The sequence below is a fragment of the Trichosurus vulpecula genome, chromosome 7, assembly GCF_011100635.1.
Source record: "Trichosurus vulpecula isolate mTriVul1 chromosome 7, mTriVul1.pri, whole genome shotgun sequence".
Classification (NCBI taxonomy): domain Eukaryota; kingdom Metazoa; phylum Chordata; class Mammalia; order Diprotodontia; family Phalangeridae; genus Trichosurus; species Trichosurus vulpecula.
The window spans coordinates 106,996,816-107,117,546 of NC_050579.1; the positions used below are offsets into that span (position 1 = coordinate 106,996,816).

Here is a 120,731-nt window from a genome sequence, read left to right on the forward strand (position 1 = left end):
TGGGCTATTTGAGTGCTTTATATTTCAGTATGTGTTCCTGGATTCCTGAGTCCTTTACATCTTCTGTATTTTCTGTGGGGTAAAATAAAAACTGCCCCATGACTCATGCCTATATTGTAAACTGTGCAATATGGATATGGGGTATTTGGAAATTATGATGCTTAAACTCAAGAAGAAAAGACTCAAAGAGAACACAATAGCTATCTTCAAGTAGTTGAAAGGTTCCATAACTATATATGGAGGAGGGATTAGATCTGTTCAACAAGTATATGAAGTTGGGATTATATTTGATCTGTTTGGCCTCAAAGAACTAGATTCATGGGTGGAAAAGTTGCAAAGAAACCAATTTAGGGTTTATAATTTAACAATTTCTAAAGATTAGAGCTGTCCAAAAGCAGAATAAACTGCCCTTTCCTCTTTCCTTCCTCTTCTCCATATTTGTATATTCCTACCCAATTATGAAGAAAAAAATAGTTCCTCTGCTTCTTCCTCATTTCTTTATCAGTGTATTCCTTTCCCTCCCTTTTCTTTCTACTCCAAAATCTTATAAAAGAGGAAAACCCCTAGGCTCTGAATTTGTCTAACTTTACTTCTTCAGTGGCCCTAGAAGACAGTGAGATTCTGAAGATAATTGTCTCTTTTTCCCTTATTAGATTATAAGTACCTCATCATCATTCAGGCACTTCTAATGGCTCCAACGGTCCAGAGAGGTGGTGGGTCTCTCCTCCTTGAAGGTCTTCATGCAAAGACCAAATGACTTCTTGTTAGGTTATGTTATAGCAGAAATTTCTCTCACAGATGGAATGGACTAGTTGCCTTCAGAGGTCTCTTCCAACTCTCAAATTCTGTGATTGTTTCTCAGTTATAGACAATGCTAGATTAATTGACCATATGTCTGATATAAGGGGTTTGATAAGATGACATTGTAGGGAAAAATAGGAATCACAATCATTTTACAACATCTTGATGGACCAACAATGTCGAAATTCCCCAACCACATGGTGGCCTAATAGCAGACAGTCCTCAATTGCTACCGAAGGAAAGACAGACTACAACATACTTTGCAAGGACATGGTAAATCAGACAGTCCCATTCACTGTTGTAATAACTACTTGTTCTTGGATAAGAGATGCCTGCATCTTGTCTAAATAGCTACTTTAACCAGGCAGATTTATCTAAACAGACGTCTTTAACAATTGAAAAGTATTTGGTCACTTTCCCCTTGTCTCTTGCCCTTGAACAGGGAATGTTTTCTTATAATAAATCCTTCCAAATGTATTCCAAATACTCCCCCTTTCTCCATTGGTTAATACCTGCCCTCCCCTTCTCTTTCCTTCCCTCCCCTGTGAAATACTTTTTATTTATCTATCTTAAATTGCTATAGAATGCTGGTGATTGGCTGTGTGCTCAAAATGAGCCTGAAAAGTTACACAACTCCAGTCCATTCCCTAAGAAGATGAAGCTGCTATTCATCAAGCCTTCCTTAACACACTAATAAGTCTCTTTGCTTTCAATTTGACTTCCTATGTGACCTCCTCTGGGTGAAAACCCACAGTCCTCAGACCCTGTTTACAGGTGTGCTTCTCCCAAGATGTCCCAGTCTTCTCAACCCAGAGAATTTCCTGACAATATATTTTCTATTTTGCAATTACTATAAAATCAGGGTTAATTGCTTTTGGCTGCTCCCTCTCCGATTCTAATCTCCCTATTAAAAAATCCTCTCCTTGTCCCTACCTGTTTTCCTGAGTTTAACGTATTTCAACAACCCCTCTGTCCATTCACCCTCCTTTGTCCAGTTCAGACAAGAGTTAGGTTCACAAAATGCCCTTTTCTCTTTCTGTCCTCTTGTCCATGTTTGTATATTCCTGCCCAATTATGAGGAAATAAATAGTTCTTCCACTTCTTCCTCATTTCTTTGTTAGTGTATTCCTTTTTCCCTCCCTTTTCTTTCTACTCTTAAATCTTATGAAAAAGAGGAAAGTCCCTAGGCTCTGCATTTATCTAACTTTACTCCTTCAGTGGCCCTAGAAGACAGTGAGATTCTGAAGATAATTGTCTCTTTCTCTCTTATTAGACTATAAATATTTCATCGTCATTCAGGCCCTTCTAATGATTCAATTGTGTTTGACTTTCTGGGTTTCTCTTGCCTCCTACATTTGCATTTAAAAGATTTTGACTCAGCAGGATATAAAATAAACCCCTATAAATATGTGTGCATTCTATATATTACCAACAAATTTCAGCAGCAAGAAATAGAAAGAGAAATTCTATTTAAAATAACTGTAGATAACATAAAATACTTGGGAATCTACCTGCCAAAACAAACTTCAGAACTATCTGAACACAATTACAAAATACTTTTCACATAAATAAAGTCAGATCTCAACATCTGGAAAATGGTAGGCCAAGCCAATATAATAAAAATGACAATTCTACCTAAATTAATTTATTTACATAGTGTCATACCAAAAAATTATTTTATAGAACTTGCAAAAATAATAACAAAATTCATCTGGAAGAACAAAAGGTCAAGAGTATCAAAGGAATAAATGATCTCAAACTATATTACAAAGTGGTAATCATCAAAACAATCTGGCCTCTAGAGATAGAGAGGTAGACCAGTGAAATAGATTGGGCACACAATACACAGTAGGTATTGAGCATACTAATTGAATGTTTGATAAATGCAAAGATCCCTGCTTTTGGAACAAGAACTCACTATCTGACAAAAATTGCCGGAAAAACTGGAAAGCAGTTTGGCAGAAAATAGGTATAGACCAACATCTAACACCATATACCAAGATAAAAATCAAAACACAATTTAGACATAAAGGTTGGTACCATAAGCAAATTAGAGGAGGATGGGATAGTTTACCTGTCAGATTTATGGATAAGGGAAGAATTTATGACCAAATAAGAGACAGAGAACATTATATGACATAAAATGGATAATTTTGATCACAATACATTAAATTAAAAAGGTGTTGCACAAACCTAATGCAGCCAACATTAGAGGGAAAACAGGAAACTGGGGAGAAATTTACAGCAATCTTCTTTGACAAAGGCCTTATTTCTCATATATAAAGAGAATTGAGTCAAATTTATAAGAATATGAGTTATTCCCCCAATTGAGAAATTAGCAGAGGATATGAACAGGCAGTTTTCAGAAGAAGAAATCAGTTTTCAGAAGAAGTCATATGAAAAAAACAATCTAAATCACTATTGATTAGAGAAGCGCAAATTAAAATAGCTCTGAGATACCCCCTCATACCTATCAAATTGGCTAATATGACAGAAAATGAAAATGACAACTGTTGGAGGGATATGGGAAAACTGTGACACTAACGCGCTGCTGGGGGAGTGGTAAACTGATTCAACCATTCTGGAGAGCAATTAGGAACTATATATACCCAAAGGGCTATAAAACTATGTATACCCTTTGACCCAGAAATACCATTACTATGTCTATAGCCCAAAGATTTTTTTAAAAAAAGCTAAAGGACTTATATGTACAAAAATATTTGTAGCAGCTCCTTTTTGTGGTGGCAAAGAATTGAATATTGAGGAGATACCCACCAACTGGAGAATGGCTGAACAAGTTGTGGTTTATGATTGTGATGGAATGCTATCGTGCTATAAGAAATGAAGAACAAGATGCTTTCAGAAAAACTTGGAAAGCTTTATATGAACTGATGCAGTAAGCAGAAACAAGAGAACATTGTATACAAGTAACAGAAATATCGTATGATGATTAACTATGAATGACTTAGCTTCGTAAAACTTTTAAAAATGAAGCAAGCCTGGCAAGACCCACTCTTGATAAAGCTGTGCTTTTTTCCTTATGATCACCTCTTCCTTTTCAAGATGTTCACTAACCATCTGTTTAATAATACATTTTTTTTAATTTTGCAAGGAATTTAAATCAAGCTTATAGATTTTTCCCCTCCCTGATTTTTTTTTAAATCAAGACAATTTTTGCCCTTCTTCATTCCTTTGTTAACTCTCCTGGTTTCTATCATTTTTCAAATATCACTAACCATAGCTCGATCTTCACATCTACCAGTTCTTTCAGTACTCAAGGATATAGCTTATCTGGGCCAGGTGACTTGACTTCACAAAGGGCAGCTAAGTGCTATTTCCTTACTTATCTTTAGTTTCAATTCCCTGTTAGCCATTTTTGTCCTGCAATCTCATGCACAGAAGCCATTCTACTTAGCAGCAAAAACTAACCAACTGTACTTCTCCTCTTTGTTGTCAATTATCATATCCCCAACCGCTCCAAGCAAGAGCCTAATACCATCCAGTTCTGATCTTTGTCTTTCCCCAAGACAGTTGAAAAAAAAATTATCATCATTAGTTTTTCTCAAATAGTACAACTCATTCTGAGCGTTAGCCTTCCTGTTACTGGTTACAGTATTATGTTACTTTCTGCATTCATCCTCTATGATCTGATCTTGCCTCCATTTTCTGTAAACTTCTTTTTCAATCCATACTTGTGATTTAATTGGTTATTTCCTAGTGAGGAAACTTCCTCCTTTTTAAAATCTACTTTGTTTATGGTCACTTCTCCCCAACAGTCCCATCATTTCTACCCCCAGGAACTAGTTGCCCCCATCAGCAAAAATCACATCCTGAATAGAATTCACCACCATTGGTTCCTCCAACTTTTGAAGGATAAATTATGATTGTCAAGTCAAGAACTTAGTAGTTGTTCTGCTTTGGGCAGAGGGAGACTTCCAATATCTGGATAACTGTAGTCTGTTATCACTTCTTCATCATGTCTGTGTGCCTGAATTGTGGAGTTTCCCAAATTCCTCATCTGTTCCTCTTTCTATCCAAGTGGTCTATAATATGATTTTTTTAAATTGTTTCTCCCTCCATTAATCTTTATTTATCCAAATGCTCTCCACAAAGCTTCTCTGATTCCTAGATTTCTTCACATAATTATACCTTTTATGGTATACAGTATAACTATCACCTTACCCTCTTACCTGTTCAGTTTCTTTTTAATAAGGTATATCCATCCAGATCCAGATCCCAGGCAAAGGTTTATCCTACAATATCTCAATGATATCTTTGAGGTCAAATTTATCTCTTTGCATTAGGACCTTCTAGTTCAATTTGTTTATTGCCCACACTTTCATATTCGTGTATGAACATTTGAGGCCATGTGTGTTCATGAATTCTGCCAAGCCACAGTCCTCACTAGATCCTATCCCGGCCTCTGCTCAAGGGCAGAGCTGAATAGACCAGTATAAGATCAGCACAGGCATTGATGAATCATACGCAGTCTCCCCATGAATCAGCATTCTGTTTTGGTCGCAACACCCTACTCATGTTCTCTTCCCATTTCAGCTGTGTCACTGCTATTTTGTGCCCCAATAAAAGATTTCAATATCTTCCAAAATTGCCCTAAGAAATCAATATAAAAGTAGCTTACATATGGCAAGTGTGTATGCAAACGCTTATACATGGTGATTCGAGGAGAGGGAGGGAACTAACAACTAAGGGGCTAGGGGACCTTTTGTGCCTCAGTTTTTTCATCTGTAAAATGGGGAAGGCAGAATGTGACTTCCTGCTTTAAACTGAGTTTCCTCCAGGATTTAGGGAGGAAAATCCATGTTCACCATATTCTGCCTTTCATGAATTTGCTTACTTAATTATTATCTCTTTTTCCCTTCATCTTTTTAGATTAAAGAATTCTGATATTTTTAGTCACTTCTTGTCTAGAAGTTCTTTTATCCAGTAATAGGAATTCCGATGCTTAGACCTTGAGAACAAATATATTTCATTCTTGACCATGTTAAACAGAGAAGGAAGAAATAGAATTCTTTTTTTTTTTAATTTAAATTTATTTATTTAACATATTTGGTTTTCAGCATTGATTTTCACAACAGTTTGAATTACAAATTTTCTCCCCATTTCTACCCTCCCCCCCCACTCCAAGATGGCATATATTCTGGTTGCCCTGTTCCCCAGTCAGCCCTCCCCTCTATCACCCCCTTCCCCTCTCATCCCCTTTTCCCTTCCTTTCTTGTAGGGCAAGATAAATTTCTACGCCCCATTGCCTGTGTATCTTATTTTTTAGTTGCATGCAAAAACTTTTTTTTTGTTTGTTTTTGAACATCTGTTTTTAAAACTTTGAGTTCCAAATTCTCTCCCTTCTTCCCTTCCCACCCACCCTCCCTAAGAAGTCGAGCACTTCAACCTAGGCCACGCATGTATCATTATGTATAACCCTTCCACAATACTCATGTTGTGAAAGGCTAACTACATTTTGCTCCTTCCCAACCCATCCCACTTTATTGAATTTTCTCCCTTGACCCTGTCCCCTTTCCAAAGTGTTTGTTTTGATTACCTCCACCCCTATCTGCCCTCCCCTCCACCTTCCCCCCTCCTTTTATTTTTTTTTTTAATCTTCCTCCCTCTTCTTTCCTGTGGGGTAAGATACCCAACTGAGTATGTATGGTATTCCCTCCTCAGGCCAAATCTGATGAGAGCAAGGTTCACTCATTCCCCCCTCACCTGCCCTCTCCCCTCCTCACACAGAACTGCTTCCTCTTGCCACCTTTATGTGAGATAATCCACCCCATTCTATCTCTCCCTATCTCCCTCTCTCAGTATGTTGCTCTCTCATCCCTTAATTTCATTTTATTGAAGAAATAGAATTCTAAGATAAAATAATTATAAATAATCCTTGATCATAAAAATAATTCAGTCCAAATCTCTCACAAGTCATCCTAGCGATGTAATAATAAGTTATTATCTCAACTTAGCCTCAAACGGCCTTTTGCAATGCAATGGAAAGATACATTTGCTGCCTTACAAGGTGGTGAGGAAGGACTGGGCAGTTAGTGAAGAATGTTTTCTTCATACAGTGCTTAAGAGCTTTTCCCCCTTCCACAGGACCTACCTCACAGGCTCGAAATCTTGTGCTAAGGATTAAAGACAATCAAAATGAAAAAGATTATGCAACACTAAAGCACTACATAAATTTAAAATAGAATGAGAATGATAAGGGAAAGACAATAAAGTCAAGAGGGTGCATTTTCAGTTCAATTTATTGTTTAGTAGATTGACTAGTAGAGTTAGTACACTGATTCATGATAAATGTCAACCTGTGGGATCCCTTAGGAGCCTGTAAACCACAGGTTAAAAGCCTCTGATCTGCAGGATGCTCTCAGAAAAACCTGGAAAGACTTACATGAACTAATGCAAAGTGAAATGAGCAGAACCAGGAGAACATTGTATGCAGTAACAGCAATATTGTATGATGACCAACTGTGAACAACTTGGCTATTCTCAGCAATACAATGATCCAAAACAGTTCTGAAGGACTCATAATAGAAGATGCTACCCATCTCCAGAGAAAGAACTGATGGACTCTGAATGCAGATAGAAGCATATTTTTTCTTTACTTTATTTTTCTTGGGGGGGTTTGTTTGTCTTTTCTTTTACAACACGACTAACATGGAAAAGCTTTGCATGACTGCACATGTAGAACCTATATCAAGCTGACTGCCTTCTCAATGGGGGAAGGGGAGGGAGGGAAAGAATTTGGAACTTAAAATGTTTTTTAATTAAAGTTAAAAACTGTTTTTACATTGGAACATTAATGGATTGTTGGTGGAGCTATGAACTGATCTAACCATTCTGGAGAGCAATTTGGAACTATGCCCAAAGGGCTATAAAAATGTGCACACCCTTTGACGCAGCAATACCATTTCTAGGGCTATATCCCAAAGAGATCATACAAGTGGGAAAAGGACCCACATGTACAAAAATATTTATGGCAGCTCTTTTTGTGATGGCAAAGAACTGGAAACTGAAGGGATGCCCATCAATTGGGGAATGGCTGAACAAGTTGCGATATGTGAATGTAATAGAATACTATGGTGCTACAAGCAATGATGAGCAGACAGACTTCAGAAAAACCTGGAAAGACTTATATGAACTGATACTGAGTGAGGAGAGCAGAATCAGAAGAACATTGTGTACAATTCCAGACACACTGTGCGATGACTAACTTTGATAGACTTGACTATTCTCAGCAATACAAGGTCCTAAGACAACTCCAAAAGACTCATGATAGAAAATGCTATCCACATCCAGAGAAAGAATTATGGAATCTGAATGCAGATTGAAGCAAACTATTTGCTCTCTCTTTTTTGTTTTGTTTCTTCTTTCTTGTGGCTCATTCCATTGGTTATGATTCTTCTTTGCAACATGGCTAATATGAAAATGTGTTTCATGTGAATGTATATGTAGAGCCTCTATCAGATTGCATGCCATCTTGGGGAGGGGCAAGGAGAGGGAGGGAAAGAAAATTAGGAACTCAAAAGCTTGTGGAACTGAATGTTGTAAACTAAAAACAAATTAATTATTCTTTTAAAAATTGTTTTTCCATGTAATTGGGGGGAAAATAAAATATTAAATTTGTAGTCATGAGCACTGTAGTGACTATACTATATGCTAGAGTTTCTCTTCTTCACAGGGGAACAGGACAATGGAGTTACACAACAACCAGCCAATTAGAAGAATTTCTGAGTCTCAGAGCTCCGTGACATATCAGTGATCCTTTGCGAAGTGAACTCTGGGTGAACTTGGAGATGGCAGCAGAGGCCAAAGCTGCCTTAAGAAGCAGCTGCAGACTCAAGACTTTCTAAGCACCTTACTCCCCAACTTATCATATCTACAAATTTCTCCCTCAACCCCCACTCCTCTTTCCCTCTGAAAGCCTCTAGAAATTATATTATCTCCCTCTTTTTCCTCTCTTTTGAACAGCTAAAGAACTGTCTCTACCTCTTGGCTCCCTTGAAGGATCTTCTCTCCCCTACAAACCTTTTCTCAGACAATAAATGCATTTAATTGGTGTATTGGACACTTTCATTTCAGGTCCTTTCATGGTTCTGGGTGTCATATGTTAACAAACTTTTTTAAATCCCTAAAATAAAAATAAATAGATGAAAGCTTCTGTTCTGGCTTTCTAACTGCATAGCCTTCCTGCTCTTAAGGGGACTGTTCTAATCAGCTGGTGGTTAAGTCCTATATCTCAACTTTTAGTACATGATGTTCCAGCTTCTTTGTTACTTATGAATTTTTGTAGAAAAATACTGTGCAATTCAAATTGGCATTTGTTTTGATATGTGATATGAGAGGCAGTTGATCTTCCTATACAAAAGTGTAACACTTTTACCTGTTTTCACCTTTCAGCTCAAACCACTGACCAGGAATAATCACACAACCATCTCAGGAACCACCTAATTGCCCATGTTTTTTCCATCCTGCCCACAATTAAATCAAGAAACTCTGTCAAATCTCTTATTGAAATTTTCTTGTCTATGGCATTCCACTGATTTAACAGTCTCTTAATCTCACTCCTACCCCAGGAGTGGGGAACCTGCAACCATGAGGCCACATGTGGCTTCTAGGTCCTTGGATGCAGCCTTTTCACTGAGTCCTAGTTTCACAGAACAAATTCTTTTATTACAGGGATTTTTTTTTGTGAAGTTTAGATACAGTCAAAGGGCTTCACTTGAGGACCTAGAGGGCCACATATGGCCTCAAGGCCACAGGCTCCCCCCAACCCTGTACCAAAAGGAGACAAGGTTCAAGACAGGAAAGATAGGCCTGTGGCTAGACAAGACAGGGTAGGAAAGCAGTGGTTAAAAGTGTGGCAAAGACCTCAATTTCCCAGGGTACAGTTGTACTTGACTTACCTTGGGCCATGTTTCTAATATTGGGGCTGGGGCACCTATACCAACTGTGTAGGCAATACTTCCCTAACTACATTGAGAGATCCTAGCAATACTATTCCACAAGACCAAACTCAAAAAGGTGGAATCACTGTTCTTTCCATGATTCCACCATAACTTTGACATTGCATGGGATTGTAGAGGGGAAGAAGAAACCCAGGGATGCAGGGATCCCAAACCAAAGTGCCCAGGGTGAGGCCGCCTGGAATGAACTCATGGACGCAAGCATTCTTTAAGTCAAGGAAGCAAAGATTCATTACGCTTTTTCAGTGGGCAAGAGTTCTTAGGGAACCTGCAACCATAAAGAGGAGCAGGCAGAATCTTTATAGAAGCTAATAGAGGATTAAGGGGGAGGATGTGTCAGTTAGGTGTTTGGGGGTGGGATTAGGGAGTGGTTTAGGGAGTGTTCAAGGAGTGGTTAGTTCTTAAAGGAACATGCACATTTAGTATCTATTGTGCAGGCATACTACCCAGAGTTCTCTAGGAAATAGCCCACAGTGGAGTTACTAGGGGTGTGCTCTTCACTGTGAAACGTCACTAAGTTCACTGTCGGTCAGGGCTAAAGGGAATAGTTTCTCATCTAGTGTCTTGTTAGACAAAATACTATCTCTAAGATACATGTCAGAAAGGTCAGTGAATAGTAAATATAGCTATGACTCAGTGTACAGTCAGTTATCAGCATCCGGAAATCAATCTGTAGTTGTGCATAGCTCCTTGCGAAGGAAGAAGCAGAGATAACTTGGGGCAGGCTGCCCTTTAGCTAGAGGGAGACAGCCTGAGAGAGAATATGTTTTGAGAACCAGATGCGTAAGAGAGAATATATTTTGAGAACTAGATGTGTTTATGAGAACTGGATGTGTTTTGGAATTGGGGTTCAGGCACAGGCACCCAAGCAGAGGCTGATAGAATTAGGGTTCAAGCACAAGCACCCCATCAGGATTGGATACAAGTGATCAAGATGAGGTCAATAAATGCGAAAGAGCTGACCAACATTCTTCTAGCTCTAAGCACAGGACAACAGAGAAGCTGTATGTTTGGCAACAACGGAGGAAAAGAACTGCCATGGACAAGACTTTAAATTCAAGTCCACATCTTGGAGGATAGACTTCAGCAGGACTAGCAGACAGAGGAAACTGGGACTAGAGGATGGACGGTAGAAGGGGAGGGGAAGGGATGGGTTTCCACACTACCTAACCCTCTGAAAAGGAAAAAGCCCAATAGAAAGTTCACAAAATACCAAAAAGTAAAAGGTGACGTCAAAGTCTTTCCCTGTTCATACCCATCAACCCAATGAGAGACAAAGGACTGGTGAATGCTTTGTACCCTTAACTACTAGGGCAGTTGCCAAGAGTAGGCAATTTTCCCCCCTTAGGCATTCAGAAAACCAAGTTGGCTTTCCTTTTCTCCTAGGAAGAAGGTGAAGGCAGGTCATAATCTAACTATACAACCGAGATTAGAAGAGAAAACAGGCACAGCTCCTATCCACTTGTGTGAAAGTATTTTCTCCCTCGCCTCACTCCCTTCAACAAGTAGGGTGACTATAGAAGGAAGCAAGTGACAGCTAATCTATTTGGAGGTATTTAGGAGAATCAGGAAGTAGGCACCAAGCTAGCATATTTGTCTTCGAGAGGCCTGAGAGCCAACCACAGTATGGCAAATATAGAACATGAATGGAGAAGCAGTAGTTCAGGGTAGAGTTTGGGAGCCTTGGCAGCATGTTGAGGTGCAGCTTAACTAGTGAAAATGAGAAAACATGGATAAAGACTTGATTAGGCACTTACTATATACTAGGCAGGGCGGCTAGGTGATACAGTGGATAGTGCACTAGGATTGGAATCAGGAAGACATCTTCATGACTTCAAACTTGGCCTCAGATACTTACTAGCTGTGTGACCCTGGGCAAGTCACTTAACCCTATTTGCCTCAATTCCTCATCTGTAAAATGAGTTAGAGAAGGAAACGTATAACCAGGTATCTTCACCAAGAAACCCCCAAAATGGGGTCATGAAGGGTCAGACACAACTGAAATGGCACAAGTATACTAGACATGTGCTAAGCAGTGGGTATAGTTTCAAACAGGCTACTGGCAAAGACATCACTGTATGCACAAAGGCACTCCTAGCTGCTAGTCCTCCATCTCCATCCCTATCCTCCGGACACGGAATATACAGTACAGGCTGAGCAAAGATGATACATGGAAAGATCAGATTCAGTCTAGCACGATTTGTCTGATTCATGGACAGTTTACAGATTTTGTTCCAGAGATTGCCCAGGAAGAGTACTGGGCAGTCTAACAGTTATCAAAGAGCATTGATTAAGCAGTGCCAAGCTAAATAGAGGTTGCTAGTGACATAGCACAGAGCTCTAACTCCTGTCTTGTTCAATATTTTTATCAATGATTTGAATGAAGACAGGGAAAGAATGGTTATCAAGCGTGTGAATGATAAAAAGCTTGGAAAGATAACTAATATACTGGATAACAAAATTAGGACCCCAAAAAGTGCCCTCCAAAACCAATCAGAACATACTTTTCCCTATTAAATTTCAAATTCAGCAATTAAGTTGAAACAAATCAACTATTACAGGATAGGGAGACCTAGAATAACAGCAGTTCACATGAAAAAGATTTAGTTTATTAAAGGAATCATCAACGATGTGACATTTTTTTAAACATAATCTTCACTTACTAGGTGACACAATGTGAGAGAGCATTGGGCCTGAAGTCAGGACAGACCTGAATTCAAATCCAGCCTCAGACACTTACTACATATGGATCTCTAGGCAAGTCACTTAACCTGTCTGCCTCAGTTTCCTCATCTGCAAAATAGGGATATCACCTACCTCCGAGAGAGCTGCTGTGAGGATCAGATATTTGTAAAGCTTGCATAAATGCTATTAGGCCACATTAATATTTAGTTGTTGCATTTATTATTGTTCATTCAGATGTGTTCAACTCTTCATGACCCCATTTGGGGGTGTTTTTTTTTTGGCAAAGATACTAAAGTGGTTTGCCATTTCCTTCTCCAGCTCATTTTACCTATGAAGAAACTGAGGCAAACAGGATTAAGTTACTTACCTAGTGTTCCACATCTAATAAGGGTCCGAGGCTGGCTTTGAGTGCAGGTCTATCCTGACTCCAATTCCAATGCTCTGTCTCACTGTGTAGTCTAGGAAACTAAGATTACATTTTTTTTTAAATTTATGTCACACTGTTGACTGATGCTTCACACAGTTAGTAAGTCTATGAGGCTGGATTTGAACACAAGTACTCCTGACTCCAGTCACGTATTAACATATATGAAATTAATATATATATACTTACATATATGAAATGTATATTCATATATGAAATACACATATTCATACATATGAAACAAATATACTCCTACATATGAAATATACTCATACATATGAAATATATACGTATATATTTCAAAGGATCAATTTACACGTAATTTTGTCAGAGGCTGAGTTCTATCTACTCCCGCCGTCCCTCTCCCTTTTCACAGATGAAAAAACTAAGGTCCAATAACTTGCCCAAGGTCACATAGGTAGAAAGCCCCTGAGTCGGGATATGAACCCAGGATTTCTGCCGTTAAGTTCAGTGCTCTTTCCATTATGCCTAGCTGCCACCACAGAGAGCTTATATTCTGGGAGACGTAGATTATTAATAAAGCCTCAGTGAATCTTAATCACAGATTTCGCTCCACCCCTTGCCCTTGACCTGAAAACGCTTCTGGTTCCGAAAGGCCGTGCACACTCCGTTAGCAGGGTTGGGGATCTTCACCCCAGGGTCCACTCTCCCTTTAACTGAACAGATGTAGACCGGGGCGGCGGACAGAGAGAGAAAAGGAGAGGGGAGTGAGGGAGGAGCCTCCAGGGGCGGTGAGCCAGCTGTTCAGTGTCTGCTGGCACAGGACTGAGTCTGTTGGCGGCAAACAGCGCTAAGACCCATCTCCCGGGCCGGCAGGTGCAGAGAGGGAGGGGAGAACGCCAGTGGAGCCGCGTCAAGCGCGTGGGTGTGCGCCCAGGAAGAGGAGAGGTTTGGGAATCACAACATCAACAACAGCCCCCCCAAAAAGGAGTCGCGCCGTCGCCGGCCAGGCCATGCTGCCTCGGGCGGCTGCTCCACGGGCCGGGGAGGTGGCTTGGGCCGCGGTGCAGCAAAGCCCATCAGGCGGGGTACACTGAACCTGGGACGAACTGGCTGGAGCGAAAGGGACTCTGGAGAGCGACGGGGACGGCACTTCGCTTGCATCCTTCCTGCCTCGCTTTCCCTTCTCCGTCTCCATACTCCTTTGCTTCTCCTAGGTTCTGTCCCGAGCGACCCGGGCGGCTTCGCACGCAGCCTCGGTGCTCCGTGCATCCCCGGGCCTGCAGCCATGGCCTGGGCTCCCCCAGGCAGCAGGACGCGGGGCCAGCAGGTGCAGTGGCTGGGACTGCCTTTGCTGCTTGGCGTGTGGCTGCTGGGCCAGACAGCCGGCGGACAGCGCTCGGCGCCTCTGGCCGAGCTGCGCTCGTCCATCTCGGGCGTGGAGGAGCTGTTGGAAGAGTTCCGCAAGCAGCTGCAGCAGGAGCAGCCGGCGCGGGAGCCGGACGATAGCGACGACCACCGCGAGCGGCCGCAGCAGCGTGCCGGGGCGGAAGCCGGCTGCCCAGGCGGCGGCTACACGGTCAAACCCGACTCCATCATCCGCACCAAGGACTCGCTCGGCGCCGGGGCCACCTTCCTGACGGCGCCCGCCGCAGTACGGGACTGGCAGCAATGCGTGGCCGCCTGCTGCGCCGAGCCTCTCTGCACCGTGGCAGTGGTGGAGCTGCCCCAGCCCCAGGCCTCCGGCGATCTGAACTGTTACCTTTTCAACTGCACCTACCGCGGCCGCAACGTCTGTAAATTCTCGCTGCACCGCGGCTATAACAGCTACAGCCTGAGCCCGACCACCGAGAGCCACCGCAACATCACCTCTCGCCCCGGAGGGCCTCCGGGAGGCGGCAGAGGCAGGATGGCTGCTCCCTTGGGGCCCCGGAAAAAGCCGCTGCAAAGCCCTACTTTGGCTGCCGAAGCTGCCTCCGCAGCCTCCTCTCCACCCCAGGGTAAGAGCGTCTCTGCAAAGAGCCGCGGGCGTGTCTTTCCCTTCCCCTTCCCCCGGCTATCAGTTCTCTGTTATCGGTGGTCCGAGGATAGCTTATTACTTTTCCATTACCCTCCTTATCTGTCGAGTCCTTTCCCTTCTTTTGCCCTGAGTCTCTCTCGCCTCACTGGCTCTCAAACCAAGTAGAGGCTGAATGGCCGTGAAAGTGAGCAAAGGTGTGTCTATGTGTTTCGTTTTGTTCTCTAGTTTTCCGTTTTGTTGGGTTGTTTTGTTTTTTTTTTTTTCCCAACTAGTCTCCTTTTAAGTGATTAGTTCTTGGCCATTCAAGGAGAAGTTCGGGGACTTTCCATCATTCATTACTGTGGTTTCAGTGAGACCCTGAGTGTAGACTAGCAAATAACAAACTAGCACTAAAAACCCAGTAGAGTTTAAAGAATGAAATTAGATTTTAAAATGAAGCAGAGAAAAGTCAGGTTTAAAAACACACCCACAATCCTGTTTTTATAGTGAATGGTGCCTGTGTATTAGATAAGACGGGGGTGGAATTGTTGCAAGTGCAGATGTAGCTGAGCTGCCTTACGTGATTACGGCTGATTTTGCCTGTTTAAAATATGGCTCTCGAGATTCCACCTGTAATTGCTTCCAGCAGGGAAGGAAAACGTGTACCTCATTTCGGTAATGGCTTACCAGCTGTTATTCTTTTGTTGAAGTAAGAGGACAGTACTTCAGTAAATAACAATAACAAAAATCGCGTCAGTTTTTTTAATGCCTTTAAAATGACAACTAATTCTGTGCGTTTATTTCATGCACACTTTAGCATTCTCAGTTTAGCTATGAATAAGCGTTAAGACACATACACGAGGCTGTCCTGGAAGAAAAAAATTGTTAGTAAAGGAACAAACCCATGACTGTACTTTAAAAAGAAAAAAAATATGTCGAGGGGGTTGAATCGTATTCTCTTCCTGTTGGACCTCGAATCTCAAAACAGAAGGCAACCTAGGAGATCTACTGAGAAGGGAAATGAAGGTAGAAAAAAAAATCACTTTCTTAGCTTAAAAGGAAATGGATCTGTGTTTCACACTGGCCTTGGTAACTAAGGAGAATAAGGAACTGTATCTTAACAGTTTCAGGGAACCATAGATCTGGAGGTACAAGGGACCCGAAAGGCCGTCTAGTCCATCCAACTCTTTTAAAGTTGAATAAGCTGAAGCCCAAAGGCAGGTTCTTAGATGCCAGCGTCAATGTTCATTTCACTCTTGTTGTGAAGTTTTTTTTTTTCAGTCTTGTCCAATTCTCTGTGACCCCATTTGGGCTTTTCTTAGCAGAGATCCCAGCTCATTTTACAGATGAGGAAATTGAGGCAAACAGGGTTAAGCGACATGCCCAGGGTGACACAACTAGTAAGTGTCTGAGGCCAGATTTGAACTCATGAAGATGAATCTTCTGACTCTTATCCCCTGCACCACCTAGCTGTCCCCCTTTTCATATTGCTATCTCATTGTTAGAAAATACATTGAGAGGTCATCTAGCCCATCCCTGTGACTTAAGGACATGCTGCACTTACAACTTTTCTTTGCAGATAAGAATCTTCTTCATTTCTGAAAAATGTAATTCTATAACTTCCCTCTTTTATATCATGTTCACATTGTCTATTTCATTATATTCTTTTGTCCTGGAACAGTTAGTGAATAATCTTATCTTCTTAAAGACATATTCTCATACTTCTTATCTGCAGTCTAGTCCCATTTTAATCATCAAATGCATAGTGAGCTCTCATAGGCCTTTAGCTTTGTTTCATAATCCATTAATATTCTTTTTTTAAAAAATGAACAATTTTTAAATATGAACAATCTCAAAGGGTTTTCTGTTGTTGTTGGTTTTTTTAGTTTTGTGCAAAGAAATGATAGAAGTGCCTGGTGTTAGCCATGGTCCCAATGTTATATGCCCATTTTTGCACCTTACTGTCATGCTTGCTTTTTTTTAATTGCAAAATTGATGGGTAACTTGTCAAACATCCTTCTCAGCAGCCAACTTGATATTACTAAAGCACCAGTCTGACCATGTCACTCCCCCACTCAAGTAACTTCAGTGACTCACTCTTACCAAGAGGGTATAAAATGCAAACTCCTCCATTTGGCATTTAAAGCTCTTCACCATATGGCTCTAGCCTACCTTTCCACACTTCTTGCACATTACTCTCCTTTCTGAACTGTGAGTTCCAGCCAAGTGACCTGCTTGCTGTTCCCTGTACATGGCATTCCATCTCTTTTCTCTGCACTTTTATACAAGCTTTTCCTTCATGCCTGGAATGCTCAGCCTTCTCATCTCTGCTTCCTTCTACCTTGCTTCAAGCTCAACCTCACGTGCCACCTCCTAAAAGAAGCCTATCTGAAATCCCACCCACCCAGTTGCTAGTACCCTTCTCTCATGAATTACTCTGTAAATATATTTTGCATTAAAATTTCTATGTGTGTATTGTTGCATATCCCCAACATAATGTGAGCTCCTCAAGTGCAAAGACCATTTTGGGATTTCTTTGTTTACTTGTGTCTTCAGTGGCTAGCCATGGTGACTGCCACTTAATAGGTGCTTAATAAAAGTTTATTCAATTGAATGAATTGAATAACAGCCCCCACCTCCCTACCCCACTTTTTTTGTGCTATACTTTCCATACTTCATCTTCCTATATCTTGTATTTATACTTGCAAATTTTATTCCCCCAGTATCTATGCTGTGCATATCCCTTTGCACTTTATTCTATATGTTTATGAAGACTTCTGATTTTCTCTTTGATTGATAGTTGGCCTTTCTTTTCTTGAAATTCTGAACTCCTGCCATTTTTATAATTTCTTTCCCCAAGGTTGCCTTCTTGCTTCAGGTACTTAACTAATCCCTTCCTTTTGGAGATTTATCTCTTACATTCTGCACAATAACCACATGTAAGTCCCTTAACCCTCTCTGAATCTGATCCCTGCAGATGACATTCTATCTCTTTTCTCTGCACTTTTATATAAGCTTTCCCTCATGCCTGGAATGCATGGCCTCATTTCTGCTTCACAGAATCCCTACCTTTCTTCAAGCTCAGCTCATGTGCCACCCCCTAAAGGAAGCTTGTCTTGAGTCCCACCTACCCACCCAGTTGCTAACACTCTTCCCTTAGGAATATGTAAAATGATACTGTTGGACTTGATTCCTAAATCTATGACTCTTCTTCCATTTAATCTTAAAAATATGTCTGATGCTCCATTAATGACCTGCTACTTTAATTTTCTGGCATCATGGTAATTACCACTAGGCTCTTTGCCTTGGCAGCTTTGCTTAAATGCCCCCAAGGTTTAGTATACCCAGACTACAATAATCTCCTACCAAAAGGTCAGTTTTCTTTTTCTAATAGAGATTCAGTCTGACTAATCTTTCGTTCGTTCTTTCTTTCTCTTCCTTCCTTCTTTCTAAACCATAGAGTAAGTATATTTATCCTTAATGTGCAAAATCGTTGAAAGTTAGAGCAGGAAGGAATCTTAAGATCACCTAATCCTACTTTCTCATTTTACATATTAATAACTTGAAGCTAAGAAAGGTTAAGGCTACTTGCCCCAGGACACACAGTTAGTGGCAGAATGGGAGCTAGAATCCAAATCTCTGGGCTCCTAGTCCATTGTCTTTCCTGGGCCTTCCATCCCTCCTAAATAGTCTATGCCCCTCCAGTCCGAGAATATCATCACATCTCAAGTAGATCAACTCTAGTTGAGATGTCATCTTCCATAGTGCATGCACCGGTTTACAAACACTTGACTTTATCTGTGATGCCTGATATAGCCCCCACCCAGAACATCTGAAGAAGGAGTAACCTGAAATGTGTCAATTCTCATGCAGATATACAGATACAGAGAGGTACCTTCCTGGGAAGGTTATAAGGAAGTAACCAAACATGACTTTCTGAGATGAAGCCTAAAGATATAAAACTAGAAACTGACAAGACTAGAATTTCTAAGATGTGAATAATCCCCCTCCAATTCTTTGTGCATAACTTACTACCAACTACTCTTTATTATGTCTGTGATCCCAGTTCTGAGGAGCAGATTATGAAAGGGTGGGATTTTTTTTCTTATGAGGAGGTTGTGTAGATACCTCTGGTAAAACTTTTTTTTCTGAAAAGGAATAATATTGACCCCATGGGAACCCAGCCTTGAGCATATAAAGAGCATGAGAAATTTTAGGGGATGGGATTGACTACAAAACTAAAGAGTCAATGAGAAGGATCTATGAAAGGGAAGAGTATATATAAAATATATACATTTTCACTGAAGTTGGGAGTAAGCTATTCCTACATGCTGTTAAAACTTTGCTCAACTCTGTATCAGTCTCCTTTTAGTTTGTTGTTTTAACCCCTGTATACAGTCAAAAGAACACTGGATCTGAAAGTCAGAGAATCTGGGTTCAAATTCCACTTGTCCTTTATTACCTATGTGATCATAAGGCAAGACACCATATCTATTTGGACCTCTCTTCATCTATAAAATGAGTATGTTGGAAGAGAGAGAGCCTCGAAGATCCCTTTGGCTCCAAATCTGTGATCCCATGATCCTGCCTTATAATCAGGGAGATTGCAATGTAGGTGTCTGAATTTACATGTTTCCTCCAACACGTATTGGCTTCTTCATAATCCTGAGCAAGTCGCTTGATGAGTCAACGTCCACTACTATAAGTTGCAGAATAGACTCTAATTTGCATTGGCAGAAGAGGCTTCCTCATGAGGACCTCCCTACTCCCATGAAATCCCAAGTTGTATTTTTTTAACGTTTCCTGGTAATAACTAGTTTAAATACCTAAGGAAATGGTCTTCTATGTTTACTTCCAAGACACCTGGGTAGCCAAGAAGTTGGAAACTCTTCATTCCTACTTTGTCCCTTTCATCTGGTTGATCTAGGTGAAAGGAACACAAGATCAGAAAAGGAAGAGTGATACTGTTAGCAAAGCCTGCAATTCACAGGAAGTGAGACTACAGAGAGCAGACTGTGATTGAGAAGCATTTTAGGGATAGAACATAAATGACAGTAGGGAGAGCTGTTATTCCTATTCAGCACAGAAACTAGCCTGTTTGATTCTAACCCTCTTCGCAAGCAAAATGGGGTGGGGGCGGGGAGAATGTGTTCTGAATGTGCCTACTTACAACCTAGAATGTGTCTTTCCACAGGAACAATATGCTGAAAGGTGGTCAAGTATCTTTGAGCAAGTACTGCTAGTAAATTACAGTTTTAGTGGACCTTGGTGGATCAGCTTGGAAACTAAACCAGCATTTAACAATATTTGAACCGGAACTCAATTTTCCTATAAAAATAATCTATTGATGTTCAATGAGTGTCATCAGTATGTTGAATCTCTGTTCCTCCTTGGGTTTTATTTCATAATTGTATTAATAACTAATTATTGAATCAGAACCAAGATTTTTCCCCTTTTCTACTTCCTCATCCAGAAATCAACTAGTGTGGGAACTCTCAAAGACTTACCCAGATGAAAGATCTAATCAGAAACAGTAAAAGAAATTCCAAGTTTATACTAATGGATTTCTGCTCATTGTGTTTACTCAGATCTGAGAAAATGTGCATCCTCTCTTTTGTCAGACAGGTGATATGGAAATTGATAACACCTGGGTGATCCAGGTCACATACCTCAAGACCCTCATTAAATATAGCCCAGCCCCTCATCATAATGTTCATTCTCTTTATTTGTTGACCAATAAGAATTGGTTGCTACCCTCAAGAAAATCCACTCTTCCAAGAGCATATAAATGGAGAACCCACCACCATCAGGGGTCTTTGGCATTCAAGAGTGCTACTGACCTTGTTTTATTAATAAACATACTAGCCATAGGATTAAATTACCCAGAAATTATGCTTCTTGAACTTTTTAAACATCATACCTTTATCAAAATTTCTTTTTACTTCTTCCTGGAAGCTTCCCCTTTTTCAGTCATTCTTTTCTAATTTGTCCCACCCCCACCCACCCTATTTTAAAACTAGTTGCCTTTCAGAACGAAAACAAAATAAGAGCTAGTTACTCCTGTTAAAGACATTCTTTTCTGATCAGATAAACTTGATCCCTGCTGAGCAGTCCCTCATTCCAGAGACCAAAGGACACATATTTTTCATCCCTGTCCTTTCCTCTAGTGCTAGGGGTTCTTTACCTTTTTTATATCATAGATCCCCTTGGCTACCTGGTGAAGCTTATGGACCCCTTTTCAGGCTTATTTTAAGTGTGTAAAATGAAATTCAGAGGATTGCAAAGGAAACCAATTATCTTCACACATAGTTATCAAATTACTTTTTTTTTTCAAATTACTTTTTTAAAGTTCATAGAAACATGGGGCAGCTAGCTGGCACAGTGGATAGAGTACCAGCCCTGGAGTTAGGAGGCCCTGAGTTCAAATCCAGCCTCAGACACTTAGCAGCTGTGTGATCCTGGCACAAGTCATTTAATCCCCATTCCCTCAAAAAAAAAAGTTCATGGACATCCAGAAATTTATCCATGAACTTTTTAGGGGTTAGTGGATGCCGGGTTAAGAATAACTGCTCTATGGTCCCTTTCATTTTCTCAGCATCTAATATGGCTCTGTCATCTGTACCAACCTGAATAAGTAACATAGGACAAGAATCTTTTTTTCTCCTCATTAAACCATATTCATAATAGAGATGTTATAGATATATCAAGTAATAGCCATTTAATATATTCAGCATACATGCAGGTTTTGTTTTTATTTATTTATTTACTTATTTGTTATTGACACAGTGGATTCCTTATCCTCTGGAAATGTATTGTATTATTGTATGTGCCTATCATTTATAACCACAAATGTTCTAAACTTTTTATCTTTCTCATTACATAGCAGAATGCCCTGAACATAGGAGATGTTAATAAATGTTTTTTAAATTGAATCACTGAGATAGAGATACATCATGTTCTTGGGCATAAAGATCTAGAAAGAAGCATACAGTTTATCCCTTCCTCATCACAGGCACTCCCTTCTTCTCCCCCTTTATGGAAAATCTGTGTAAAATTTTTTAGCCTTCCCTTCATGTCAGAGAAGTCTGAATTATTATGTTATTAAAAGATAAAACATGTTTATATTATACTATACTATACATACATTTTATGTATTTCTGAGTTTCTAAACTTTTTCTGTTTCGTCTGCTGGCCTTCATGTATCCATAAAACACCCCAAAAAAATTCCCATTTAATTTCTTATGCCAATCAGCAACATACTGAAAACTCGATGGGAAAGTCACAATGTGAAATGGATAACTGAAATTTTTTTTAAGTTTAGATTTGATTAATATGTGCCTTCCTAAAGCATAGTTCTGACCATGTCACTCCTAGCTCAGAAACCTTCAATGGCTTTCTATTTCCCCTCGGATAAAATAGAAACTCTTCACCTTGGCATTTAAACCCTTTCACAATCTGGCTCCAGCCTACCTTCCCAGGCTTATTTTGCATAAATCCTTTTTATATATGCTACTTTTCAGCCAAACTGGCCTACTTGCTATTCCTAGAACTCAGCATTCCATCTCCCTACTCCACACCTTGTCATTTGGCCTTAGCTCATTCCTGAAATGCATTTTCTCCTCATCTTCCATTCTTAGAATCTTTTATTTCCTTCCAGTCTCAGCTAATGGAACATTTCCTCAGGGGAGCATGTGGGAACTCCCTTCCTAATCCTCAAACTGTTAGTGTTCTCTACCTATTCGAATGACCTAGTGTTTATTTGTCCCTTTACTTGTTGCATCCCCCAGAACAATGTAAGCCCCTTGAGAACAGGAACTGGTTTGTGGTTGCGCTGGTTGTTTCTTTGTATCCACAGAATCCAGCACAAGACCTCCACATTGGGTACCTAAAATGTATATGTTGGAATGTATTGGGGTAGCCATGTTAACATGATAGGAAAAGATTAACAAATAAATATAAATGAAAAGATACCAGGGGGAAAAGACCAAAACTGATGTACTTTGAGCATGTTAAAAGTCCTGGGAATGAGAGAAGCATATCGAAGAAATTAAAATAATGTCCTTGGACAAAAAGAAATTCTAGGGTGGCATGTTTTCCAAATCATTTTGGCCACATGATGTTTCTGACCTTAAAATATATTAATGGAACTATAAATACTATCCCTTGGAGTCTGGGGACATCGAATTTTATCTCGGGATAAGAGAGAGTTGGGGTCATTTTGGAGTAAAACTGAAGAAATCAAGCCTATTTTATAATTGTTGGTTGCCTGATTTAATATTTAACATTTTAGAAAGTAGGGGAAATCTCATTAGCATTGACATTTGATTCTTATGCAATGCCTCCACCTCTGCCATCAACAGAGGTCCCAGTGCAGCATGGGAAATAGCATAGGTAACAAAAAAAATCTAAAGAGGGGCAGCTAGGTGGTACAGTGAATAGAGCACCGGCCCTGAAGTCAGGAGGACCTGAGTTCAAATCCAGCCTCAGACACGTGACACACTTACTAGCTGTGTGACCTTGGGCAAGTCACTTAACCCCAATTGCCCCCTGCCTTTCCCCCTCCAAAAAAGAAAAAAAATAGTAATAAAAATTATTTAAAAAAAAAAATCTAAAGAATTCTTGAATGTGATTAGTTAGAAATTTGAAGAATAGCGAAATTCTTCTTATGTCTATAAAATTTTAGTATTCCATTAGTAAGAAAAGTACTGGTAGGATTAAATGAATAATCAATTAGTTTATTTTTCTCAAGTGTACCCAATTAAGGGGTCATTAAGGGGCATCAATTAAAATTGTCTTGAAGCTGTAAGTGATGCCCTTTCCACAATAAGAGTTTCTAATTTTTCTTGAAAAGCTCAGGAAGTGAATGAAAACATAATTTTTGTTTAGGGAGCAAAAGCATTTCTTCTTCTTTTCACCTTTTTCCCCCCCACAGCTGACTCCTGCTTTGGTACATATTGTTCATTGTGGTTTTGCAATTTTGTAACCCCCCCCAAAAACACATTTTTACAAGTAATTTCAATAAAGCAGATTTAAGGTGACAATGGTTTATAGCATAGCTCAAGAAACATTTTCTTTATTTAGCCAGAATAGTTATAATTTATCATTCATAACTTACCTCAGTTTCATCAACTATTTATTTTTAATGAGAATATATTAGAAAAACAAACATTCAGCTCCATTAAACTGCAGGGATATAAAATCTAAATTGAATGATATTTTTCCTGTCCAACAGCCAGGTTGAATGCCTATGCCATAAATGATTGATCTTCCCCTAGATCTCCCTGGTAATGTTCATTCATTTTAACTGAACGTTGAAATGTCATTTCTTGTTCTGAGTAAGAAGGTTTTGATTCTTTTTAAGAGGATACTCTGTCATGTAGTCTACCTAAATTTGAACTAGGGAGCATACCTGCCTCCCTTAGCTCAATAATCAGAGGATGTAAATGAATGAATGAACACGCACTTATTACATGTCTATGTCGCTGTGGATACAAATACAAAGAATCATAAGGCTAATAGCATTTATGTAGCACGTTAAGGTTTGCAAAGTGATTTATAAATATTATTTCATTTTATCCTCACAACAGCCCTGGGAGATAGATGCTATGAATAGTCCCATTTGATAGATGAAAAAATGGAGACTGAGAGCAAATGAAAGAATACCTATATCCAAGAAGCTTACATTCTATTGCATGTCATTTAAAGAACCACAGAACCATAGAATTTCAGAGTTGGAGAAACCTCAGAAGCTATCTATTCCAACCTTCTCCTGAACAAGACTCCTATCTACAACATAAATGAAAAGTGGCCATGTACCCTTAAAGACATAACTAAGAACAGGAACCCGCTGCTTCCCAAGCTAACCGGTTACGTTTTTGGACAGCTCTGTTTTTCCTCCCAGCTCTGTCCAGACATTGCCACGTGCTCGAGCTCCTGCACGCGTGCACACACACACACACACACACACACACACACACACACCAGCACACGCGCACACCAATCTTCCTTTCCTTTCCCATGCTAACATCCCCAATTCCTGCACCCCTTAGAACAGATTGTGAAGTATTCAGGCCTTAAGGGTAGAGAAAGCCAGGTAGTGTGGATTTTCCACCAGGGCAAGAATTTGTTTTTGGCTTATCTCAATTCAGAATTGCTGACTCTAAAGGTACCAAACATTCCTAAATCATAGAATGTCAGACCTAGGATTGTCCTTGGGGCTAATCTAATCCCCTTCAGAGTTAATAATCCCCTTATTTCACTTTATTGAATTTTAGCTTTTAGGAAGCCTGTATCTGGCTATTTGCAGATAGCATATGTACCTACAAATAGGGATATTTCTACATATGGGATATAATACAATAAAAGGAAAAGAATCATTCTTGGATAGTTGTATCACTTACTCAGAAAAGAACAAGTTATATCTAAATGCCTCTTGTGTGAATTATATTGAGTCATGCTTTCAGACTGTAGTTATTTATTTATTTAATAAATTAATAATAATAATTTGAGACCTTTTTCAAAAAATCAGTCTCCCAGAAGCAGAACCATACCTGGGAATTCCAGCACCTGGTACAAATTCAGGGAAGGGAGGCAGAGGGAGCAGAGACTTTGGGACACTCCACCACTGTTACTGACTTCGCACATGACATGAGTCTCCAGGCAAGCATATGGGCAATCCTTAACAGTCTGACTACCATATAGTCGAGCTGGTGGGAGAACACAGGACCAGAAGTGATGATGACAGAAGCCTTGAGGAATGGTAGCAATGGTTCACAGGGGAGGAGGAGGCATGGCAGTCCTAGGATTAGGCAGTAATGAGGGAAATCTGTCATCTCCCTCTGTGCCTCACAGTTGTCCCTGGCTCAACACTGCCTGAAATGATTGCTTAAATAGGAAGCCCACATCCCCACACCATCGTAGGCAACCCAAGGGCAAAATCTCACTTATCCTGGCTGCTCTGCCTAGGATAAAGCTTTCTTCTGATGCTACTAGTGTTAAAATAATGTAAATTTTCTTGCAAGATAGAGTAATTTGGGCAATTTTGATGAGGCATTATAGTTTATTAATTTTGAAAGTCTGACTAGTGTTTTTTTCCCTTCAGATCAATGTAGTTATTGCCTCCACCCATCTAGTCCAGCCTGGGCTACTCTTGTCTATGTCTTCCTGTGAGTTTTCCACCTAACTTGGAAGAGGTCAGCTTTCTTCCAACATTGGGAGGATACTAGTTGTGGTAAGATGAAAATTGTGTTAGTTAGGCTATAGTGCAGATATAGCATAGCTAGAATCAATAAGGAACTCCACCCCCTGCCAGGGTAGATAATCTTGGATATAGATACAGGTTACTGAGTGAACAACCATCCAAGAAGAAGTGGTCCCCCAAAGAGCAGATCATCAGCCCTGTTTCAGGCATGACAGAACTTCCAGCTCCTCGTAGGCTGCCTTTATTGGGAAGCTGTACTCACTCTTTATCCCTGTGAACCATTCCCTATCTCAGTAAATAAACTGTTTATCTACATACTCAGACTCCAGGTACTCCATTGCATCAAATCAGACTCATGCCTAGAACACCAGGAGCTCTCAAGCTTTCCATCTGTGATCTCTCACTCTCACCATGTTTGTTACCAATGAGTCCATTTTACTTATACACTTCTTGGATGACAATTTTTCTTCCTTTCTCCTTCATAATTCTTTGTTTATAATGTGTCACAATGTGCTCATACCCACTAGTCTTTGAAGACTAAAGTATTTGTTCCATGACTTATAGCCATGTAATGCCAATGGAATTTTGTTGTTAGAAAGATTGGACTCTGTTTCATGGAGAATTTTGAGTTCAGTAAAGGACCTTCATAATTTTCTGAAAGCATTTCATCCCACTTGCTCTTGTTCAATTCTGGGCCCATTTGCAGCGTCTGTCCAAGATATTTCTACTAATTAGCACTATAGATTGTCTATCTAATTTTATATCATGGAATTAAAATGAAGAATGTTTATTTTCACTTGTTTTTTTTTACTATATGATTAGTTCAGGCCACACTCTTTTGAATAGTTATGGATCTCATCCTAAAAACTGGCAACGTTTCAGGTCTTGATACAATCAGCCCCAAAACAGGGGCAAAGTGGAAGACTTCATCATCCATGGGGAATCCCCTTTGGCTTGGCCTCCAAACTGGATCTTATCCATGTTAGTGGCAAACACTTTGGCAAGCATACATTTCCCAGTTTTATATACTTCACTTGGTATTAGTGATTACAGGGTCATTGAATAAGGTTTCTTGTTATATCTTGCCAGGCATATTGTACAATTTTGATATATGAGTAGGAGAAAGCATTTTGGAGGATAGATTGTAGAGTAGTGTTTGCAAATGAAATAATATTCATAAAGCACTTATCATGCCTGGCACATAGTAGGCACTTAACAAATACTTGTTCTCTCTCCTCTAAAGAATAAATTTAGTTACAGTCAATAAATAATAAGCACAGTATTCTTTATGTCTTTATGTCAATTTTGTATTGGTAAAGAATGGTCTCCTGTGGAATATTGCCTACAGAGTCCTGCCTGTTCCCGTCTAATGCCCTTAATAAGAATAGCTTTGTTGCATGCATTATTATTCTCAAAGAAATTTTATATAGATAAGAAAGAAGGCATATAAGTTATAAATTAATGTTCTTTTGGTCGTGTTTTTTGGTTATAATAATGCCTTAGATTTTTTTCCATGCCTTTAATATCTTCTCCTTCAGAGAGTTTGAAACTTGGTCCCCCAGACCCTCACAATCACTTGTAGCACAGACCTCCTCTAAATAGGTTTGATCTAGTCAAGCTGTTTTTTCCATCTTTGTTCTCTTCATGACATTTCTAATCAAACCCAGCTATAATGTTACAGTACAGTTGTGGTTATTCCACAATCTTTGCTAATGGAAAGTGGTTATTACAAAAATCTCCATAGATACTTTTCTGTCTTTCGTCTGCTGGTTGTCCTCTTTCCTGTTTCTTCCTCAGATACCCTCAGGGTTATTTTCCTAAGTTGGGTCTCCTGCCAAATTTTCTTTAAACATATTTTTCCTCCATAGATTCTATTTTATTTGACAATTCTGTTCATTATCTTCCACCTTCACTTTCTAGAATAATTAACAAATGCATTCACATTCTTATTGAGTGTTACGCATATAAGGATTTGTGGCAACTAAGGCAAGTGGTGACTAAGGAACTTTTTAGGCTATTTTGGTTCTCTCATCATGCTATTTGATTTATTGTGACTAAACTGCTATATGAAGTTATTGTAATTAATGTCAATGTCCTTCCACCCACCCATATCCTATATCTTGGCACCAAAAACTTTTTATAAAGGTTTGACTAGATTGTTTTGATTACATGCCATATCTTTTTAAAATGTTATTCTTTCTTCTGGCTTAATATGAGTTTTGATCTTTGCTCTAACAAGTTGGTGTTTTGACTATACATAGACAGTTAAGTAAAGAACTTCAGGAATACATGGGATGATCACACCTTTGATCAAAAAATTGCCCACAAGTGTTCTATTTCTGTGATCAAGAATTATGAAATCTTTATCTGACCACACCTCGAATTTCATTTCTCTTTATAACCCATTCAGTCTAGACATATTCTTCAACCTCACCTCAACCTCCAGTGTTTCCACCCCCAGTACTAGCAGAGGCCATCACCCTGACTTTAGCATTATATTCTTTCCTCGTTAATTATGACCGCAGAATTAAGCAGTTCAGTGTTACTGTCCTCTACTCATGATTCTCTTGTCGTCCTATTTCTCACAGCTTGCTAAACCCCCACCCTGAATTAGTCCTGCCATCTGCTTCCTCTACTCCTAGTCACATACTAAAGGGTGCTGATGAAAGTCATGCAACTGTGCTGAATGGGCCCACTACAAATTCATGTTCTCTAATTACCACTGGGTCCTCATTACAGTAAAGTTATTCTTTTACTCCTCCCTAATTGGTTCTTCATCGTATTCTACACAGCAGCTGTTCTAAATCTTCTCTTCTTTTCTCAAGCTTCCCACACTCAGCAGAAGACCTTGCTTCATACATTACTAAGAAAATAAAGATGACTTGCCTTAAGTGTCCTCTTCTGTCCTACCCCATGTCACAAAATTCCATGACATCCTCCAGAATTCTTTACTTAAGTGCCTCATTAAGAGATATCCCTTCTCCTCACCAAGCCCAAGCCCATTATTTGTATGCTTGGTCCTTTCCCTCTTGTCTCTTCCAACACATTACCCTCACTATCATACCCTGTCTCTGATCTTCAGTGTCTCACTGTCTACTGACTTGTTCCCCAATAATTACACACATACCTAGGTCTTCCCTATCTTTAAAAAAAATACCTTGGGGCAGCTAGGTGGTACAGTGAGTAGAGCACCAGCCCTGGAGTCAGGAGGACCTGAGTTCAAATCTGGCCTCAGACACTTGACACATGTACTAGCTGTGTGACCTTGGGCAAGTCACTTAACCCCAATTGCCCTGCCAAAAAAAGACAAAAAAAAATACCTTGACCCTACCCATCATTTAAAGGTCTCATCCTGTGTCCTGATTCCTTTGCATAGCCAGAAAATTATTCACTTTGCTCCTCTTTATTCACATATCACTCGTTTTTAACTCCTTGCGATCTATATTTTAACCTTATTACTCATCAGAAACTTCTCTCCTCAAAGTTACCAGTGATCTACTAACTGCCAAATCTAATGGCTTTCTTCTCAATCCTCATCTTGCTTGACCTCTCTGCAACATTAAACACTGTTACTGTCCTCTCTACAATATTCTCTTTTTTCTGAGTTTTCCAGATGCTCTTTCTCTTGGTTCTCCTACCACTTCTCGGTCTCCTTTGATGATTAATCATCCCTATCCCAGCCCCTGATTGCCTGGGTTCAGAACTAAACTTTGAAGAAGGCTAGCGATTCTACAAGACAAAGGGGAGGCAATAGTGAATTCTAGCTACGTATGTTACGGGTATGTGCAAAGACACAAAGAGGGGAGTTGGGATGTCAAGTGGACCAGTTTGCCTGGATATAGTGTATGTGTAGAGAATGAAGGGAAAATTAATATAAAAAATTATGAGAAGGTAGACTAGTGACATGATCAGATTAGGGGGTGTGTGGGGAATGGATTAGAGAGGGGAATGGTTATGGATGTAGGGAGGTCAATTAGGAGGCTTTTGCAGGTGTTTCAGCAAAATGTGATGAAGGCTTAAACTAGAGTGATGGCTGGGTGTGTAGAGTGAAGGGGTCAAAAGCAAGATAGGTTTTGTAGGTCCTAGGTTCAATCCCCAGCATCTCTGAGAACCTGAATTCAAATCTCAGTCACAAATTGCCAATATGACCCTGGGTAAGTCACTTAATCTCTTTGTGCCTCAGTTCTTCATCTGTAAAATGAAGGCACTGGACTAACTGGCCTCTACAGTTCTAAATCTAAATTCCTCTGAACCTATTATAAACAAGACTTGGCAACTGACTGGATATATGAGGGGTAAGGGATAGAGAGGGCAGCTAGCTGGTGCAGGGGGTAGAGTGATGGGCCTGGAGTTGGGAAGATTCATCTTCATGAGTTCAAATCTGGCCTCAGACATTTACTAGTTGCATGACAACTAAGCAAATCACTTATCCCTGTTTGCCTCAGTTTCCTCATTTGTAAAAGGAACTAGAGAAGGATCTTTGCCAAGAAAACGCCAAGTAAGGTCACAAAGAGTTGGACACAACTGAACAACAAACACAAGGGATAGAGAAGAGATGAGGTTTACTTTGAGACCAAGTGATTGGAAAGATGGTTGTACCCTAGGCAAAAACGAAGACACTAAGACCAAAATAATACTTTCTATTTGTACTCTGTTTTTACATACAATATGCAACAAACAGGTTACAAATTGTTTTATTTAAACAAAAGCTTATGTGTTCTATTTTCTAGAAATTTGCAAAATAAAAATTTGAAGTTGGAGGGACAGAGTTCAAATCCCAGTTTTTCATGTATTACCTTAGGCAAGTTATTTTTAACTTCTCTGTGCCTCAGTTTTTGAATCTGTAAAATGATGAAAATATACTAAATTACCTTTAAAGGCTCTTCCAGCTCTAAATATATGATCTTTTGATCCTTAACAGTAAACACAATTATTTTAATGAAACAGGTGTATTATAGTACATGCTAAATTATCTCAGTTATAATTTTAAAATCTGAAGTTTTTAAACAAAAGCCAAATAAACTACTTCAAGCCAAAAAGAGAAGATTTAAAATATTGAGACTTGTCACTAACTCAGAATTCTTCGTCTTCCTCCTCATTATTTATATCCTAGAAAAGGATGTGATTTCCTAGCTTACAGATTATTTTTAGAATGATTTCTTTCTGAAGGAACAAAACATTCTTTCTATATCTGTGAAGGGAAGCTCTTATTCTTAAATTTGAATATCATCTCAGTAAAGTGACATCTTGGTCACTCAAAACACTAAGGAAAATATGGGGGTGAAGTATTCTAGGTAACTAAGGTAGCCAGACTGTTACAGGTGAACTTTTTAATAGTCCATACTTTGAACCATTAGAAATCTTCCTTTAAAAATAATAATCTTCCCAAAATATACATTATAAATTCCCTGCCTTGTAAATAGGCTGTATTGAACATGCTGTGAGCCCCTTGAGAGCAGAAACTGACTCACTTTTTCAGTTCACATCTCTACTCCATAGCACACTTCTGGGCACATAGTGCATGCTTAAGACATGCTTTTTCATTCATTCATGATTTTAGGGGCGGGGGGGGTGTTGGGTAGGAATGTTTTGAGGAATAACACTCTGTAAACTTGAAGCACTATATAAATGTGAGGTTGTTATTGTTTAATAGGGTAGACAGGTAGAACTAGATGTTGCTGCAGATATATCTTAATATCTGGGAGCTTTCAGCAGGGTAGCTTGTAAGTAAAATGACCTGATTCCTAGTCCTAGCCTTGCAATAAATTCACTTATTACCTTGAGAAAGTTACTTAACCTCTTTAGCCTCATCTTCCTCATTTGTAAAATGTAGTGATTGAGTTTGATATTTTAAGGTACTGTCTCAGTTAAAAATTCTGTCATTTTCTTTGTCCTCTATGGTGCCTGGCACAGAATTCAATTAAAGCTTTTTGAATAAAGATAGAGATGTGTTATTTTAGGCAATGAGCACATATCTTTATCTAGTCAGGAAAGGCTTTGTCTAAGTCACAAGTTCCTAAGCCAGAGTGTACTGCAGACCCCCTGTAGGTGTGAGAAGCTTGTCAAAGAGTATGGGGGAAACTTGGAAAATAACTACATTATCCTATTAGCATGAATCTCTATTTCTTATGGGCGTACTCTTAGTAAATGCTAGCATTTATTTCCTTTCATGTTGAATATAAAATAAAGGAATGTATATGAGACATTTTTCTAGGGACGGAAAGTGTTGGAAGACTCTTAAGTATCAATCTTTGAAGGAGGGAGAAAGACCATGGTCTAAGCACAGGAAATAGCTTGAGTAATGGTTTATGGCTAGATTAAATATTAATTTAAGGGGAGGATATTTGCACAGAGTAACAGGAGGTAAGGGATATTTTGGTACTGTGGAAAAGAGTGGGAAGTCAATCAATCAACAAGGATTTATCTGGCACCTTCTATTCGACAAGTGCTCTGCTAGTCCCTGGAATACAAAGACAAAAATGTCAGTATTCTAAAGGAGTTTACATTCTATTGGGCCACACAGGTGGGTAGCACAGTGCATAGACAATGGGCCTGGAGTCAGGAAGATCTGGAGTCAAGAGCTCAAATCCGACCTCACATACTTACTGGCTATGTCACTTAGCTTCTTTCTGCCTCAGTTTTCTAAACTGTAAAATGGGGATAATAATAGCATCTACCTCCCAGAGTTGTTACGAGGATCAAATGAGTAAATATTTGTGAAGTACTTAGCACAGTGCCTGGCTTCTAACAGGAGTTTAATAAATGCCTGTTTCCTTCCTTCCTTTCTCCAGACAATATATAAATACATATAGAATAAATACAATATAAGATTGTTCAGTTGTGTCTAGCTCTTCCTGACCCCCTTTGGGGTTTTCTGGGCAAAGATCCTGGAATAGTTTTGCCATTTCCTTCTTCAGCTCATTTTACAGATGAGGAAACTGAGGCAAGCAGGATTTGTGACTTGCCCAGTCACACAGCTAGTGTCTGGGGCTGTATTTGAACTCAGGAAAATGAGTCTATCTACAGGACCACCTAGCTGTTCCTTCTGTTTCCACCCAGGGAACAAGGTAGTTTGAAAGGTAGTTGAGAGGATAAGGAAGGGCTTCACGTAGAAGAAAGTTAGGAGCTCATGAGAGAGGGGTGAGGAGGGCATGCATTTAGGCAGGAGAGCCTGCCAGTGCAAAGACAGAGGCAAGAGAAATGCAGTGAGTGAGGAAGAGAAAAAGGCCCAGTGTTAGAATAAAGATTGCAAGAAAGACAGTATAGTATGAGAAGGCAAGAAAGATAGGTTGGGGGCGAGCTGTGAAGTGCTCTATGAAGCGAACAGAGGAGTTTCTGTTTATCCTAGTCAGTAAAGGAAGAGCCCTGGTTCAGATGTGGAAGTAGTTAGGAAGCCGTGAAAGGCAGTGACTGACATAGCTAGTGGTTTTAAACATCCAAACTAGAAATTCATTTTGATTCTTTGTGATAGAATAGACATCTGCAGTTTCCCTGCTGTGCAGCATAGGGGACTGTCTGGCAGTATTTACACCTACAGAAAGAGAGTGGGGAGGCAACTGATGGGAACAAATGTTCTCTCCTCTTCTGAATCTACCTTGTTCTCCACTTCATTTTATACTTCTCTCTATGCCGACCATATAAGTGGAAAGTGGAAAAAATCCTTGAGTCCTGCCTGCGAGTAACTGTGTGACTATGGTCGAGTCACATAACTTCTCGGACCCTTACTTTCCTCATTTGTAAAAAGGGGATGATGCTTCTATTACCTACCTCACAGGGCTGCTTTGAGGAAAGAACGTTGCAAACCTTAAAGTGCTACACAGGTAGGAGTCATATTCAATATTAATAACTAAGTACCTGCAAATGAGTAACTTAAAATTGCAGAAGTTTAACTAAAGTAGTTGTGAGACACACACACACACGCACGCACGCACGCACGCACACAGTGTTTTATAGAGCTTTCTCTCCAAAAGCTCCTTTAAGTATATTGCTGCCTGAATTAGCAGAGTCGGGAAGTCAGTGCCATACAGCCCTAGTACTCTGACTTCAAAATGGGTCATGGACCTTGCAGAGGATATGTAGGTAGCACCACAGCATGATTAAAGAGTTTGGGGGAATAGGGTGGGATCATCACAGTGGTGAGAGAAATAATTTGAGAGCATCAAGTCAAATTAATTGAGAGTGACAAGAGGGGAGGTGAGTCTCTAGACCAAAATCTGGGTGATGGTTTTCTTAGTGGGAAGTGGTAGGGAAATAGTAAATCTATAAAATGCTGTCTAAGAAAAAGCCGGAGAACATTTTCTCATTAGCACCTGTCTCCTGGTGTTGCCGTGATGATCAAATGAGTTAATATTTGTAAAACGCTCAGCCCAGTGCTTGGCACAGAGTAGGCGCTGTCCAAATGCTAGCTATCATCACCATAGTTATTTTCCTATTATGTTACTTCTATTAAAATATACACTAAAGTTACCTATTGTGATGTTTAAAAAGTTCTGGAGAGTAAGGAAGACCTGAGTTCGAATCTGGCCTCAGACACTTGACACTTACTAGCTGTGTGACCTTGGGCAAGTCACTTAACCCCAATCACCTTGCCTTAATCCCAAGCCACTTAACCCAATCGCCTTGCCTTACCTTCTCCAAAAAACAAAACAAAACAAAAAAAGTTCTAGAGACATAATATTTGGGTAATTTAATAATTTTATTAATAATGCCAGCATGCTTATTAATAAAAGGATGGTCATTTGGCCAGCTCTTAGACCAAAGACGATCATGGCAGTGAGCATGGCTTACATGCCCATTGCAAGAGGTGTGTTCCCAAGGGTGGCAATAAACTCTGATTGGTTAACAATTAATGAGAGAATAAATGTTACAATGAGGGTCTGAGAGTGACATTATGTCAAATAGAGACTATCCCTATACCCAGACCACCCCCACGCTAGGGCAGTCTATTCAGATAGTTTCCCCCACACAAATCTGAGTAGAGCACAATGGCTTCCCTTCCCTGGGTGGGTTCTGAACAAGATTTTTAAGAAAGTTAGTCCAATCGCATTATCAGTAATGTCCTTCAAGAGATTGAACTTTTGAAATCAGGACTTTAGAAAAAGGGGTGAACTCCAGATCTCCCCAAATCATTGGTTATTAATAATCATTTCTCTCGCTATTGAGTGTTTAAATACTAGTGTGCCTTTTTGCACTTCAAGCAACCCTAAAACAGATGACAGTATTAATATTTAAAGGAACCCAATTAGCCTTAATTTTTAAAATACCACATAAAGTCACAAGAATGAACATATGCTTTGTTTGCTTTTATGTTAGTTTTGCCATAAAGCAAAAACTCATATCTAATTATATTACACGTTAGTTGCCTGTTAGAAAAATGCAGACTTCTCTTTTTTTTTCTAGGTGAAGATTAGGTTGTTATTTTCTATGGACTTATTTTTATAAAGGGAATAGGGCTTGCCTTAATTTTTTTGAAATTTGTTAAAATTTAGTAATTATCAACAAAGACAAATAAAAGAACATATAAAATATGGAGCAAAATCTTACATAGAAGCCATGAGAAGTAGTAAACAAAAGAGACCTAAACAAAGTAACAGATGAACAAAAAAAAGTATTTACTTTCTGTCCCTGCCCCAAGTCCATCTAAGGTTCTATTACCTTTGGCTTTGCTTTATTTCATTTTTTAAATATATTTATAGTCTGTATATAGTTCTGGTTCTGGTGATTTGGCTTCATATAAGTCTTTCTTTTCTTTATATGCTTCTTTCTTTCTATTTTATGGCAAGAAAATAGTCCATCAATCAATCAACAAGGATTTATTAAACACTTCTTTTATGCCAGACACTGCATTAGATACTGGGAGTACAAAGACAAAACTAAGAAAGAAAGGGGAAGAGCAGAGGTATGCCAGAGCCACCTCTAATTCCTCAGTTGTTAAATTTTCAGTGTGAGCATTTATACCTCCTACAAATTAGGGCTTGATTTATTGTTTTGTTGATTGTCTAAACTTAGCAAAGTGTTAGTAATGCAGGTTAAATTTAAAAGTGTGTGTGCATTATTTTTTTCTGGAGAAGCCAATTGTTGAATGTTTACTAGCACACCCTGGTGTTGCTCTTTAAATATTGCTTGAGCTCAACAGGAATACAGAAGGATCAGGGAATAAAGTCATCATCAGAGTTGAAGGCCTGGTGACTGGAGGCATTTATATAAGGCTTTAAGGTTTGCAAAGTACTTTCCATAGATCTTCTCATTTGAGCCTTGAAATACCCATGGATGCAAACGACTAAAAACCAGAGGAATCAGGAAAGGCTTCTCAAAGGAAGTGGATCTTGAGGTGAGCTTTAAAGGGAGCTAGGAATTCTGTTATATTACTATTTCATCATTTATTAAACCAACAAGTCTTCATTAATTGGATAGAACAATTGTTTCCAGCTTTTTTTTCTTTCATAAGTAAAGCAGTTATGAATTATTTTGTACAGATAATGCTTTTTTTCTTTTTATTATATATTTTAAAACAAATCATACTGGAAGTGTCAAAAGGTATGATCGACTTTATGACCCTTCCTGTATATTGCCATATTGTTCTCCAAATCAAGTCCGAAAGTTATTTAGCATCTATAGCATTTCAGACACCATGCTAATCAGTGGGGATACAAAGAAAGATAAAAGACAATCCTAGCCCACAACAAGTTCAGAATCTGACTGGGAAGACAATATGAAACAAATATGTTCAAGGATATATACAAGATTTTTACATGTAATTAGAAAAAATATCTTTGAAAAAATATATATATATGAAAAATTTGAGATAATCTCAAAAGGAAAGCACTAGGAAAAGCTTCTTGCAAAAGGTAAGATTTTAGCTGGAAGCCAGGGGATCCAGAAGATGAAGGCAGTGAGTATTCCATATGTAGAGGAGATGAGAAATAACTGAAAATTCCAGGAGATTAGAGATTGAGTGTCTTCTGTGAGGCACAGGGTCACTGAATTGGAATACATGGGAGGAGGGAGGAAATAAGGTATAAGAAGACTAGAAAGTTAGGAGAGGGCCAGGTTATGAATAGCTTTGAATGCCAAACAAAGAATTTTATATTTGACCCTAGAAGTGATAAAAAGCCATTGGAGTTTGTTGACTAGGTAGGTGACATGATCACACTTCCACTTTAGGAAGATCAGTATGACAGCTAAATGGAGGATACACTGGGGTAGGGAGAGACTTGACGCAAGAAAACTATGTAGCACACTATTGCAATAGTCCAGGTATGAGATCGTGATGGCCTGCACCAGGCTGTCCAAAATATTTCCCCTAGTCTGTGGCACCATAGTGTATTAATGTTTGCTTCTCCACACTCCATCAATATTGAATTTCATTATTTTATGCGACATTTGTCATTTTTGATAAGTGTAAAATAACATCTTTGTCTTTATCTATACTTCTCTGATTATTAGGGAGTTTGAACACCTTTTCATGTAGTCATTAATTGTATTTCCTCTCTCAAAATTGTCAGTTCATATCTCTCTAACTTTTGTTCTTTTTAGGACCACATATTCAGATGTTTATTTACTGTAAATTTGCTTTTCCATTCCATTTATTCTCTTTTTGTTTTAGAAGTATCTTTTTGTTGTGAAGCTTGCCTTAACTTTTTAAAAAAATGTGTTGATATCCTTTGTTTTTATATCATCTTTATTTTCTAACATATCCCTACCCCTTCTCCTATGCAAAGAGCTATCTCTCATAATAAAATACAAGTTCAGCAAAATCAATCAATATGTCTGTCAAATCCAACAACTTATGCAGTGTCTTATATCCATAGCCACCTGTCTCTACAAAGAAGGGAGAAAACATGTTCTCCTTTCTCTTTTTCAGGGTCAGGCTTTATCATTTTGTTTCCATTGATATTGTTGGGGCTATCGTATACGTATATTGTTTCCCTTCTCTGCTTACTTAATTCTGCCATAGTTTGTGTCTCCCCATTCCACTGTGTGTTCTTCATATTCATTCATTTTGTATTGTATCAATATTTCATCATATTCAGTTATCATAATTTGAGCATTTCCAAAGTAATGGGCATTAACTTTGTTTATATTCTTTTGCTAAAATCATATCCAACAGATATGATCTGTAGTTGAATTCACCAAATCATTTCCGCTCAAAAATTTGAAAGGAAAGAATACTAACAACTATGTAAAGAGATAGAGTTATATGCATTTATATACATACATATATCAGCTTTAAAAATTACTAGGGAAATGATGTATCCCTTGTAGTCACATAACAAAATTTTGAACTTAAGGTATTTGTGAATTAAGTTACAAATTCACTTTAAAGGCCAATATTTTATCAAACTTGAAAAATCAGAGAGTGTAACACTATAAGCTTATACTTATGTTATTGGCTTGCTTCTATAGACATCCAAGCTCCCCATGCCTTCTTCAGTAGGAGCCACAGCAATGTTATTTACTAGATCCAAGGTTATGTAAATATTTCTGAACAATACCTATATTTTTAAAGAAAAGCCAATAAGACAGCAGATTTTAATAAGCAGAAAATATTTTACCAGTTTACCAGTTATAATTTTATAAGAGCACTTCCATTCTGTTAAGGAATTTGTTTGATGTCCAATGACAAATAATATTTGTAGGGAGAGTAATATCTCATTCAGCAAATATTTATTGAGCACATACTATATTAAAAGGATTATATTAGATTTCAGGAGGGTACAATGACAAACAACATGGTCCTTGATTTCAAGGAACTTATATTTTAGTGAGAAAAGATGAGCTGACAGAACTAGAACATGAATCAGAATATAATAAATGCACATAGGACATGCTATAGACCTGCAGAAATAAAAATATCTTCCAGGAGTACATAATCTAGCTTATGAGATGACAGGAAAACAAGTTACTTAAACAAGGTTGAATATGAAAAAAATGGTATAAACCAAGTGCTATGGGAATTTATTTATTTATTTATATTTATATTTACATCACTTTATATTTTTATATTTATATTTACCTATTTGAATTTATATTTACATCACTTTCAGCTGGAGGTTGTCAACTAGACCGAACAGGCCTCTAACCAGTGGATGGCTGGAACTGAACAGAGTAGGCTAGAGGCTGGAGAGTCAAGGAAAAGTCAAGAAACAAAGAGAAGTTTAATTTCAAAGTGAGGGAAATGGCTTGCAAGTAAGTAAGGGATCTAGACATATGCCAGGGACGTGCCCCTAGTGTAGCTTTAGTGTAGCTAAACCTTGATGCTTATAAACCTGTGGCTATGCAGTGAATGAGGTAATATCAATGAGACAAGTTTGATTCATATCAGGATTTAATGACCATCTGGAAACTGGGGTTCTAAAAAATTAAGTGACTTGCTCATCTTCACACAGCTAGTGTCAGAGGCAGCATTTGAACTCAAATCTTATTAACTCTCAGTTCAGCACACATTCCACCATGCCACATTAATCCTCATTTTGAAAGGAGCCCTAACAAGCTGGAGTGTACATAAAAGGTGACCAGGAATTCAAAATCATGTTATATGGAGAATTGTTGGAAAATCTAAGGCTGTTTAGCCTGAAAAGAAAACACTGAATGGCATCTGTCTTCAGATATTTGAAGGGCTATGATGTGAAAGAGGTATTTGCTTTATTTTATGAAGTCTCAAAGGACAAAATTAAGGCCAGTGATAGAAAGAAAAATAGGGAGGTAGATTTGGGCTTAAATATGGAAGATCTTCCTAGTAATCAGAGCTCTCCAAAAATAGAGTGTTATTCTGTGAGGTATTACTGTTCTACACAAATGGAGTTGTTCAAGCAAAGGCTAGATTGCCTCTTTTCAAAGATATTCATGCATCAAGTAAAATATAGGACTCTATTATTTCTGAGTTACCTTTGAAATCTAAGATTCCACAACCCTTGGATTAATCAGACAGCAGAAAGATAGTATAAATTTTCATACTAAGATATAAACAGAAATAAGCAGGGCAGTTAGAAGACTGTTGAAATAAATATTCTTGGTTGAGATTTAATGAGGGCCTTATCTAGTGGCAGTAGTAATAGAGACAAGACATAGAGAATCTACAGGACTGATTGGATGTGGACAGTGAGAGAGGGAAAAGTCAAAGATGATTCTAAGTGTTCAATCCTAGGTGACTGGAGGGGTGGTAGTAGGGAGGAGGAGGAGAGTCATTGGAAGCAAGGGATGAAGAGTTCCATTTGAGGCATGTCAATCTCGAGGTGCAGTTGGAATAGCAAGGTGGGTCTATCAAGCATGCAATTAGAATTGGAAGTCCTTGGGTTTCCAAAAAAGGTAAAAAGCTTGAGATGTGAATTTGGGAGTAATCAGCATAAAGGTAGTAGGAAATTTTAGGCACAAATGGGATTAAAAAGGAGGGGCAGAATATGTAAAAGGTCTTTACCTTTTTTGGTGTCATGGCCCATTTTGCCAGTCTCATGAAGCCTGTGGGCCCCTTCTCAGAAAATGTTTTTAAATTAATAAAATAAAATATATAAGGTTAAACAAATAGGATTTTAGTGATACTGAAGTACAATTAACAAAATATTTTTTAAAACAAGTACACAGACCCCAGGTTAAGAATCGTGATATAGAGAAAGGAGTACCAGAAACAATTTTGAGAAGAGAATGAAATTAGGGGTAAGGAGTACCCATGGAAAGGAGATAACCTTCCTTTGTTCTATTTCACTAATTTTTTTTCTTTCTTAGAATATGATGAGCCTCCACATAGCAAGGCAGGACAAGATGTAGTTTTGCAGCTGCCTACAGACTGGGTGACTTTGGATGGCCGAGAAAGCACAGATGACCATGCAATCATTAAATATGAATGGACTTTGCAGCAGGGTGACTCATCATTGGATATGAAGGTAATATAGATTGTATATGTGCAGTTTCCGAACAAAATTGAATCCTGGTATTGTTTGGTCTGGTTAAGCTGCCTCTCTTTGTCATCCTGCTCCTGTCCTTGTGCTGATTAAAGTCAACAAAAGTGGGTTTAAAATTCACCCAGCAAAATCAGCAGTGTTGTATACAAAATTAACTTTTGTACTGATTAATCAATAATATAGAAGATTTGCTTTTCTAAAAATGAGAGTACTCTGTATCAGCTATTATAGTATTCAGGCATAAGGAAACTCTGAAAGTTTTTCACTCTGACCTAACTGTCCCCATTGGAAGACCTGTTTTCTCGTTTGACCTCTTATTTAAGAAAAATGTAGCTGCTGGCCAATCCTACTTCTGGCATCTCTTGCATTGAGTCATAGAATCACTAAGCAAACTTAAAAGCAACATCTCGTAGTCCAACTCCCTCATTTTGTAGATGGGGAAACTGAGACCCAGAACATAAAAGTTGCAGAACAGGGTCAATTGACCAACTCAATTACCTCATGCCAATTTGTATAATTACAATTCCAGCTATTGCATGGTTATAATCCCAAGAAATGCAAGAGATATGAGTACAATAAAATGCAAGAGATATGAATACAAGAAGCCTTTTCCCAGGGCTAAACCCAGTAAGGATCACAGATTTAAAGCTGGAGTGGAAAGCATTTAGTCCAATCCCCTTAATTTTCAGATTAGGTAACTGAGGTCCAGAGAGAGTAAATGACTTGCTTATTTGTCATGCTACAGAGCCACAATTTGAAGTTGGGTTCTATTTCTCCAAATCTAGTCCTCTTTAACTAACAGACAATCTGAAGAAAAGATTTAATTATTTGGAGTATTATTTTTATGGAAATGCTTATTTTATTCCATAAATTAAAAATAAAATAAAATTTTTAAAAATATTTTTTAGTTTTTAGCATTGATTTCCACAAGATTTTGAGTTACAAATTTTCTCCCCATTTCTACCCTCCCCCCTACTCCAAGATGGCATATATTCTGATTGCCCCATTCCCCAGTCAGCTCTCCCTTCTGTCACCCCACTTCCCCTCCCCCCCATCCCTTTTCCCCTTACTTTCTTGTAGGGAAGATAGATTTCTATGCCCCATTACCTGTATATCTTATTTCCCAGTTGCATGCAAAAACAACTTTTTTCTGAGCACCGCTTTTAAAACTTTGAGTTCCAAATTCTCTCCCCTCTTCCCTCCCCACCCACTCTCCCTAAGAAGGCAAGCAATTCAACATAGGCCACACATGTATCATTATGCAAAACACTCTCATAGTCATGTTGTGAAATACTATATTTTGCTCCTTCCTATCCTGTCCCCCTTTATTCAGTTTTCTCCCTTGACCCTGTCCCTTTTCAAAAGTGTTTGCTTTTGATTACTTCTTCCCCCTATCTGCCCTCCCTTCTATCATCCCCTCTTTCTTATCCCCTTCCCCCTACTTTTATGTGGGGTAAGATACCCAATTGAGTGTGTATGTTATTCCCTCCTCAGGTCAAATCCAATGAGAGCAAGATTCACTCATTCCCCCTCACCTGCCCCCTCTTCCCTTCCAATGAACTACTTTTTCTTGACACTTTTATGTGAGATAATTTACCCCATTCTATTTCTCCCTTTCTCCCTCTCTCAATATATTCTTCTCTCATCCCTTAACTTGACTTTATTTTTTTAGATATCATCCCTTCATATTCAACTCACCCTGTGCCCTCTGTCCATCTGTATATATTCCCTTCAACTACCCTAATAGTGAGAAAGGTCTCATGAATTATACACATAATCTTTCCATGTAGGAATGTAAACAAAACAGTTCAACTTTAGTAAGTCCCTTATGATTTATCTTTCTTGTTTATCTTTTTATGCTTCTCTTGATTCTTGTGTTTGAAAGTCAAATTTTCTATTCAGCTCTGGTCTTTTCACTGAGAAAGCTTGAAAGTCCTCTATTTTATTGAAAATCCATATTTTGCCTTGAAGTGTTATATTCAGTTTTGCTGGGTAGGTGATTCTTGGTTTTAATCTTAGCTCCATTGACCTCTGAAATATCATATTCCAAGCCCTTCGATCCCTTAATGTAGAAGCTGCTAGATCTTGTGTTATCCTGTTTGTGTTTCTACAATACTCAAATTGTTTCTTTCTGACTGCTTGTAGTACTTTCTTCTTGACCTGGGAGCTCTGGAATTTGGTGACAGTATTCCTAGAAGTTTTCTTTTTGGGATCTTTTTCAGGAGGCTATCGGTGGATTCTTTCAATTTCTATTTTACCCTCTGGCTCTAGAGTATCAGGGCAATTTTCCTTGATAATTTCTTGAAAGATGGTGTCTAGGCTCTTTTTTTTTCACGTAGTCCAATAATTTTTAAATTATCTCTCCTGGATCTATTTTCCAGGTCAGTGGTTTTTCCAATGAGATATTTCACATTGTCTTCCATTTTTTCATTTCTTTGGTTCTATTTTATAATATCTTGATTTCTTATAAAGTCACTAACTTCCACTTGCTCCAATCTAATTTTTAAGGTAGCATTTTCTTCAGTGGTCTTTTGGACCTCCTTTTTCATTTGGCTCATTCTGCCTTTCAAGGCATTCTTCTCCTCATTGGCTTTTTAGAGCTCTTTTGCCATTTGAGTGAGTCTATTTTTTAAGGTGTTATTTTCTTCAGTGTTTTTTGAGTCTCCTTTAGCAAGTCATTGACTTGTTTTTCATGATTTTCTTGCATCCCTCCCATTTCTCTTCCCAATTTTTCCTCTACTTCTTTTACTTGCTTTTCCAAATCCTTTTTGAGCTCTTCCAGGGCCTGAGACCAATTCATATTTTTCTTGGAGGCTTTTGATGTAGGCTCTTTGACTTTGTTGACTTCTTCTGCTGTATGTTTTAATCTTCTTCGTCATCGAAAAAAGATTCCAAAGTCTGAGTCTGAATCTGAGTCCGTTTTCACTGCCTGTTCATATTGCCAGCCAACTACTTGACCCTTGAGCTTTTTGTAAAGGTGTGACTGCTTGTAGAGTAGAGAGTACTTTGTCCCCAGCTTGAGGGGCTGTGCTGCTGTTTTCAGAGCTACTTCTACACAGCAAGCTGTGCCACACCAGCGCTCCTCCTCCCCCAAGAACCGCCAACCAGGACTGCAACCCAGATCCAAGCAGGCTCTGTGCTCCTGCTCTGATCCGCCACTTAATTCCTCCCACTAGGTGGGCCTGGGGCTGGAAGCAACCACAGCTGGAGCTCTGGAAGCAGCCCCAGATCTGCACCACCTCTGCCACCCCAGGGCTAGGACCAACCACGTACTTCTTTCACTCTGATCCAGCAGTTTTTCCACTAACCTGCTCTGTAGTCTTTGACATTTGTGGGTTGAGAAGCCTGGTAACTGCCACAGCTCACTGATTCAGGGCCCTACAGCCTGTTCTGCCCAGCTCCTGTTCTGGTTGGTCCTGGTATGGCCCATGCTGGGCTCTGCTCTGATCTGCTGCCAGATCCATGCGATAGACCCTTCCCAGCAACCATCCAGGCTTTCCTGGGCTGGAGTCCTGCTTCCCTCTGCTATTTTGTGGGTTCTGCAGCTCTAGAATTTGTTCAGAGCCATTTTTTACAGGTGTTTAGAGGGACCTGGGGGTGAGCTTATGCAAGTCCCTGCTTTCCAGCTGCCATCTTGGCTCCACCCCCTATTCAAACTATTATTAAATATCAAGTTTTAAAAATAGGGCTTTATCAATCCCCTCTGATTCTGGGTGAAGAGTTTCTTTGATAATCGAAAGGCTCTTGGCACTCCCTTTGTGACTCTGGTAAAGTCTGATGGGATACTATAGTGACATCAAGCATTGTTTCCCATAATGTAGAGGATTTAAGAAGGCTTTTACTAAAGCAGGTTAGGGACATGTGAATATCACTGGGGATAAAAGGGCACCTCTTTCCCAGATTTGTCACCCTCTTTCCCCTCTCTTCCATCAGAGATTCTTCAGGAAAGGCATTCTTCAAGGAGCACTAGATTCAAAATTATAGGAATGAAAACCTCATTTTTTACCTGCTTTTCAATGTTGGAGTTAGTGGGCACCTTGTCTCTTGAATCATTATAAATCTTGTATGAATCCTGGCCACTTCTGTTAGAGTCCAGCCCCCCCCATGCCAAAAGATGGCACCTATCCATGCAGTCCTAGACAGCCTTCTATGCCAACTTTACTGATCCCCAGCAAATGCCAATTGGCTAGTTATGTAGGGAATAAATTAGACCTGGTCCAGTCAACTGTACTTATCCCAGCCAAACCTATATTGGGGGACTTTCTAACTAATGATTCTGGTAGCAATTAAATGGCCACCCCCTGTGTGCCACACCTCAGGATCTAGTCTCTAAGCAATTAGACTCCAGAGGCTCCAAATGTCATTCGTATAGTTTCAGTGTACTCCCATCCCTCAGTTGTCTCATGTACAAGATTGAATATCACAGAGTTATATGGGCTTCAGTGGGTAAATAATCCAATTCCTCAAAAGATTCTCCTAGAAAAAACCAAGAAGATTTAGATATTTCCTTTTATGCTATAAGGCATGAACATGGCTAGAGATATGACACCAGATACCATTCTTGTCTTCAACTACTCATAGTCCCTTAGGAAACAACCACCAAAATGGAACCTCTCCCCACTAATGTGAAATCTGTGAAATCTATGTTTTGGAAGAGAATTGAACCTGCCATTCCATACTACACCATTTTTTATATTCTTATGTTCTTGCTAAATGGGACTATTTCTATTCTCTGATCCTTGCCTTTCACACCATATCCTATAAATGTCATTCCTTTCCTCCCTTTCTCATTCTCTACATTCTTCCCCACCTCCCATCTTTACCTAATCAAAACCAACTCATTCTTCAAGACCCAAATCAAATGAAACCTCTTCTGTGAAGCTTCCCTTTACTTTTCCAGTCAAAAGGAATTTCTACCTTCCCAGATTTTTTCATAAGACTTTGTACTTCTCCTTGGGCTTTTATTCTATTCTAAATATTATTTTATTATCATGTGCATCCTATCTTCCCTAGAAAGCTGTATGCTTTTTGAAGATAAGCTCTATTTCTCACATATCTTTGCATCCCCAATATAGTGCCTTGAATATAGTAGTTCTCCAATAAATGAATACTTGTTTGCTGAACTTGTGCTATAGGAAAGGAAAGGCAGGATCACATAGGGTACGACAGATATTAATCGGGTGTGACATGTGAAGCTCTGAGCTAGGCACTTGTTGGGTGCAAAACTTAGTTAAGAAGTGATAGTTTAGAAGAGGGCATAAGACACTGACACCAGTGGTAGTGCCCATTATTACATGATACGCACATTCAAATTACAAAGCAAAGTGTTAAGTAAAGCCTGAAGGGGAAGGTCGTTACCCACCTGGAAGCAACACAAAAGACTTCCTGGAGGAGATAACATTTGAAATTGACTGTAAAGGATCAACAGAAGTTCAACAGATGAAGGTGGGAAGAGAGGGCGTTTTAGAAATAAGGAACACCCTGAACAAAGGCATAGAGACAAGAGGGCACCATGAATGTTCAAGGAACCAAAGGTTTTCCAATCTAACTGGAGCATATAAAGTATGAGGAAAGGAGAACATGAGATAAGACGGATGTAGAAGACCACAAGGTGCCAGGCAAAGGAATCAGCTTTATTTGGCTGGTAATAGGACCCACTATCATTCCTCCCTTCTCCTTTTCAGACTTTACTTCATATTTAACCAAGAAAATTTAGGTCATATATCATGATTTCTCTCTTCTCCCCAATTTTATACCTCAAATTCCGTCAGCATAATTCCCTGTTCTCTTCTCCTTCACTTCAGCTTTTGAGAAAGAAGCAGCCCTCCTTGCCAAAGCCAACCCTTCAAGTTACACCTTACTTCCATCCCTTACTGTTTCTTCTGGGAGTTTGCCCTTCCTGGCTACAATCATTCTCTCTGTGTCTCTCTCATCCTCAATCTCTCCCTATCCACTGGCCTCCTCCCCTCAGACTACAAACATGCCCAGATCACCTCGTTCTTTAGAAAACCTTCATTTGACCTTGCTAGCCCCTCAAATTGTGCTCTTTCTCTCTCCTCCCTTTCACAACCAAATTTGAGACACAGAGACAGAGACAGAGAGATACAAAGAGAGACAGAGACACCCTTCACGCTCATGGCTTCTCTTTCCTTACCTTTCACCCACATTGAGGCCTCAGAGTAGGAGTTTTGTGAAGGCAAGAGTTGAGTTTGTTTACATAGGTTAAATGGGGAACTACATGCAGAAAATGTCTTGTCCTTAGTTTTATCCTTTCTTCTAGTCTGGTGTTGATTTTACCCCTGTTCTGATTCAGTGAGATCTGAGGGCATACAGCAGCTGATTCAGAAATGACTCCTCTATCAATAACAAGTCATTTCTTCTTTGTAAAGATTAAGACAATCTCATTTTCTGTGATGTTCTTTGGGCTTTACCATGTTTGTTGCTTTCCATTTCTCATCTTAAAGAACATTATTCATTATTCATATCAGAGGAATGGTCTACAAAGGGTCAGCTTCTTGTTTGATTTATTTGTTTTGTTATCTTCTAAGCCTTCCTTCACAACGAAATTACATCACATCAAAGTATTACTTAGTTTTGAGAATTTCCCAAGTCTTTCAGACTTTCCCTACTTCTTCATCCAATGCTACAGATGTTGGCATCTGAACTGCAGTTATGCACAGTGGTCTTTTTTCTTATTCTCATTTGGACCAGTGGAAGGAGAGATAACTAAGTGTCCCATGAAATGATGGGATTTGATACTCTTGGGCAAAAGGTAAAAACATCTCCATCAACTCCTTTATTCACCTCTCCTTGAGAAAGTGGTCCTTCTACTTAACTATAACTTCTTTTCGTCTTCTAGTTTCATTTATAGTGGGAATGCCACACACTGGGGTTCTTAGCCTTTTTTGTGTCATGGACCCCTTTGGCAGACTAGTGAAGCCTATGCAACTATTCTCGGAATATTTTAAAATGTATAATATAAAATATATAAGATTACAAAGGAAACTCATTTAAATAGCATTATCAAAAAATATTTAAGTTCACAGACCCTAGGTAAAGAATTCCTGATAGCATGCCATCGGTAATTGGACAGAGATTTCACATTTAGTGTACCAGCAGTTAGATGAATAAATAGGAACAATCTAAAAATATCCTCCCCAGCACCCTCTGTCTGCCTACTTTTCTACCACTCTGCTACTATCACTGCAGAAGTGCAGAACAGAAGTACATTTTGTATTTTTATTTGTTTTATAGGAGGTCATCGTCTCATGGCCAACTTTCTGGCAACCAGCCTAGCTGTTCCTAGCCAGAGCAGGTACAGTTTGTAACTGAAGCTGTGCTTAAAGTTCTTCCGGGTTGGTATAACCTGCCAGGGCTTGTACTAACTGGCATAGACTTTGAGAACCCAGGGCCACCTCTATACCATGCTGAGGCTTCCAATCATGCCTCTTAATGGAGGCAGTAAGACACAATAAGGATATGAGTTGGGGCCAAAAGACTCCAGATGAAGGGAAGATATACCTGCTATAACACTTAACAGTTATACTTATCAAGCTCCAATGAAATATACTCTGGAAAATTAAGAGGAGCTTGTGAAAGGGTGAGGAGGGAAGAAAGACACCTTCCCTACAGGGTTTCTTCCTTCTCTTTTCTCCCATTGCCACCAACCCACCCCAGATACCCACCCACACCTAAGGCAATCTAAATCTCCCCTTATCTGTCCAGGGCATTGGCAAATCTTTGAGTACCTACCTACTTCAAGAAGAAGTTGTGAAGTTCAAGCCAGAGAATGCATATAAAGTGCTTTATATATAGGGAAGTAAATAAATGTCACTTTTTATTACTAAACAAAGTAGTGAATATGTAAGTACGTTTACAAAGCATAGCCATATTTTTCACCTTAACCTTCTTGATCTTTTATTTGGAGCCCTATTCCTACCTCTGACTCAGCTTTAGACAATCTCTGTGTTTAGGTGAAGAATGCTAACCTAACCTAAGTCCAGAGCTATGCCAGGCTAAGCTCTGAACTTGGAGTCAAAAGACATGGATTCAAAACCTGGTTTTGAATGGTTGGTTCTATGACCTTGGACAAGTCATTTAACCTTTATTAACCTCCATTCCCTTTTGTAACATAAAAAAAGTTAGTCTAGGGCAGCTAGGTAGTTCAGTGGAAAGAATTCTGGGCCTGGAGTCAAGAAGACCTGAGCTCAAATTCAGCCTCAGACACTTAATAACTATGACCTAGGCAAGTCACTTAACCAGTCTGCCTCAGTTTCCTTGCCTGTAAAATCAAGATAATAATAGTCCCTACCTCCAGAGTTGTTGAGATCATAATTAGCTTCGCATAGTGCCTAGCACATAATAAACACTCTGTAAATGTTAGCTCTCCTTATGATTATTATTATTAATTATTAGAACTTTAGGTGTTCTTAACCTACGGTCTATGAGATTTGAGGTTTTTTCATGTTTTGATAACTACATTTCAATATAATTGGTTTCCTTTGTAATCCTATATATTTTATTTATGCATTTAAAAATATTATTCTGAGTCAGGTTCCATTGGTCTCAGCAGACTGCCACAGGGGTCCATGACACAAAAAAGGATTGAGAACCTCACAACTAGGGAATTTGTCTAAGTTTCCTTCAAGCTTCAAGTTCTATGACTCTAAACTCCAAATGGCTGTGACATCTTAAAGTCCTATAAAAGCCCAAAGCTTGGAGCCAGCCCTGTGCTCAGAACTGACTCCCTTTCTCTTCCACTTTCAAATTTGTGCGAAATTTGAAAAATTTGGTGCCCTTCTGGCGCCTTCCTCCAAGTTCTGACTCTGGTTACCGTGGCCATTCCTTCTATTAGCAGTCCCACCTTTCCCAGGGTTCAAGCTCTCTTCACTTCCCTATGTTCCCAAGTACTTCTCTTCCCACCCCCACGCCCACCCCCATCTCAGATCTGTAAGCTCTTTCTTAAAGATCACTTTACAGTTATACAATGCAGAAAATACTTTAGACATAGTTTGACAATTCACAGACTCCATTAACAGGAAAGGAAGTTATTTCATCGCACAGGAATAATACACCCCTTGAGAGAAACAGTCTTACTGCTGAGGAACTGAAGTTTGGAGTAATCATTGCACTTGCCATTCTTTGGTTGATTTATTTGCTGTACATAAGCATGGAAAGAAAGAAACCATTCTTCATATGTACCTTAAATCTAGTGTCACCTGACACCTTGTTTTTCCACAAGATAAAAACCTTTAGTGACTTAAATATAATTGAGCCTCTGTATTGAGGGGCAAGTTTACATAAAGAGCTCCCATATGGTTGTAGCAAGCAGCCTCAAGGTAAGAAAATGTCCTCTCTTTAATGTGTATTTAATCTAGGCTGGAATTGGTTCAGATAAAAATGACTGGCTTTTCAGGTTGCTGCTTACACACCCGGCCCATTGAACTGTATGACAGGTAGCTTTTTCAAACCATGGTATAGAAGCTTTCCATCCACTTAAATTTTAGTGTAAGGATAACTATATTCAAGAAAACTCTTGATTTGAGAAGGGCATGGAGGAGGAGTAGGAGTCACTGATTTATCACCTCATATATACTTAGCAAGTATTTCATGTTCAAGAATTTGGCAACATGTTTTTAAAAACCCTACTTTTAAATGTATACAAAAAACATCGATTTTAGTATAAAATAACGATGAGGAGGGACTGGATGATTACAACTGTGATTTCATTGGCATAGGCAATTCAGTGAGGAAACTCTCTGCTAATGTATATTGGCATCTGTTCTGCAACACCTGGGACACTGAAAGGTTAATGACATCCTGAGTCACACAGCCAGTACATGTCAAAGGCTGCCCTTGTGTTCCTCATTTATAAAATAGGGAGAATAATATGTATAGCAACTTGTGCAAATCAGATGAAATAGTGCAACAGTCAAGTAGCATTTATTAAGCGCCAATTAGTGCCAGGCACCATACTAAGTGCTGGGAATACAAATACAAGTGGAAATAAAGACTACCCCTGCTCTCAAGAAGCTTATATTCTAATGGGGGAAGACTACACATAAAATGAAGCTGGGCTGGGAATGGAGGGGGGGAGGAATTTGAGGGATGACTGTACATATTCTGAGGGTTCTATCCCAAAAATGTGGACTGCATTGCAACCTAGAGAGGAATGAGACATGGCTGACCTCAGGTTCTCCTTAAATGGAGGCTCTGGGAGAAGTTATCTAATCAGAGGGAAAGGTCAAAGAGTGGAAAGCACTTCCACTGTGTGAATTCCAGGGCTGGACTGAGCTTCCAGGATGAAAAGAATTCTAAAGAAAGTCCACAGTGCAGTACAGCATGGAGAGGACTGGATCAAAACCCATTTTTCACTATGCAGTTATTCAGTTTTCCTAGTAGTCTTTATGAAACAAAATAGTGATTCCACCCGGTGACTCTAATAGAGTAAAAAATCTTTTTTCTAAGATCAAACCATCTTTGCATTCGCGTGTGTGTGTGTGTGTGTGTGTGTGTGTGTGTGTGTAATGACTATCTTTTCCATTAATTCTGTTTCATTAATTTATTTTCCTTTTCTCCCCCTCTGGACTTTAAAAAAAATTTTTTATAATTATAGATTTTGAAACCTGATAGATTAGGTCCCCTTACCTTTTTTTTCATAGTTCTTACTGTTTTCCATATGAACTTTGTTGTGGATTTTGTTCTATAAAGCGCACTAGAGATATTTTAATTGATATTTCATTATCTATACATTAAATAGGAAAGTATTGACATTTTACTCTATTTTTCTTTACTTAAACAAGCACTATCTGTCCATTTGTTGAATTCTTCCTTGATTTCTGTCAAAAACCATTTTGAATTTTTCCTCATATGCCTCCAATTTTTCTTAATAGTTTAATGACCCATTCTTGGAGGCATTTTTGTCGTTACTATAAATTGTCTTTCTCTTTCAATTTCTCTTGGTTCTGGCTGATAGTTGACAGGAACACAGATTTTTTTCCATGTGGATTTAGCTTATATCTTTCTATTTGTTAAAGTAATTTGTTACTTTGGGTTTTTGTTTATGTATCTTGGTAGTCTAGACATAAAATCATACCAGTTGAAAATGAAAATATTTTAATTGTTAAATTGCCACATGCAATCCTTTTCTTTTGTCATGCCCTACCATGATTGCCAACATTTCTATGACTATGTCAAATAAAAATAGTAACAGTATGCGATTCTTGATTACTATATTCCAAACACTGTCTTAAGTACTAAGAAAGGCTTGGGGCTTACATCCTAATGGGAGAGAAAATATTTCAACAATTATGAACATAAAAGATATATACAGTATAGATGGAAGGTAATCTCAAAGGCTAGGTAGTAAAAGAAGAACTAATGGAAGAGGGGTTAAAATACTTCTGGTGTTTCTCCACTGTATATAGTATTAACTTGTAACTTCGAATGATATATATGTGTATATATATATGTGTAAGTATATATACACACATGTATGTGTGTGTGTATATTTGAGAAGACCTTACTGGATCAAATATGCTTCCTATAAACAATATATACTTGGATCTTAATTTTTAACCAATAATATGACTTTCTTTTTAGTGAAGAATTGAGTCCATTTATATTTAGTTTCATGATTGTTTAATTTTTTTTTCTTTTGCTATTCTTTTTGTTAAATTATTATTCAATTTACCAGAAAGATATATAGTCTTACTTTTATTGTTTTACTAACAAATCTAGCTAGATCATGCTAACAAAGCTCCTGTCTTTAACACTCCTAACTTTGCAGATATCTTTAATTCTGGATTCCCTGTTCATCAAAGGCAGGGGATTTGCTTTGGTACTATTTTGCCCTAGGGGCAGTTAGGTGGTGCAGTGAATAGAGGGCTGGGCCTGGAGTCAGGAAGACTCACCTTCCTGAGTTTAAATCTGGCTTCAGACACTTACTAGCTGTATGGCCCTGAGCAAGTCACTTAACCCTATTTGCTTCAGTTTTCTGATCTATAAAATGAACTGGAGAAGGAACTGGCTAACTGTTCCAGTATTCTTGCCAAGAAAACCCTAAATGGGGTCACAAAGAGTTGGACGTGACTGAACATGACTGAACAATAAAATTCTACCCCATCCCCCTTCCATTGAGTTTTATTTTTTTAATTGAGACAAGCTTCTGAAATATTTAATGATTTAACAATATTCTAAAGATTCTCAAGCTTAATTAATTAGTAACTGATTTATCTCTACTTGAGAGGTGTTAATTGTTTTAAATATTTATCTTTGGGGCTTACAGGCTTCAAGGTTGCTTAAAATCTTTCTTGATGTCTGTCTGTCTCTACATACTTTTCCAAGTCCATATGCTTCACAGATGTCTTACCTTCATGCATCACATCAAGCTTTGCTAGATAAAAAGTTTTGGACTCATTCTCATTAATTTTGGACCCATCATATTCTAATTCCTCTGAGGGGTAGTATTTATTAATTTTATCTTTGCTGACACGTATATCATTGCTCTCTTTCATCTTATAGCTAATAAAATTATTTTATAGGACAAAGATGTAGAATTGGAAGAGAACATAGTGGGACTATATTTGGATCCATCATTTTTCACATGAAGCAACTGGAGGTCAATGAGGTTAAGTGTCTTATTCAAGGTCACCAAGATGGTAAATTATAGAGCCAGGATTAGAACCCAACTCCTCTCAACCTAAATCCAACACTCTTTCTACTATGTCATGGCTTGCTACTATAGTGTCAGACTGTTTAACTTTGGGTTTTTCCAGACTGTAGCTATACAGATTCTTTCTACTATATATTGCTACTCTTTTTACAATTTTGGAAAACTTTCTTGAATAAATTTCCTGAAATTGGAATATAGTACTTGATTTTCTTGTTTTTCTTAATTTCCTGAGATGACAGTAAGCCCAAATTAATTGATAATGGTATTAATAATGGCTGAAAATGATCACGTTAAAAGTAAAGTAAAAATCTGATTTGATCCTTATAACAAGTCTGTGAGGTAGGTAGATATTTTACAGGTAATTAACATAAAGCTGAGAAAGGTTTCCTTGGCCATGGTTATACCATTAGTACATGTCTAAGATGAGATTTTAACACAGTTCTTTCTGACTTGAGGTTCAGCATTCTATATACTGTGTTCTGAAGGTCTGCCATTGGAATTTGCATATTTTATTGTTGTTTCAATAGCTGAGTAACTTTATGAGCTTATTTCTCCACTTAATCTATGCTGTCTGAAATTCTGTTTTCTGCTGTAGTAAGTCTCTTCTATTGGTTTTTTATATTTTGGTTGTAATTTCTACATTTGTAATTTTTTTCATCCTTTCATTTCAATCTTTTTTAATTCTACTTCTTCCTGTGTTTTAAAAAAAAATCACGTTCTTTTATTTTAGTGCTGGTATTGATTCTTGTTTATATTTTTTTACTGTGTTATTTATCCAATTGAGGATGAATTTCAGAATATCCTGAATTGTTTCTTTTTTCCATTTGTGTTGTTTCAGGTAGTCTAGTTGTTTTATTTGCATCATGGTAAAGATATTAATTGCTCATGGTTGGACCATTCCAATATGATAAAAAATTGTAATACTACCTAACAATTTATTCAGCCAAACTGCTAAGAGGTTACTTTATAGTGCTAGAAAAAAAATAACAAAATTTATCTGGAATGACAAAAGGTCAAGAATATTGAGGAAAAAATAAAGAGAGAATATCAATTGGAAAAAAAAGAGATGGAAGAAAAGGAATCTAGGGATACCAAATCTCAAACTATTCTACAAAGCAGAGATCATCTAAATGTTCAGACTTGGTTAAGAAAAATAGAAAAGTTGATCAGTAAAACAGATTAGGTACAAACATACAGAAGCAAAGGATCATTTCCAATTTATCCTTCATATATTTTGTTTATACATGTTAATTCGCATTTTGTCTCCCCCTCATTAGACTATGAGGACATTGAGAGCAAGGACTTGTCTTTTGCCTTTCTTCATATCTCCAGAGCCTGGCTTATAATAGGTGATTAATAAATGTTTATTTACTGACCGACTTACTAGTTATAATGTTCATCAAACTCAAATACTCCAACCACTAGGACAGAGCTTCACTATTCAACAAAAATTCCTTCAGTGCTATAGAAATTAAGTTTAAACAGATATTTCACATTATATCACAATAAGCTCCAAATAGATCCATGGTATAGATATAAAAGATCTGATCCTAAGCAAATTAGAGGAAAATGGACAGAGATACTTTTAATAATTATGGATAGGGAAAGAGTTTTTGACCAAACAAGGAATAAAGAGGATCCCAACAGACAAAATGGACAGATTTGATTATATAAAATTGAAAAGCTTTTGCCCAAGAATAATCGATTACAGTTAAAATTAGAAGAGAAATAGTGAAATGGGGGGATCGGGGGATGCAGGAAGTTTCTTTGATAAAGGTGTAATCTCTAAGGTCTACCATGAATTGATTCAAATATAAAAGAACAAAAGCCATGTAAAAGGATATGAACTGGCATTTCTGAAGGGAAAGAAATCTAAGCTATAATCCAAGTCATATGGAAAAGTGGTCCAAATCACAAATAATAAGAGATATGCAAATTAAAACAATTCTGAATTTCTACTTCATATTCATCATATTGGCAAAGATGGCAAGAAAATAAATGACTGATGCAGAGTGATTTTTGAAAAACATACACTCTCAGTGGAGCCTTTGAACTGGTACAGCCATTCTGGAAAGTACTTTGGAACTATGCCCAAAAAGTCCGTAAAATGTGCATATCCTTTGACCCAGCAGTACCATGACTCAGCTTTAACCTGAATGAGATCAAAGATGAAGAAAAAAGATTCCTATGTACTATTATATTTAGTAGTGCAGTACTTTTCATGCTAGCAAAGAACTGGAAAATAAGAAGATGCATATCAACTGGGAAATGACCAAGCAAATTATGTAGTACTAATGTGGTGGAATATTATTGCACCATAAAAATGCCTAAGGAAACTTTAGAGAAACTTGGGAAGACTTGTATGAACTGATGCAGAGTGAAGTGAGCAGAACAGGCATAACAATTTATACAAGATATACAACATTGTAAAATTTAAAAAATTAAACCGTGGCTTTGAAAGACTTAAAAGCTAATCAATATGATGACCAACCATAGCTCCAGAAGATGGTGATGTAACCTGCTACCCACCTCCAGACAACAAATGAATGGACTAGTCGTGGAATGAGACATAACGTTTCAGATGTGACAACGTGTGATTTATTTTGCTTAATCATGATTATTTATAACAAGAAAAAGTTCGTCTTATATTTTTTTCACAAGGAGGCTTGGGAACAGGAGAGAGGGAGGTAAGAATTAACTAATTATTAATTAAAATGGAATTTTAAGAAGGAGAAAATAAAGAATCATTGAAGATGAGAAGAGAAGGAAGTTCAGAGTGAGACAAGCAAGACAACTTTGAAACATGTTAAACTTTTTATCCATATTTTAAACATAAGCTGTACATAAGAGAAATTTGTGGTTTCATATACAATCCTTTTTCTATTGTATATGGAAATGTTCATGTTTGTTGGTGCTTGTCAAGTTCAGAATAATAAAAAATTTTCTTTAAGAAAAAGGCTTTTACAGACAATTTTCTGTAGCAGATGCCATCTATGTGGTCACATAGCTGATTGAGGTGTAGAAATTTTAAATCTTTCTGTCTATTCATTACCAAAAAAAAGCTAGAAACAATCTCAGCCTTAAAGGGTCTCCTTGAATAAAATTTACTCTATCACTATGTTAAACTTATATGATGAACCCAAAAGTAGAGACAACTCTCTTCAACAAACTGCTGAATATAGACATCAAGCAAAGCATAGAAGAGAGAAAAATATTCATCAAGGTGTTCTTTGGGCTCCTGAGCATAGCCTGTTCAAAGTTTAAAGAGAAAAGGGATTCTTTATCAATGGGAAAATTCTCTAGATATTCTTGTTCGGGGTTCATATTGTGGTAATTGATTACCCCTCATGGTCACTCAAGAGATTAGCCTACCTACCCAAAATGGAAAGACAAAGCGTATAAAGAATTTCTATTGCCCAGATTTTAGCATGGTTAGGGAAGCAGTGTGGTGTGTCAATCGGGAACTGGCCTTGGCATCAGGAAGAATTGGGTTCACGTCCTGCCTCTCACATGGCAGCTAGGTGACACAGTGAATAGAGTGCCAAGCCTGATGTCAGGAAGACTCATCTTCCTGAGCTCAAATATGGCCTCAGACACTTATTAGCTGTGTGACCCGGGGCAAGTCACTTAACCCTCTTTGCCTTAGTTCCTCATCTGTAAAATGAGCTGGAGAAAGAGATGGCAAACCACTCCAATATCTTTACCAAGAAAAACCTAAATAGGGTCAAGAAGAATTGGACACGACTGAAATGATGAAACAACAACAGTCTGTCTCTGACACGTGGGACTGTGTGACTCCAGGCAAGAAACTTGGAAACAGATATATTACAAGCATCATCACATGATAATTTTTGAAATGAAATAAACCTAGGAAAGTAGATGGTCATTTTCATTATTAATACTATCTGAAATCTTAAAATGGCATTTAATAACATCACTGTTCTTTATCTTTGCAAATAATCTACATCTCTAGAAAGGAAAACATCTTTCTATTTATTTTGTTTGAGGTCTTTTTTTTTAACTACTTAGGTTTTGTGTTTTTGAAAACATGTTTTTGTTCTTGGCTTTCTGCTAATCATTCCTTTGTACGTTAGAGTTGTGTATGCTATTGCGCCTTTCAGTTCAATAGATATTTGCTGTGGGCAAAGCCCAGAAAGGAATGAGATGTACAAAACAGTTACTGCCCTCAGTCATTTTATAGGTTAGTGGGAATGAAGGAACTAAAAGAAATGCACAAGTAAGTAGAATACAAGAGAGAATATGATAAGTAAGCCTGAGAAGCATAGAAAAAAGTTCTAGGAGGATTCAAAAGAGGGATAGATTAAATCCATTTGAAAGAATTCAAGAAAGGCTTTCTCAGACTTTGAATAAATAATATGTTACACTTCTATGGGCAAAGATGGGAGGGGGGGGAAACATTCCAGGAAGAAGAAAGATCATGAGGATTGGTTTGGAGGTAAGAACATGCCAGATGTAGTGTGGGACAACACCTAGCCCAGTTTGACTGGAAAATAGGGTTCATACAGGGAAATAGTAGGAAATAAAACAGGAAAGATAGACTGGAGCCTTCCCGTTTCTATTTGTAGTTCATTCAACACAGAAACAGTAATCTGATTAAGAGCCTCGACCTGGTTTCACATCACTACAATCTGTGTGGGTCATCTTGCCAAATCCAAAGCAGATCTTAATTATTGTGTGTGTGTGTGTGTGTGTGTGTGTGTGTGTTTTCTTGTGGCTGCCCTGGTACTCTGATCATCACTTATTACCCTTAGCTCTACTTCTGCACTCATCCCGATTTGTTTCCATTTCATGTTTTCAGTTACACAGCCTAAATAAACTCCCTGTCACCACCTACAAAGAAATCCTCAGCAAGCTAGGCCCAAAATTACCACCTAGAGAATATCCCCCTCTATCTCACATCCACATACCAGTCTACCCAACCAGACCCAGAACCACTCATTCTCCCACACACAACACCAATAGATAGAGCACAGGTGACAATACTCCCGATATAATTCAAATACGGAGTGTTCCAAAAGTCTCTGTGCAGTTTTAAGCTATTAAAATTTATTTTAAGCTATTAAAGTTTAAAACTACATTAAGACCTTTGGAATACCCTGTATTTAATGCAATTCCAATCAAAACACCAATGGCTATTTTGAGTCATAAATTCATAGAACTAGATAAGATCATAGATTTTATATATACATATACAAATAGATTATAGAATACATAGTATAGATTTTATATATATAGATATATGTGCAAATATATAAATGGTGAAGAATAATGAGGAATTCTAGTGTATCAGTGGATATAAAATTGATCAGCGAAACTAAAAGCTGAACTTGTTTTAAAAGACTAACAGAAATATATAAATCATTAACTAAACTAATCAAGAAATGGAGGGGGAAATCAAATTACCAATGTTAAAAATGAATAGAGTATATTCAAAATTAAAGGAAATAAAGTGAATCATCAAAAACTACAATACCCACTTATATGCCATCAAAACAAAGAACCCAGGAGAAGTATATAAGTATCTACAAATTGAAATACCCAAATTAATAAATATTTAAGAGCAGAAATCTTGCGGAAGAAGAAGAAATTAAGTAAACCATAAATGAACTATCAAAGAAAAAAATCTTGGGTTAAATGGATTTAGTGAATTCTTTCAAAGGTTTAAAGGATAATTAATATGCATTCGACAAAAATTATTCTCAAAAACAGAGACAGAAGGCATATTACCAAACTCCTTTTATAAGAAGGAGATAGTCTTGATACCCAGACTCTAGAGAGAACAAGGGGGAGAGGACTATAAAACAATACTGCTAATGAATCATGATAGAGATGTTTTAAATAAAATCCTTAAGGAAGAATCTACTGTATATACAGAAAACAATTCATTGTGACCAAGTTGGAATCAAAGTAGGGAATTAAGAATGGTTGAATAGTAGAAAAACAATTAGCATAATAAATCACATAACAAAAATCCCCTTAATTATTTCAGTAGACGTAGAAAAAAGCCTTTGACAAAACAGCATTCATTTCTGTCAAAAACCCTAAAAAACTCTAGCTCACAATTTACACTGTTAAGTATATTTCTAAGGAAGTGAATTATAAAAAAGAAAGTTTCCAGATACACCAAATATTTATGGCAGCACCTTTTGTGGTAGTAAAAAACTAGAAACAAAGTGGACTTTCATTGTTTGGGGAATGGCCAAAGAAATTCTGGCATATGAATGCAATGGAATATTACTGTGCTATAAGAAATAACAAAAATGGCAAATCCAGAGTGGCTTGGAAAGACTTAGATGAACTGATACAAGATGAAGTAAATAGAGCCAGGAGAATGATAAATGACCACAACAATGCAAATGGAAGAACCAGCGACCGTAAAAGAGTTGAAACTGAATGTAGTGAAATTATAAAGAACAAGTTTAGCCCCCATGAAAAGATGTGAGAAGATACGTTCACTCTACTCCTTTGCAGAAGTAGGGGTTCACTGGTATGGAACATTGCATATAATATCAGATATTTTTATGCATTGGCTGGTTTTGCTATGTTTGTTTTCTTTTCTTCCTCCTCTTCTTTTTTCTTTCTTTAAAAAATTGTTATAAGATGTTGCCTCATAGGAGCCGGAAAGAGACAGTATAGGGAAGGAAAATCCAGGCAATATTAAAAAATATCATTTTCAAAAATATTTAAACCCTTAAAAGCATAAGCGTGAAAGATCTCTTCTTTAACATTATCAAAAACACATTTAAAATCAGAAGTTAATATTATTTGCAAAAGATGAACTCTAGAAGTTTTCTCACTACATTAGCAAGTATATATCTCTCCCTATTATTATTTAACATAGTTCTAAAAATGTTACCTACGGCAATAAAACAAAAGAGAAAAATGCAGATTGACTAAAAAATATATGTTATGTGAAAAAAATATTGGCTAATAAATAACACCTAAAATATGTAAGGAACTGTTAAAAGACAACACCCAAGTCATGGGGATAATTTATAATATAGAAAAAGTAAATCGATAATTATCACTTAAAAAAACTTCACTAAAGATGAAAGAAATGTAAATTAAAACAACCTTGATTTATCATGCCCATTGAATTAATTACTTAATTTGCAAAACTGGCAAAGATAAAACCAACAAAACTCAATGGTGGCAAAGGTGTGTACCATCTTAGCAAAGTGATCTAGCAAATATTACATAAATAATAACACATTTTGACCCAATGTTTCTGTTGCTAGGACTGTATGAGAAGAGTGTATGGAGGGAGCAAATAGATTTTGGTCCAAAGATTTTTTTTCATAATATTTGTATTATTTTGGAAACTGTTCCATGTCACACTGCCATGGAACACAGCAATCTGTAAAGAAATGAAAATTCATGTAAACATTGGACAATGATGAGGGGTGCCTTTGATGTGAATGGGCCTCAACGTGTAACAAATAAGAAATTCCAAAGGACTAGAATAAAGGATGTCACCAGGGAAATGTGTAATCGAAAAATAAGGTGAGCTAATAAGGTGGAGGACAGGTGGACAGCCCAAGAGTTCCAGTGGTACAGCCTCAATGTCAGTAGAAGTTGAGGGCCTCCAGATGGTTAAATTGATCCCCTGTGGTGAACTCTTGGGAGGACACGGATGAGTCATATAAGACCAGCAGACATGGATGGGTTACAAAATGTATCAGGGACCATCTCCAGTCATCCTGATCTATATCTTGCCACTGGACCCAGATGGCTCTGGAGGAGAAAGTGACTTTGCACAGCCCTCCCTCATGTAAATCCAGTTGGCATCACCTTCCTGACATCAGTGTCCTCTTCGAGAATGAAGGACAAACCACAACAAGCCGTATCACTAGGAGGGAAACAACCAGACTGATGAGATCACAAATCCATTTCAGTATTTGTATTCTTTAGTATTTATTTTAGGCAATGCAGTCTTATTCATTAGTGTAAAAAAATAAACACTGAAAACGTGCAAAATGTCTAATAATAAGGGAATGATTAAATCAATTGTGGTACATTAATAGAAACAGCATCATACAGAATAAGGCCTGCTGGATTTGGAATAAGAGGACGTGCCAATGTCAAACGCCAGCTTTAGTACCTGTATGACCGTGGACAAGTAATTTGACCTCACTAGGTCTCATATCTCATTAGGGCAATGAGGGAATAAGAGCAGATGACTCTACAATCCTCTCCAGCTCTAAATCTGTAATCTTATGAAATGAACTCCCATAATGCAATTAAAATAGATAAGCATGAGAAATATTATACAATTTGGAAAAACTTTCGTGAAAGTATGCAAAGCAAAAATAAAAATCAGAACCAGGAGAACAGCGTGAATACCAATAAGACCACATAAAAGGAAAAGTGAACACCATGGGAAGGTCAAACAAAATATAAATTTAGTTGGTTTTATCGATGTGTGATACTATTAAGTTTTTTAACAAATCATTTAAAAAGAAAAAAATGACTGAAAGTAGTTTGGAAGCCAAAGCAGAACATTTTAACATGTCAGAGTGGTATGGGTTCTGATCCTGCTCTTCAACTGTTGCCTTTATTGATATTTTCATATTAGTTGTGTCTGACTCTTCTTGACCCCGTTTGAGTCAATTGTGGTATATTTTCTTGGCAGAGATACTGGAGTGGTTTGCCATTTCCTTCGCCAGCTCATTTTACAGATGAGGAATCTGAGACAAAGTTAAGTGACTTGCCCAGGGTCACACAGCTGGGAGGTGTCTGAGAACAGATTTGAGCTAGGAGAGATGAGTCCTGCTGACTCCAGGGCTGACACTCCATCCATGGCACCACCTAGTTGCCTATGTTGTCTTTCTTAGGTAGTGTGAAAGTCAATCACTTCACAATGATTTAGTGTCCACTTCAGTAAACAGTAACTGTAAAATTTCACAGATCAGTTTTAAAAATCAATAATAAAGCTAAAGTGATCCACAACACACTTTGCATTATAATATGTAGTGATGATGGCACGTGCCGTCCTGAAACTGTGTAAAATATCAACTTCCAGGGTTTCACAAACAAAACCAGCATATAATGAGAGGTAATAATAATAGGTATATACTCCAGGGACTTCAACAGATATACTGTCTAACTAACATGCAATAAGTATTGTAAGACTCATGCATTTCTACACCCTTTTCATGGTGGCAAAAAGTTGAGGGGATGTCCATCAATTGGGGAATGGCTAAACAGACTATGGTATATGAATGTAATGGAATACTATTGTGCTATAAGAAACGATGAATAGGCAGATTTCAGAAAAACCTAAAAAGACTTGCACGAACTGATGCAAAGTGAGACGAGCAGAACAAGGAAGCCATTGTACATGGTATCAGCAGCATTGGGTGATGATCTGCTATGAATGACTCAGCTCTTCTCAGCAGCACAATGATCCAAGAGTCATATATTTTATCCAGAAATGTTCAAGGAAAACTCTGTGCAATATATTTCCTCCATATTAATTGTGGCTACAATGGTTCATGATATCCTTTAATAGAATGAGTATTTAAATGGCCAGTGCAATAGCTGTTGTTCCTTGGTACTTGCAGATCTATCCTACAGAATGAAAACAACTTCTGGGATCATGGGCTAAGTATATTATACCCATTTGAATGAAGGAGTTAAAAACTGGGCAGCTAGGAAGCGCAGTGTTTAGAGTGCTGGGCCTGGATTCAAATCCAGCCTCAGATACTTACTAGCTGGGTGACCCTGGACAAGTCACTCAGCTCTGTTTGCCTCAGTTTCCTCATCTGTAAAATGACCTAGAAAAGGAAATGACAAACCAGTCCAGTAGGTCTGCCAAGAAAATCCCAAATAGGTTGATGAAGAGTTGGACATGAATGAAGAATGACTGAACAACAAAGCAAAAATTGTGGCTTAAAAGTATTTTGTCCTGTAAGTAAAATAATGCTAAGCACATATGTCTGATAATGACAGCTCACATAAACACATATATTATTTCATCTGATCTCCATAACAACATTTGGGTTAGGTGCTATTATTATGCCCATTCTCCTGGTGAAGAAACTAAAGCTGGTATGGATTATGGATCTAGAACTGGAAGAGCCTCAAAGGTCACCTGATCCAACACCCCTCATTTTATAGATGAGGAAAGTGGGGCCTGAGAAAGTTAAGTGATTTGCCAGAGGTCATAGACGTAATAAGTACCAGAAGCAGCCAGGGTCATCAGGGTGACCTTGCAAGCCTCTGGAACTGATGTGGCACCACTCAAATCAGGAGACCTCAAGCTCAAGGGCTCTGAGATCCCTAGCGTTCTGTCCTGGGACGCCATAGCAGACCCTAAAGATCCAGCATTCTGAACTCCAAATATTGGGGCGGGGGGAATGGAGCTAACTCTGGGAAGAGGTTAGAGCCGAGGTGAAACAGGGCAGGATTTAGGATGGACAATCACACAACCCCAGAGACACAGCAGGGGCTAGCCTCATCCTGACACAAAGTCCCAGACCAGTAATTAAGACTAGAGAAATGAGTAAAATAAATAAAACAGTGACCAGTATGAAAAATAATTGGAGATCTATAGATTCTCCCCAAAAGAGGAAGGGAGTAACTAACTCTGCCTGCAACCAGAGACTCAAAGGAAAAGATTAATTTTTCCCAAGGTCAGTCAGTACTTAAAAAAAATAAAGAGGTAAAAAGTTAAATAAAAGCTCTTTAGAAGATAATTGGAAGGAGAATAAAGAACTTAAAAGAGAAAGTAGTAAAACATGCCCAAATAACAGACTCCCTGAAAACTAAAATGGACCAACATAAATCAACAACTCCATGAGATAGTAATAAATACTAGAATAAATTTAAAAGATTGCAAAAGTAGAAAAAAGTGTAAAATATCTGATATAAATAACTATTGGCCTGGAAAACAAATCTAGAAGAGATCATTTAAGAGTCATGGAACTCACTGAAAACTGATCTTTTAGAAAGCCTGGACACTGTATTTCAAGAAAACATAAATAATAACTGCCCAGATTTGTTAGAATAAGAGGTCAGAATGAAGATAGAAAAAATCCACCAATACCATTCTGAAAGAAAGTCCCAAAAGTCCTAAAAGAGCCCAAATCCAGAGCTCACACATCAAAGAAAAAATAGCATACAGAAAGAAGCAGTTCAAGTACCAAGGAACCACTGTCAAAATCACATAAGACCTGGCAGTTCCTTCTGTAAACAAGAGGAGATCTTAGAATACAATATTCCAAGACAAAATATGTAGATTTATAACCAAGAATAATTTGCCCTGCAAAGCTAAGTATAAGTTTTCAGGTAGAAAAAAAATGGATCTTTAAGAGACTTTCAAGCATTTCTGTTGAAAGGATCAGAGCTGAGTAGAAACTTTGAAACCATGAGAGTCAAGGAAAGCCTAGAAAGATAAATTTATATGAATAATTGGAAGGGGTTATATGATGATATAATGCTACTTCTAATATAGGAAGAAGAAACAAATGTCCCTTCAGAACCATCATGTCTTCAAAGGTTACTGAGGGAGTTAAATGAGAAAAGAAGAGGTCCTGGGGGTAGATTGGTTCTGTTCTGAGGTTTTAAAGAGGGAAAAGAAAAGGGAGGTCAAAATGTGTTGTAGCATAGAAATGGAGAAAGATGGAGCAGGAACTTGAGGAAGGGGTAGAGACACAGGGCATCTCCTAAAGCTCATATGGACAAGCACATGCACATACACACACACACCCATCCATTCAATTTTGAGAGACTTTAGAACTCTGATCAATTCAGTGATAGACCAACTATGTCTCCAGGAAAACCTACAATGAAGTATTTACAAAGCTTCTGACAGAGAAAAAAAAATAGACTCATCATACACAAAGAGACATGAATACTTTGGACACGCAAGGCCACTGTGAGAATTCATTTTGCTTGACTATTCTTATGTGTTACGTAAGTTTTCTTTTTCCTTCCAGTTTTTAAATTTGAGGGTGGTTGGGGCTGGAGGAAGAAGAAAAGTAACAATAATGATTCCAGAGAAGAGACAAAACCATTGAACCTTTTTTTTATTGCGCAGAAGAGAATAGGAAGTTTAAAAGAAAGCACAAGCAAGAATCTAGACCGTGTTGAAAATAATGTGGAATTTATCATGTACTTTAAAAAAAAAAAAAAAGCAAATTGTAGGAAATGGCAATTAAGTTTCATATGCAGTTCTCTTTCCCCGTTCTGCTGTGTATATGAAAATGTTCCTTTTGGGGAATTTAAGTTAGGAATTTAAAAAAAAAAATAAAGTATCAGGGTTGGGATTTGAATCAAGACTTCTGTCTCTAGAGGGAGTGCTGGTTTTCATACAGCTACTAAGTGTCTCAAACCCATCTTATACACACACAGACTTGGACACAGAAAAAAAAAGACCCAAGAGGGAAAAAAAATGGGGAAAAACTAATGAACCAGAAACTTGCCAGGTTCAAGATAGGTAGAAATAGTTTTTCCGCCTTTTCCAATTGTTTGGGGCTCTATTGCTCTATCCAAAATAGGGAGCATCTGGAGTTTATGGAGTGTGAGGGAGGTGACACGGTCAGGCCTCCCTTAAGGAAAATCACTTTAGCAGCTGTGAGGAGAATAGGTGGAGCAGGGAGAGGCTTGAGGCCAGGTGGGGAGCAATTAAGAGGCTATTATAATAGTTCAGGCAAGAAGTGATGAGGGGCAGAACTAGGAAGGGGGCTGTGTGAATAGAGAGAAGGGCCCCCAACTAGACATGTAATCTCTTAATGACAACAAATCTAATTATTTCAGATTGGCAACTGAAAACAGAATAATGAGCGCCAGGAAAAAAAGATTGTCAGCGCTGCATGCAAAAACAGAAGGTCCGTGCTGGCCTAATGCCTAATGAAATTATAATATAGTTTAAATTTTATTACCTAGTACGATTTCAGCACCTGGAGAGGGGGGAGGCCCACAAAGAACAAAAACTACAAATAAAAGATTTAAGAAATATTATGAATAAGTTGGTTCATCCTGTCACATAAGCCAAAACATTTCAGTGCATGTAAATAATAGTGTCCAATAGTTATTTCATCAGTTGTTCACAAGCGCTTTATATAGTAGTAAGCATACAGAAGCAATTAGGGTAAGATCATATATTTTAAAAAGGATCTTAGAGGCCATCTGGTTCAAATCTTCCATTTTAGATAGGGGAAAAACAGACCAAGAAAGGTTAAGTCATTTGCCCAAGGTTACACAGGTAGATTTGATCCTGACCCTCTGCTCCAAAGTCCGGGAGACTTCTGGAGGGCCAAGCTATTTCTCACATCCTTGCCTGTAGTTTTTACGCTCTTACCTGGGAGTATTGACAACCCCTTACCCCATACCCCACTGAGAAAAAGAGCAGAAAAAAACACATGGAAAACTGTAAAATTGACAGAAAAGCAGGCAGGTCTGAGAGGAGAATTAATAGAGTGTATTCGCTCATATAGGGGCAACCAATACAGACCTTCTGTTTTTACACGTAGCACTAACAATTTTTTTCTGGTGCTCACTATTCTGTTTTCAGTTGCTAGTTTGAAATAATTAGGTTTGTTACCATTAAGAGATTACATGTCTAGTTTGGGGATGCAGTGGAGAGAGTGTCAGACCCAGAGTCGGAAAGACCTGAGTTCAAATCCAGTCTCAGACACTTACTAGCTATGTGACCCTGGGCAAGTCACTTAACCCTGTTTGCCTCAGTTCCCCTTTCTGTAAAATGAGCTGGAGAAGGAAATGGCAAACCACTCCAGTATCTTTACCAAGAAAACCCCAAATGGGGTCATGAAGAGTCAGACACAACTGAACAACAATCACCAATTTCTGTTAATGCTACTATCATCTTCCCAGTCACGTTACTCAAATTTTGATGCCATCTGTGACTATCTCTCTTGCCCCCACCCCGTCTAATTAGTCACCAAGTCCTATTACTATTGTATCTCAACAATATCTCTAGAATACATCCTTTTTTCCAGTCTCACTGCTACCACTTTCCTTCAGGCTCTCATAATCTCTCATGTGTACTACCACAGTAACTTCCTAACCTATCTCTCTTCAGTCCATGCTATGACATTGGTCAGATCGGTCTTCCTAAACCACAGGTCTCAATGACAGTTGATCATAGTCATGACTGTGGGCAAATCACATAACCTCTCTTGATCTCGCTTTCTTCAAATAAAGAAGTTGGACTAGATGACCCGCAGGGACCCTTTTCAGCCCTAAATCCTATGTTCCTATGATCCCTTACTTAACAAGTTATCTCTCTACAGGGTTTACAGTTTTCCATTGACTCCCATCATAAAAGGAGAGACATATTCAATTTGCAAAAATGAGGATAGAAACTAAGTTTTCAGGTTTTTTTTTCTCTGAATAGACATCTCAGCTAACACTGTATGAGCATGAGGACTGCTGTCTTTTTAGGCAACTTAGTGACACAGTAGATTCAGTAAGGGACCTGGAATCAACAAGACTTGACTCAAATCCTGCCTGAGAGACTTACTAGCTATGTGACCCTGAGCAAATCACTTAACCTATCTCCCAGGGTTGTTGTGAAGCTAAAACAAGATAATATTTGCAAAGCTTTGCAAATGGAAGATATAGATATGTGCACAAATGCATATACACACATATAAATATGTTTGTATATATAATATACATACTCTATTGTTATTTTCTGACAGTCTTGGAGGTTGGTACCACTATTTCCAAAGTTGTTTTTAAATATGCCTGACTCTTCCCTAACCCATCCTCCACACAACCATCAAAGTGATTTGCCTAAAGCACAGATCTGACCATGTTGCTTCCTTATTCAATCAACTGCAGCAACTCCCTATTGAAACTAGAATAAAATATTACTTCATCTTTATCTCATCCTCTTTTAATTTCTATTTTATGCAAGCCTTATAGTGTAAGTTATTGGTATGGCAGTACATTCATATAAATAAGTGTACACAGATTGGGGATAAATGCTAAAAAATGTTTTACTGTCATTGATCAAATGACACATGGGGAATACATGTACATGATCAAAAAAAAAAAGGTGTGAAGACCACTGACCTGAAACACTGCTTATGCTCAGTAAATGTTAAATTGTACCACAACAACTGAAATAAGTTAGCTCATGATAGTTAACAGTGGCGACCAGTTCATTTTGATATTAACTCTATACTTTAATTTTCCAAAGTGAAATGTGATGTTTCCTGTTTTTGGATCAGGTACCTCAATCAGGAATCCTGAAGCTATCCCACTTGCGAGAAGGAGTATACATCTTCCAGCTGACTGTGACAGACACTGCTGGTCAGAGGAGCTCTGATAATGTCTCCGTGACTGTACTCCCCAAGGCACAAACTGCAGTAGGTGAGGGGGAGAAAAATGAAAATATCATTGGAAGATAATTCAACCAAAAAAAGTTATTTATGGATCTGTAGTCTTCCTATGCTTACAAGTATAAGGGCTTTTGTAAGTTCTTCCATTTTATTTTCTGAAACCCTAAATCTGATATCATTTCAGGATGATTAAGACTTCAGTATGGGCAAGATAAGAGGTTCTTATTTCTGGAATGAGATGCTTAATAGAGTGTGAGAGTTTCAGGGCATAGTAGAAGACCCACAAACATATTTATATGTGTGTATACGTGTTTGTGTATATATCTATATCTTCAGCTTGCAAAGCTCTTTGCAAATATTAGCTTGTTTTAGCTTCACAACAGCCCTGGAATATAGGTTAAGTGGCTTGCTCAGGATCACACAGCTAGTACTTTTTAATTTTTCCCACTTCTAAATTTTCAACCTCTTGGAGAGAATGTTACCTAAAGATTGTTGATAGATTTAGTATGTGTATGTATACATATGGATGTACATATACACATCTATATGTTTATATAAATGTGTTATATATCATAGCCCATATATATGTGTGTGTGTGTGTATGTGTATGTACATATACATATATATTTGTATGTGTGCAAAAGTGTGTGTTATTTCCTGGAGAGCTTCTACCAAGATTTAATTCTAAATGGATAAAAAGGTACATTGCCAGGATTTTGTTTTGTTTTAATTTTTTAAGAATATTGTATAACTACCACGTTCATATGTATGTAATAACATACATGTATTATTAGATATAAATAATAATTTTTAAAATATGCAGTATACAAATCCAGTACAAATTCACTGCCTTAATATTCACTTCTTTTGAATAATCGTCAACCTTTAATATCTTCTAAAAACTCCCCATCTCTAAGGTGAAAGCATCAAGAGCCTGTAATAAACCAATCAATATGAGTTGCATGGATTGTTCACAAATGGCACTGGGCAGCACTGAAGCTGGAGAAGTAAGACATCTGAAGTTGTTTAGTCATCATTGGGAAAGTTACTTTTGGAGAGATTCTACATTTGTAAGCCTGAGATGTTGCATACTGTTCCTAAGCTTGTAGCAAGTCTCTGGCAACCTTGGACTCTCCATTATTTGCAAAGGAATTAACACAATGGGCTAAGTAATAAGGATAAAAGGATTAGAATATAAATATAATTTCTCCATAACTATTCTAAGCTCATATCAAAGATATGGCTCAGCATGCATATTAGAAAGAAAATTTTCTAAGAATTCAAAACCGATGAAGCTTGGCAATCTACCAGCGCATTATGCTTTTCAGCTATATCAGGTGCCAATTCTTCATTGTATTTGTGGTCTCACTGATGTGGGTATGATCTCCAGTGATGCTGATGATAACCCATCCATGCCCAAATTATGCAGATCTTGTTCATGTCTTCCCCAAAATTCATCACATAGGGTCCACTCAACATGCTAGAGACGAACTATAGGTCACAGCATAAAAAAAAAATGTTGACCATCTCCTTTGACACCTTTAAGCTTTTTTTTGAAGGTGGGGTGTATGTAAACAGGGCAGACAACTCTTCTCCATTCTGGCAATGGGAGCATGTGAGAGAATTCACAGCCTTACCCATGATCCAGCACAAGGCTGACGCTCAGTTGACAGCCCCATGAATGGAGAGTAGACTTCCTGTGCCAGGTGTGGGCAATTGATTAACAGCTAGCTGTTCCATGTACAGACTGATTGACTTAACAGTCTCTTGAACACTCCTTTGAATGTAGTAGATGTAAATCAGGAGATTAATAATAGCTCACATTTATATAGCATTTTACAGTTTAAAGAGCACTCACATCTCTCACAGACAATTCTTTCTCTCCTTTCACACAGCCACTTTCTTCGTTCTGCCCTTCATCACCTCTTGCCTGAACTATTATAGTAGCTTCTTACTTGGTCTCCCTACCTCAAGCTTCTCCCTGCTTCATTCATTCTCCTCACAGCTGCCAAAGTGATTTTCCTAAAGAATAGGTCTGACTATGTCCCCTCCCTCACACTCCATAAACTCCAGATGTTCCTGTTACTTCTAAGATCAGCTCCTCCATTTGGCATTTAAAGCTCTTCACAACCTTGCCCCATCCTACCTATTCAGCTTTATTCTCCATTACTCCTCTCCACACTCTATGATTGAGTCATATTGGCTTTCTAGATGGCACCTCCCATCTCTGCGCCTTTTCAAGGTCTCATACAGTGGGAAGGGTCTTCACTTTTCACTTCCTTCAGGACTCAGGTCAAGTACCACCTTCTACATGAGGTCTTTCCTGTTCCTCGCACTCCATCTGCTAGTGCTTAGCCTACTAAGGTTGCCTTGCATCTGCTTTGTAAGTTATTGGACATGAAGGTAGGGACTATCATTTTTTTTGCTTTGTATCCCAAATGCTTAGCCCAGTGCCTGGCACATAATAAGCTTTTAATAAATCTTGTTTGCTTAATAAATTGTTTCCTCACAAACCTGTGAGATAGGAAATTGTGCCCATTTTTAGTGTGCCCATTTTTTGATAAAAAGTTAAAGGGCAGAAAGTTTAAGTGGCATGTCCACAGGTCATGTGGTTAGTTTATTAAGCTTTGGGATTTGAATCCAGGCTTCTTGTTTCCTAGGCTAGCTTCACTAGGCTTCCTCTCAAGAAGTATATGATACCTTATTCTGAAGAATAAATGGTACATGTGTTGACCTAAATGATTTGTGGTTTGCTCTGGCTAGTAGTTATCAGGGTCAGAGGGTTCTCCCAGGCATATGCCTAGCCAAGCTCTAAATCCGATGTTGATCCTAGGGAACCTAGATCTGGAACTAGCATTTGTCTCTGTCCATGTGTAGAAAAACAGGTAAATATATTCTTGGCCCCTAAAAAAATAGAAAAAGGCTTATTTCTCTAACAACCTGGGAGCACCATTTTCTCTCACTGGCTGGCTCTGTGTATGTATTGGGGGCAGGGAGAAAGTAGCCTAAGACAGACAGATGGCCGGCAACCAGCCAGGCATTTGTTTGCCTCCGTCCATTCACTTAGCCAGATTCTACAGTCTCCAGTGGCAACTTGGCAATTATAAATGAGAAAATGTCTTTGAAGTTGCCTGGGACGGAGTGAAATGAATGTCCTTTGAAAAACAGCTTCAGACTCCAGACCCTCGCCTTCCTTCCAATGGCCTTGTGTCCCTCTACAGAGCAAGCTAACAACGTAGTTACTGCAAATGTTCTCTTGAGTCACTCTTACAGCTAAGGCTTTGTCATTGCCTTATGAATAAGATGCTAGGAATCAGATCCTGGGAGTAAAACGCTTTGAGATACTGAAAACAGGAGGTGGAAACATTTTGAACGCTGCTCATCATTCTGCGGCATATAATGACCTTGTAGTTCAGGCAGAGCTGCAGTGATTCAGGGCTAATTCATTACCATATCGTCCTCGTCACACGCCAGCAGGCAGCAGACAGTGCTGATTGTGCAATGAAATCTGGCTCAGTGGGATTAGATTTTGTATGAAGAGGCTGTGTATTTTCAAAAGAGAAAGCTTGAAGAAGTGTTCAAAAGTAACTCTTCTACACATGAGCTGACATTTTTGTGTGTGTGCTTAAAGCAGGACAAATGGCTCATTTAAATTTGCCAAATGTTTTCATTAACTCATTGTTGCCTGGGGTTTTCTTGTGGTGGTTTTAAAAAAATGTAACCTAATAAGGACTTTGCTATCCCAGAAATCTGCTGCATCCGTGCCTTCCTTGTCTGTTTCCAGCTGTTGTTTCTCTCCATCTTCCCTGAATTCTCTAGAATGCTGGCCCTATTCCCTGGTGACAGTTGCTACCACTGCTCTCCTTACCCTATCACCAGTTATTCCCCAACTTCCTCAACATCAAACATTTGCTTTTTCTTGACTTTTCCAACCACGTAACTTAATCATTTGTTTCTCTAGAGTAGAAATCTCTAAAGCTTTGCTTGGGCATGTCCACTCTACTCTCCATTCCCTATCTAATATGATATTTGTGTTATAAAAAGAGCTATTTAATCCATCCTGTTCATAGGAACTTCTGAAACTTTTCATGATCCTGTTCTGGCCAGATCTTTAGTCTATGTTACAGATGCTAGATGGGTGCTCAATTCTTCCTGTTGCTGCTAAGCTTTAATGAGACCGATTTAACTAAGGGTAGATAAATTGTCCTTCAAAAAAAAGGCCATCTCCTAGAAGCCCCAATTAGATAAAAGGTCTTATTGAGAGCCCAGGAAGGAATATGATTTCATCATCTGGAGGAAATAAAATTGTCATTAGCAAGACACCAGAGATTCTAGCCGGGCACCGCCCTGTGCCAAGGGCACTTTGACATTCACTCAAAGGATGCAATAGCCACAGGTTGAAGATTAACCATAAGAAACTATTAGTGAGGAGACAAGAGTACACACATGATGTGGTGAGAGATCGTGTCTGCTTTAAAAATAATGAAGTAGTATTTTAAGATGTCATATCACTAAGCATGGGAGGCAGCTAGGGAGCTCAGTGGCTAGAGCACTGGTCTTAGAGTCAGGAAGACCTGAGTTCAAATCCAGCCTCAGGCACTTACTAGCGTGTGACTGTGGGCAAGTCACTTAACCCTATTTGCCTCAGTTTCCTCATCTGTAAAATGAGCTGGAGAAGGAAACGGCAAACCGCTCCAGTATCTCTGCCAAGAAAACCCCCAGATGGACTCACAAAGACTTAGGCACAACTGAACGACAAAAACAGATAAGAAGTGTTATCTTGGAGATAGGTTGAGATGAGCAGCTAGGAGGCACAGCAGATAGACTGCTAGACTTGGAGTCAGGAAGCCCTGGGTTCAAATCCAGCCTCAGACACCTACTAGCTGGGTGACCCTGGGCAAGCTACTTAGCCTCCATCTGCCTCAGTTTCCTCATCTGTATATTGGAGATAATACTAGCACCCACCTCCCAGAGTTGTTGTGAGAATGGAATAACATAATATCTATAAAGTGCTTTGCAGACTTCAAAGGGACACGTGTATAGCTATTGTTGTTATGGAGAAAGAGGCCTTGAAGTATAACTGTACAATAAAAAAAAAATGGCAGGAATGAGTAGTGGAAGCTATTTGCCAGTAAAATTTTGCTCAATAACATTCTGAAATATTGAATGAATGAATAAGTGAGTATAGGGCTCCATCACAAAGAGATGTGTAAGACATTAGTCACTAAAAAAGAAGATATGGCACCCTGGCAAGTCACCTAACCTCTCTGGGCCTCAGTTTCCTCACCTGTAAAATGAAAGGCTGGAGTAAGGGATCTCTAAGATGCCTTCTATTTCTAAGTCTGTGATCTTTGCTGACCCAGTATTCACCCTCCTAGGCTGCCCCTCACTCAAAAATGAAGATGTATAGGAGGGGAAAGTCCAGAGTGACTCATGGGTCATACATTATTAATGGCATGAACAAGAATGCCAAGGGAAGGTATATGAACCTTCTTTTATTTATTCATTTGTCTGATTTTTTAATGCCTTTTGTGTTGACATAAATATTTATCATTTTTTTTAAAGTGGATATCACAGAAGCTTGCCTTGTTTGGTTCTGTCCTGTTCTGAACTTTTTCATTTTCTTCCATGTATTTTTATATCTTGGTGTTTTGGGGGATATTTCCATGGCTTTCCATTAATCATGCCATCCCAAATGGAAGCCCTTCTTTAAAAAGAATGAGCATACAAAATTCAATCCAGTCCAATAAATAATAAAAGAAACCGACACATTAACTATATCTGAAAATGTGTCTCATTTGGCAGCTGGAGTCCCTATACATACCAGTTTCCCCAGAGCCTGTTATTCTGACCGATTATTAATACTTTCTTCAGTAACTGCTTCCCTTTGACTCGGTATATTTCTTTTACCTGCTCTTTGCTGCCCCAGACACCTCTAAAAGTCACAGCTTTTATGTACCCCACCCCAGATGTGGCTTATCAGTGATTTGAGGTTTGCTTTATAAACAGAATGTTTGAAAGTTTGCTCACGCTATCATTTCTTCTGTGATGATGGCTGCTGTATCGACATCACGCTGGCTTGTGATGGAGTGGATCAGTGCCCTGACAGATCTGATGAAGCTTTCTGCCAGAATGGTGAGTGGCCAGGAGGGAACACCCTTGGTGTTGGGGCTTGGCAGCCTAGGGAAGTGGATTTGCAGCGCAGATGCCTGCATGATTATTTTTAAGAAAGTAAAGTTCTTTGAGGCAACTAGGTGGCTGAGTGGATAGAGTGCCCAGCCTGAAGTCAGGAAGACTCATCTTCTTGAGTTCAATTCTGGCCTCAGACACTTACTAGTTTTATGACCCTGGACCGGTCACTTAACCTCTGCCTTAATGCACTGGAGAAGAAAATGGCAAACCATTCAAGTATCTTTGCCAAGAAAACCCCATGGACAGTATTGGTGTGCCTTTGTCCACGGGGTCACAAAGAGTTTGGCACGACTGTATGACTGAAGGACAACACATTTTTTTCATCCAGAGATTGGGTGGGGTTTTTCATCTTGGTATTGTTAGTCCCTACCGTGACAATGACAATAACTGTACAATATAAAATAAGAAATAGTGATGATTGTCAGATTAATTATTGATCAAATTTCAAATAGTAGCCTGTAATTTGGGGATCGCCCACATTTTTAATGCTGCAATATCCTATCATTGCTTAATACTTCAGAATGGTCTTTCCTGATCTAAAAGTGCTCATAGCATGTGCTTTTTGAAAATTTACAAGCATGTATTTTCTCTCCTCAGCTTCTCCCCATTTAAAAATACTAATAGCAAAATCGTTATGCATAGTCAAGCAAAACAAATGTCTACATTGGTCATGTCCAAAAATGTATGTCTCCTTATGCTTCCAGTCCATTGGTCAGGAGGTAGGCAGCCTGCATCATCATTGGTCCCCTTAAATCATGGTTGGTCATGGCAGTGATCGACGTTCTGAAGTCATTAAAGTCATTTGTTTTTGCAATTGTGTTATTATACAAATTGTTCTCCTGTCTGTTTATTTCACTCTTGTTCATGTGCTCATCAGTTAATACAAGTCTCCAGATTTTTCTAGTACAGTAGTATTTCATTACATTCATACACTACAATTTGTTCAGCCATTCCCCAAGTAAAGCACACCCTTAAAATTTAAATTAACATTAATTTTATTTTTGAAGTAATTTTTCAGATCTTTATGACTGATGTTTGATATAGTTTATGAAAACCAAATCATGTACTAAACCATTCTTCTAGTTATAGGTACTACAGAAGCACAACTGGAGGAAAATAGCAGTGTAAAAAATGCTAATATTGTTCACTGATTAAGAATCTGCAAATGTTGGGTTTGGGTCTTGACTCTGTCATTAATTATATCTGTCATTAAACCTTAAAGAAATAAGATTAGGCAAAAATTGTTCATTAAAAACCAGAGATGATGGCATTTTTTAAATTTAAATGTTTGAATTTAGAATTCTGCATAATTCCAAAATTTCATCATTAGAGATAGATTGAGGAATTAGTGTTTTTCAGTCTATTTTTACACCAAAAAAAACCTGACAACTAATAGTTAATTTATCTCCATTCATTCAGTGAGTCCTGGCCGCAAGACAATAACTCATGCTGCTCTAAGTCCAGCCCAGCAAAGAACTGTGGGATTGACTGAAGACACAAACAGAAGTCTCCCTTCGCAGAACATCCAGAAAGCCACAAGGAAACAGCTGCTCCCATCAGCTAATGCAGACAAGAGTAACCATTCAGTCTCTCAGGGACCAAAGAATCAAATGAGTGCTTTAATGCCAGGTAAGGGCTTAAAAGTGTGACTCTCTAAAAAATTCTTTTAAATTTTAAAAATATTTTAAATATTAATTAAATAACCATCAGTAATATTTATTAAATATTAAATAAATATTAATAATCATCAGCAAACACAAACTTTTCAATATACAAAGAATAAGAAAAGGAATTGTATAGGGAGCTGAATTTCTGTTACATATAGTTTTTAAAGTATATATTAAATTTAACAAGGTAATAATAGGATTATTCTATTTCTATGTCCCTTTCTGAGCTTTCTTTTGTTTCCTTCCCTGCTTTTGCCAAAAAATTTTTTATTAATGTGCTTTTTTTGCATTTCTATCACTACCCGCCCAGTCCCAAACAGAAGTGCTCCCTTGTAACAAATAAGTATAGTCAAGCCCAACAAACCAACACATTTTTCATGCCAGAAATTGTGCCTCTTGTTCAGGACCACCTCAGTTCATGAGAGTCTTCTCATTTTTCTCTGCATTCATTGTATTTATTTCTTATGACACAATAGTATTCCATTGCATTCATATGCCAGAGTTGTGCAGCCATTCCCCAATTGGTGGGCACTCCTTATCCTTCCAGTTCTTAGCTACAACAAAAAGTATTGCTATAAACAGTTTTATATGCATAAGTCCTTTCCCTATATCCCTTGGCCTCTTGAAGTCATATATAAGGTATATATTAACTCAGTGTCTCTGGATCAAAGAATATATGCAATTTAATTACTTTGGGGGTCCAAAATTGTTGAGTTGTTCTTCAATAAAAGCAAAAAAAAATTTCTTTATTGTGAATTAATCCTGAGTCACAATTTTTGTATTTATTTAATAGAAATCAAAGTATAGTTAAGGTTGAAAGTTCAACCTAATATTTTGGGGTTTTGCTGTTCAGTTGTTTCCATTGTGTCTACCTCTTTGTGACTCCATTTGGGGTTTTCTTGGCAAAGATCCTGGAGTGGTTTGCCATTTCCTTCTCCAGCTCATTTTACAGATGAGGAAACTAAGGCAAACAGGGTTAAGTGATTTGCCCAGGGTCACATAGCTAGTAAGCTTCTGAGGTCAGATTTGAACTCAGGAAGATGAAGCTTTCTGACTTGAACTTGATCTCTTTACACTGCACCACCTAACTGCCCTGCAACTTAACATTACCTAGCATTTGAACAGAGCTGAGTAATAGTCTTAAGAATTGAAAGAAATTTTGGAGGTACACTGTTCTAAGTTCCTGCCCTCTAAAACATCCAGCCTCTGTTTAAACATGTCTAGTGACAAGAAGTTCAATATCTTATAAGACCATTCATTCCACTTTTTTAATAAATCCAACTTAAAAGATTGCTTAGTTATACAGGGTGTCCATAAAGTCTGGACACATAGGCAAAAATGCATATTTTGAAATATTTGGAACATTAACAGACCTTAGCCCCCTTGACTTCCTTTTCTGAGGTATGCTAAAGGAGAAGTTATACTCAATGAAAATCACAGCTGCAACACACTTGAACGCATAAAGAGTGAATGTGCTAAAATTGATGGCAATATGGAGTTATTGCATCGAGTTCACGTGAATCTTGCAAAGGGCGTCAACCTTTGCATCACGAATGATGGAAATCATATTGAAGATGTTATTTGTTAATATTCCAATTAAATAAATTGTTGTTGAAAATTTCATTCATTTCATTTCTTGAAAATATGCATTTTTGCCTATGTGTCTAGACTTTAGGAACATTCAAGTCTAGGTGTTCCCAAAGCAGGAAATAAAAGAAGTCTTCACTATATAATATGAATCAAGTGTGAGATAAGTAGTTTATTCCTTTCTTTTTTTAATTTAATTTATTTTATTCTGAACTTAAGAAATATAACAAGCATATCTGTAACATAGTAGACTAGAAAAAAAGATTACTGTACATGAAACTACAAGTCTATTATGTACAACTTGCTATTACTTTTAGATATATAATATGATTCAGGTAAGGGACAAATACTTTCTTCCTGCACACAGAAGGAATGCTAAAAGCAGCAACCTTATAAGCATGCATTAACAGAAGAAATTAAATAGGATTCAGATTTAGTAAATTTACAGATTAGGAAACAGGATTAAACAAATTAAAAGGATTCAGTAACTTAACTTTTAACTACTATTACAATCTTCTGGGAGGCTGATACTTAATTGTGTCAGAACATAAAGTAGTATTAAGTACTGATGATTAGGCATTTTACTTTTTGCCTCAGCTCAGCACTTTCCTTATGACTCTTGGTGGCCCCTGCAGGGTGTTTAAGTCGTTGCTGGGGACCACCCCAATGCTTCCATTCAGTTCCAACTTTTCATGTGAACGCTAGACTCCTTGAACTCACAAGGACACCTCCAGTCTCAGACACATCTGCTTCAATATATTCATTCACATGAGATCAGAAAACAACAAACACAAAAGAGGCAAAGGAAGCTGTAGACCTGATGCAAACTTACCTCATTGTGACCCCCTGCATTAGTTGCCATATAGACAAAGTCACCATGATACCCAAGTAGAAGACCCATCTTTCCCTACTCCTTGCTAGAGTCACATGTAGAGTCATTGCCAAGGGACCCCTCAAAGTCCCTTGCAAAGTCCCTTCAGCTCTGGGCTACCACACATCTAGAAGAAGCCAGGAAGTTCATCATCTCCAAAAGCCCCCAAGCAATAAGTGCCCATGTCCTTAGAATCCCCAGAAATTTCCAGGAAAGCTCTGGGTATACATAAGAAAGGATCCTGTAGGCCAACTCAGCCTCTACTACATTAGGATCCTATGAACTAATACATACTTGCATTTTTTTGCTATTTCATCCTATCTGCTTGCCAAATGAATATATAAATTTCTTCCTCAAGCTTATTTCATCATCATAAAATGATTATCTACATTGGTGATTCATTTTCAAATCCATGCTTAAGCCTCAGAACTGTTTGATTTTCCTAATAGTTTCCTCAGCTATAAAATTAGGGACTTGGCAAGATCTCAATGGTCTCATTCAGCTCAAAAGGTTTGTGATTCTCTAAAAAACATGAATGTTTATTTATATTGTTCAAATATCATGATTCTGCCAAAAAAATTTCTATTTTTTGTTACAAATACTTGTAATGGCAATCAGGGTGGGACTTTTTTGTTGTCTTTTGTTTTGGAGTGCTTCTCCACACTAAGGCAATCAAGTGCCTTTGAGTCTTGCCTTTGAATCAAGAGTCATTGATTGGAAACAATATATATGATGTGGCTCTAGTGATTAGAGATCTTTCCCACACCCTTTTGCTAAGTACGCACTTAGCCCCAAGGCCCTAAACAAGGTATATATGCTCTGAGGTTAGCATTTTGTTTTGGGGCTCACTCACTGGAAGAGAGTTGTGTGATTTGACTAGATGAGACTCTAGGTAGCTGTTGGAGCCCCCCAGCTTTGAAAATCTCAGATGTTTGTGCTTCTCTCTCTGATAACTATGTATATAATGTCTTGGACAGACAGCTAAAAGCCCTGTCTACTGATTGGTGTTTATTGGCTCTGTTTGTATAATTTCTGCTTGCAATTTCTGTTTGTATTTTCTCTAAAGTTCAGGGTGGTGACTTTTTCCCCTGAACTAAGTGAGTGATATGTGTATGTTTAATTAAAGTGTGATTGTAAACCCCTTAAAGTCGCTTTCCTTAGAAAAGCAGATCAAAGAACTTGTGCTAGCAGCCCTCCTGTATGCTGTTGTTATTGGCCTCACACAGCCACAGTAGTGGCAAGTAGCATTGTTATTTGTTATTATAATGTTTCAGTTAATGTAATGATTTTATCATTACAGAATACAAAATGTCCCATTTCTGTCTATATTTAGAACCATATCATCATCATTCATGCTAAGTTTAAAATTTATTTAAACTCTCTATAGATATTTAAGTAGCCTAGCAAATATATACATTGAATGGGTGGCTTACACGTACAGCATCCGTTTTTTGTTGTTGTCTGGTATGGTTTTTTGTTTGTTTTGGGTTTGGGGGTTTTGTAAGCTGAGATCATAGACTCCCTGAATCTCAGAGCCAGAAGTCAATTTAGAGGCCATTAAGGCCAATCTCCTCATTTCACAGATGAGGAAAGTTAGACCTGCACAAATTAAGCTGTTTATGCATCCTGGCAACTGCTTGTCATGGGCAACTGCATCTGAGCAAGGACATTCCCATAAACACAAGGGTTTATTTCCATCAGTTTTATAAATATAGAAGGGTACACATCAAAGAAGTGAACATGGAAAGAAGTAGGAAGCAGAATCTTTTTTGACTGAATCAATAAAGGAAATACTAAAAAAAAAAAAGTATCCATCCTATCTCCCAAATCTCTATTTGGGGGCAGGGGCATGGGGAAAGTGCTGCAAGTTCTGTATATGTCAATCATTTGTCAAGAAATACTACCAAAAAAAACTGCTAACATGATATTAGACTATGTTAACCTAGTGTCCAGAATATGGAAGATAACAATCTCAATATAATCTGCTCTGATCAGACAATTTATGTAATATTAGTGTTTAGTATTGCACCACTTTAAGGAAAGAATGTTAACTAAAATTTGCCCAGAGGAAGGTGCCCAGGATGGTGAAAGAACTAAAAACACGCATAGGATCATAGGATTCGTTGAAGGAACTGAAGATTTTTGTCTTGGAAGACTTAGCACAGAAATCATTTTGTTGTTGTTAAATCGTTTTTCAGTCATATGTGACTCTCTGTGAGCCCATTTGGGGTTTTCTTGGCAAAGATACTAGAGTGGTTTGCCATTTGCTTCTCAACCTCATTTTACAGATGAGGAAACTGAGGCAAACAGGGCTAAGTGACTTGCCCAGGGTCTCTGAGGCCAGATTTAAACTCAGGAAGATGTGTCTTTCTGACCCCAAACCAGGAACTCTCTCCACTGCACCACGTAACTGTCCCTGATGATGTCATAACTGCCTATAAATACATGAAAAGCTGATCTGTGGAACAGAGATTATACTTGCTCTGCCTGGGCTTAGAGAACAGAACTAGGAACACTGGGTGAATGTTGCAGAGGGGCAAATTTCAACTGGACATATATAAGATCATTCTAACAGGGCTGTTATTGAAAAGGCAGGTCATTCTCCCTCCATGGGTGACCATTTGTCAGAGATGTTGGGCAAGGCATCCAGCAACTCTGATTAAGAGATTCCTTCCAACTCTGAGACTCTGCAATTCTCTGATATGACCTCGGTTGTTCACTCTCCAGCCCAATTCATTCTTCTCCTCAGTAATGGCTGTCAAAACTTTTATAGACAGAGCTTAGGGATACTTTTGGGTACAAGTCACAAGGCTTGAATTTCAAAATTCCTCTACAAAGTTAGGGAAGGGAAAAACTTGTACCGAATCAAATTTATATAACACTTTCAGGTTTGCAAAGAACTTTCTACACAATAAGTCTGTGAGGTAGGTATCGCAAGTATTATTGTCCTCGTTTTGTAGATTAAGATTCTGAGGCCAAGAAGGGTAAGTGACTTAACCAGGGTCACAGATCCAGTAACAGTAAGAGCTGAGATTTGAAGCCACATCTCTCCTGATCCCAAGACTAGCACTGCAGCACTATTTCTATATCATGCTACCTCTCACTAAATATATTACGGCTTAAAACCCTTAGGTTGATATTATTTAATTTAATTTAATTAATGGTAAATCTTCATTTGAAGACCATCAACTTGTTCCCAAGCCACCTGGGGTAAGCAGGATTCTGAGATGTAGGTAGAAGGCCATCAATCCCAATCACTCTAATATAATAAATGAAGACACTGTGCCTACATTTTGAAATCAGAAGTAAAGTATCTTGGTAGTAGTCACTTGTTTTCTCTTTTGATCCATTTTTCTGTTTGAGTGTCTAAGTATAGGGTGAGGGTTCATAGATTCAAAGATCATTTTATTATAGAATCTGAAAGTTGTTACAGTCATTAAAGGCTCGATGTCAGTTTGGCAGACAGTCTAGTGCCCTTAGGGACCTGTTCTTGGTCCTGTACTGTTTCATATTTTTATCAGTAACTTTGACAAAAGCAGAAAGGACATCCTTATCAATGACATAAAGCTGCAAGCAACAGCTAAACCCTGGATCACAGAGTCAGGATCCAAAATGATCCTGTGAGGCTAGAACATTGGACCAAATCTAATAAAAGGAAATTTAATAGGGACAAATATAAATAAAAGCTTCCACTTGGGTTCAAAAAATCAACTTCACAAATGTGATATCAGGGAGGCATAAGTAGACATCAGCTCACCTGAAAAAGATCTGGGGGCTTTAGTGGATTGCAAGCACAACTTGCAATGTTATATGTTATATGTTTATATACACATACACACACAGTGTTATATGGCACCCAAGAAAATAGAGAGGATTAATGATCCAGAACTAAGTCAATGATCTTCTCTCTGTACTCCACCCTGGTCATACCACATCTGAAGTATTGTGCTATGACCAACCACAGTTCTAGAAGACTCAGGATGAAACATGCTTTTCACCTCCTGAGAGACAGCACTTTTGTTTTTGACACTGTGAATGAAGGAATTTGTTTCACTTGACTATACATCTTTTTAAAGGAATTTTTGCCATTCTGGCTTTCTCAATGGAGAGATGGGAGGGGGAAAATGTGGATCCAAAAATAAAATAAAATCGAATGAGAAAAAAATGAACTGTTGTATTCAGTCCAGGGCACCACTTTTAGGAAAGACGTTGATACTCTATGGAGCAACTACAAAGAAGGATTTTGAGTCTGCTCCATGTGAGGATCATTTGAAGAAACTGGGGGTGTTTAGTATAGAGGAGAGAAGATCCAATGGATTCATTATAGCTGGGCTGTCTCATGTGAAAGACAGGTTAGACTTGTCCAGCTTAGCCTCAGGCAACAGAATTGGGTTCAAGGAGAAAAATTATCAGTGACAGATTTGGCTTTGGCATAAGAAAAACTTCTTAACAATTAGAGTTGTGCAGAAGTAGAAGGTCTTCCAGCAAAGAACTTGGCTCAGTATTTTACAGGAAGAATTCTTGATCAGATTCAGGCTGGACTAAATAGTTCCCTTCCAATTCTGAAATTCTGGAGTTCTGATTCTGGGAGCTCAGATGTTATCTATTCTAACCAGTACCTCCATGAGGAATCATGTATACAACATGCCCAACAAATGATCATCCAGCCTCCACTTGAAGTCCTAAAAAGCGTGATCTGTCTCAAGGGATTAGATATTTTTCATTCTCTTATTGTACTTGTATGTACACCATAAATGCCCGAAAATCTGAGCGCATAAATTAAAGGGAGAATAGAGTCCTATTGTTACTTGATAAAGCCCTTTGATTGTCTGGGCTGCCTTGTGTTTACCCTCTGTGAAAATGCAGTATCTCCAAGATGTTGTTGGACTTCACTGTATAGCAGTAGACATTGCATAGTCTGTGGTCTGTTCACTCATTAACACTTTTTATCTGACCTGGCCAAGGGAAAAGAAAACTGGTCTCTGAGACAACTAGGATCTGTTTTGTATACACACAAATTGGCTCTTTTTCATTTGTAACTTGATTAACTTTGTCCTTTTCAAACCCAGCATTATAACCTTTTTGGAGGGATTGAGGCAAAATTTACATGTCAAGTTGCAAAGTTCTGTCTAAGTTTTCATTAGCTCAGCTGTTTAACAGCATAGAAGCAAAGTTTCTTAGTTTGGGATCTGTGTTTTGCTTTGCAAACCTTAAAGCTATAAACTCCAGACTAAGAATGTGCTTTTTTGTTGTTTTTTAATATTATGATGATAGAATTTCAATGTAACTGATTTCCCTTGCAATCCTATGTGTTTTATTTTATGTGTTTAAAACATTACTTTAAGAAGGGGTCAAGGTTTTACCAGACTGCCAAAGGGATCCATGACACACAAAAAAGTAAAGAACCCCTGTACAAGGGCCTGGAGGTGACTAGATTAATTACGTACTAAGCATATGACTTACGAGAGTACATACTGACCAAGATTACATGCCCATGGTGTATTTCTTGCAAGCTAAGTGGCTATAAGATTTTGTACAGTCATTCTCATCCTCATAGCTTCCTGTTTCCTTGCCAAGAAATTATAGTTTAAAGAAATTAAAAGAGAGTATTTCTGAGAAAGGTAGATTTAATTTATGGGAGTTTGACAAACACCCACAGCCACATAGGACTCTGTGGTACCCATAGCTCCTGATTTAAAGTGTTGGAATTATCGCCTCTCCATCTCAGCAAAAAAGCATTTTAGTTCTCAAGCGGATAAATGACCAAATAAAAACCAATTCATTTATCACTGTGAAGGAAAATGGATTTTTTTGCTGATAGAAAAACAGCTCTTTTTACGGGTTTGTTTTAAGGAAAGTGGACAATAAGATCTAAGTGTCATAGTGTATCTCATTGATAATGTCTTGTTAACAAATATAATTTAATAAATCGTAATCAACAGATGCCAATATTGGGCATTACTCCTGTGCATAATCCAGCCCTGGGCTCTGAGGAATAGAAAGCAAAATTAGTTCTTGCTTTTTCCGAGTTTATGGGCATGTAACTCTTTGGATTTTTTGAAGTCTACAGATGTAATAATTTGTTACTTTTCAAGGTGATAGGTGCAAAGCCATTTTGTTTCTAGTGAAAAGATGTACCAAATCATCCCTTGGTTTTGAACAAAATGATGCTTTTACTTTGTCAAAGAACAGAGTGTCACCAACATTCCAATGCCACGAAAAGATTACTCTATAAACAGCCTTGTAGATAAGCACAAAAAAAAAATTATCAAAACTGAAATACTTTTATTAGTTGCTCTCTTCCCCTGAATGCATGTTGGTAATATAATTAATACAATAAATAGTTTTATTAGGATCTATTGAGAGTCTTACAAGTAGTTTCACTAGAAGGCAGCTAAGTGGTGCTGTGGATAGAGTGCTACACTTATTGTTAAGAAGACCTGAGTTCAAATATGGCCTTAGATACTAACTGTGAGAATCCCAAGCAAGTCATTTGACCTCTGTCTGCCTCAGTTTCCTTGTCAATAAATTGGAACGATAATAGCACTTATCTTCCAGGGTGATTGGGAGGATAAAATGAAATATTTGTAAGTTATTTTGCAGACCTTAAACACCTACATAAATACTATTATTCATTGATTCTACTCTGGCAAACTGGTAAACTGTTTTTTTAAAGATGGCTAATACCGTAATAGGATAACTGACCAAATGGGACTTTATTGTGAGAGTTATTTGTTTATAATAAAAACTCAAGTAATATTTCTGGCACAATAAAACAACATGGGAGTTCAGATTACTAGTACTAACTTGGCAACAGAGTGGTATCTAAAGAGAGCCCCTTCCTGCTGATTTTATAGGTTTGAAATGTGACCGGTCAACGAATGATGGCAAAACACACAGTTCTAAAAGTCAATACCAATATTTCTTGTTTATTGTTGTTGTTAAGTCATTTCAGTCATGTCCAACTCTTTGTGACCCCATTCGAGGATTTCCTGGCAAAGACCCTTCTCCAGCTAATTTTGTAGGTAGAAACTGAGGCAAACAGGGTTAAGTGACTTGCCCAGAGTCACACAGGTAGTGAGTGTCTGAGGCTGGATTTGAACTCAGGGAGATGAGTTTTCCTGACTTCAAGCCCTGCACTCTATCATTGTGCCTAGCCTCTAATAATAATCACATTGCCCGTCATTCAGATGATGAAGGGAAACTCTCCCTCCCCACACCAATGCATATCATTAACTCCTCTGTAGCTTAGAGTCTTAGAGAGTTATCTGAGTCACTGATAAGTTAAGTGATTTACCCAGGGTCACACAGCCAGCATGTGTCAGAGGTGAGACTTGAATGAAGGTCTTCCAGATACTAAGGCCAGCTCTAGCTACTTTAGCACACTACCTATCAAAATCCTAATAGCTGCCCTTTATAGCCTTTAAGATTTTCAACGTGCTTTACATGCATTATCTCATTCAACCTCTTAGGTCAACAGAGAGTCTAGAGTTGCACTCAGCAATTCAGCCCCGAGATCCTCTTTCAGTCAAGTACAGGTTAACACCAATTATTTTAGTGGGATCTTGTGATAGTCAAGGGTATTCCAGTGTTCCTCCTCTCCTTTGCTTGAATTACTTCTGTTGTGGCTGTAAAGCAAATGGAAACACCTTCCTTCAAGAATCCAGCTCTTCTTCATCAGTGTAGATACAGATGGAACAAGGTGATTGTACATTCCTTGAGGGCAGAAAGATTGTGTTTTACCCCTCTTTGTATCACCCTTGGGGCTAATCCACATAGCCAGTACTCAAAAAATATTGGTTGAATTCATTAGGGGCAGCTTATGAGTAGGAAGAACAGGGAAAGCATTTCTTTGTCTTTACAGTTATCCCTTCCAGATTGGGGTGGGGTGGGGGCATAGGTGTTAGGAGCACAGTGGAAGGGAGCGGGGAGGGAAGAGGGGAATAAGTATGTACAATATGTAAAATCCACATAAAATATTTTGGCTCTCCCTTCCTACCAGAGAAGTAGTCTGAATTATTATGATATTAAAAGATAAAATATACTATGTATATATATATATACATATATATATATAGTATGCGTTTCTGAATTTCTATACTTTTTATGTGTCATTTGCTGGCCTTCTCAAGTCATTCAGGGCTTCTGCAAAACTCCCCAAAAATTCTCATTTAATTTCTTACCCCAATCCGTGGTGTATCGAAACCTCAATGGAGAAAGTCTCAATATGAAAGGGATGACTGTATTTCTTTCTAACAGAGGCATTAGCCAAGCAAATTATCAATCACAAACAAATGACCTTGGGCCCTTTTATTTGTTTTTGCTAATTCACCTAAAATCATAATTGGGATCTGAAGAAGCAAAATAATTGCCTTATATTATCCTATTTATTTGAGGTCACAAAAAGTGAGTCTCTGACCCTGGTAAAGCCATAGTAAGTTACATCTAGTAATATTTGCTAGAGAAAAGTTGAAGGCCATTTTAGATCTGGGATATTTAGGTGAGCCAGTTTTTCTGTAAGAATGCCCTGTTTTCAACTTTGAAAAACTTGAAGAACTCTGATAAAAAATGACCAAAAATTATTCAGTGCTTAGCACAGTAGTAGGTGCTCAATAAATGCTTCTTGTCTCGAAATGCTCATTGATTCCAGAGGATCCATATTGAAGCATACTACCCACTTCCTGACAAAGAAGTGTTGGGTTCAGGGTACAGATTGAGACGTAGCTTATTTTTGGGGACACAGCCAATAATGGAATTTGTTTTGCTTGACTATGCATATTTGTCACAAAAATTTTGCTTTTCTTTTTTCTTTTCCAATGTGGGTGAGGGAGTAGGAGGGAGAGCAAATAGATTTTTGTTTATTAAAAATGAGTTTAATTTCAAAAACTTAAAAATAAAAAGAATAGTCTTTTTCATATGGCCTAACTACGCCTGGATTATCCTGTACTTTTGCAGCTGATATTTTTTTGAATCACCCATTTTCTGGAATCATCCTCTCCAAAATTTCCAAATGACCTCTGAATCACCACATCTGATGGTCTTTTCTGTCTTCATCCTTCTTGACCTCTTTAGTGCATTTAACATTTTTTACCACCCCGTCCTCCTGTCTAGGGTTTCCTCTCTGGGGCTTTTTTAACAGTGTTCAATTCTGGTTTTCGTCCTACCCGTCTGATCACTCCTTCTCAGTCTCCTATGCTGTTTCATCAACCATATCACACACACACCTCAGTGTTAGAGGGGAGAGGGGGCAGCCCAGGAAGATAACTCTCGTATTTGTTTTATTTTTAATCTTTCTATTCCCCAGCACCCAACACAGTGTCCAACACATTGTAGAGGCTTAATAAATGCTTGATGATTTGTTGTTTATTTTTCTCCTGAGTGGGAAGATTAGCCAATTAAGCCACTTAAAATAAAAAGATAAAAGAGCTATGAGCAGTGCTTTGCTAGATTTGGGCTTTTGATTTTTATTCCTGTCTCATTATTTTAGAAAATGGAGCTTGTGTCCACAGCTGTGTGACCTCATTCACAATTCACTTTGGAAAGATAAGCAAAGAGTTCTATTGCAGGGTAACTCTCAGAAGTCAGTCCAGGAGTGAGTTCCAAGGATCTACAGACAGTTCGACAACTTCAGATCAGCCATCTGGCCTTCTGCTTTATGAGCCTTCTATAAGCCTCTGCAGAATGTATTGCACATCAGTGATTTCCGTCTCCATAAAACCAGCTCTACTCACAGGCTTCTTTTATAAAGCCATGAATAAGATAAATGCTTAGAAGGATGCCCAAGATATATGAGTGTGGAAGTAAAAAGGCCCACACAGAGCCTCCCAACTGTTGGTGAATGAACCGTTTGGATTGGCAAGGATGACCTTTCCAACATACTGTATTCAAAATGGAAAGGAAGTAGAGCTATATTAACTAACACTTTCCAAGTCATTAGTGAGTTGAAGCCTTGGGAAAATTCACAGAAGCTGCATGAGTGAGAAAGTGAAGCGTTGTTGTTGTTGTCGTTCTGGGGGCAGGAGGCGGGGAATAGGGGGCAGATAGGTAGTGAAGTAGATAGAGTGCCTGGCTTGGAGTCAGGAAGACCTGAGTTCAAATCTAGCCTCAGACACTTACTAACTGTGTGACCCTGGGCAAGTCACTTAACTCTGTTTGCCTCAGTTTCCTTATCTACAAAATGAGCTGGAGAAGGAAATGGCAAACCAGTCCAGCATCTTTACCAGGAAAACCCTAAATGTGGTCACAGAGAACCACTGAAATGGCTGAACTACAACAGCAAAGTCCCTTCCAGTTCTAAATCTGTGAATGTTCTTTGCTATTTTCCTTGTATGGATTGTTATTTTCCCTTGATAGGTGCCTGAAAGGTAGCTTGGTGTAGTGGATAGAGAGCTGGCCTCAGGACCGGGGTCTGAATCCAACTTCTAACACCAACCAGGCCTTCAGAGTTTGAATCTGACCTCTTAACACATACTGTCTCTGTGACCCTGGGCAAGTCACTTAACCTTGAAGTGCTCTAAGCAACTCTCTAAGACTATAAGTTGCAGAGAAAGTAGAGGGAATTTACTCATCTAGGTGGCTCCTATGCCAAAGAAATCACAGCTACAGTCCTATCCCTAGATAGATGGCTTCTTATAAGGCTAGAGTTAAAACGTATACAGTATAATCTCATTTATCGAGATGAATCAGGACCAGAAGTGATCCAAATATAAGAAAGTCTCTATAATTTAAAGAAATATTTTACTACCTTTCCTCTTGCTGAGTTCTGAAAATTAGAGGATTTAGATCAAATATGTTTAGCATTCAAAGGTATTTCTTATAACCCTGCAGATACTCTTCACTGAATCAGCCTCACTCTTGACTTTCTGGTTGATCTTTTAAGATTTCCAAGGTGGGGGCAGCCAGGTGGCACAGTGCATACAGCACTGGCCTTGAGTTCAAATCTGGCCTCAGACACTTATTAGCCATGTGACCCTGAGCAAGTCACTTAACCTTATTTGCCTCAAAAAAAAAATCCCAAGCCACGTGTGGTTTCCTTGATCCTATAAGTTTAAAAGACTAATCTTCTAGAAGATACCATAAAAGCATATGAATTTTTTATCAGAGATCAACTTGTTTACCAGACTCATTCTACAAATGAGGGAATGGAGGATCAGAGATTGAGAGGTGACTTTCCCAAGGTCATACAGGTATCAAATAGCCAGCCGGGATGTGAACACAGGTCCTTTGACTCCAAATCCAGGGTTCTAAATTTCTGCTACAGCTTATGCCTGAATATGAATTCCCCTCAATAGTATTTCCAGTAAATAGCAATCCAGCCTTCTTCCATCACCTTCAGTGATGGAAGACTTAACTCTAAGAAGCCCATCTAACTTTTGGGCACCTACATGTGTTAGGAAGTTTTCCCCTAAAGGAATCCAAAATCTGCCACTCCAAATGCCCACTTGGTGTTTCTATTTCTGCCCTCTGGGCTACATAACCCAAATCTAATCCATTCTCTGTAAGACAGTCCTTCAGATACTTGCAGATAATTGTCATACCCCTTTCCTCTCCTCCAGACAAAGCATCATGGATCTCTGCAACTTGATATGCCTTCTAGGTACTATCACCATCCTAGTTGACTTCTTTGGGGTGAACACCAACTTGGGAATGAATCACTCCTAAGTGGCACAGTAGATAGAGTACTGGGGCTGGATTCAGGAAGACTCGTCTTCCTGAGTTCAAATATAGCCTCAGACACTTACTAATTGTGTGACGCTGGGCAAGTCACTTAACCCTGTTTGCCTTGGTTTCCTTATCTATAAAATGAGCTGGAGAAGGAAATGGCAAACCATTCCAGTATCTTTGCCAAGAAAATCCCCAAAGGGTCACAAAAAGTTGGACACAACTGAAATGACCAACCAGCAACAATTCTAGATGTGTTTTAACTAAGGCAGAACACATCAGGATGTTCATCTCCTTATTCTAGATTCTGTGCGTCTCATAATGTAACCAAAAACCACATTAGTTTTTTTGACTACCACGTCACACAGTTAACTCAGAGTTTACTATCCACTAAAATCCTGAGGTATTTTTCGTACAGTATTGCCTAGCTATGTCTACTTTATCCTGTACTTTTGCAGTTGACTTTTTTGAATCACGCAACTAAAATTGCAATCTCCAAGATTACCATTGATACCTTAATCACCATAAACGATGTTCTCTTCCCAATTGTCCCCATTCTTTTTTCTTTTTAAAAAAATGTATTTATTTTATTTTTAATTTATGAAATAAGGCAAGCATTTCCATACCATAGTAGAATAAAAAAAGATTCTTGCACATGAAACTGCAAATCCACTATGTACAGCCTGCTATTCCTTTTAAATATATAATAAAGTTATCACGTAAACTTTTTCCCCTTTTTTTTCCTTCCCTCCCCTGCCCGTTTTTGACCTTGAATTCTAATGCTTGTAGCACTGTTGACCACTCTCTTCTGCAGGACACTGTCTCTTCTCTGAATTTTTATGACACTATCCTTTCCTGGTTCTCCTCCTACTCATCTCATTCCTCAGTTTCCTTTGCTGACTAATCCATAATATGCCCCCTAACAATCAAACAAAATATTGGCCCTCTAGAAGTCACTGACCTCCTTCCAAGCCATGCATATTCAAGACCATGAAAAGCTGTGCATAGGCATCCTGTTTGTGACTAGTGACAAATGTCTACCTAGATTCCTCAGACAGTTAGAGCCCTCTGCTCCCAAAAAGGGACTTCACAAACAGAGAATCGTTGTTCTAGTGTCCTTTTCTGAAACAATTGTTCTCTTTTGTTAAACAGGAACAGTTTCCCAGCAGACTGCCACAGAGCCATCAACCCACTCTCACTCTGAGCCAGGTTTGATCTTCTTTCAATTCCTTGCTATTAATGTGGCCACAAATTGATTTTGTGGGGCAGTGGGAGAAAGGGAGGGAAATGAAGGTCAAAGATGTGTGGTAGTAGAGGGAGAGGAGGTTTGGACTAGGGAGGGCAAGACCGTGCAAAGGAAAATACTTTCTTCTGCTGTTTAGTGAGATAATGAGGCAGCAGCTTCCCTGGGTTTCTATTTCTATCAGAAGCAAATGAGTAGGAAACATAATCTGTAACATTGTAATGCTGGAGCCCCGGCTCTGTCTGAGATTTCAGAGTGTCAGGTTCAAGATCCACAGTGACTGGATGCCACTATGTAGCGTTTATCCAGATGACAGACTTGTCTTGCCAAGTAGGCCATGACCAGACCCTATCAGCACACTCACACAGAGAATGCCAGATTTATGCTGTGGGTGAATCATTAGAAAATGATTCCATTGTAAATGTTAACCCTAAGGGAAGAAGGAAGGAAAATTCAAAGAGGAGTCTGGTTTAATTTTTATTAAGAATAGGCAGTAGCTACTGATTAAGGAAATGCAAATTAAAACAACTTTGAGGTACCACCTCACACCTATCAGGTTGGCTAATATGATAGAAAAGGAAAATGATAAATGTTGGAGAAGATGTGGCACAATTGGGACAGTAAGGCACTGTTGATGGAGTTGTGAAATGATCCAACCATTCTGGAGAGTGATTTGGAACTATGCCTAAAGGGCTATAAAACTGTGTATACCCTTTGATTCAGCAATACTACTACTAAATCTGAATCCCAAAGAGATCATAAAAAAGGAGAAAGGACCTACATGTACAAAAATAATTATAGCAGCTCTTTTTGTGGTGTCAAAGAATTGGAAATTGAGTGAATGCCCATCAATTGGGGCACGGTTGAACAAGTTGTGGTATATAATATATAATACTGTTGTGCTATAAGAAATGATGAGCATGTGGATTTTAGAAAAACCTGGAAAGACTTACAAGAATTGATGCTGAGTGAAGTGAGCAGAACCAGGAGAACATTGTACTCAGTAACAGTAATACTGTGCAATGATCAACTATGATTGAAATGATCCAAGACAATTCCAAAAGACACGTGATGGAAAATGCTATCCACATCCAGAGAAAGAACTATGGAGTATGTCTTCCTTTCTACTCCTCACCTCTTGAGTTCCTAACTATCCTTTCAAGCCAAATTCAGAGGTTACCTCTGTCTTTCCTAATCCTTCCAGGTGGTGATAAACTTCCCCCTGGGCCCTTACATAATAATTTTTGTACCTCTCCAATTCACTTATCATGAAATATTGATTCATATACTCACTTCTGTGTATGTGTCTCATCCCTTGTTAGACTCCAAGATCCACGATGAAAGGGGCCACATATTATGTAACTCTTGTATATCACCTAGTGCCTAACATAATGTTTTGCATATGGTGTTTTGAATGAGAAAATGATTGAATGAATGATGAATGGGACAGTATATAGTATGAGGAAAGGCATAGAGGCAGGAATGAGTATAGGTGTATGCTGGGGATAGTGAGGAGACCTGCCTGACAGCAGGATGCATGTTAAAGAATAATGTGAAATATGACATAGCAGGGTCAGGTTACAAAGGGACATGGAAGCAAGGCTGAGAAATGTAGACGTCCTATGTGGTAGGCTATTCTCTCTGTCTTTCACTCAGTTGCAGTGCTCTGAAGGCACAGTGTGATGTTCAAAGAAAGCAAAAAACCTGTCAGTTACCTTCCTGTGTTTTCATCCGTGATACACTCCATCTATGTCAGGACCATTCTCATGAAAATTTTACAAAGATGATAAATTAGCTATATCAGCTAATAGATACTGACACCTTCTCAGTCGACTTTTTTTTGTGAAAGAACTTTTACATTCTTGAAAGTTGACTTCTGAGTGCTTTTAAAATTCAGTAATTTCCAGGAGGGTTTCTTTTGTTTGTTGTTGTTATTGTTCACTCATTTCAGTTGTGTCTGACTCTTTATGACCCTATTTGGGGTTTTCTTGGCAAAGATACTGGAGTGGTTTGCCATTTCCTTCTCCAGCTTATTTTATAGATGAGGAAACTGAGGCAAACAGAATTAAGTGGCTTACCCAGGGTCACACAAGTAGTAAGTGTCTGAGATTGGATTTGAACTTGTCTTCCTGACCCAGCACTCTATCCCCTGTACCTCCTAGCTGTCCTACTCTTTTCTGTATATTTGTTCAGATCCAACTACCCTTCCTGACTCCGTCTTTTGAAGGGCCGTTGCCACTTCAAATATATACATATCTGTGTATGTGCATAATTTTTTCTCATATATGTGTGTGCACACTTATACATATATACACACATGCACATACATGCACACTCACACACACGATCAGGAGCAAGTAACATGAACCATGCCTCTAACTGAAGAGGAGAGAATAATACCCAATGAGGGAGGAGATGGAGACACCAAGACAATGGAGTTGCTTTAGCACTGAGGAAAGAGCAGAGTGGAAGAAGATCTCTCTCCAGCCCACCATCTTGAAACTTCCTATTACTAATTATTCTTGCCCACTGGCTCTCTAGGCTTCCTGGGACTACAGGGGTTGTCAGGACCCTCTAAATTTAGTGCCCTGGGGGAAAGCCCTGGTTGCTCCATTCTTGTTCTGACTCTGGCTCTGGCTTCTTTTCTACTAGGTTCTGAGAGCAATTCTTGTTCCCAAAGACCCATTGGTTGGAAACTCAGTTCCATAGCCTAAAACAATTATCATATTCTAGCTGTGTGACCTTGAAGAAATCATATAACCTTTCAGCCTCAGCTTCCTCATGTGGAAATGGAAATAATAGTAATATTACCACCACCTATCTCACAAGGTTCTTGAGAATCAAATGAAATAATTGCATGAAAAATACTTTGAAAACCTTAAAGCAATATATAAATTTGAGCTGTTATTGTTATCATGCCTTACTTATCCATTCTGTTCCCTTTTGTATTTATGTTCATGGGCATGCAGTGTGGTACAATGGAGAAAGCACTGGATTTAGTCAGAAAAGTCTTGGATTCAGGTGGTTTAGTAGTTCTGGTACCTATTAGTTGGGTGATCTTGGGTAATTCACTTCACTTCAATTGATCCTCAGTTTCCTGATCATTGAATTATGGATCTATAGCCAGAAGGAACCTTAGAGATCATATAGTCCAACTTCCCACCCCAGTTTACAGACAGGGAAACTAACACCCATGGAAATTAAATGACTTGACCTAGGTCACATGTTTTGGGGGATGTGAACCCAGGTCCTCTGGCTCCAAACTAAGTACTCTTTTTATTATGCCAGAGTGATCTGTAAAATGGGGAAATACTTACAATAACTACAGATTAGTGGTATTGTGAGAAAAGTGCTTGGCTAAATGTACAGCATTTCATAAGTGTGAGTTACTGTATCATTATATGAGCTGTGAGAGCATTCTAAGTCTATTTGCTATATACTAGTTTTGTTATGTTCTCTTAGCCTAAACATTTGTTGTTGTTTTGCCAATTTAGTCATGCCTAATTCTTCATGACCCCGTTTGGGGTTTTCTTGGCAAAGGTACAGGAGTGGTTTGCCATTTCCTTCTCCAGTTTATTTCACAGATGAGGAAATTGAGGCAGAGTTAAGTCACACAGCTAGTAAATGTCTGAGGCCACATTTGAACTCAAGTCCTCCTGACTCTAGGCCTGGCATTCTATCTGCTGTGCCACCTAGAATCCTAACCATATGGAATGCCAAAGAATGTGTTGAAAATTTAATAAGGTCAGGAGTGGTGACACATGCCTTTAATCTCTGCTGTAGAGGAAACTCAGGCTAATGGATCACTTGAACCCAGGAATTCTGAGCTACAGTGGATTCAAGTTGATCAGGTGTCCACAAGAAGTCCAGCACCAACATGATGAGCCTCAGGGAGCAGGGAACCTCAAGATTACCTAAGGAGGGGTGAACCAGTCCAGGTTACTAGAAGGGGTATGTCAAAGAAACAGGCCTGCGATTGGCCACCACACTTCCAGCTTGGGCAAGAAAGGGAGATACAGCCTCCAAAAAAAGGTGGGATGGAGGAATTGCATGGCATTTGTGGCTGTAGGCAAATGAAAATTTGGAGAACCAATAGCATTTAAAAATTGAATAATTGCTGACAACAAGTTGTAAAACTGCTTCCATGGAAGTACCCTGTGGATAAGTAAATTTCTTGCCCAGACATCCTGCAAGTGAAGATTGTATTTCTATCACAGACCTATTTCTTATTTCCCAATGTTAAGCCCTCATCATTTGAAGACTTAACAAACTCCCTCTCTTATCCCCGAAGAACAAAAAGACTCAGAGCCATACTTCTCATCCCTGATTTCTCTAAGTGAGAGTCTTTCTAGAGGGGTTGATCCTATTTTCATTACCTTTTTCTTTTGTCAGGATTGACCATAGGTCAGGTTATTGCAAAGTTTTGAAAACATAGTTGGGAAAGAGAAGCAAGCAATTAATAGAGTGTCTAGTCAGTGTCCTTTTCTCCCTTCTTCCTCCCTTCCCATGCTATAATTAGAGTTGAGACCTATGAAAATCCTCTTTTTTCTTCTTAGTCCTCAAGGAGTATCATTAATTTGCCTCTTCCAACAGTTACTTCAGACATAGTAATTCATGACAATTTAATGTAATCACACTCTTTTCAGCTATTTCCACAGATGAGATACTTTAACCTTTCAAAATAGCTACCATACTTCATAAAAATGTATTTGTAGTCCTTTACATTCAAGGCCAATAAAACATTACCCCTGGTGAGCCATTAAGACTAACATTTTCCCAGGGCCATTACAGCCTTTTTAACCTTTATCATTTTCCATTCCTTTATTGACTTTATAATGATGTTTCAAGGCAACCTCTTCTCAACAAAGTCATTTACACTACTCAAAGAAAGTTATCCTTTCAAATGTGGTCATGCACATTGTATGGGGTGAAAGACCCTCACCAAAAAATGAAAATTATTTTCTAATAAGGAGACATCTCAGGGTGGGAACAGAAATAAATATTATTCAGTTCTCGCAAGAAAAGGGCATCCTCTGCCAGGACAGGGCTAGCAGAAGGAGGCAGGGTACAGAAAGCAAGCAGGGAATTATATACCCTTGTAAAACAATTCTAAGAAATTCCACCTCCAGAGGCTGCACCCCAATTCCCATTGGCAGGGTCAAGTGGCCTCACAGTCTAACCAGGAATAAGGAAATGAGTTTTTACCCAATACAAGCAAGAAATTATAGAATTACCTTATGGGGAAAATAGGTGAGGGGAGGGGGAGAGGGGAATACCATCTGGTTTCCCCAAAATCATATGATTTACAGGAAAACAAAACTTAGGCTGAGGTGATATCTATAAATCTAAAGAAGGAGAATAGGGAAAAAGGGAAGGGGGAAACCCTCTTTTCTCTCTCACGGTAAAGAAAAACAGGTCACAGTGACCTTATTCTTATTTGGTAAATCTTTAAACCAGAACTAGAAGAAAGAACAAAAACTTCAGGGGAGAAAGACGTTCCTAAAGGTTAAATAATCAGATTCCCACAGACTCAAATTTGTCTCATTTCCCTTTTCTCTAAATATTGAAAACATATATATCTATATCTCTATATATTCCCTGTGAAGTCTTCACACTTTATTCTCTCACTACCTCACACAACATCTGTAATCCCTGCTACTGGAAAAACTGAGACTAGTGGATCTTTTGAACTGGGGATTTCTGAGCTATAGTGGACTATGAAGATTGGGTATCCAAACTAAGTTTTGTACTAATATGGTGAGCCTGCAGAAGCAGTGGGCACCCAAAGAAGAGTCAAGAAAACAGAAACGAGTCAGAAACAGAATAAGTTTAAGCTCTGTCACTGATCAGTAGTGAGACTGGGCCTGTAAATTCTCCCTATATTTCCAACTGAGGAGACTCAGGCATTAAAAAAAATTATCCTAATTGAATTGCAATCTCTCCTTGACACTGAGTACCACTTCTGTTGTAGGATATCATACATGTCTGTTGATTACTGGACGCACACATGCCCTTAAGTATTAAAAATGAGCACAAAAATAATTTTTCCCAAATAAATTCTTTGTGTTGTCTCTACAACTATGAAAATATTTACATAACACTCAAATTCTATTAAAGTTATAACATTGCAAACAAATTTGTTTGCCTGCCTATGCTGTAAGTCATTGTAATGCTCATTAATATTAATAATGTTCTCTTTTTCTGCACTCTTGGTGACCTCACACATTTAAAAATCCCTCTGCAGATAATTCATGGATCTGTATACTGTGGCAATTAAACAAAATCCCAAGAGACATAGTTTCTGTGTAATTTAATCATTTTGTAAGTAAGGCCAGCACATCTGTTAATAAAAGGACAGTCTTTGTCCATCTCTCTTAGACCAAAGACTCCTCATGGGGAGTAGGCTCATAGTTTATATGCCCTTCAAAGATCAGGTGTTCCTAAGGAGTACCAATCAACTCTGATGGGTTAACAGAATGGCAGGAGCTATATTAAAATGAGAGTCTGGGGGTACTGACTTGGGTCACCCAAATCTTGGTCAAAGAGACATCAATTTCCATATCACCTGTCTTGACAAAAGGGAGAATCAACATTTTCCCAGGCCTGTCTGAGCAAACACAGTGAGCAGAAAGAAATGCACCCATTAGCCCAAAGTTAGAATTTCTTTTTTAACATCTGATTAGATCTTGATCTGAGTAAGTCTTTAAGAGAGATTTCCCACACTGGTGGGTTTCTGGATGAGGAAGTAGGAAAGGCAAAAAAAAAAAAAAAACCTTGGTTCTAATACAATAATTATTACGTACGAGAGAGAAATATTCATTTCTCACAATATCCAATGCAAATTTTTCCCCTGAGCTATGGTGCCACATCACCAACTATCTACTGGATACGTAAACCCAAAATATCCAAAACTGAACTCATTATTTTCCTCTACAAACCCATCCTTCTACCAAAGCACTCTCCTCAGTTGAAGGTAACAATATTCTTATGATTTTCATGGTTCATAACCTTTGTGTTATATTTGATTCTTCAATCTCCTTCACTCACTTTTCCAGTCATTTGCCAAATCTTGTTATTTCTACCTCCACAATATCTCTCATATCCAGCTCCTCTCTACTCAAATGCCCCCTTCATTGAAGACCTCATCACTTCTTATCCAGACTATTGCAAAAGCCTCCTAATTTGTCTCCTTGCCTCAAGTCTCTCCTCATTACAGTTCATTCTCCTCGAAGATGCCCAGGTGATTTTCCTTAAGCACAGATCTGACCTTGTTACTCTCCTACTTAATAAACTCCTGTGACTACCCATTACTTCTAGGAGAAAACATTTATTGTTCTGTTTGGCTTTTAAAGCCTTTCACAACTTGGGCATGACCAAGCTTTCTAGTGTGATTTTACATTACCTCCCTTTCTCTACTTGACAATCTAGCTTTCTCTCTATTCCTCACTTGTATCTTTCCTGATAGAATGTAACCTTTGTGAGAGAAGTCATTTTTCTTATTTTTTATCTTTGTATTCCCAGAGCTTAGCACATAATGATGTTGTTGTTGTTCAGTCATTTCAGTCATGTGTGACTCTTTGTGACCCCATTTGGGGTTTTCTTGTCAAGGAACTCAGGAAGATGAGTCTTCCTGACTCTAGGCCCAGCACTCCATCCAACTAGCTGCCCCCTAGTACATAATAGGTAGTTAAATGCTTGTTGATCAATTAATTGAAGATAAGCTGTATATGAAAAGAAAGATGAGCATCATATAGACGAGGTGATAAATCAGTATAATGGTGGCCTTTGCAGATCTGGGGGGGAACCCCATGATTTTATTTCTATTGCATTTTGCACCTCCTTCTCTCCGTAATTGAAAATCATTGCTGAATAATGGATAAACAAATTGTAAGTCAAAGTGTTGATTTTTACCAATTGGAGACTTTGTTCTTCACTTTCAAAATTACCAAGTCACATTAGAATTAAAGGAGATTTCAAGTGAATCAGAGAAAAAGATTCTGATAAATAAACCAAAGCTCAACCAAAAAGAAAAATCCAACAAAGAAAATACCAATTTTGGGGTATATATGAAATCTCTTTGAAATGTCAAAAGTCCCATGGAAATTCAGGCTTTTGAATTCATGATTATAAAATAGCTGACATTTCTCTAGGGTTTCAGGTCTACAAAGCAATTTACATTTGTCAACTCATTTGATCCTCTCGGGGCCATCTCCAGTAGTCTTAATCTATATCTTGCCACTGGACCCAGATGGCTCCGGAGAAGAAAGGAGGCTGGTGGCTTATACACTGCCCTCCCTCACTTAAATCCAGTTCACTTGCCAGTCATGGCATCACCTCCCTGCTGTCATGGTCCTCTTCCAGAACAAAGAACAAGTAACAACAACGTGCTCCTCTCAACTTCCTTGGGAGGCAGTGCTTCTATTATCTACAATTTATAGATGAGAAGAATGAGGTTAAAAGAGCTTAAATGGCTTGCTCAAGGCCACACAGCTAATAACTGTCTGAGGCAGGTTTGGAACTCAGGTCTTCCTCACCCAAGTCCACCTGTCTAGCAATAATAAGCAGAGGGTATCAATAGAATTCAAAGGCCAAGAATAAATTCAAAGACATAACGAACCTGGCTTATTTAGGTAGGTTTGGTACTGACCTCATTTTCCGTTGAAAGTTTTTTTCTCCTTTTCCAAGATGGTGGAGGTTGGGGGATTGAGGATAGAGAAGTGTGGTAATCATTTCTATTTCTTGCACCACTTCAATTGAATGCATTTATGTCTTTTTTTTTATTTCCCCCAGATAGCAGCTCCTCAGGGAAAGATACAGACAAGAAAAAAGGAGATTATATTTCTGAGTCAAAGAGCGATCGAATAGGAGAACACCCACTCCCAGAAACAGGTAAAAAATATTATAATATCTGCATTTTAGTAAAAACAGGACCTGACCTCATTTCCCATTGAAGTTTTTTTTCTCCTTTTCCAAGATGGTAGAGGTTGGGAGATTGAGGGCAAGGAAAGGTGGTAATCATTTCTATTTCTTGCGCCACTTCAATTGAATGCATTTATGTCTTTTTTTTTATTTCCCCCAGATAGCAGTTCCTCAGGGAAAGATACAGATGAGAAAAATGTAAATTACATTCCTGAGTCAAAGAGTGATCGAATAGGAGAACATCCACTCCCAGAAACAGGTAAGAAATACCCTTATATCTGCCTTTTAGTAAAAACAGTAGTTCACATTCACATCTTGGAAACACTTTATAGACCCTAAAGTCAGGAAGACACCCTGCTTTTCAGGTACTTATTGATTGTATGACCTTGAGCAAATCCCTTAAGCTCTTAGGGCCTCAGTTTCTTTATCTGTAAAACTGGGATAGTACTTGTGCTACCTTCCCCACAGGATTATTCTGAGTATCAAATGAGATAATAGATGTAAATCACCACATCAACCTTAAAGCTTTATGTAAATGTTAGCTATGTTAGCTAACACAGGCATGAAAACATTATAGAAAATTGAGTTATTATTGTGTAGTAAAAAGACTACTAACCCTCCAGGAGGCTAGAATTCTAGGCCTGATTCTGCCTTTTAGTGGCTTTGCATCTTTGGGCAATTTGGGGGGCATTTCTACCCCCTAAGTCTCAGTTTTCTCATTTGTAAGATAGTGATCATAATGTTTGCAGTACCTACAAAGTAGCATACATGGTTTCTAAATTATAAAACTGTAGAAGACAGTATAATTGTTAGCTTTTGTTATTGACATAGAGTTAGGATGTGAGAGCTGGAAGGCTGGAATATTGGAAAGAGAGGTTAATTTAAAGAAGGAGGGCTTGGGCTCAGCAGCGTTCCTGCTGCTCCCTCTTTGGGCGACCTTGGGCAGCTCACTTCATGCCTCTGAGCCTCATTTTCCTTATCTGTAAAATGAAGGGGGTTGGGGCATCTCCAGTCATTCTCATCTATATGTTGCCACTGGACACAGAGGGCTTTGGGGGAGAAAGTGAGGCTGGTGACTTTGTGCAGCCCTGCCTCACTTAAATCCGATGCACTTGCAAGTCATGGCATCACCTTCCTGATGCCATGGCCCTCTTCAAGAGCAAAGGACAAACGAAAAAATGAAGAGGTTAGCTTAGATGTCCTCTGTGGTCCTTTTAAGCTCAAACTGTAGGACCCTTCCCCCATATTTTTACAGAAGTTCAGAAAAGTTACGTGATTCCCCTAGGATGATAAACCCTAATATTCTATGATTCTCTAAGTGAGGAGAGATCATTAAGTTGGGGTAGGGGAAAGAGAATGAGGAAGATGACATGGTGTCAAGCTTGTAGACTGACTAATTAAGAAAATGTTTCACTTTAATCTTGGATTGTCAGTGCTGGATTATCAATGATATGTGCATATCGTCTAAATCTAGATAGGTTGGGGCTCTAGAGCTAACTGTTAAATTTTCTCTGTGATCATTCACCCCTCAGAAATTGACAAATGAATTTTTATTTCTAAGTACAAAATAAAATCCACTGGCCTAGAGTAGGAGAAATGTAGGTCATCTGCAGGTGATGACATAGTGAGAACAAAAAATATTTCCTCAGCTGCCATGTGACCAACAAGTAGAATTTAGTTTCAAAAGAGGTCACTAAAAAAAACTTGGTTGGCTTTAGGAGGGAGGAACAGGCACATTTTAGTTTTCAAGTTATACAAGCTGAAAAAAAATTAATAAACTACATTCCTAGCTGGCCACCTAGGTCTTGAGAGTTCACTCCAATCGTGAAAACAATTATTAAGCACCTATTATATGTAACACATTGTACTAGGCACTTGGGATACAAAAACAAAACAAAAAAGTATTCCTGTCCTTAAGAAGCTTACACTCTACTGCAGAATAGCATATGTCAGGGTTAGGAATCATTTTCACTGAAACTCATACGAGGAAGTTTCTGACCCAAGCATTCTGTAAGAGTTCACTCTCCAAGAATCATCTCAACTCTGATTTGGTAAATCGGAGAGTTTCCTGAATCACCTGATTTACTCTCACCATAACAAAGTGAATTTCCCTGAATAACTTTCTCATTCTCATCCACGTTGTGAGTTCAGTATCTTAATTACCTGAATTATCAGATGGGAGTCTGCTGCCTCCCCACCCCCAGACTTCCTCCATTCAGGGAGCAGGCATTGAGGGCTTCCCCTTCTATCCCCCTCCCTACCCCAGCCAGCCTGCCTGCCTGCCAGGGTCCAGATCCCAAACTGAAGTCCCATCAGGAGTAAGTGCTTCAGAAAGCTATACACCTCCACCTCCAACACATGCAAAAAACCTTCCTGCTAACTCTTCTTTCCCCTTCCTTCCCCTCCCCCCCCTTGGCTGAACTGATATCCTACTCTCTCCCCTGAGAACAGAAGCCCAGAATGTCTACTTCACCCCTCTGGCCTACTCCGCCTTCCCAGCCCTCCACCGCTCATACCAAGGGCTCATCAACTATCATTCCTCTTGTAAGATGGAGAGGCACCAAGCCATACCAGCTGCCCCACCAATGCAACTTCCAGGCTCCCAGACACTGAGAATCTGACTGCCAAGACATGGAGCTGCCACAATCCCTGTAGATGCATCCTTAGAACCACTGGCCTAGTCTGCCCTGAAGCAAAACCACCCTATATTTGGTATCTCCCCCTAATTAGAATCTGAGAGAAGGGACTGTTTCACTCTGCCATTTGTAGCCCGTAACACGGTGTTTGGCTTAGTTTTAGGGACAGGATATTCCCCCTGTGACTTCATTGATATAAGGAACTCTCCAGTGAGGAAGTTCCCTTAGCCAATGCAAGTTGACACCTTGTATAGCCTTAGAGCATTGCCTAGAGGTTAAGTGATCTGTCCAGAGTCACATAGACAGTGGGTGATAGAAATAGGACTTAAACCCAAGTTTTCCTGACTTCAAGGTAGGTTCCCTATCCACCTCTAACCATAAATCCAAGTTCCCTGTCCATCTTGAGGCAACTAGGTGACACAGTGGATAGAATGCTAGGCCTGGAATCAGGAAGACCTGGGTTCAAATCCAGCCTCAGACATTTACTAGCTATGTCACCCTGTGCTTAACCCGTCTGCCTCAGTTTACCCAACTGCAAAATGAGGATAATAATAGCACTTACCTCAAGGGGTTGTTGTGAAGACCAAATGAACTATAAAGTTGGTAAAAGTACCTGTAACTGTTGAAACCAGAGCCATGAAATGAACAGCATGGCACCAGGGGCCAATGATGTAGTATTACATGGAGGGATAGAGGGGTGATGGACACAAGACACAGAATGATGTAAATATATATTGTACATACACAAAGATCTATGTATATATTTGAATATGGCCAATATGCATATTTGTTTTGCTATGCTAATTTGTCACAAAGGAGGAATTTCTATTTGCATATGGTATTGATGGGGGGATTGGGGCAGCAAGGTGCCAAAGTAGATAGAGCTCTGGGCTTGGAATCAGGAAGACTCATTTTCCTGAGTTCAAATCCAGCCTCAGGCACTTACTAGCTGTGTGAACCTGGGCAAGTCACTTAACACTGTTTGCCTTGGTTTTGTCATCTGTAAAAAATGAGCTGGAGAAGGAAATGGCAAACCATGCCAGTATCTTTGCCAAGAAAACCCCAAATGGGGTCATAAAGAAAACCAACAGCAATTGACAGCAGTGACATGGGAATGAAGCAAATATTTTTAATGATGTCAAAAAAAACCATGGAAAGGAAAAAGAACAATTGGGGCATGTAAAAAATACAAAAGTGTAAACAGAAGGTTTAGAGAGAGACTCAGACAAGCAGTATAGCTTTAAAATGATCATGTTGAATTCATTATATGCTTTTTTTTAAAGGGCAAGTTATTGGTAATGGAGATTGCCATTTTTCAATACAGTCTTCTTTATCTGTTCTTTGCAAATAGAAATGCTCATGTTAATTGGTGTATGCCAAATACAGAGTAATAAAAACATTTTATTTGAATTTTTTAAAAAATATAAAAATAAAAGCTTTAACTCTCTATGTACTTGTCACCTTTATTATTACATACCCTACAGAAACTATTAAGGAAAGTACTTTGTAAAGTGCTATAAATATGAGCTCTTGTTATCTGTGATTCTAATGATATTTGAGTGTCTCAAGAAGTATAGGAACTCTTCTTGTGTTCAAGCCTCTGTATTTAATGGCTATTTTTAGCCCACTAGCTATGAAGCCAGCCCAGACCTGTCCTGTATGTTCCTCTGTTCTCTGGTTGCAACAGCTGGCAAGACCTTTGTAGCTAAAAATAGCTCCTACTGTACCATCTCTAAACCAGGCCTAATGGAGGAATTTGTAAGTTTAAGAATTGCTGGTGGATGTTGCCTAGATTAAAATAAGAAGTCTATAAAACTTAATTGTTCTCATTTGGTCATGTCTGACTCTTCATGACCTCATTTGGGGTTTTCTTGGCAAAGATAATACAGTGGTTTGCCATTTCCTTCTCCAGCTCATTTTACAGGTGAGGAAATTGAGGCAAACAGGATTAAGTGACTTGTTCAGGGTCACATAGCTAGTAAGTGGCTGAGGCTGTATTTGAACTCAGGAAGATGAACCTTTCTGACTTCAGACATAGTACTCTGTCCACTTCACCATTTGAGCTAAGCCACATTCAGGGCTTTCTCCCACATCTTCCCAAGCTTATAAAAACTATTCCAGTCTGAGAATCCAAGTAATAACTAATAATTATAGCTGACATTCATAGGATTGACATAGTGTGTTACATGAATTTGATCTTCACAGTAACCCTACAAAGTAGGTAACAAAGGCATTATTATCTCTGCCTTACAGATAATGAAACTGAGGCTTAAGTAATTTTCCCATAGTCCTATAACTAATGTCAAGGGCAGGATAGGAAATGAGTTTTTTTTTCAGACTTTACGTCTAAAACACAAGCACCAGGAGGGAACCAGAACAATAGGCAAAGAGTAGAAATTTGCTTAACTTCAGAACCTCCACACTCAGCCAAAATTAAGCCAGCATATCTTGAAGCTATCAGTGTACAGTGTCTGATTTAAGCCTCATCGCTTAAAACTGCACTAAGATTTTTGAGATGCCCTGTATATTTAATTATATGGAAAGATTTTTGTTCTTCAGTCATTTCAGTTGTATATGACTCCCCATGACCCCATTTTGAGTTTTCTTGGCAAAGATACTGGAATGGTTTGCCATTTCTTCTTCCAGCTCATTTTACAGCTGAGGAAACTGAGACAAACAGGTCTAAACCTATGATCCTATAATCCAAATATTGACTGAATGGCATTAGGGTTCCTGAACACTTGCCAACAGAGAGCAGGATCCCTGAAGATGCTGACCAGCGCTGGCAGAGATATCTTCCCCACCCAGGGGCAAATCATAGGTCTGTTCTCTTAGCCCTTGTAAGCTTACTAAAGTCCAAATCTGGCTAAGAATTTAGAAGTCTCTCCTACGTTAAAGAAATTAGGATGATTCTGCATTGATCCATAAATATAACAGTACAGTCAGTATTTTATTCACAGAAGTATTCCTCTAAGTGGGTCAAAGCAAACTGGGAAAGCATCATCGTGACAGAGGACAATCAGGAAACTTGAGTAGTGAAATAGATAGAGTTCATTTGCAGTGTTCAAAAGGCTAGACTTTCCTACCTCCAAACAGGCAATCCCATGTGTCACTGACTCCTCCTCCTCTTTTCTGAACCTTATTGCAGGTGCAGTCTTGCCCCTGGCACTAGGTTTGGCCATCACTGCTTTGCTCCTCCTCATGATTGCTTGCCGACTTCGATGGGTAAGACAGAAACTCAAAAAAGCCCGGCCCATAACATCTGAGGAATCGGACTACCTCATAAATGGGATGTACCTATGAGAAACACGTTTCTTAGTGGCTGAGGAGGATGTTTCCATTGATAATTTACCTAGGTGTCTGATTCTAGAAATTAACATTTTTTTGGACTTGTGCTAACACTGAGAATATTAAAAAAAAAAATCCTCGTCAAATCCAAAAACCTTTAGTCTTATTCCTTTTAACTATAGTTAAAATTTCTTCTTCTGACAGTACTCGATAACTATTGATGTGTCTATAGTTGTTCGTGGGATTAAAATAAAAATATAAGTCAAAGACTGATTATAGTAAGCTGTGCCTGAAAATAGAGATATGTAATGTAATCCGTTCATGCAGGCAAAACAGCAGCTCAGGGAGATGGCCATTGTGTGGCAGTGTGAGCATTTCACCTCACCCGTTGATGAAGATATATAAATATATACATGTGTGTGTATATGTATATGTATATATACATCGATATGTAGTTGTATACACATATATCAAGAACCAGGGCCAACTAAAAAGTAAATGAAGATTGTCTTGGGCATCCCTAGCCTCCCCTTTCTCTGCTCTTCCAGTCCCCTCTCCATTTTAGGTACTCAGTGCCTTCCCCCTCACTCCTCATCAAAACCTGCTCTCAGGAATAAATTTCGTATCAGTCATTTCTACTTTAGTGTGAATTTGTCAACATGTTACCTCTCCTGCAGATCTGTACTTTGACTCTTCTCTTTGTCAAAAGAAAGGCTTTGTTCCCCATTAAATTAATTTCAAACATCAATGAGCAGGTGGGGGAAACAAGGGTGTAGGGGTAAGATAATTATTGGGAACTTGGTTTGAATTTGGATTAGAAGAGGCCATGGAATGAGAGGGAAAAGGTGATGCAGGAATTTAAACTGGAGATGGGGTAGGGAAGAGAGGTTTATAGAAAGAATTTGCTCGTTTTCCTTATTCTAATTTCCCTTGTCATTGATTCAACAATTAACATTTCTTGAGAGTTCCTAGTGTGATCCTCATTAGTTCTCTGTTATGTCTAACACCTTGCTCTCTTTGAGAGCACAGCCGGGCCATTTACATAGCCACCACATTTAAACAGGATTCTTTGTCCATCAAAGAAAATGAAATCAAACTGAAAAGGCAAGTACTTTCAGTGTATTTACAGGCAAAATGTTGACAAAGATGCCAAGCAACTTTAGAGAGCCGCAGTTCCTCAGTTTAGTAAAACATACCAGTTCTTGGAATTTAATTTTTAAATTCTCCTTTGCTTTATAAATTCACATTTTATAACTTGGACTCAGCCACTCAACATCAAATATACACATTTTAGGACTTGCTAGAATCTTCAGACATAGCCGTCAGCTGACTCAGCCACTCATGCTCTTCGGTCTGCAGGGTCTTGAAAGATTTATATGATTCTGGTGTTCATTCAGTACGAGGATGACATGACCTAGAGGCTGCCATACTGGGCATAAATACTATTGGGAATACACACACACACACACACACACGTACACACAAACACACACATGCTACTTCCATGCACTGCAAAAACAAACAAACAAAAAGTGTTCGTGAATGCCTGTGACAAATCTTCAAAGCCTTTTGAAAAACTTGATAGAACAATTTATTTAGGTAACCACAAGGCTAGCTGACCCTCTACTAAAAGAATCTAATTCTGGTAGAGATAAGTTATCTGATTTCAATATCACAATAGGAAGCAAAACACTCGTTCTGAGGTCAGTGCTGTTCCTGCAACCAGGAGTTTGATTTTCAGGCCAAATCTTTCAACACATCGTACAAGTAAGACATCGTCTCAGCTTCCGGAGAAACTCCAGACATTTGCCAACTACACCGTTAGCACTCAGCAAAGCATTGAGCTTTTCCCAAGGGCAGTTTATAGAGATGTAAATGTTATCTATGATGTTGTGCAGTTTACTTTCATGTGTAAGGATGTCATCCATAGCCATAGCCAATAAAATTGAGACAGATAAGGCATGCATCTTCCTATACGTCATTTTTTTTTGTACTTGAACAATTAAAACCAACTTTAGGATTGCTATGGTATACAAATACTTAAAATAAGCTGTCTATGTAAAATAATATTGCTCCAATAAACCCTATTTTATTCTTGTCTTTTTACATTCTTTTTTATTCAAAATAAATATGACTAAATAGTAGCATTAGATGACTATGTATACATGCTTATGGAGAGTTTGATGGAGAGTATCAAGAGGCTTGAGTGGGTAAAAAAAAAAGTCAGGGAAGGATGGGCTCTGTGCCCCATCCCTACCTTGGCCTGTACCTATATCATTCCATTTATCTATTAATTTTTTTCGAACGATGAAAGATATTCCACCACTTTGCAATACTTTGTACCAAGACCATTTCTCCATCAAAGGGTATTTTTCTTCAAGCTAACCTAAGTCATACTCAGCAATCCATCTTCTTCTTAGTTCTCATTTCAAAAAGAGAAGAGCTAGCTATTCATGTCACTGTAGGGCTACAAGTCTCAAGGTATGTTTTTGTCTCTCCCATGAGCAAAATAATGAAAATGACATGGAGAAGGGGCCAAGAAGTGGCATGGCCAGAGATGATTGTGATGTAATGGCAAAAGGCATCAATGAAACTTATTTTAAAAATAATAGTAATTGAAATCTTTTCTTCTAATGACTTCCCAGCCCTGAAAAGGACTTGAATATATCTTTCTATCACCCCGCCCCAACATTTTTATTAAAACTCCACACACTGTCCAGCAGCCAGAGCCATCCCCAGGGTATGTCAAGTGGGAACAACTGCCTATGACTGTACAGCCCCTAGACTGTAATGGGGACCAAAAGGCTAAAAGAATGAAGGGATTTAATACAACAGAAGGAAAAAAAAGAGGTGGAAATGCCACATGGTGCAAAAAGAGATCCAGATTACTCATGTATCAGCATCTTCCAAAGCCTGGCTCATTTGCCACTTCATTAGAACTGTTGGTGCTCTCTCCCTCCTCAGATTATCTAGTATTTGCTTTATCTCGTATTTATATCTCTCCATTAAGCTCTTTGAGAGGAAAGACTTCTTTTTCTTCCTTTCTTTCTTTCCATGGTATACAAATATTTCTTCCTTTCCTTTTTCTTCCTTCCTTTTCTTTTCCTTCTTTAATTTTCTTTTTTTCCTTTCCTTTTCTTTTAGTATCCTACTACTTTGAAGGTAGCAGGTCTTAATAAATATTTAGGAAAGGAACTGGACCTGGGATTTCATTGTTACAGTTCATTTTCATCTTCATCAGTCAATGAGTATTTATTAAATGCCTACTCTGTGTGAGGCACTGTGCTAAATGCCGAGGGTACAAAAAAAGGCAAAAGACCGTCCCTGCCCTGTAGGAGAACACAATCTCATGGGGGGAGACAACATACAAGCAGCTGTGTACAGATAAGACCTGTATGCCATAAATTAGAGATAATCAACAGAGAGAAGGCACTAGCATTAATGGGGATCGGGAAAGGCTTCCTGTAAAATGTGAGATTTTATCTGACTGGTGAATTAAGCTAAGGAATCCAAGAGAGAAAAGAAGGGAGATATTCCAGGTATAGGGGACAGCCACCAAGTCAGGAGATGGACGGTCTTGTGTGAGGTATAGGAAGGTATAGGAAAACTGAAAAGGTAGAAGGGGGCCGGGCTATGAAGGGCTTTGAATGCTAAACAGAAAAAATTGGATCCTAGAGGTAATAGAGAGCCATTGCAGTTTATTGAATATGAGGTGACATAGTGAGACCTACACTGTAGGAATATTAATTTGATGCTAAGTAGAGGTTGGACTGCAGTGAGACTTGAAGGGAGCAGATTAACTAGCAGACTATTGCAATAAGAAAGATCTGCACCACGGTGTTAGTAGTGTCTGAGAAAAGTAAGGGGAATATATGAGAGATGTGGAAAAAGGTGAACTAGACAGTCCATGGCAACAGATTGGATGTGGGTAAGAGAAAGTGAGGAGTCTAGGTTGTGAGCTGGGTTAATTGGGAGGATGGTAGGGCAGTACTCATAGAGCTCTAGACTTGAAACAAGCGCTCAGTTCAAATTCTGCCTCAGATGCTTTCACTATATGACCCTGAGTAAGTCATTTAACCTCCATCTGCCTTGGTTTCCTCATCTGAGGAATAATAGTACTTACCTTAGAAGGTTGTCCTGAGGACCAAATGATAACAGACTTAAATCCCTTTGCAAACCTTAAAGTTCTATGTCAATGCTGGCCATGATTATTATGGGAAAATGCTTCTATCCATTCAGGTCAACACCTTCTCTGCAACTTACTCTCTTTTTAAAAAGAAATATGAAATTTTTATTGGTATCTTTTGTTCTCACGAAGCCTAAATTTCCTCCTGTATTCCTCCTCCTACTAACTCATAATCTTAAGAGTTGCCTAGAATACTGGGAGGTTAATAAGTGACTTGCCCAGGATCACATAGACTCTATATATCAAGGTCAGGACTTTAACCTCGTTATCTCCCTGACAAAAGCCATCTCTCTAGACACTGTGCCAGGCAGGTCCTCCTAATAAAAATTGGTGGAATGGAAGAGCAGAGCATAAAATGGAACACAGCAAAGTCTCCCTTCACAGGTATCCATCTTTCAGACTGTTTATTGACCATCCTTTGGTCAAGGCTCTACTTTGGTTGTTGCTTTTCCCCTGTGACCCATTTGCCGATTCCTGTTCCTTTTGCTTAGACTCTTAATTCTGTCCGTGTTAAGAAAAGCTGTCTCCTTTGATGCTAATTTGGAACAAATTTTGTGTACCAACCCCAGGGTGGAACACACTATGATTTCTATCCATGGCCCCACAAACAAGGCCCTAGAAATAAAAACAGCCATTACTGACTTTCCTTACTCGTATCCCACCAATGTGCCTGTGTACAATCTGCCCGCCTCTCCTGGAATGCACTCCCTGATTCCTCTTCTTATGACAACTAACTTCCTTCAAAGTTCAGCTAAAGCCTGCCTATATATAAGGTCTTTTTTTTTTGAGTCCTCCCTTCCCCCCACCCCCACTCCCACTGCTAGTGCCTCCAGATATGGAATTCATTGTAGTCATTTTGTGGATACTTTATTTATATTTGTATATGTTGTCTTCCCCTATAGAATGTCAGCTCCTTGGGGACAGGTAATGTTGTACTTATGTCTTTGTATTCCCTGTGCCTGTATCTGGCACATAGTAGGCATTTAATAAATGCTTGTTGATTAATTGATTTGTTTGGTGCTTTAAAACTTAGAGTAATTTATGTAGCGACCCTACTGTCATCATAACTGACTATCTTATAGCATTGAGCACAGGATCACCTAGAAGAGTCTAAAATTAGGCTTTGGGATCATAATTTCAGTTTTTTAAAAAAATTCTTATTTGTCAGACCAAAATTTATTTCATATTTTGGTCTATTTGCTTTTAGGCTTATGTTTATGAACTTACTTGCATTAATCATTTGTGTTCATTTTCTCTGAATTTCACATTTTGCTTGAATTTTTGTTCCAAAACTGGTCCTTGGGAATTATAGTTCCTAAATTGAAGGGAATTGTTGGTTGGTTTTTGTTTTGTGTTTTTGGGTTTTTGTGGGTTTTTTTTTTTTTTTTTTGCTTTTGGGGTTTTTGTTTTGTTTTGGGGTTTTTTTATTTTTTTATTTTTGCAAACTTGTTATTTAAACAATAATGTTGTTGATTCACTCTTGGTCCCAGGCTCATGAATGTAGGCCACATTCTTCCTGAAACACTACCCTATTATATTCTGAAAGAATATTCTAAAGATAAAATGAACATTTTAAATTACAGAAGTAACCTTCCGACACAGACAATGTTGAGTTTGTTTGGAGGAATAAGTAAAACCAGATGCTTACAGATGAGCATTACCTACTTTCACTCAGATTTAGACCTTTACTTTACTATCTAACTGTAAATTATGGGATATCACAACCTCCAAAGAATCAGAATTTTGGATCACCAAAGGACAGTTGAGAAGTGGGCATAGATTGCAATATGTTACCAATATTGAAATATATCCAAAATAACAGTGTAAAATCTATCATCAGTGAGATACAGGGCTAGAAAGAGAGATGAGTCCTAATGTGTATAGTATTCCCCTATGAAGCCATTCCCCAAACTGGACAATAGCATTCATTGGTTGGCATCCCCATAGGGCCACTACTACTATTCTCATGATTATAGTAGTAACCTTTAGGTGCTGGATTTATAAATCCCCATCAGGGGTGATCCCCATTAACAATCAGAGATAATTAGCTTTTTTGAAAAGGTATTTGCTGAAAAGGGATGCAATGAACAGTTAATACAAAATATTATCTCCCCAAACCTGGGCTGTATTCTCCCACAAATTCACACAATGTTCATGGAAAGAATGAGCTAAAGCTTAAAGTACAATGGTAGTGAGATACACATGTAGAGAACATGTGTGGTAAAGAGGTGCCTCCCAACTCCCAGCCCAGAAGTCCTTTTCTGTCCTTAAATATAGCCTTCTGCTGGACTCTGAAGCTCAGTGCTTTTCTAGCATCTACAGCCGCACTTCCCTCTAACATGGGGAGTCCTGCTCCTAAAGCTGCCGCTGTCCTAGAGTTATTGTCTGTTGTCATCTGTTGAAGGTATTCCCTTTGTCATTGGCCACTACCAAACCGATGGGCACTGCAGCTTCTATCACCAATGGAACCTCTGATGGGACCTCTTGATCTTCTGAACTCACAAGATTTCTACCTGGACATGTCTGCCTACAGGCTGCTGCTCAGTTACCTACTTGAGAAGCAAACATCAAAGGGATTGGGATGACCATGTAATGCCTGCCACAGGCCATTTTGGGAGACTGGGAAGTTGCCATTACCCCCACCCAACTCAGTGCAAGTAGGGAGGCCGTCTTTAAGTAGTCCTGCTTCTCACCTAACCACAAAGGAAAGAAAGAACCTAGGGTGAAACACTAACCCTTTTTGTATAATCATCACTCCGTTCCAACTTAGCAACCTTTTTCCTCATCACACAGTATAGCCCCTCCATCACACATGACTGGAAACATGCTTACCTGAAGCTTCCACATTGTCACTTGTACTGAAGCCAACCCCATCCTCCCCAGTGGGCCAGTTTCTCCATGCTACCTGTTAAAAAGTAAGGGTTAACAAATGGATAAACTGTTTGCTGCCTATCCACATAATATCAAGAGACTTAGAAAGAGGCCTCCAATATGTTGAGTGGACCACTTCAAAACTCTTGTGGGAGGACATGGATAACCTTCAGCCAAGATGAGAAGGCATGGCTAATTTGAGATATGTATAGCTGGAGGGAATACCCATAACAGGGAGATCACAGATCCACTGAAGTATTTGCTAAGAACAGTGGTCCAATATTCAGAGTGACAGGTTTCAACTCACAAGCCCTACATCTATTTTTTTTCTCCTTGTGTGTATTGTCAATCAATCAACAAACAAGTTTTAAGTACCCACATGTGTCAACCACTGAGCTAAGTACTAAGGATAAAAAAACAAGCTTTGTAAAACAACTGCTCTCAAGAAACTTACCTTTTAACAGGGAAGATAGTGTGGAAATATATGCATAAGCACAATATACATACATGTTGGTGTACATATGTGTTACATACCTATATGTATATGTGTGCACGCATACACATATCACTTTGGAAAATAGGAAAGAGGCTAAAAAGAAAATGCATCTCTTCTGAAGACTGTCTTACGCTATGCCTCAAAATTGAGAAGCTGATGAGGGGCAGCTCTAGGGGGCACAGTGGATAGAATTGAGGTCAGGAAGACCTAAGTTCAAATCCTGCCCCAGATGCTTATCACCTGTGTGACCCTGGTGTAATGGCAAGCAAAGTGGGATTTTTTGCTGTTTTTTCTTTTGGAGTTAAGTTTCTGTAACACATTAAGTGTTTAATGTAATGTTAATGGAATGGAATGTTAATGGAATAGGACCTGCTTTGAGCTCTGGCCCAGCTCAAAGCTGTGGTGCATCCTGGGTCACATGGAGCCTGAGTCACGTGGAACCCAGTATGGGAGAAAAAAGGAGAAAAGAGTGGGAAGTGAGAGTGAGGCAGAGCTGAAGGAGAGAAGCTGGCATGTGTGGACAGAGGGAGGAATTTTCCTGGGGGAACTTGCTTGTGGGGAGGCCTAAAAGAAAGAATGTTTGGGATGTTGGCACTCTGTCTGTTGATCTGTGTTAATTTCTCAGACAGAAGCCCTGTCTTTTGGTCTGTGTTAATTTCTCAGACAGAAGCCCTGTCTGTTGGTTTGTGTTAATTTCTCAGACAGAAGCCCTGTCTGTTGGTTTGTGTTAATTTCTCAGACAGAAGCCCTGTCTATTGGTCTTCATGAGTGAATTGAGCTGAAGGGTGGAAACTGGCCCATGGGAAGGAGGCTTAGCTTAAGCCCCCTTTAAGAGCTGTTAAAGTGAATTGAGATGATGGAGCTGCTGATGTTTGTAAATATTTTTGTAGCCCTGTTAAGTTTTGTTTTCCCAGAGACAGAAGCTGTGGGCAGGAACTCCTAGAGCCTGTTATCAGACAGGAGCGGAGAGAGCTTGGAGTAGAGCAGTCCTCGTGAGCTGAGACATGGAGCAGGAGCGAAGAGCTGCCTGTGTGTGAACCCAGGCAAGAGCAGGGAGCAGTCAGCCCACAGAGGAGGAGCCATGGCACTTGGAAGTCAACCTCGAGTTAAGATGAAAGAGGACTTTACTTGGATACTCTGTATTGACCGAGGAGATTGTAACTTACTGTGACCTAGGGATGGATAGTGTTTGTATTTTCGGATACTCCTTAAGGATGATATGTTGTGCTAGGGAAGATCCTAGCGTGGGACCCGCTGCTTGTGTAAACAAGTATTTTGGGGATGCAATGATATATGCTGTGTGAGTGTTCTGAGGAATGCTATAAGATATACTGAATGATATGTTTTGTTTAAGACTATGTGGCCCCCTTAGTAATAAGTTGTTATGTTGCTATGAATGTTATGCTTTAGTTTATTGAATAATGTTTAGTTCTGAATGGAGAGTTCATTATACTGTGCGATTAGACCCTTAAAATTATTCACAGAAACAATCCTCAGGTATGCTGCTGTGATTGGCACCTGGGTAAATCACTTAACCTCTCTCAGTCTCAGTTTTCTCAGCTGTAAGATGGAAATAATATTGCCACCTACCTCACAAGGTTGTTGTTGAGTATTAAATGAGATAACATACAAAAATAATTCACCGGAGACTAAAGAACTTAGCCTTCCCCAATGAATTGTTCAGACATAAATATATATTGGCCAAAGATGCTAATCTGACTACTAGAAATAAACTATCATCACAGTTTGGAAACTGTTTGGCTTCAGAAGCACTTGAGAAGTGGCCTGTTCTGCTTTGCGTAGGCAGCTTAATCTTGTGAACTATTTCCTGATTCTTAAACATAACCAAGATCCTGGGAGGGGGGAAATATCAATCCTGAATAGCAACAAAAGGGGCAATTCCTTTTATCTAATCAAAGCAGACATTTCCTTCTGAATGCCCCCATTAAGTACTCTGAAGCAAAAAGAAAATGCCATCTTTCTGAAAAAACAAGTTATCACTGAGAAAACATTGGGAGAAATAAATGGATACGTAATTCCTCAATAGCAACCCAAGATCCAATTGAGACTTAATCAGCCATCAAGTTTATTTTCTTCACTAGGTCTATCCAAGGACACTTAACAATTTGTGTAAATTTGGCTTTTATTTTTAAAACACCAAAAATTAATGAAGTTTTTTGAAAAATTCAGTTCAATCTGGTCCAAGTTCCTGTTGATTTCATTTACAATTCTAATAGCCATTCAACATGCCATCATTATAAAACATACCATGCGGTCTGAAGAATTTTCCATTTTTTGCTAGAATAAATCTGAAATAGGGATACTATTGTTACAACAAAATTCCTATGTCTTTTTCAGTTTCTTTTTTCTCAATAGCAGAACCAGAAGTTGTTACTTCACTGCTATTAATACCACTATCAAATGACTTACTGTTTCTTAGAATTTATTAAAGAATTATCCAAAGGTAGTGAAGATGCATAACATTCTTAGATTTTAGTAATCTTTGTCTTTTTCATTTTCTATTTCCAGCTGCTTTTGCCAATAACAATGATAATGGTTTTTTTGTATCTAGATGATAGGTCTGCATTTTGCACTGCATGGGACTAGACCTGTGATTTCATCTTGTAAGGAACTTTGCAACCATTCTCTCCATGACTGCAGATCAGTGTGGTCTTGGAAGTTTGCCTAGGGGCCCTTAACAGGTTAAGTGACACATAGCTAATAACTTAAGGTAATAACTTAATAACTAGTAGGACTTAAACATAGGTCTTTCCAATTTTTCTAACCACAAAATTGGATGCTTCTTCAGCATCTGAGTCATTTTTTCAGTTGTGTCATCCCAGAATTATACAACAGAAGCATTTTAGAACCCACCTTAAATAACCACCTTATACTTTAATTACCTATATGGGCAAATAACTGAGAAGTTAAAGAATGTTATGATCTCGTAGGAGTCTTTAGCAACAAAAACCTCTAAATGGCCATGAATACTAAGCATAAGAAATAGGACTACATGTGCAGTATTCTGTTCAGTTCTTGGCACCACGTTTTTAAACATAGCTAGAAAACATGCAGTGGATGGTGACCAGGATGTTGATACTATTGGAAAATGAGCCTCATCATCTTATCTAACTCTGTCCCACCCAAAATGAAAAGGAGAGTTAAGGATCTTATCCACTGGTTATCGCCCCCAAAATTGCAGCCACAAGGTGGATCAACACATCCAGATTCAGCTAAAGAGCCTGAGGAAGCTTAGTCTGGAGAAAAGACTTAAAGGGGCGTGGATAGCTGTGTTGGAGTATGGTTTTGTCTATTGAAAGAGAGATTTGATTTGTCATCTCCAGAGGCCAGAGGAGTAATACATGGATTATGGGGATGTATATTTAGACAATATCAGGGAGGAAAAATGAGTTATCCCACAGAGGAATTGGCTACCTCAGGAATAGTGTGGGGTTTTTAAAGCAAAGCCTGAACCACCAGCATTGATGATGTTGGTAGAAGGTTCCTTGGTCAGGTCCACATCCAATTCAGCAAGCATTTATTTAGATGATAGATTCAGAGCTGAAGGAAGTGACAGAATGCTCTGACTCTAAATGCAGTATTCTTTCTTCTGCACCACCCTGCCCAGATGGCTTCTGAGGTATCTTGAGCTATTAAGATTCTGTGATTCTGGTCTCAAATCAGGATTTTATTCCGTATAATCAGTCAGTCAATACGCATTTATTAAGTCCTTACTTAAGAGAGATGCACAAATTTAGAGACAATTCCACTCCAAATGTTCATATGGACTGTTTTGTACCTGGTCTGTGGTAGATCCTTCTGAACTGGATCAGCCACAATTGGACACACAGTACCTTGACTGCAACCTAGTGATGTCATTTTGGTCCTCTTTGAGAATGAAGGACAACAACCAACCATATGCTAGGCTCTATGCTAAGTGCTGAGTATACACAGAAAAGCAAAAACAGCCCGTGTCCTCAAAGAGCTCAAAAATCTAATATCTGCCATAATGTATAAGTTACATTTTGTGGCAGATTCATACTTAAAGACTCCTAAAATCCACATTGCCTGGATTCAGAATCAGGATATATTTGGTGTGTTTTTATTGTCGATCTCTATGCCCTATAAGACAGACTACCTGAGAACAAGCTATTAATGGGGAGGAAATTGTTTGAGTCAAATTTGGACAGGCCTTTCATCTTTCATTCTACCATACATACAATATACAGATACGACCCTCAACACAAACAACCTTCAAACATGGTTGGTATTCAGTAAATGATTTGCACAAAGGAACACAGGTGGAATTAATTTCCTTCTTGTGTCCAGTGGCCTTCTTCATTTTTGATTAAAGTCCCACCTTCTACAAAAAGCTTTCCCAATCATCCTTAATCTTAGTGCCTTCCTTCTGAGATATTATCCAATTACCCTGGCTAGATATTGTTTCTACATAGATGCTTGCATGTTGTCTTCCCCATTAGAGTGTGAATTTCTTGAGAGCAAGGTCTGATTTTTGCCTTTCTTTGTATTCCCAGAACTAAGCATAGTGTCTTTTGGGTAGTATGTGCTGAATAAATGTTTGTTCATATAACTTGTGTTTCTCTAAAATTTGTTTTCGTGAAGTTATTCAAAACGCAGTGGTCCAAACTAAGAGCCTTTTTTTCAAAATTTAGCTCACAAAAGACAATCTCAATGCTTTGAGTGTTTTTAGAATGTCTCATTACTCATTTGGCTATTGGCATATGCCATTTAGCACTATTTAGCTTTTGAAAAATTTTTATGTAATTTTTAATTTATGGAATAAAACAATTATTTCCATAACAGAGCATAATTTCTAAAAAATGATTGCACATGAAACTGAAAATCTAATATGTATAACTTGCTATTCCTTTTAAAAATATAATAAAGCTATTCATGTACATTTTTTTCTTTTCTTGCCTCCCCCTACTCCATCCTAGACATGGCTACCATTAGACACAAATATGTATGTGTGTAAAATCATTCTATACATATTTTTATTTATCAGTTCCCTCTCTGGATGCAGAGGTGGTTTTCCTTCATTATGTCCTTTTTAGTTAATTTGGATATTTATAATAGACAAAATAGCTTATTTAGTTTTTTAAATGTGTCCTGTTTTCCCATAGATTATAAGTCTCTTGGGGACAAGGACTACCTCTCACACCTTTTTGTATTCATAATACAGCACCTTTGCATGCAAGATATACTCAATAAAAGTCTCATCAAAGTTGATGGGTAATTAAAATTGGATTTGTATGACTTGTTCAACTTCTGCATTTGCTTTTATGATATCTCAAAGAACCTGAGATCTGGGTTGAGAAACAATGAGTGGGAGCAGAGGTGCGAGGGGCAGGGGTCAGGGTGGAGAGATAGTCAAAGCAAGGATTGAATTGAGGATGGGAATTCCTGGGTTCTAAGTGAGACAAGATCCCAATGCAGGTTTAGTGGAGGATACTAAATAATCAAGAAATCTGACGTGATCTTAGAGTAGGGATTCTTAGCCTGTGGTCTGTAAGTTTGGCTTTTTAGTATTTCAATAGAAGTTATTCTTTATGATTCTATGTATTCTATGCATTTAAAAGTATTATTCTGAGTAGGGGTCTATAACATAAAAAAGATTAAGAACAAATAGACCAGGGCTGTCCAAAATAAGGCCCGCCTACAAGCATAGAAATTTACATAAATGATTTGGTAAATGAAGCTGAACTACCGCAAAGCTCTCAAAGCAAATCAAAATATACTGTCTACTGTTTCAATAAAAACCTATGGTTGGACAGCCCTGAAACAGACTACAGAAAGCTGGAAAATAATGGGATTACCCACCTCAAGAAGCCCCATGTCTGTCAGAGTTCCAAAGTGCTGGCCCCCATGGCATAAGGAAGGTAGATATTGGGTTCATCCTATTCTTTCTGGGTTGAGGGTACCTTTGTTTCTGACACTCAGATATGTTAAAGGCTACTACTCTAAAATGTGTAAAACTAGGACATTTAAATAAAATGGTAAAGTTTTATCCCTTCCTGGAAATCTACTTTTAAATTTAACATGTTGATAAACTTGTTCCCAGTAGAGGTATCAATCTGCTACATATCAAATTCTTTCCTAAACTACAGATACTCTCCATTAGGACAACCACCTAAGTATCTCAT

General features: G+C 38.5%; 1 protein-coding gene across 2 annotated transcripts; it reads left to right on the forward strand.

Moving 5' to 3' along the window:
* Positions 1-13,500: 13,500 nt before the first annotated feature.
* Positions 13,501-109,116, forward strand: LRP11 (LDL receptor related protein 11). 2 transcript variants are annotated; one of them, XM_036767415.1, is made up of 9 exons: positions 13,501-14,849; positions 40,770-40,927; positions 68,840-68,981; positions 74,960-75,085; positions 76,562-76,771; positions 92,081-92,137; positions 100,962-101,060; positions 101,251-101,349; positions 106,875-109,116. In XM_036767415.1, the coding sequence occupies exons 1-9, from the start codon at positions 14,138-14,140 to the stop codon at positions 107,027-107,029; spliced, it is 1,758 nt and encodes a 585-aa protein (XP_036623310.1). In that variant the 5' UTR covers positions 13,501-14,137; the 3' UTR covers positions 107,030-109,116. The 2 variants fall into 2 exon arrangements, with proteins under 2 accessions (XP_036623310.1, XP_036623311.1); XM_036767416.1 differs by lacking the exon at positions 74,960-75,085 and having other exon boundaries at positions 13,691-14,849.
* The last annotated feature ends 11,615 nt before the right edge of the window (positions 109,117-120,731 follow it).

Excerpts from the sequence above, each read along its gene's own strand:
- LRP11 (XM_036767415.1), top strand. The coding sequence starts at position 14,138 with ATGGCCTGGGCTCCCCCAGGCAGCAGGACGCGGGGCCAGCAGGTGCAG. Across the intron at positions 75,086-76,561 it reads TGAAGCTTTCTGCCAGAATG|TGAGTCCTGGCCGCAAGACA; the intron begins GTGAGTGGCCAG and ends CCATTCATTCAG. Across the intron at positions 76,772-92,080 it reads AATGAGTGCTTTAATGCCAG|GAACAGTTTCCCAGCAGACT; the intron begins GTAAGGGCTTAA and ends TTTGTTAAACAG.